Source organism: Hemicordylus capensis, chromosome 4 (genome assembly GCF_027244095.1).
Source record: "Hemicordylus capensis ecotype Gifberg chromosome 4, rHemCap1.1.pri, whole genome shotgun sequence".
NCBI classification, from domain to species: Eukaryota; Metazoa; Chordata; class Lepidosauria; order Squamata; family Cordylidae; genus Hemicordylus; species Hemicordylus capensis.
In genome coordinates this window covers 248,611,248-248,755,426 of record NC_069660.1, presented here as the reverse complement: position 1 = coordinate 248,755,426, position 144,179 = coordinate 248,611,248, and the positions used below count along the sequence as shown (strand labels likewise).

Below are 144,179 nucleotides of genomic sequence, written 5' to 3'. Positions count from 1 at the left end.
GGGCGCGGGGGGGGGGGGGGGCGCCATTTCAATGCTTGCCCTGGGCGCTGTTTTCCCTAGTTACGCCTCTGCCTCCTGTACATCTCAGGTTGCAGAACTCCTAGGAAACACATTGATGCACTACTATCAGAGATTTTAAAATTGATTTAGAAGGTCAGTCTGCAAGATTGGTCCTTGTCAGGGGTGGAGCTGTAATTATGAGAGAACTTGAGAGAAGGGCTGAGGATGACAAGCAGGCTTGAGGGGAAAGGCAAAGGACAAAATGGCATCTGGTGGGCCACTGTGTGAAACGGGATGCTGGACTAGACGGGCATTGGCCTGAACCAGCAGGACTGTTCTTATGTTCTTATGTTCTCATGCACCTGGGTTCTAAGAACCCATGCTCAGCTGCCATTGGAGCCATCACGCTGCCATTGGAGCCATCAGGCACCCAGTGGTGCCCCCCCCCCTCCAGCATGTCTTCTTTCCCCACCATGTGTGGGACACCTCTTTTCTTCCTGCTACGCACACACACACAGTATCAACAACAGCCTCTCTAAGGGAGAAGTCCAGAGTAGGTTGCCTTGCACTGCCCTGCCCCTGCCACTCAGCTGTTGTGCCTACCACTCAAATGGCCACTACACATACACAGTGCTGAGCAACAGGGGCAGGGTAGGGTTGTCAACTAGGGACTTTTATGGAGGACATGCAATTATTTGGGGAACCTATTAAGAGAAATTGAGACTATTTTTGCATTTGTTGTGGTGTCCAAAGTTCCGGAGAGCAGCTGGAACATTTTGTTCAATCGGAATACTTTGCTCTCATGAGTAGGGGTGTGCACGGAACGGGCTGTTCAGTTTGATTTTTAAATGAACCCCAGGGGGGTTCTCTGAGGCGGCGGGGGGTCCACAGAGGTTCTACTCCCCCCTGCTGGCCTTTCTACCTTCAAAAATGGCCCAGTTCAGCCATTCTTTGGCCCATTTGGGCCTTTTCCCCAGCACAGCAGCCATTTTGGAGACCATCATGCCTGTGCAATGAGCCTCTGCATGGCCTGGGTCATGCTGGGGGAGCGGTGGGGTTCAGTCTGGGGTCGAGCCTAACCGGGGGTGGTTTGGCTCAATCCCGAATCTTCGAACTGAACTGATTTGATTTTGAACTGGTTCAGTTCTGAACCTGTTTGCACATCCCTACTCATGAGCAGCTTCTCTTCCTCTGTCTCCTCCCCCTTCCTACTGACAATCCATCAATGGGGAGGCCCAAGTGGAGGTTCTGCTTTAGTGGTAGGTTGCAGAGCCACATTATGCAGGAGCACGGATAGATGGACCCGGAACGTGCACCTTGCTTCCTTCATGTGGTGGCTGTGGTGGTGGCAGTGAGAAGTTAGCAGTTAGCAGTTTACTCAGTTAGCAGTTACCCCTGCACTATATAGCCTTTTCTTTTAGATTGTGAGCCCTTTGGAGACAGGGGACTATCTTATTTATTTTTCTTTGAAAACCACCGTGAAACCTTCTGTTGAAAAGCAGTATATAAATGTGTGTTGTCGTAGAAAACAGCAAGCGAGTGGGAGACCATGCATGCACCATTGTGCCAGCATGCAAAGAGGCTGGCTCGATAGCTAGCTGGCTGCCCTGCTTCACACCAAGAGGTGACGTGGTTGGCTCGGCTGGGAAGAGCAGGCTGGGTGGAGGAGGACAGAGACTGTGTGCAAGGTAAGCTAACCAAGAGATGAATTTACAGTTAAGAAACAGGGGCCTTGAGAACTCTGCACCTAGACAGCAGACTGGCCATCAGCTTCACAGTGATGAACTATATAAAAGTGTCCCATTTTTTAATTAAAATATGCATATATAATACCAATAAACATATGCAAATTTTATGCAAAGCAAATACTTTATTTTTTGGGTGAAAGGCACCCTCTATTTCCACTTTTGGGGTGATGGGTATTGACTGTTTTCACCATCTAGACCTGGCAACCCTAGGGCAAGGCAGCTTCTCTGACTGCTCCATCATGGAGGCCACCACTGCCACCATCACACATGCAGTGAGTAGAGAAGGGATGCCCTGTGTGCATGGTGGAGAGAGAAGGGGTGCCACAGGGGGACTTCTGCTGGGTTGCGGAGGCAGGCTGCCCAAACATAGGCCACCTATGCCCTCCCTATGCCACTGCTCCTTGTGGTACCTCCCTTTGGGGTCTTGTCTCATCAACTATTTGTGGAGATTCCTCTATAAAATAAGGATAACCCAGGACCCTCATACACTGTGAATTTAATTTGTATTTACTATCAGCACATCAGTTCTTCAGGGCAGGTGCTTTATATTTTGAATGCCACTAAGTTGGTGGACTGAAATAAAAGTACCCCGTTAGGGTGTCCTAGGATCCCTTCCTATGTGCTGTAATTGGAATGTAACACAAAAGTTATTAGGGACTCACAGACACACAGACACACACAATAACATGTTGATCTCGTAAACGTTCTTCCCTTCAAAAAGGAGACCAAAAATGAAATCAAAAGCTCTACTGGGCATGATGAAGAGGTAGTCCTGTGATCCTCCTGTGTCCTGTGTTCATACAGATTCATAATAAAGCAGCTATGTTTGCATTAGAGTCACACTGTCGTGCTTGTAGAGCTGTTCAACATAAAACAAAACCAAGATAAGAGTCTGTGATTCTGCCAAGGTAAAACAGCACTAACCTGTAGAAAATCTGTGGGATCTGTCACAAATTAAAATGCTGAAAACACCTTTGCACATACAGCTCAGCACCCTGGTCAGTTCAAACCAATCGGATGAAGGCTCCATGTGAACCCCATAAATGCAGTGCAGTAACTCCCACTGCAATTAATGGGAATTCTAAGGAAACACATTTAGGATGTCACTAACATCTAAATCTGGCTAATTCAGGTTCACTGGGTGCTGCGTTGGAGCCACAGAATTCTGGAGATGAGGCAGTAAATCACTCCAGAAAGAGCCAACATGGTGCACACATTACAGGTTTTCCATGGCAGAACCTAGCCTATCAGCAATATATATAAAGCACAGGTTTTACAGAATTCAGCATCTTGGACACTTTAGTTTTTCTTAGGGGAAAATATACAAGATTGTAACCCTCATGCTTCAAAGTATATGGTCAAAGCACTATCAACAATTCTAAGCAGCATTACCAGTAGGGATGTGCACAGAACTGGCGGGGGCCAGTTTGAAGGTGGGGGGGATATCTTTAAGGGTGTGGGAGAGGGACTCCCCCCCACACCGTGTTTCCCCTGCTGGCACTCGCTGGAAAACCGGTCCGGCTGGGTGGTAGCGTATCTCCCTGCCGCCCCGTCCACTCCTTGGACCAGAAGTTACAGGAAGAAGCACATGCGTACGTCGGTGCGTGCATGCGAGCGAGCGTGACGTGCACACATGCATGCGCTACTTCCTGTCACTTCTGGGCCGAGGAGCGGACGGGGCAGCAAGGAGGTATGCTGCCGCCCCATCAGATTGGTTTTCCAGCGAACACTGGCAGTAGAGTGCACCCTACCCCGCCCATAAAGTTATTCCCTTCAACTCCCTGAACCGCCTGGTGTTCGAACCTGTTTGGAGGCCCATAAAAGAGCCTCCAAACAGGTTCGTGCACATCCCTAATTTCCAGTGGTAAACATCACTACCTTGCTTTGCAGTTTCCCTCTCTAAAGCATTATCAGAAGAAAATGAGTAATCTGAAGTAAGCAAATATATTCACCTTAAATAATTCAACATTTCCTTGCTCAGGATCTGGATAATCCAGATACATATTTTTTTTAAAAAATGGAATATACATTTATCTGCATATAAAACGAATATTCTAAGCAGCATGCAATTGTCCCTATAGCCCACCAGTAGTAGCATGGGGTGGGGGGTGGGGATAAGAGAAGCACCGAAGGGGCAAACTGCATTTCTGTAGGAGCAAACCTTACCCCTTATGTTAGATTTTGAAAATGAAAACAATGATGTACTTCACATTACATTTCCCATCCTAAACATAAACAAAAGTGAGCCCCTGGGAATACACACAGAGAGAGAGACACACAGGACTCTGGCTATGTAAAAATGCTTCTCCTTTAGGTTAACAGCAGGGGAAGGGGGGCAAGTTACTTGTCTGGTGGGGAGGGTGCTTGCCTCCCTTATCCCTTCTCTGCCACTGCCTTTGTAACCCAGTGGTGAGCAGTCTTGAAAGGAGTAGCCACTTATAGGTAGCCATGCTTTTTCATAAATCATGCAGAATTTAGAGGCACCTTTAAGGACCTTTGTTACATTACCAAATGGTAATATGAACTTGCTCAGAAAAATAATATACACCCTATTGGTAGAAATAGATATGGTAGTAAGGGATATTTGCTTTAAATATTTCCATTTTTAAATTAATGACACATCAAGTATAGACACACAAAGCTTATTGACTTCCTCAGAATCAGGCTGCTTATATGTCCCTGGCAGAAAATTCAAATTATCCAAGAACATATTTAAATGGGTGCTGTTAATGCATTATGCCAGAAAATGTTTTATCAACTGTTATTACTCAACATTACTTAAAGTTAATACATTGCATGTATCTAGGAAAGTTGTTTTCTACTATAAACAAAAATCAATTTACTTTTCATGTCTTTAAATAATACTAGCTGACCCCCACAGAGCATCTGTGCAACAATACATTCCCTGAACCTTCAGGCCCAGTCTCTCCCGCCCTCCCCCACCTTCTGCCCCAGTCTCCAATGGGCAGTGGGGCTTTGCCCGCAACCCATTCCCCTCCCGCCCCCCACCTTCTGCCACAGTCTCCAACAGGCAGTGGGGCTTTGCCCACTGTCTGTTCACCTCCTGCCCTCCTACCTTCTGCCCCAGTCTCTCCTGCCCCATGTCCTCCTCTGTCCCAGCCCTCCAAAGAGTGGCGGGGCTTCACTCGCCTCTCATCCTCCTCCATCCCTCCATCCCTCCTCCATCCTCCTTTGCCCTCCATCCTCCTCCTTGGCTTGTCCTCCCTGCTTGTTGTCCCTCAGCCGGTCAACCGTCACCTTCCTTCCTCCCTCAGCCACTCAACCGGTCTCCTCCCTCAGCCACGACCTCCCTCAATCGCGACCCCTGTGGAGTCTCGCCAGCCGCCTCCTGGCGCGCTCCACTCCCTCCCACCCTTGCGTGTGTCTCCCCCACTGGGCCCTCCATTGATCACAGCTGCAGTGCAGGCGGGGCTTGCCACATCTCCCTGGTCTGTTTACAGGAATTAATAATACAGTTAGATACTTGGGAAAATTTTCAGATACACAAGTTGCCTTCAACTTAAGTGTTTAACAATGCAAACCACTTTAAACAGATACGTTTGAATAGGCCTCAGAGCAATCCTCTTCTTGAATTCCGTTTGCACTGGCAAAGTTGCAAGGAGTGGTATGTTGAATTTACACTTGCATAGCAGTCTTGTATCTATTTCCAAAAGAGCTGGAACTGTTATGATCCTTATGGATGCATACCTGAAGCACCTGTAGGTGAGAGGGAGGCACCAGCAGCCTCAATGTAACCCACGTCCCACAAATGAATCCATTTCACAGTAAAATCGAAGGGGGTGGGCGAAACCTAAGGAGGACAACCCCCTTTCCTGCTTCAATGCAACTCAATGGAGTGGAATGTTCCTGGACTCAGAGGATAGGGACATGCACGGAACCAGGTGGGGGTGAGAGTGGCTCAAAAGGGTGGGGTTAGGACTCTAAGGGTGGGGAGGGTGCACTTACCCCTCCCCCCACTTTCCCCCCACCAGTGATGGAGTTTTGTAAAATTCCTCTGGGCAGCAGTGTACCTCCCTGCTGCCACTTTTTCTTCAGCACCCCCCCCCGCCTTTAAAGTCCTACCCCCACCCCCACCAAAAGTTTGAACCATCCAGTGTTCTAACCTGTTCAGAGGCCCATAAAAGGGCCTCCGAACAGGTTCATGCACATCCCTATCAAAGGACACTTAATAGACAACCAGGTGGGTGGAACGTATAGAACTCAGTGGGGAGTGGGGAAGGAAGGGTTTGAACAAACAGAGCTAGAGATTTCTCAGCTTGAAGAATACTCTCTCACAACAGTCACATGCCCTTTTGCTCCTGCGTGTGTGTGTGTGTGTGTGTGTGTGTGTGTAAAACACTTGTTTTCTCACCAATCATTTCACAGATTTCTGTTTCTGAGGGGAAAGGGGTTTGACATATTTAAGCTCTTGGTGTGGGATTAACACCACCCCATCACCACAAAATCATATACAGACAACTGTATATATGTTAACTCTCCTGAGGAACAGAGGTGGAAATTGCACACTGAATGTGTTAATTTGCCGATCTTTGTATGTATGCATGCACATACATACAACAGACTAACAACATCCACCATTAGATATAACTTATTCCATGATCCCTTCCCTTCCCTATAACTTCAGCAAATATTGACATAAACATTAAACCGACCCCTCACAAGACATTAACTCTTGAAACTTTAGGGCTGAATGAAAGGAGCCAGAACTAAACACCAGTACCCCCTCTCCCACCACCACCCTCTCAGAAACCAGGAAAAAAATGCACGTGAAGTAAGACTCAGGTTAGAATCTTTGTTGCTAACTTTGTCTTTCCCCCACCATCCTTAGCTACAGGCTTAACTAATACATGTACGCCAGGGATATACTGCAACATTTTGCTGTGGGTCCAACTTGTGCTACAATAGTGTTAATTTAAGATAAGTATATGCTGCCTATCTGTCTACTACTAGTAGTAGTAGTAGTTGTTGTTGTTGTAGTAGAAGTGCTACTCCAACTGTTTATATACAAAATTCAACAAAAGTTCTCAAAGCGGATTAGATAGATAGATAGATAGATAGATAGATAGATAGATAGATAGATAGATAGAAATGCTTCCCTGTCCCCAAAGGGCTCACAATCTAAAAAGAAACACAAGGTATACACTAGCAGCAGCCACTGGAGGGACATTGTGCTGGGGTTGGATAAGGACTGTTGCTTTCCCCCTGCTAAATATAAGAAAAAGCATTTCGAAAGGTGCCTCTTTGCTCAGTAAGTACATAGTTAAGTAATACTTGAAGAGTGCTATTGTTCACAATCCCTGAACAGTATAGCACACCAAGAGCCAATTCTGATATGATATCTGTGTTGTTTTTCCCCGTCCAGTTATAATCTTAATATCTTAATATAGTCCTATATGCTACTGTTAACCTAATGGCTAAACTGGGAATGAGAGATAAAATGGTTCTACACTGTTGGTGTGCTAGAAGGCAAAGAAAACTCTAAACTGAAATCTAGTGATAAAAGTTTGGAAGCATCTACCCAAGATGCCAACCTTATCAATAAGTGCTGCTGTTCTTGGGAAAGGATAACTTCTGCTTAATGTTTACTCACTTCTGTGGCAATTCTCCAGAACCAAAAATGAAGGAAATAAGGGTAGTTCTCTTGAAAACAGTGGATCTAGCATATTACTTACATTCTAGAGCAGGGGTTCTTAACGTTCCTATGTTCTTCTGCACTGAGTAGGTGGCCAATGCCAGTCTATGTAGACAATACTAGATGGACCAATGGTCTGACTCAGTATAAGGCAGCTTCCTATGTTCCTAACCTTTCTGCACCTACAGACCTTCCAGATCATCATTATTATCCACTGAATCCCACCCATTTATATAACGTATTTTCATAAAGCTGCAGTAAAAACTACAGGGGGAGATTAATATTCAGGATCAGTGTTCCTGTAACAGGGATTTCTAGAAGCTGTTGAGTACAACTCACATAATCCCTAGCCAAAGGCCATTGCAGCTGGGGATGCTGGGACTTGTAGAATCCTTGTTACAGGGAACACTGCTCAGGACCACTATTTTCAATAACTTTATTCTGGTCCACCAGGAAGCAAATTTGTTTGTTTATTGTTAGATTTTTATACCACCTTTATTTAAAATAATCTCAAGGTGGTTTACAAAATATTCGAAACAATATAAACCTATAAAACTGTTACACAATAAAAATATTAAATTGGAATATAAAAATACAAATCTAATTAAAAAATTTAAAAATAAGACCATAAAATAAGACCATAATAAGACAATAATACCACAATAATACCACAATAAGACCATAAAATAAGACCATAAAATAAGACCACAATAAGACCATAAAAAGACCACAATAAGACCATAATACCACAATAAGACCATAAAATACAGAGCACCAGCAACAAAAAACTTAACTGTTAGTTAAGCAGGGGCGTAACTACCATTAGGCAAGGGGAGACAGATGTCTCGGGGCCCCACTGCCTCGAGGGGCCCCCCAGAGGCACATCACGTCCTATGAATTATGTTGAGTCTTTTGGAGATCGGCAGTATCAGAGAGTAGGAGAGAGTAAAAAAACCTAGATTCAATGTGAACTAGATATTCACCGTATTCATAATGGGGATGTGAGTGTGAGTGTGAGTGCACTATATATTGTGAAGTGTGTTTGTGTGTGTATATCAGTTAGGGGCCCATTTTAAAATCTTGTCTCTGGGCCCACTCCAATCTTGCTACGCCCCTGTAGTTAAGAATCCCTTTTCTAGAGGAACAGACTTTGAAGCAGCCAAGACCAAATGATTTGAACAGTACTTTTAACTGTATTGTTGTGCTCATGGACATAATTTCCCTCAGTAAGATAGAGGGTGCCATTTTGTATAAGAGTTTGGGGAAATGATACTTGAAATAAAATGTATGTATGGCAATGGCCATTTGCTGCCCATCTCTAGAGAATGTCAGTTTTATTGCAAGAGGGCTCCTTCATTATAGTAGGTAAGTCATTGGCTTATTACCACAACTCATTTCTTCAGACACACACACACACCTGAAAAATTATATTGTCAACTTCAGTGTTAATGAAAACCTAAACTAGAGTGTGAACTCTTCACATATGCATATATGATGGAATATCCTGCAGGGTTACTACTGTGTTCCATGTAGATTTGGCACCATGCACTTTGGGCTGAGAACACACTGAGGCTGTTCACACGAGCAGCCCTACCTGGGCTTGCACAGCCTGCCCTAGCCGGGTAGGGCTGCTCACATGGAGCACTGGGATGGAGCCTGATCCTGGTGATGCCCTACTGGGTAGCCCGGGTTTTTGCCCCAGGCTATTACCGAGGTAGAATGGCATGAGCACAGCACACCCTTCTACCCTGGTACCCAGTTGAGTGTCTGCTTGGGCTGCAGTTGCCTAGAGTGTCTGGCTTGTGGGGAAATCCTCCAATGCACCATGCTCCTCATGCAGTGCATTGTGGGTTTTCTGGAGGCTGCATTTCCCCAGCCTCCATATCACTGCGAGTTTCCTAACAGTGCCACTCATGTGGGCATATGAGCGGTGTTGCCAAGAAGACGACAAGGATCATCTGGGGGGAAGGTAGGTGTAATCCTGCCTTGCCTTGCCTCCCGCACTCCCCGCCCCACTCGCAGGTTGTGTGAACAACCCTATTCAATAGCAACTCTGAGATATCAGATTTCAGCAGTTACAACTGGTGTTGTTATTTTGCATCTTTTGTTACTGTAATTACATCTATGGAAGTAGCAACAAGAATGGCAGTGAATATTCACCACTTTTGATATTTAGCATTAAATTAGCAATTTTGGTAGAACAGTCATTTCTCGTCACTCTTTACCTTTCCCCCCATTTTGATGGATGCCACCATAGGTTTTCCTAGCTGCTGCCTTTTCAGTATTACTTTCCCTAGCTGCTGCTGTTTCCTCCTTTCTGGATTAGTCCCATAGGTGATCCCACCCATTCGGAAATGACATCATGATACTACACAGCTGTAATCTGCTTGTCATATATTTTGCCATTTTATTGTGTTCAAACTCCATTTTGGGAAAGTTTACAAAACACAGAGTCTGGAGTCTGTATGGCTGACATCCTGTGATGAACTTGGGTTTACTCAATGCTTTCCTGGGCTTACTCTATGCTTTTCCTACCCTCAGTAGAGAGATTGCTGTGATCCCAATTTAGGAGCATGTCACTTTTTTGAGATAAGCTGCCACCAGTTGAAGACTGATCTAAAGCCACTAACCAGGCTCAGACATGGCTTCAACAATTGTAGAACTGTCTGGCTTGGGACTTAACTGACACTGTATAGCCAGACTTCACACAACCTAGCTCTAGACAACAATATATTATTCTAAAACAAACCAACAGTAGTACATGATCTTATGAGGCACATGGGGAAGAGTTTTGAAAGTAACCATCCAGAACCATTTAAAACCAGATTGAAGCCACTTTTAATTATATGAAATTTATCAAGAAAATAAGAGTTGCACATAGAATAAGAAATTGAGGAAAACAGGACTATAGAAAGACACACAGGAATTCAAAAGAAAATACAAAAACATATGTAGTAGTCAGTCCCTCTCTTACCCTAAAGAGTGAACCAGAAATGAACCCTGCCTTGTTGGTCAGGCAGTAACCTCTAGGGATCAGCCACTCAGCACACAGTGACCAGGACCTAGAGGGCCTGGCGGCAGGAAGTGAAGGAGGTCTTTGTTCTCAGAAGGAGCCAGGAGGGTGATGAGAAAAGATGGGGAACAAGCTTCATGAGCACCAGCAATGAAGTCTTGCAGCCTCATGGCCAACAGCCAGCCTGGAGACTTCTCTCATGGAAGGACATCTGCAGATCCTTGAGAGACAGGATTGCAGGAAGCTTGAATTCTCTCTTGGAGTTTGGGGTGAGTTCATGGAGAAATGAAGCCAAGGGCTTTTGGCTTTGGAAAGACTTAGACAGGGAATAGTGTGATAGCTAGCCTGAGTCAGATGATTTACTTTCTTTTTGTGCTTTGCAAATCCTTACACCTGGTCTATTGTGTTTTATTTTGTAATGTAACCTCCTAAGAAATTCTAGCCTGAGCCCTTTTTATCCAACCAGGGGGCTATAGAAGACTCTGTACCCTGTAAAGGTATTGTAAAGGTTCCTTGCAACTGGGGGTGCTTTTAAAATTATCTTTGCAACTGGGTAACCACAAGTTTTAAAGTGTGCCACTCTAAATACCAGCTTGGGTGTTCTTTGGAAGTAATCTTGTAAAGTACTGAGTATTTCTTTTTATCTGTAACTCAAAGCTGAGAGAGCCTCAGACTGAAGCAGTCTGTAGTATTTTGAATAAAGTTTTTCTCTTTTTGTTCTTTATATTTCACTTGCCTCTGAGTGGATTTTCAACTCAGGAAAAGGGGTTTTTACTCTGGTGCAAACATGCCATGTTAATTGTTCAGCAACCTACCAGATTTCCTCTTCATGTGTAGACAGCACATGGAAGGTTTTCTGTATTTTTCAATTGGTAAATGAAGGAACGTTTCCCTGGAATTTGCCCACACCAGGGAGGGATTAAACTCAGTTAAAAGTGGGCATGGTGGCAGCAATTACCAAGAAATGGTTAAGTTTTAAAGAAATAGCCTTTGTTGAGCAAACATGGAGGGAATGAATCAGCATTTTTGTTTCCCCCACATGAGCTTGCCCTGAGACAAAGGCTGGGCTTAAATCTGCTATTTGCTACAGCATATCTTCAATCTTTGATCAGAAGATGTATTCTCTTTAAATGTTGCCAAATTTGTTTGACTGCTTGTAGGACTCAGCAAAAACTGATCACTTTTCCATAATGTATTCATCAGCTGTTTGTACTGTGATTTTTCTGGTCTGTGAATATGATACTTACTTACAAAAATATTAAATAACTAACTAACTACCTAGCACTGTGTTTTACCAGTCTAGCAGTAAGCTGGTCCTTGGCTGAGAGAGCATTAATCTCTACATCATCTCCCTTCCTAGATACCAGTAGCAGATGGTGACATAGTACCTGGTAACTGGCAACTCCAGACTGGACTGTTGACCAGTAACTGGTGACAAAATGGCTGGGGGATCTTGGATTCTACTTTATAGTGATTAAAGAGCTGGAAGGTTTTCAAAACCCTCAAAGTGGAGTGGAAGTATCAGGCATTCTTGAGCTAAAATGGATATCTGTGTTTCATCATACCTCTAGATTAATGAAGGAGCACTAGGGGGAGGGAGCAATTTTCACCAATCTCCCTTTTCCTCTGAAGTGCTCTTTGCCACTCAAACAACTTCACTCATTGTTTTCATGTAGAAGTTAAAAAGCACAGGGAACAAGATAGGTCCTTGCAACACCACATAGGCTGAAGGATGGAACAGATGCTCCCCAGCACCACTCCCTGGGAAGCCTTGAAATGGTATGAACATTTGGTGTGCCCAGCTCCCATTCCTTTTAGGCCTCCCTGAAAGAGACTATGGGCAATGGTACTGAAGGCTGCTGATAAGTCCAAGAGGCGCTGCTAAAGTGGCAGCTGCACACTGAAGCTCCTGCTATCACTTACACAGGTCTCAGCAAAAATTATAGTTTAAATGAGAGGGGTAGGGAGGGGGAGGGGGATGAATGGGATTCTAAAAATGAACCCCCTTTGTATCCATTTGGGCACATATATGGACGGGTCTATTTCTTTTGAAACAAATGGAACATGGCCTGCTGAATGGAGCTCATTTGGTTGATGTGTGAGCACTGCAAGATATTCCCCTCAGGGGATGAAGCTGCTCTGGGAAGAGCAGAAGGTTTCAAGTTCCCTCCCTGGCTTCTCCAAGATAGGACAAGATTTTTTTTCCTTTTTTTATAGGACAAGATTTTTTAAATGAACCAAGATAGGGCTGAGAGAGGTTCCTGCCTGCAACCTTGGAGAAGCTGCTGCCAGTCTGTGAAGACAATACTGAGCTAGATAGACCAATGGTCTGACTCAGTATATGGCAGTTTCCTATGTTCCTATGGTTATGATTTCATTCCTTCTGAAAATAAATGCACACCACTAGATGGTACCTGCTTCTATAACTGGTTTTGACTGCTCATGGGAGCTTTGGACCTTCTGTTTCCCAAAAGCAGCACAACTCTTTTGAAACTGAGGGGAGATTCAGAAATGGGATGGGTTCTCTGTTCAGGAGGAGCAGACTCCTAGGTGTGAGGAAGACCTTGGGCTTGACTAGAGTAGCATTTTGATTCCTGGCCATTATGTTGAAAATGGATTTGCTCTTTTGTCAGTGGATAAGTTGAAATGGTATGAACTAAGCACATGGTGCTAGGGAATCCTTTCAGATCAAAGGCCGGAAAAGCTTACTGGAAACAAAGCTTTGCATTTTTCTCTAGCATGCTGATGTGAACAAAGAATGATAAGAAACTGCTAATGGACACTTATGTAATGCAAATTTGAAAATTGTGAAGAAAATGAAAAAAAGATTTTTTTTTTTTAAAGCCTCTGTTTGAAGTTTAAATGGCATTTTAACAATGCTGTTATTTAGATGCTACTTACTAATTTAAAGAAAAAATTATATTTTTTTTAAATCTACAAAAAAGCACATCAGTGTTTATGTGGCTATGAAAGGGAAGTTTGTTCATAAGCAAATAACTACAAATTAAAGTCCAAGATTCTAATAGTGAGATCAACCAGAGTCAAAAGCTTCAGGCCAAGCTAACTACAGTTCCCTGTGCTCCATTCCTTGTTATTTCTAATGCATAAGTAATGAATCTTTAATCATCACTGTGCTAGCACTTGTATGGGATGTGCATATAATTTGCACCCTAGGTGATGGTGTTTATGTTAAAAAAAAAAAGGCCAAAAAAAGCAAATGTATCAAGGCATATGAGTCAATATTTGTTCCAGTAATTGCAAAGCTGTTTCCACCTTGCATGTGTTAGTTTTGACACTACCGTTAAAGAAAAAGTAAGTAGTTATCTAAATAACAGTGTGCAGACCCAAGATGCTGTTGCAGGAGAACATAGTGCCATTTCCGTTTTTAATTAGCATCAGAGTTTGCTTTCTAAATATAGAATTCATCTGAATATGACTAACCAACACAAGTTAACTTTAAAAAGCTAACTGGGACATTAATAAACAAAATGTGATATACTTTTTTTCCATATTGTCCCTCTGGTTGGTTCCAAGTGTCTAATGAGCTGGCTCACCAAGAGGTTCTTGAGTAAGGGCTGCTTCACACCTGTATATTCAGCACTTCTCAAATGAGAACAAACCATCACATACCAAAAACTCCAGGCAGAGATTTCATGCAATCTCGCCTCACCTCAGACCACTGAGTCAATTTGCTTTTCAACTGAATCACTTTGCCCATTCAGTTCTTGTCAGTCATCAAACAGAGTAATGCATACAGTGCTGGCATGAGGGATGGGCAAGCTGGATGGTTGCCAAGGGGCGCCTACCTGAAAGGGACACCAGTCTGAGTTTGGTGACTCCCTGGCCAAATTCAGACATAACAGGAAACCGGAGGTCCCTTCACTTCCAGTGTCCTCACCCGCATATCCAAATTTAGAGAAACTGAGTTTGCTGCAGAAAAGGACCCAAGGTTTCCTTCCTCAAACTCCATTCTGAACCTTCAGATGGAGTCGAGGTTTGCCCTCACAAACTCCGTTTCTCCATTTCTCACAAACTCCATTACATCTGAATGCTGGCACCACAGTTTTGGAACTGGAAGTTGAGGGACAAAGCTCCTCCTTCACTCCAACCCAATTGTCTGTGCTTGCTGTCCTTCTGTCAAGAATGAAGCCTGCACAGCCAGCTCTCCCGCCTCTCTGCAGTCTCACTGACTGCAGAGAGGCCACTGTCCCACACGTCCAAATGCAGATGGGACAGTGTGGGTAGGAAGCCTGGAACTGTGGGTCCATTGGATTTGCAGTTCTGTGTTACATCTGAACATGGCCATTGTGTGTGGAGAGTGTACTGGGAGCTAGGGGGAGCTGGGCGGGGGGGGGGGGGAGAGAAATCAGAACCCAGAAAGAACTTCCTCTGCCTTTCTCTCTTATGGTAAAAAGAGAGAGAAAGCTAGGTTAGGGAAAGGAAAGCCATGACACTTCAGTAAGATCCCAGAACTGAAGTAGGAGACCAGTGGTGGAAAAGTAGCCAACTGAGAGGTCAGTCTGTGTCCTTTTTAAGGGAAAGTTGTAGAAACCTAGGAACAGTAGGACCTGCTATGCTACTAAGTTTTGTAGTACTGCACAAGCTACACAACTTAGCACCGCTGATCAACTAACTGGGGGGAGAGGGGTGGCTTGCAAAGGCATTTTATTCTAAGGCATTTTATTCTACACTATTTATTCAAAGGTAGCTCTGAATGCATGTATGCAGAACTAGTCTTAAGCCTCCCTATTAAGGAGAAAGATACAGGTGAAACTCGGAAAATTAGAATATCGTGCAAAAGTCCATTAATTTCAGTAATGCAATTAAAAGGTGAAACTGATATATGAGACAGACGCATTACATGCAAAGCGAGATAAGTCAAGCCTTAATTTGTTATAATTGTGATGATCATGGCGTACAGCTCACGAAAACCCCAAATCCACAATCCCAGAAAATTAGAATATTACATGGAACCAAGAAGACAAGGATTGTAGAATAGAACAATATCGGACCTCTGAAAAGTAAAAGCATGCATATGTATTCAGTACTTGGTTTGGGCCCCTTTTGCAGCAATTACTGCCTCAATGCGGCGTGGCATGGATGCTATCAGCCTGTGGCACTGATGAGGTCTTATGGAAGACCAGGATGCTTCATTAGCGGCCTTCAGCTCTTCTGCATTGTTTGGTCTCATGTCTCTCATCCTTCTCTTGGCAATGCCCCATAGATTCTCTATGGGGTCAGGTCAGGTGAGTTTGCTGGCCAATCAAGCACAGTACACTGTATACTTTTCAGAGGTCCGATATTGTTCTATTCTTCAATCCTTGTCTTCTTGGTTCCATGTAATATTCTAATTTTCTGGGATTGTGGATTTGGGGTTTTCATGAGCTGTACACCATGATCATCACAATTATAACAAATTAAGGCTTGACTTATCTCGCTTTGCATGTAATGCGTCTGTCTCATACATCAGTTTCACCTTTTAATTTGCATTACTGAAATTAATGGACTTTTGCACGATATTCTAATTTTCCGAGTTTCACCTGTAAAGCAGCAAAATAAAGGTGACAACTGATAGGCATTACTAGAGTGGAGACTTGCTTGAATTTTCTATTTCTTTTTCGCCACACTACATGTGACATTAAAAATGTCATTACACACCAGGTCAAACCGATCTGGTAAACAATAGCATGTGCATGGAGTCCAGACCAGATTGGGACCATGTGGAGGCAGGTAGGGGGCTGTAACACTCTGTCCTGCTGTGGTTCCGATCTGAATCCCATCTCTCATCTGCAGGTCCTGTTTGGACAAAAGCTCCCCTTGGTGCCAACAGAAGCAATTCTTCTTTGTAAAACAGCACCAGTGGGGAGCCCAGTCTGGGCTGGTACCACAGTGGAGGCCTTCCGTTCCCCCTGCAGTTCTACCTCCCCTTGCAGTTCTCATCCAGAATGGTCTCGTGTACGCAGAACTACTACAGAAAATAGCTCTTGAGTGCCAGCAATGACATTATCACATGTAATTTGGCCCTAAGGATACATCCACAGAAGAGGCACCAATACTCTTGGCTTGTGATTTACTAGTTAACAAGCAGTTAAAGTCGCACTAGCAGAATCTGAAAAAAGAGGGGGCAAAATGGTGCAAGCTCCTCAGGCCAACAACATTGTACCTTCCTGTGTGTTGAATGACAAACTCAGGAACACACGCAAGCAGTTTTCTCATCCAATGGTTGCTTATCCTAGGGAAGCTTTCCCAGCTCAATCATTTCTCAAGCTTTCTTATGAGGTTGTTGTACATAACTTATTGTTTGGCAAGTATCCCTTAAGTTATCATCAGAGCCTCATGCTAAGCATCTTTGCACCCAGCCCTCAAAAGCAGGGTTGGGAGGCTGAAGTGTAGGGAAACTGGGATACTGTGGGTGCAGATAGGCCTATTCCCCATAGAGCAAACTAAAAGGACTGGAAGAAAATAGCCTTCTCCCATCATAGTCTGTGGTGACTGGCTTTCTCCCCTCTCAGAAAAAATAGTAGAGGGAACACAGGGAACTGCCTTATACCAAGTCAGATCTTTTGTCTATCTAGGTCAATATTTCTTCTCTGTCTTGACTGGCAGCAGCTTTCTGAGGTTTCATTCATTCATTCATTCAATTTCTATACCACCCTTCCAAAAATGGCTCAGGGCGGTTTAGACAGAGAATAAACAAACAAACAAACAAACAAATAAGATGGATCCCTGTCCCCAAAGGGCTCACAATCTAAAAAGAAACATAAGATAGACACCAGGAACAGTCACTGGAGGTACTGTGCTGTGGGTAGTTAGGGCCAGTTACTTTCCCCCCTGCTAAATAAAAAGAGAATCACCACGTTAAAAGGTGCCTCTTTGCCAAGTTAGCAGGTAGGAGAATTTCCCAGTCCTATCTGGAGATACCAGGGACCACCCAGAGATGGAAGTTTGGGGCAGTCTACAAATTTGATAAATAAATAAATAATAATTAAATTTTAAAAATTGAACCTGAGACCTTCTGCATGCAAGCAGATGTTTTATCACTGAGCTACAGCCCCTTCCCCTAACAATGATTGTGAGCACTTAACCCTTTGGAGACAGAAAACCATCTTCCCATTCATTTTAGTATGTAAACTGCTTTGAGAACTTATTTGTTGAACAGCAGTATATAAACCACCTTGGTCCTGTTTTTAATGAAAGGCGGTATGTAAATCTAACAATAAATAAACAAATAATAAAAACGTAAATATTCTTAATAACAATATCTTCTCTGTTTGGGTCAATCAGTACTTTTGATTGTTCCTTGCTAATGTTTTATGTGGTTGTTGCCTTCATCCTCATTTAAGAATATCTCTATGTTCTCAAGTGTGTTTGGGGTGGGGTAGTTGAATTTTCAGGTGACTGTCTGCCATGGCAGGCACTATGGGATGAGTTCAAAGCAAGTGAAACAAAATTACAGTTCCCAGGTGAAAATATGATAAAGCACATGGGTGTGGCTCCATCACTATGCATGAGCCAATACTACAAGTGAGAACTGAACTCTCAGAAAACAAAAGAGCTTGCAAATACTGGCCTGATTTACACTGACGTTCATGCATCATTACACTTTACTGCAGCCTGTGTTGTGTTCAGCTAATGCCTGTAACATGAGCACATTAAATCCAGACATTTCCCCCAAATAAAATACAAAAAATCAGGGTGCCACACATGGAAAGGCCTTGTAAATTGGATATTTATTTATTTATTTATTTATTTATTTATTTATTTATTTATTTATTTATATAAATAAAATCTTTGGCTGGTATCCAGACTAGAGATGTGTTGGCAACGGAGTGTTTTCTGTTGCACAGTGTGGAGAGCAGTGGTTTTTAGCTAAGCCCCTTCCTCCTGCAACTTTGATCCTCTAGTTGTTGTTAAACTACAACTCCCATCATCCCCAGCCAGTAGCCATTAAACAGGGATGATGGGTGTTGTAGTCTAACAACAGCTGGAGGGCTGAAGTTGTACAGCCCTGCACCTGCATCACCTATACCTCCCAAAAGTATGTCCCTGAGGGTCCCCCAACACAATATCAGAAGGAACAGGTGGCTGGAGGAGTAAGGGAGGATCTCTGGAAACCACCCTTCCCTTCCCCTAGTGCAATGGAAACCACTCTTCCACTGGTATTAGCCTGGCTGTCAGCTGCTCTGTTTTCTCCTAGAAATTATTTTGAAATGTTTGTCACTTTTACTAATATAATACAGAAATTGCTCAACCATGCCTTTCATTGAAGATGGGTACTTCTGCGTATGTTCATTTTCTAACTTCAGTCAGCTGCATATGCTGCCTGAGTCCTTCACTGTATGTATGCTAGATTAAAGTTTCCTGCTGCTTTCCCATGGAGAGTCCCACTTCCCAATCAGATGAGGAAAGCAAGCACAACAACAGTCTAATGCATTGGCCTTTTGAGGTAAAGTGTTTGAGTGGGTTCAAAATGTGTTCATCCATTCCAAGGAAAGAATGTGAGAGTTCACCATAAAGAATGATGTGAGCAAAGAACACAATATCATTTTTATTACTACCAGTCTTCTCTTGATGAATTTAGTTTTATGCCTGACTGTAGGGCAGCTGCTGGCCTGTCTCACTCACATATTTCTGCCATGTGTTTATTTCCAGTATTTACAGACTTAAGGATGCAAGTTGAACACTAATTCAAGGACCACATACTTGATGGCACAGCCCCTTCCTTCAACAGATTGTGAGTCATTTTGCCATCAGGCTTTCCTCCACATATCACTTTATTCCTCCATTTATCTATGTAGCTGGCTTGACAGCAGAGGTGGAATTGGCACAGCACTTAATCTGTTTTGGAGAGTACTTTTGGGGGCGTGATGATTTTTGTAAGCATGGTACACATATGTTGGGTAAACATTAATGTTTACTACATGGATTTTACTTCTCCAGCCCAAGGAAATATGAGAAAGGTAGGTGTGAAAGGGAGCTGTATAAAATCTGCATAGTATGAAAATTCATACTAAACTTCAGTCGTTTGAAAATCAGAAATATAATTTCTGCCTCCTTGTAGATTTTTTTGTTAAAGCATTTCTTCATTCTAAATAGGTTAGAAAACATAAAAAGCATTCCTGCTCAGTTTTTCACAAACACTTTTATAACTTTATAAGTCCAAGAACTACGTATACTATTTAACTATGTGTAGGCACTTGCAGGAATATGAACTGAAATGACAAAGTAGAAATACGTGTAACAAGAGCCAAAACACTTTCCCCTATATAGGCCATAAAGCAATGATAAAGTGTGTTTTGAAGAGCAAATTTAAACATCCCACTTTCTCAGATTACCTTCAGATGAAAGAATTAATGATATCCATAACCTTGGCAAACTAGGCAAAGAGGTACCGTTTAAAGCTCACAATCTAAAAAGAAATGCAAAGGAGACCACTGCAGCAGCTACTGGGAGAGATGCTGTGCCAGGCTGAATAGGGACAATTCTTCTCCTGCCAATCAATATAAGAGATCCACCACTTTAAGAACTGGGTTTCCCAGAGTCAACTTTCTTCTCTCCTGCTGCACCTCAACTACACCTGTGTCTGTGCTTATCCACCTTCTGTGTAAAAGTATTTTGGTTAGTGATCAAACCCATCTATAACATAGATTGCAAAGTTCACCGTGTTTCATACCTTTCATACTAGATTTGTTCTAGTACAGACAAAGCCCCAAACATATGTCAATAATAAAATTCTAGCACTATTTATTATAAATCTATTAACAAATACATTCTAAAACATGACTAAATTTCCAGCACATTTCTGTTTGCATTTCTATTTTAAAGGAAGTACTGCAAATGGACTAGTAGAAACATGGTTCCTGAAGCTGGCACTGCCACACATTTCTGCTAACTCAGTAAAAAAAACAACAATTAAGCCTCCAAGCAAGTCTCTTTTATTGTGTTTTTCTGGTGCCACACACATTGCTGCACAATTGAACACTGTGTTAAATTTTAAATTATTTTAAAATTTTAACATTTTAATTTTGTTTTAATTTGTACTGTTTTATTGTAAATCACCCAGAGATACAAGTTTTTGACAGTATATAAATATGATGGATTGACAGATACATTATTTATTTATTTATCTATCTATCTATTTATTTATTTATTTATTTATTTGCTACATTTCTAGACCACCCCATCCAAAGGCTCTGGGCGGTGCACAACAAGTTTAAAGAACTTAAAAACAAATACCATTTAAAACACACTGCTTAAAACAATTTTAAAACAATTTTAAAACAATTCAGAACCATTTAAAACTATTTAAACACTTTAAAACCATTAAAAAACCTTTTAAGAAGGCCAGGCCAAACCAGTAAGTCTTTAGGGCTCTCTTAAAAGCCAACAGCGAATCTGAACAGTGAATCTAACCCTTTTGGAAGGGCGGTATAACAGTTTTAATAATAAATAAATAAATAAATAAATAAATAAATAAATAAATAAAACTGCGGATATCTGCCAGGAGTGCATTCTATAGGCCAGGAACAGCTACAGAGTAGGCCCGGTTCTGGGTTGCCACCAGACATACTTGTGGTAACCAGAGATGGACCTCTCCAGGTGACCTCTATGTGCGATGGGGAATCATACAGATGAAAACGCTCTCTAAGGTAGCCCAGACCCAAGCCGTTCAGGGCTCTAAAGGCAATAATCAGTACTTTGTATTTTGCCCAGAAACATATCGGCAGCCAGTGCAACTGATTAAAAAGAATGATATATTCATAAAAGATAAATGTATGAATGAATGAATGATGAATGAATGAGTGGATGCATGAATGATGCATATGGGTAATAAAATGCTAATTTCCCAAGCTGCACAGAATGCTCAACTTCAGGGTTACACTCATGTCTATTGTGCCAGATGTTCATCTGCACTGAATCATAGCAAGACTTTTGAAAGCAACATACAGTTTCTTGCATGGAAAAATATTATTTATTTATTTACTTATTTATTTACACAGTCAGACAGGTGTTATTGACTGGTTTGTTTTATCCAGACATTGAGTCCTTCCCAAGGACCTGGGATGCCAGAATTTTATTGTCAATGTTGTTGCTGTTGTTATAGATATCGTTGCAGAATATAGGCTGTTCCCAGTAAAGTTGTTTGTTGATGTTGTTGTTGTTGTTGTTGTTGTTGTTATTTAAATGGGACGGGTGCTCTCTTTCCTTTTTCAAATAAAAAGTTTAAAGTACTCGATCTTCTATAAAGTTACAGCTTTAATCAGTTGATATACTATATACACTATCAGGATAAACCAGGCCAAAGACCAGACACTGTATCTTCAACATGCATTTCTCTTCTGTAATCAGATCTGCTGCACTCTCATCTGAGGAAGCTCAACTGGAAACTCCAGTTAACTCTATTAAATATTTCAGTGTGACTCTGCTGCATCCAACAGACACAAACAGCAGCCCCAAAGACCTGTAAATTTCTTATAAAATCCAGTCAGTCACAGTTGACAGTTTTCATCAGAAAATGAACTTTTCTATTCAAGACTATTTATACATTAAATTGATAGACAAAGAAAAGCTTAGAATTCTCAAAGAAGTTGAGTGACCAACATCAACAAGTTTGTAGTAATAGGATCGATCAATTAATTGAGGTTAGAATATGAAAAATACTTTCTACAACCAGTTTGAAACAATTGCTGTCATTTATTTTTGCTTAAGTGGTCAGTATAGCATATTGTTAAAATTCAGGGTAGGGTAGGATAGGATAGGGTCATCAGTATTTGCATACCACTTTTCAAACAAAAGAGGTTCACAATGCACTTTACATAGTGCAACAATGAAAAAAAAGGGAAAAGATAAAGATAAAACAGATAACAGCAATAGCCATTGGAGGGATGCTGTGCTGGAGACAAACAGAAAAAGCTGCTCTACTTCTGCTAAATACACTTTATATGGGGCCCTATGCCCAGTGCCCCATGGTAGTTGGTTTGCATTTGCCATTACCCTGAGATGTAGGATTCATCCCCGGTCTCTCCTTTTCTGCCATGGTGAGATATAGTACCCAGGGCCATTTAATGCAGAGGTACCTTTCAGCAAGGAGTGAGACAGGGTTGCATTTTGCATCCTTTCCTCTTTAATTTCTATATAAATTCCTTGACACATTCTTGATTAGAGTCAGATTTCCATCCTCCAAAATTAGGCCAGCAACTAGTTCCAGTGCTGCTATATGCAGATGATACAGTGATTTTTCCTTTACAGAAATAGTCTTGGGTAGAGCCCTTCGACACTTTATATGGGGCCTCTTTGCCCATTTGGCAGGAATAGGACAGGACAGGATAGGATAATTTAATATATAAATTTAGCTGTAGATATAGAGTAGTAACTGTGGACCAATTCAAATGATACTGGCCTCAGTCTATGGGAGGAAAAAGGGGTCACACCAAGAGTGTGCCCATTGGGAACTCCTCCAATGCCCTCCCTTAATCACAGTCCCCACACACAGTCAAGGGATACTCCAAGAAGATGTTGGGACATCAGTGGAGGACATCACAATGGCCATGCTCTGGGCACAACCCCTCTTTCTTCATATGGGCTGGGGCCAGGATTGTTTGAACTGGCCCTGTGTGACCTGTAGTCCAGGAGGTTCCTGGTGCCAATCCCACCTCAGCCATGAACTCCCAAGGTTGCCACTCAGCCTCAGTCCCACTGCTCCATCTGAAATATGGGAATAAGAAAAGTGACCTGCCTTACAATATTGTTTTAAGGATTACTCAGTTAAGGCACCAGTGTGGTGTAGTGGTTAGAGTGCTAGACTAGGACCAGGGAGACCCGAGTTCAAATCCCCATTCAGTCATGATACTAGCTGGGTGACTCTGGGCCAGTCACTTCTCTCTCAGTCTAACCTACTTCACAGGGTTGTTGTGAGAAGAAACTCAAGTATGTAGTACACTGCTCTAGGCTCCTTGGAGGAAGAGCGGGATATAAATGTTATTATAAATAAACAAACAAACAAACATTCAAAAGTGCTACACTTATGCAAAGTATTATTAAATAATAAATACCTCATTTCAACAAATTACCAGTGCCAGTGCCTGCAGCTGTTTACCCACAGCTGTTCATGTTTTCCCGCTCATAATGCTTGTTTTGCAGAACTTCTCATGTAAAAACTTGACCATGGATAATGAAGGGTAATTTATTACATGACTGACCTAAGGCAAAATCAGATGTAACATCAGAAGATCTGAAATAAGATCTTCTGCATTTCTAAGAAATTAAAACAAGGTAAATACAGGCCATAGATCAGAGATAGTGTGGGATCCAGTTTGATATGGGGGTAGTAGGTTTTTACACTTTCTTCTTCAACATTATCCTTCTCAAATCTCCCCACAACAAGCTGCCGTTTGCCCCATGGGGAAAATATGCAGGTACAAAGAGCAGCTTCAGTGGGCAGGGTGGGAGGCATTCAAATTGGGAAAATGTTGTGAAAGGAAGGTTAAAAGGGCACAGTGGGAAAGAGATTAAGAAACCTCTCCCCATGTCATGGGTCCAAATTGAATCCTCCCCCAACAGCTGCATGTCCTCTCTTTAAAGAAGAAGAAAATGCAGGACATTCAATAGCTGATCTTGCCTAGCTTGGCTCTGCCGTTTGGGTCCATGACAGCAAGTTCATGGCAACACAATTGGCAGACAGTTACCTGTAGCAGAGCTGCAGGTGAGCAATATCTAAGGATAACTGTCTAGGAAAAGATCTGGTTGTCTTTTCTCTGGGTGATGCATAATTCAAAAGCTCTCGCTCCTGTGCTGAAGAAATATGGGTGTCTAGGAATAATGCCCCAGTGCATAATAACTTCCAAGGTAGGAGCAAAAGTCTATTTAAGGTAATTATGTAGCTGCTTAAAATCTTCCTAGCAATTCCAATTTCATACTTGCCACCCTAAATTGTTATCTACAGGTGCTGGATGCTGTTAAATGTACATTTCTATCCAATGGTTCACTTCTTTCATTGCTGCTGGGTGAAGTAATCCCTATTCATCCTCTGCAGATAAGTGTGTAAGACAATTTGAGACACGTCAAATAGAAACAAGCCACTGAAGCATAAAGATTATGTTACAGGTGTTCTATGCAGCAGCAGCACCTAAAGAGACCAAGATAAAACTTTAATGGAATAAATTGCTGTATTAAAATGATTCAATCCTCCATGCCTGTGAAGGGAGGCCCCCTTCTTACTTTGGGAACTAAGGGTTGCACTTCAGCACTCATCACCGTAAAGGTTAAGTGGGAAGTAAAGGTGGGAAATAAAGGTAAGAAGTTTTGAGAAAGCCCCGAGCTTTTATCTTATTTCTACAGAAGCTCTGCTTGTGACTACTTGCAGATTATTGAACCATTTCACCCCGAATGCCTTAATTTATCTTCTCTATGTGAATGTGTGAGTTGTGTGCATGATATCTGCATGAGATATCCACTTCCTTCTCCTGAACCACTTAACTAGGCAGGCAGGAGAGGTACTTTCAGGGGAAAATTCTGAGTACCCAGAATATTGGGGGCAATATGCTAAAATCATTGTAAACCACTTAGAGAGCTCCAGCTATAGAGCGGTATATAAATGTAAGTGCTATTGCTATTGCTAAAAAGAAGAGAGGGAGAGGAAGGTAATAGAGATTGTTTTCAAGGAATGTGTCACCAATCTGATTCCAAATGCTACGTCCCTTTGGAGAGGCAGTAAAGAAAAGCCTCTCTCGGTGGCTGCAATGGCCTGTTGTGACATCAGAAGCCAATAGACCCTCTACCCTTGCTGTTTGCATCCATGAGAGTTCTGAGCCCACAGAGTTGCGGTGCAGAGTATCTCACTAACATAAATATAATCTTCTACAGCACAGACTTGTGAGGAACCATCAGCTCTTTCTTTAAAAAATCATTTACTGTATGCATGTTTGCTCACAAGTATACTCTACACTGAGCTTATTCCCAGGAAAGCATGCCCAAGATTTCATGAACAGTGGTGTGCAAATACTGAGTATTAGAAATATAGGCCTGGTTTTTGCTGAGGTAATAAACCACCCCACATTGGGTGCAGCAATACGAGGGTGGAAGAAGGGGTCCACCCTGCAGAGAGGCTGGAGGGTAGTGTGCATGGAGGAAGATGGGGAAACAGGTGTAGGAGCCCATAGGGACATGTTCTGGAAACAAAAAGGGGGTATTGCAAAGAGGGGAGAGAAGTGAGCATTGTTTCACCATCCACCTCTGCAGACACTGGGCTGTGGAACAAGACTGCACCACAGCCAGGGGTGTAGCTAGGGGAGAGGGGGCCCGTGTTCACCCCTCTCCCCGGTAGCTCCTCGGAGTGAGGAAGATAATGAAGAAAATAGGGAGGGGTCGAGCTGGGAGGGGCCCTCGGGAGCCTGGGGGCCTGGGTTCTTTGAACCCATCCACTTAATTATAGCTACACCCCTGACCACAGTGACTCTCCAGCCTCTCTGCAAGGGTAGACCCCTTCTTCTGCCCTTGCATTGTTGTACAACTTGAGGGCCAATGTGTTTGGGCTGTGTTACTTCAGACTTCACAATGAGGACTCACATGACTGAATACTCCTCCATATGATAGAAGTTCCCGCCACATTTTTTTTAAAAAAAAGCATGCCAAGAGAAAGGCTATGGAAAGGGCTAAGCAGGAACCCTTCTTCGTTTAGTTTTATTCATAGAGAGGATAATTGAATCATATGAGCTCTCAAACTACAGTCTGAAATGGTGCAAGCCAAATACTAGTTTTATCACCTTAGAGAGAAATAGAATGTAATCTATATTTTAGCTACTCTGGGTTATAATAATCCCTTAAAGGCTTGACCTCATTCAGTGATGCAACTCATGTTGCCTGCCATGCTATCTGTGATCTCTACTATAAAGCATTCAAGTTTCTGTTATCACAATCACAGCAGTTGTTCTGTGCCCATGACTTGCCATGGTCTGTCTCTGAAACCTTATAGAGGGAAACCTTACAAGCCTTTGAACTGGTAACCACCTGATTTCAGCCCTGGGCTATGTTTTTTGTTTTTTTGTTTTCAAAGATTGTGCTCTCCCTAGCCCAATATAGCAATTATTTCCCTTAATCTCCTATCTGCCACCTTTAATAAGTGAATATTTCAAAGCTATACAAAATATTGGGAAATTTGCCCAACTTTTAGCTTACAAATTAATTTCATACCCCACATATGCAAAGTCCTTAATTGCTATGCCTATTGAAAACTAAATTGTTACAATGATTTGTGTAGCAGCAAGATGCACCTAAAATCATTCAGTAAGAGGAAGTCCCTTTTCCTACCATCCATCCATCTTTTAGGAAGGGGAATAATTTCCTCTAATTCAACCCATAGTAGAGTCCTTGCTGCTACTATGGCTGATAAAATAAAAAACTACCATGTAGCTGACCTCCACTCTCCAGTCAACAACAGCCAAGCAGAGCACAACTCTGTCTCTCAGAGGTTCAGTGTCAGATCTCTGCTAAGCAGGATATTTACAGCTCTACACACCCTCAGGAACTAAAGGCATAGAAACCTGTTTTCCTCTGGGACTGAAGCACTAGTGAACAAACAACACAATCCTGCACATGTTGGATTCTGAAGTAAGTCCCAGGTGTTCAGTGGGGCCTCCATCACATAGGAGTGCAGCCTTACAGTCAAACAAGAAAGGAAAGTTCTTGCATTTCAATCTCAGCTGCAGGGACTCTGATCCAGGTTGCAATCACAATGTGTGGATTAACCCATCTCCCTGTGATGACTTTCCCCCCACAAGCTGCTATTTGCCTTGAGAAGAAAAAGCAACATACGGGCCCAAGTAGCAGCTTCCCTCCCAGGGCAAAAAGCAGCTTCTGGATTGGCTGGTTTTCATAGAGAAATTGGTGGGGGAAATGATTTTTATGGGATAAAGAATTAAAACACCCAGCCAGTGTTCTCTCTAACAGGGAATCCCGTATGTTGTTGACTACAACTCCCATATTCCCCATGCAAAAGCCATTGCAGCTGAGGATTCTGGGAGTTGTAGTCAACAGCATCTGAGAATTAGAGGGAACACAACACCTGTCCCTTGTGTTGCAGTCCCATTCCATACGAGGGGCCTCTGCAGCTGTGATTTTAAAAAAGAATTTATAGAGACAGAAATGTATATAAAACATTTTGTGTCTCATTTAATTGGACCCTTAGGCCCTGTTCAGACATCGTGTGAAACCTTGGGTGGACGGAGCTGTGGTTAATCTGTGAAGACATGAATCATGCAGCAGGTGATTGACTAACTGCAGTTTGGCAACCTCCAGCTTCTACACAGTGTGAAACCCCTCCCTCTCCCTAGGCCACCCAGGCTGCATGCCAACAAGCTCTGTTCTGCTCATGTCACCAGACTGTGGGCAAGGCATCTGCACGCTAGTGAAGCTACAACCCTTGGCTACAATGCTAGAGGGGGTATGCACAGTGTGATTGTGCCTTTTTGGCAGTGATGGACCAACCTTGGCAGGGCAAAGACATTCTAACCCTTTCCTCACATTGCTTGCACCACTGTCTTCCACAGTTGGGGACAAAAGCTTTTGTGGTCCCCCTCTTCCCTCCCCAAGAATTGGTCCCCTCTCTTCCCACTTGTACTGGTTAAAGACAGACTGTACAAGTGTTCCCTCTACTTTTTCTCATATAGTCACAAAATGAGTTTGTTACTGGCAATGGCCATTTGTGACACATCCACACCAGCCCATTCTCCAGCAGATATGTCAGGAAATACATCGCCCCTCCCATGTCTCTGGGGATTTCTATTATTTTCCTCCCTCAAAACCCCCTTCCCTACCCCATGAACGAATGCTATTGTGGTTAGTGGTTAGAGTGCTAGTGCTAGTGGTTAGAGTGCTGGACTAGGACCGGAGAGACCCGAGTTCAAATCCCCATTCAGCCATGATACTAGCTGGGTGACTCTGGGCCAGTCACTTCTCTCTCAGCCTAACCTACTTCACAGGGTTGTTGTGAAAGAGAAACTCAAGTATGTCGTACACCGCTCTGGGCTCCTTGGAGGAAGAGCGGGATATAAATGTAAAAATAAATAAATTAATTAAATAATTGTGTGGGTGTATAGGATTAAACAGTTAGGAATAGGCTAGAATTGTTTAGGATTTGCCCTTTTAGTTTTTGGTGATTTTGAACTCTTTTTGTATCGGTTGATAGGAGAAGGGGGGCCAGCCCCTTCCCTGTGATGAAAGCATGCTCAGTCCCAACCAAACCTCATGAGCAGAACTGTCCATCTAGAGCAGGATTTGATTGCACAAGGAGATGATCCCAATGTGGTGGATTCTGCTTTGGAGCAGACCATTCTCTCATGAGAATGCCTGTCCATAGAGACACATATGCAGGCTGGAGGGCTTTTACCACCTGGCCCAGTTGACAATTCCAACAAAGCCCTGGGAAGGGTCCCGTGGCAACATCCCTCCAAGTCCCAGTGACTAGTGGAAATAGAGAAGATAAACAGTCTTTATCTGGTCTCCATGCAACACATCTCCATGCTTAGTTTAGCTTCTCATGGTAACCTGGCTAGCCAGAGACCATTCTAATACATGGGTGTGCCATCCCATAGTGCCCCATGGTGGCTGGTTTGCATTTGCCATTACCCTGGGATGTAGGATTCATCCCCATTCTCTCCTTTTCTGCCATGGTGAGATACAGTACCCAGGACCATTTAACACAGAGGTACCTGTTCAGCAAGGAGTGATCAGGGGCGTATCTAGGATGGGGCAGGCAGGGTATGTGCCCCGGGTGCCACTTGAAGGAGGGTGCCATTTTTTAAAATTATTTTTTTTAATGGCCGCTGAAAACAAAGTGGCCACTGTGCATGCTCAAATGACCTCTGTGGGGCTCTAGGCCATGCCAGGCCTTGCAGAGGCCATTTGAGCATGCGCGATGGTCATTTTTTAAAAAAAGAAAATTTTAAAAATGGCCACCGCACATGCTCAAATGGTCCCTGCAAGGCCCTAGAGGCCAGCAGGGGGAGGGGGAACTTTGCAGGACCCCCCCCCCCACACACACAGCCTTTAGGAAGCCCCCAAAGGGGCTACAGGTAATTTTTTAAAAAAATTAATATAATATGTCACTGTACACATATTCAGATTGGCACTATGTACAGAGAATCAGGGCTTGTGAATACTGAGCTGAAGCTTATGAGCTAGAATTGTATTCATTTGCTCTTACTTTGCTTCTTGTGATAAGTGAGTTAAATGGGATGTCTTAATAATATGGCTATTAATGGTCAGTTTGTCTTTGAATCAGTGTGAAATCCTTAGTATTAAGGCCCACTGGGAGTTTCTTGCTCTCTTTCTTTCATTTTAATTGTTTTTCTGAAAGACTAGAATATATTCCAAGCAGTGACACAGTTTACTCTGCATATCCTTTAATTATTTTCAGAGTATCTGGGAAAAGTCAAATTCTCCATTTATTTTTAAAACTTATGTAATAGTGATGCTACAATGCATAGTAGAGAATTAGACAGACACTTCTGTTTAGTTTTCCAAGTACACCTCCACATAGTATTTGGGTATTTCATGAGCTCCAGCATACTGAAATTTGTAGTTTTCCAGCATTTTTTTGGTCTGGCTATGTCCACTGCTAAATAGTTCTTGAATATTAAAAGATTAACGAGCTTGACTTATATTCTTGAGCTGATATTATGGTAAAGTTATCTGAAAGATGGGTATCAGATGTTTGGACAGGGGGCGCAATTTCAGTGCTTGCCCTAGGTGCTATTTTCCCTAGATCTGGGAGTGAGACAGGGTTGCATTTTGCATCCTTTCCTCTTTAATTTCTATATAAATTCCTTGACACATTCTCGATTAGAGTCAGATTTCCATCCTCCAAAATTAGACCAGCAACTAGTTCCAGTGCTGCTATATGCAGATGATACAGTGATTTTTCCTTTACAGAAATAGTCTTGGGTAGAGCCCTTTGAAAATTTGCTACATACTACAGAGAGCAAGAACTAGAAATCAACTAACAGAAGACTTAGATCATGGTGCTCCAGAAGAAATTTGTGCAGCATAAGTGGCAAATTGATGGCCAAAATATAGAACAATTCAAGATATATAGTATTTAGGTGTGGTCTTCCAATCTAATGGCTATTAGAAAGCACATCTACTCCACGTTACACAAGAGGCTGAGGCACAAAAGAGTGCAATGGCGTTTGTTAGATTATTATTTTTTCTGGGAAGGGAGATGGTTATGTCCCCACTGCAATTCAGGTCTTCAAAAGGAAAATATTAGCCCAGTTACTAAATGGGGCTCAGCTGAGTAACTACAAGGATTTCCATCCTCTAGAGTTGGTCCAAACCAAATTCATAAGGACAATCCTTGGGGTGCCAAGAGGAATTCCCAATGCAGTGTTAAGTTTGAAACGGGGGCTAGTACCAATCGAAGCCCATGTTTGGGTTACAAGATCTTTTGTTATCTGAAACTAAATCTTGGCCTAGCAGGCCTCGCACCTCTGGTCCTGACCACTTTACATCTGCATGGAAATGGGGAGTTGAGAAAAAATTAGAAAGGTACGGGTTATGTATCCCAATGTTCATCTCTCTTAGAACGTCAAAGGCCAAGGATATAATTAAGCAGTGGATCTGGGATATAGTGACTAAGGTAGATAGGGCCTGAGTCAGACACTTCTCTTTTTTAGGAAATGTAGCTCTCCCCTGTAGACCAGCTAATTATTTATATGAGCTTGTTTTTGCCCAAACAAGATGGGCGTTTACCTTGGCATGTTTTAATGCATTGCCCTCAGTTCTTTTAGAGCAGGGATTCTCAACCTTGGGTCCCCAGATGTTCTTGGACTTCAACTCCCATAATCCCCAGCCTCAATGGCCTTTGGTTGGGGATTATGGGAGTTGAAGTCCATCAACATCTGGGGACCCAAGGTTGAGAACCCCTGTTTTAGAGGGTATTTCTTTTTCTCAATGGTTTTGCCCATGTCAGTCAGGAGCAGTTGAGACAATTGATCACATGTTGCTTCACTGTTTGTTCTGTAGGGATATTCAGTCAGTTGCACACTGGTTACAGTGAACCAAACTCCAAGATCCTTTGCCTGCTTTAATATATATATATCTCCCCTCCAAGGAAGTCAATAATATTTGTTCTTGGAATACCAAATGACTAGCCCAGCCCCCGGCCCTTCTGTGATCCAACAATCAGTGTCTTCCCCCAAGATTCTCGGGCATGCCCCTAGGTCTGGTCCACCACCACCATACCAGTGTTCCCTCTGACAGGGATTCCCAGATGTTGTTGACTACAACTCTCAGAATCCCCAGCTGAAATAGCTTTTGCTCGGGGATTATGGGAGTTTTAGTCAACAACATCTGGGAATCCCTGTTAGAGGGAACACTGCACCTTGCCCCCAACACACACGCCTTTGTGTACATTAAAACCAAATTAAATACATTGCATTGATAGCTTCTGAGAGCCCTGGGAATGGGGCTAGATCAGGAGTTAGGTCAATAAAAGAGATCCTCGATGGTGTGTGTCCTTTTATTTAAAGTGTGCCTTCTCCAATGCCATTCCATACCTTTAAATCCAGGAACTGCAGGGACGTGTCAGGAAATGCAGGGACCTCTCCCACAAGACCCAGAAACATTTGTTCCATCATGGTCATCCACAGGAGCTTTTTCCAGCAAGGGGCAAAGGCTGCAATTCTGTACCCAGCATTTACCTGAGAGAAAGCCCCATTGAATTAAATGGGACTGGCTCAATCTGGGGAAGGGAACTGCCCCCCCCCCCGAACACGTTGTTCAATTATAGCTATACCCCTGGAATCACCACATGGTCTCAAGGAAAGAAGCTATGTTGTGTGACAACTGGAAATAAAAGACAAGTTTTGTTTGGGACTACATTAATAGGAGTGTTGCACGCATGCTAGAGACAATAACAAACTGTTCTGCTCTACTCAGGACAGACTTTGTCAGGAGGAACTTTGAGGAACTTACTTTAATATCTGTAAACTGTAGAAGATTCAGAGGGGAACAACAAAGATTATGAAAGGCTTGGAAATCCTATGCCATCTTTCCTCAGCCAAGAGCAAAAACAATTGAGATATAGCATGACAACAGCTTCCAGTAGGATGCCATAACAAAAAGGGAGAACAGATAGAAAAGGTCAACAAACACAGGGTTAGAACTACAATTGTGATAGTAAGGGAAACTCCCTAACTTAAAATTACATGAAGCCTTACTATGCTCTGTGTAAGGGAATTTCAGGAGCAAATTCTATTGTGCTGTATGGGGCTTGTTCCCAGGATTGCAGCCTTAGACACTTGCCCACATACCTCTTCCACTGCTACAATCATATCCACATTTATTTATTTGAACACAGTGGACAGCACATCAGAGTATATGCACAGAGGCTTGGGCTGCATACCTCCTCAATATGCACCCCGCCACACAACACAGCAGGCTGACTACCTCACTGTCATGATGAAACTAGACATACATTTCCTTGTTCTATTGAACTCATCCTCTACTGTTGTAGGTTCTCACACAGAGTTGCCAAGTGCCCTGAGGCTCCATGCACATCCCTACCTAATAGACCAGGGAGCTAATTCTGGTAAGACAGGTGTGTAGCTCAGTGGGTGCCTATTGGGCTTGTTGAATGATATATGACTGTGTTTAGTGCATCAGGGTGGAGACTAACTTGGGGGAGGGGAGCAGAGGCAATGGCCACTCTTCTCAAGACATGCAAAAACATAGTCTGCCTCCTTGATACTGTCCCCCACCCTGGGATTTTACTCCTTAGGCAAAGGAGTACACCTGGGACTCTAAGAAAACTACTGAAACTTCAGGCAACCCAGCCTGTTCTAAATGCAGAGAAAGTTTGTGCCTTCCAGGGATGGGCTGAACCATACATTGCATTTAGTGTGTCAATACATTTATTAAATAGGAACCACAGAGGGTCCAGATCAGGGCTGTGGCATGAGCAAAGGGCTAAAGTATCTTAAAGTGTTGTTTGATCCTATGGAGTTACTTGAGTAACACAATAAGGTTGTACACACGACTGTTTCTGGGGTGGGGAGGGTGGTCAGGGAGGGAAGGCAGGGTTGAACCTATTCCCCACCCCCCGGATGATTGGTCATTGTGTGTGTGGAACGGATCTCTGGAGGCCAGGAAAATGAGTCCTGATCTTCTGGAATCCCAAGATACACCACACAAGCAGTGCATTGAGGAATTGCCCCTCTAGCCAGGCACTCTAGGCACCTGGCTCTGTCATGCTTGGGCTGCCTGCAGACTGAGCATATACACAATCCCGGACCTGGGGGTGAGGGCGCACTTGTATCCTCTGACCCAGGGTTGCGCAACGTCCTGCAGATGTTGGCCTACAACTCCCATAATCCCCGGCTATTGGCCACTGTGGCTGGAGGTTATGGGAGTTGTAGTCCAAAAACAACTGGGACCAAAGTTGAGCAGGCCTGCTCTAACCCCGGTTAAGGGCCAGGGTTAGAAATCGGGCTAGCAGGGGCAGAAGTGCCAGGATCGGGAGTGATTACTATTATTATTATTACATTTATATCTCGCTCTTCCTCCAAGGAGCCCGGAGCGGTGTACTACATACTTGAGTTTCTCCTCACAACAACCCGGTGAAGTAGGTTAGGTTAGGCTGAGAGAGAAGTGACTGGCCCAGAGTCACCCAGCTAGTTTCATGGCTGAATGGGGATTTGAACTCGGGTCTCCCCGGTCCTAGTCCAGCACTCTAACCACTACACCACGCTGGCTCTCCATATCCTGGCGCTCCGTATGAGCAGCCCAACCCAGGCTGGGCTGCCCTAGCCTGGGTTGGGCTGCTCATCTGAATAGCTTCAATATCATTTTTTGATATTGTTAAGAGAGAGATGTTGTCTCCAAAGAACATGAAAACCAGTAAAACATGATATGCTTCATGGGATGTTTGCTTGGAAATTGTCAGATGCCCTGAAACACCCTATTTATAATCTCAGTTATATAGGTGATCAGTGTGTGACTAAGTGTGGCTTTCTGCCTTATTGTTTGTTGGGCCTGTGTAAGACCTCTGCTGAAGCTGAATGCTCTGGCACCATGTATGACTGTTCCCACTGAGCAGTGCTTTGCTGTGTCCTGGGCAGGTGGCGCTTCTTTAAGGGGAACAGCTCTGGGGACTGGAGGATTCCTTCCAACTCTCTTAAAGTTAATGGGTCCTCCCAACACTGAGAAAAGAGCAGTACTGTGCAGAGGCCAGCAGTGGGAAATGGGTCTCACGTTGAAGGTTTTTTTGCCAGTGACCAGCAAGGAAGTAACATGCCTAGTGAGCAGGAGGTTGCTGGTTCTAATCCCTGCTGGTGAAACACTTATATCGGGCAGCACTGCACTGGAGATGGCAACGGGAAGCCCCACCTGTATTCTACCAAAGAAAACCACAGGGTTCTGTGGTCACCAGGAGTCCACACAGCCTCCACGGCACAACGTTTACCCACTTGAAAGATATTGAAGATGACTGGTCTATGGAGAAAACCTTGTGAACCTGGAGTTAAATTAAGCCGTGACCTCATCAATCTTTCTTTTAAATTAATAATCTTTATTTATTGAAACTGACTCTTTTTTAGTTTACTAGGCAAAAAGTTTGCAAAAACTGCTAAAAAGTTAAAGAAACACAACGAACATATCCTGCCCTTAGGTAGACCTTTAAATTGGGCATTTCTGCCTAGTTTCTTAAAGGAATAAGAGGCCTGAGGGACGGGGCGTGCGCCACGACGAGTTTTTCTTAAAGATCCAGAAACATGCGTGAAAAAAAGAGGAGGCTGTTTCAAAGAAGCTCGCCTCACTCTCTAGACTCGGGTAGGAAAAAAGAAAGAAAGAAACACGCTCCAGCTTGCTTTATTCCGTTCACGGCGGGGCGGGGCGGAGCGAGTCAGGGCTTCCCAGTAGAAGAGAAGCAGAGGCACGCTTGCCAACTACCACCCCAGCGCCACTTTTGGAAGCGCGGCCGAAAGGGTAGCGGCCGCCTCGCCGTCGGGTAGGCTGGGAAGTTTGCAGGGCGGGGCTCTGAGTGGCGCGCCGAAGAGGCAGAGTCGGGGAATCTTGTTCTGTGCCACACTCCGCGGCGAGGCTCGGGCTCATCCGCAAGGTAAGCAACGCTGCCGCCTCTGGGGGGGGTGGAAGAAGAAGTCCTTTGGGCGCGGGGCTGAGGCGGCTGCTGCTGCTGCCTCTCGGAGGAGCCCAGGCGCGCGGGTGCTCTCTTTGTCTGCTACGGCTGCTGGGAAGAGTCTGCTGGGCAGCCGCGAGCCCTCCTTGGGCTGGGGTCCGCTGGTGGCTGGCTGCAGTTTACCAAGAAGGAAGGGGCAAAGAAGTCCTTCAGGGGAGATTCCTGGGACGCCTGGCACTGTGACGACGTTTCCTGGTTGGGGGAAATGCTTGCTTGATTGACAGGGATGATCCCAAGGGCTAGCGGCTATCTGTCCTTCCACCCACCCCGCGCCCACGCCCACGCCCAAGTATTGCTCGCTCCCTCATTCACAAGATTAGAACTTGGCAGCAAAACGTCAGACGATGCTGTCATAGTATAGTATAGCTTTGTAGCTTGAATTGATGCCAAATAACCGGTAAAGGGACTTGGCTATCCTGGTGAGAAAAAGTTGTCAAAATCTCTTGATCTGAAGAAAGTTGCAGATTTGCTTTCGGTCACAACAGGTTTATTGAGCTTCTTTAATAAGGTGTATAAACTAAGAGCATTAATTTACCTTACCTCTATTTGTGTGTAATGTATAGCAAAATCCTTATTCCCCAATGGCCATCTCTTTTCTCCCCCAAACTAGTTGTTCTTGAGTTCTTTTAAAGAAGGTTTTTCTACCGAATGCCTCTCACTGTGTCATGTTAGAATCTGAATGACCCACAGCAGGTGTGTAGCTAGGAGAGAGGGGGGTCCATATTTGCCTATCTCCCCAGCAGCCCCTCGGTGTGAGGGAGCTAATGAAGAAAATAGGCAGGGTTGGAGCTGGGGGCCTGGATTCTTTGAACCCATCTGCTCAATTATAGCGACAAACCTGACTCACAGGCTCCTATCCTTTATATTCTGGATACCACCTTCTCTTTACTGCCCTCCCTTAGAACTTCTATGCTTTTGACAGCAGTTTGATGGGTAGAAACTCAACAGGTGCTGCACTGCCATGCAGCTGTCACAGTGAGACATGTGTGAAGGGATGCCAAGCCAAACAACCTTTTCAGTGTTTTATGAGCAATTAGCAGCAATCTAGGAAGATGCTGACATTTATTTATTTATTTATTACATTTATATCCTGCTCTTCCTCCAAGGAGCCCAGAGCGGTGTACTACATACTTGAGTTTCTCTTTCACAACAATCCTGTGAAGTAGGTTAGGCTGAGAGAGAAGTGACTGGCCCAGAGTCACCTAGCTAATATCATGGCTGAATGGGGATTTGAACTCGGGTCTCCCCGGTCCTACTCCAGCACTCTAAACACTACAGCACGCTGGCTCTCATGCATCATCATACATCATGAGATGAAAGGTATCATCTCATACTGTGTGGGAGATGGCAATGGTAAACCCCTGCTGTATTCTGCCAAAAGAAAACCACATGGTGCTCTGGTTGCCAGGAGTCGATACTGATTGGACGGCACAACTTTACCTTTAGTGCTCAAGGGAGTAAGCTGGAGGAGTTCTCTTCAAAGGCTATGAATCCTTTGCCTTGGGCAAACTCCTATTCTCTCAGTCCTGCTTGTGATATGGCAATGATACACTGGCCTAACTTATTACAGTGTTTGGATTGTTGAGATAATGTCTGCTTAATACTCTGAAATGTGCTATGTAAATATTGTAATTGTTGTTAGGAATGTTTCAGTACTGAGTATTTAGGCTAAGGAGTAGGTTTGGCACTCCAGCTGTTGTTGAATTACGACTTTCATCATCCTCGGGCACAATAAATTATGGCTGGGAGTGATGGGAATTGTAGTTCAACTACAGCTGGAGTGCCAAAAGTTACCTGTGCCTGATTTAGGCTTATGATTTGTATTGGAGTTAGATGACTTTTGGTCTCTTGCGGCATATAATTGTTGGGAAGGCCACAGTTCTACTAGAAGGGCTTCAGGATTCCTCTCATTAACATGATTTCCTTGCTGCATATGATACTTGTATATTTTGAGGAAAGACATTGTTTTCCACAAGATGGGTGCAGAGTCTGTGCTTGCCATCTCTTAAAGCTTATGGTTGATAGGTGAAGTCCTTCACCTTGTGGATTTAGACCTGGCTCTAAAGTCCACACAAGTTGGTGGGAAAATAGCAGGTGTCCAGATAAATGCAAATCATTCATTGCCTTAATGTATATTGTATGTGCATAACTCCTATTAAAGTACTTTAGAAGAACAGAATGACTAAACCATTGCAGGAAACTTTAAAAATATTTTAAAAATGCTTTTTAAATATCAGCGCAGAGTATAAAGAAGTCTTTGAGAAGTTAAGCCAAGCTTTATACCAAATAACTGGATACGAATTGGTGATTGTGGAAATGTGGTAATCTCTTGGGTTTTTAAAAAATCTTTCTCGGGTACTGTTGTGCAACCAACTTAAAAATTCAGTCTTGAAACAAATTATTGGTAACATTATATGGACATCTTTCAGGTAGTCAAGCAAGTGACTAGGGGAAGCTCTTCCTGAAGATTGTTTACATTTATTTTGACCTAATCAGGTCATTTTTAGTATTTTCGGATATTTATATAGTGTATTTTCACTATGAAATGTGACTCTAATAAGAGTCCATATTACAAATACTTCAAACTGAGCTTAACTTTAAGAAACTGATTCTGTCTAACTGGTCACAGGCATCTATATATGTTTAAGATTTTGGCTGAAACAAGCATAAGCTTTCTTTCCTGTCTGGATTTTGTTTTTCCCAATTGCTTATGTTTTTGTCTCTTAATTAGGTCTGGTCCTGACAAGTGCTGCACCCTTTATTGATATCAGATTAATCTATTTAAAAGCATTTTGACTGACTAAAATAATGCTCTGATTAACTTGGCAACACACTCTTAAAAATAGTGTGTTGCCTGTATCCAAACTAGTTAGTCATGACTAACTCAAGTCTCATTAATTTCAATGACACCTAAGTCCTATTCAGACATGTGCATGTGTACATGTGCCTGTACATATGTACCTGTGTTTGTGTGGTGTACAAACTTTTTTTTTAAAAAGTGAACTTAAATACAGGTGCCCTAAAATGTAGGGTACAGAGAGGAAGTATACTACTGTGTGTGTAGAACATAATGTATGAGTATCCATGTGCATACAGATCTGTATGTACAAACATTGGCTGACATGACTTCAGCACTGACCACACTCCTGTGCATGTGTAAACAACTGCAGGACAGCAGTGCTCACAATAAGAGCTTTGTGTGTGTTGTGCCACCCATTATTTCCAATGGGCAGCATGGTGTGCAACTCCGGGAAGAGAGTCCTTACTGCCAAACATTGCTGCCCTGCAGGGCAGTTGTTTAGACGCATGCAGGGCCATGGTCAATGCTCAAGTTGCCCACATCACCTTGCACAGTGTGCCAGCTGGAGTATGCAGACTGTACATTCAGCAAACATGTGAATAGGACTTTAGTCATGGCTAAACTTAGTTTGAATTCTGTCTGCTAACTGTCTTGCATATAAATACCTATATAAACCTCAGGTGCCATCTTAGTAGAAGCTTTCCCTTGATCACAAGAGGGAATGCCTCTTATAAGATGGCGACATTAAAAAAATACCTCTTTAAAAACACATTGGACCAGTTCAGGTGATACTCATCTGGCCTGTGCAATTAAAAGGGGGTACACTGCAAGCACCCCCCTCCTGACCTCTTTTGCAGAGATCCTGACATCCTCCAGCTCATTTCCTCATTGCATGGAGGGAGTGGTTTGTCCACACCACCATTCTACATGCAAGCCAAATACTAATTTATCCCCCCACCCTACCCCCATGATCCACAAACATACTGGGAGGCTGTCTGAGGTGCTCACAAAAGATGTTGGCCTGGACATCCCCCTTCTTATGGCATGAGCCATAAAAGTATCATCTGAACTGGCCCATTCTTTTCTGTAGCATGACTGTAGCATTCTCATGCCGATCTAATTGATTAAGTTGACTCAACTAAGCTTTCTTTCTTTAGGGCAGGGCTGCCACAGTGGTCGATAGTTGGGGATGGTAGGAGTTGTAGACAGCGGCGTAGTTAGGGGAGAGGAGGCCCGTGTTCCCGAGAGCCCCTCTGAGTGGGGGAGATAATGAAGAAAATAGGGAGGGGTGGAGCTGAGGCCCCTCGAGAGCTGGGAGGCCCGGGTTCTTTGAACCCATCCCCCCCTTTATAGCTACGCCCCTGGTTGTAGACCAAGAGTAGCTAGAGAGCTGAAGTTGTGCAGCCCTGCTTTAGGGTGATAGCCTTAACCTTTTGAGTTTTTTAGTATTGTCTAAAATCTGGGAGATGTGTGGCACAATCCTATGCATGTTTACACAGAATAAAGGGCCACTATGTAAAATGAGACTTGCTCTCTAGAAAATGACTGACAGCCAGACTAATGCTGTGCTGGTGCTCTGGGGGTAGGGTGATTTTGCCAATCTCCCCTGCCCTCTGAAGCCCAGTGTGCCTCCTGACAGTATGTCCCTGAGTGTCACACGGCCCCCAGAGATCTATCGCCGGAAGCACAGTGGGCTTCAGAGGGAAGGAGAGATTGGCAAAATCACACACCTCCATAGCACCCACATAGCATTAGTCTAGATGTCAGCCAATGTGTTTAGGATTGCTGTCTATATCTACAAAATTGTTTAACCCCTGATATTTTTGCATAACTGGGATCACTAGTATTCATCTGTTATGCAGGTTTTAAAACATGTTGTTATTCAGGCTTCATAACTAGAGCCATAAGTCTTATATTTTAGGAGAGGTGTGAAATCTAATCTATTTGTTCAGTGCAGCCTCTGCCTCTCCCTGCCTTCTTCCTGTCTAATCCTCTGCACCATGGATGTTGTATCCTCTTTCCTTCCTCCTGCCTCCAGACAGAGAAAACTACAGGTGTATTAAGTTTTGATGACCTCTCTTGCTATCAGCAGTTCTTAAAGAACTGTGAGTTGCATTTTGATGTGCTCTAGCCTTTACTAGCTGCCTTCCTGTTTTCAAAGTTGTTGGATTGGTTTTCCCCCACTGTGCACTCTGCAAAATAGTCTTCGGATTAGTGAAACGGACATTTCACTCTTACAAATATTTGTAGGAACGAGAAGTGTTGGGGCTCAGTTATGCCTGGAAGACAACCCTGAGAATTGGAAGGTTGCAAATTCTAGATGCTTAAGGGCTAGCAGTGATTGCTGAGTTTGACTGAAATACTCATGGTCTGAACCACCCTCTTCCTCATTATTTGAATCAAACCCTTCCATGACTGGGATAGATGCACATTCTAGGGATGAGTCCTTCTGAACTTGAGTCCTTCTGGCTCAAGTGTTGCTTTTACTTGTTAAAATATTAACACACTAAGCAATCACAATTTAACTCGGTTGCATTGTATTTTCACAAGATTAACAAAGGCTTCAATAAGGATTCAAGCCTAAAGAACAATTGTGACAGCCCTCTACCCAATCAACATTCCCCAATGAATTGCAATCATTATGTTAAACTTTATTTTAAAGACTGAGAAAACATTAAATTGGAAGAAAAGAAAACAAAGCAGTGGGGAAGGTGGAGGGGAACCAGCTTTTTGCATAAAGGTGAGATTTCACTAAAAGATTCTAATTCAATTAGAGAGAGCCTAGAAAAGGCAGCTGAATTGTATCGAATTACTTGGATTTCTATCTCCTGAAATAAATGATTTGTTCTTTAATGGACAAGTCTAAAAGGTCTTCAACCCAATTTTCAGTTACAAACTCAGAACGTGATTTCCAGAACTACAAGATAATAAGCTTTGCTACAAGTGACATTGGCAGACAAGAATGTGAGATATTTGGTGAACTTCCAAATCTCAGTGGGGTGTCCTAGTATAAGGTGATTTAAGCCTATCTAAGTTTAACTGCAAGACTAAATTCACTCTGTAACATATCTTCAATAGGCATCATAGGGCTTTTCCATACGGTATACAGAATAGTCACTTCTGAATTGCCACATCTCTAGCATTCTTTTAAATTTTTAAATCCAAATGTTTTGGGACACAAATGAGTACAAAATACAACTTTTGATGAATATGCCTAAGGGCTAAGCACTGCATGGGAAATCTGTGCTTGGATCGTCCAATTTTTATTTTTATTTTTGCTGAAATACAGGCATGGGAGATGTGTGCAAGCACATATATGTGCCCTACCAGTTTGCACGCAACCATGGTGCGGAGGAAGGAATGCTTGCCCTATCTCCCCAACCCTTTCCTAAGCGAAATCCCACCTTCACCCCATTGCTCTCTGCCTTGTATATTTTTCCCTGTGGGGCAAACAGCAACTAAAAATGGAAAGGTTATGGGGAAAGCACGTTAAACCACTCCTCCAGTGCAACTGCTATGAGCAAATTGGCTTTGAGAGCTTCTGTTGGAAAGCAGTATATAAATATTGGTGGTGGTAGTATAACTGGCCTTGAGAGAGGGCAAAACCTTCTGAGGCTTAGTATTTGGGGGATGGTGGTGATCAAAGGCAGCTACTATGACACAGCCAAGCTGCTGAAGTTAAGCTCTGTATGGAGTGAAGTAACCTTTCTAGTTGTGAACCACTAATATGTAGCATTTTGTGTTTTCAGTGCTGTGGGAGGACACTGAAGTGGCAGGAGGGTGGGTGTACATTCTTGCTTTCCCCCAACATTGTTACATTATTGGCTCTGAAAATCTTCAGGGTTTTATTAAAGTTTTATTAAACTTTATTAAAACTTTAATAAAGCAGCAAAGTGGAGCCATTGTGGTATGTTTGGATCTATCGCTCATTACAAGAGAGTTAAGGATCCAAATGGTGGTCTTTATCAGGATTCTTGGAGTGCAAGCAACTGCTGGAGTATATGTCAGTGACTCCTCATGTTCACATGCCTGGTTTTGAACTGAGTGGTATCATCCAGTAGAGAGTGATTGAGTTGTCTTCTGTTTCTCACTTCTCCATCCAGCTGTCCGATGTGAAGGGTCTGCCATGTTCATGTGCCTAGAAATGTGTTACTTTCTATGGGCTTCTCACAGGGACTCGCAGCTGGTCTTTTTACATAATGAAAAGGTTCAAATGCAACACATTCTAGGCCAGAACTGGTTTTTGTGATCTCCTCTTCCCCAGGAAGTACTCTGTACCTCCTGAAAATATGGCCCTCAGGGCTGCACAACCCTCAGGGATGTATTTCCGGGTGACACAAAGGGCTTCTGGGGGAGGGAGAGGTTTTTAATTACACACCCATACACTGGTGCAGCATTAGTCTGCAACTCATCAGAAACACTGGTGCTACAACAGTGTTTCTTCCATTACACTGATGATCCATTAGTCAGGATATCAGTCTGTCACCAAATATTTTGGAACTTAAAATAGGCACAGTATTAATAGTGAAAGTGTATGATGTCACCTTGATACTTTAAAGCTCTCATTTCAGTTTCTTGCCTGCAGATGTTTTTATAGTTACCCTTGCAGGTCTGTGCAGTAAGTGATCACTTTGTGAAGACTCATGTATTGCATATGAAGAAACCCTGGTAGTCTTATGTATGCTCACTTGAGAGTAAGCTCCACTGAATATTAGTGAGACTGATTTCCATATAAACACACATAAGATTAAGTTGATACTCTTTTGTAAAAAGACACCATCACTGGAGTTCCCAGCGCTGGGTCCCCAAATGTTGAACTATAACTATCACCATCCCTTTGGTAATTGTGGTCGGGCATGATGGGAGTTGTAGTCCAACAATAACTGAGGACCAAAAGTTGGAAATGCCTGCTCTTGGGAATTTAGACCAGTTCCTCCAAAACATCCTTAATGGAACCAAACTGGTAGCTCTTAGGCTCTTTAAACTAGCTCTTCTTTCCTCTTTATCCATTGTACTTCTGTTTTAAAAGTTGCAGTTGCACAGTAGGGCAACCAAATGAATATTTATATCCATGTACACTGTAAGTAATATGCTAACTATCTTTGCATGTCTAGGCTCTAACAGAAAGGGGAGAAGGTCTGTCTGTGTACATTATGTTTCCTCTAATAGGCTTTGGCTAGAGAGCTGGTGTCTTCTAATAATACAGCCTGGGAATTGGACATAGATTCAGTGGTGTTATAGACTTTATTTTTATTTTTATTTATTTAAATAAAATAAATAGAGATCCAGCATAGCATAGTGGTTAGAATGTTGGACTAGGACTGGGAAGGCCCGGGTTCAAATCCCCATTCAACCATGAAACTCACTGGGTGACTCTGGGCCAGTCATGTATCTCTCAGCCTAACCTACTTCACAGGGTTGTTGTGATGATAAACATAACCATGTACACTGTTCTCAGTTCCTCAGAGGAAAAGCAGGATATAAATGTAAAAATAAAAAATAAAATAAATATATTTCTACCCCTGCCCCTCCAGTACATTACTGCTCAGGATGGCGCACAAAACCTTTCTGGGTACATTTTTGGGAATAGCAAGATACAAATGTAACAAATAAGAATGTTTTACTGTTCCAGGTGATTCAGGCAATTCACACAGCCTTTTCTGTTATGGAGTGTGATCATCTTCTTACAGTCATAGTTAGTTATACATTGTGGAATATAAATAATTATAAATACTGGGCAGGAGGGATTTGCTGAACCTTCTCAATCTCAGATGTTTGGAAATCACAAAATGCTTCTTGATTTCTATAACTTTCTGCCTGCAAACATGTCTCTAGCTTCCCATGTTGTAAGTGGAACTTTGATCTTGCAATTCTCATGATTTTCAGTCCACCCCAATGTTTTTCTAAACTGCTCCATAGAAGTTGAACCTCTGACAAAGAACTTCTGTTTGTTGTTCACCTCTCCTGTATGCACAGTATTCTGTTGCAACAACATAAGCTTGCATATAACAAGTTTGTCATACAAGGTGGATTCCCCCTAGATGATAGGATTGAGGGCTCTTGGTTTTTGTGTGAGTGAGAGAGACTTAGTAAGAGGCTAATGGCATAAAATGTAAGAGAATTCTTGCAGAGTATTCTAATGGAAAAGTTGCCTCCTGCTGTGTTTGACACAGAAGGAAATGATCGATCTTAATGTCATAGTTGTGGTTTTAATGAAAGTTTATGAGCACAGGCTTTAGCTCACAAATCACTGTATTAACTGCACTAATTAATCAGCGTGGCACTTCTTGAAATCTTGTGCAGAATAATAGCTGTAAAGCTGCATCTAATGTGGAAACTTTCAGTCTGAGCCTGAAAGTGTGCAAGCCTTAATTAAAGTGCTGCCTCAACACAATAAAATTAAAATTCCACATGTTTTCATTAGGGTTGCTGCCAAAATTCTTGAAATGGAGTTTGGAACTAAATTTGCAGTTACATCAAAGTTGTATTAGTGTTCCAAAATGGCAGCTGTACTTACTGAAATCTGGATGGCTTTTGTCAAAACTGCTGCATGTTGATCTGGAAGGTTTAACGTTTGTACCGTGCCAACAACTGTTCTGTGTAATCATTATCTTTATTATTGATGATTTAGCCATTGGGGTCAAGTCCAATAAGCCATCTCCTGTAATCTCAGTGAATCCACACATTTTTGTGAAAGGCCTTTTCAATTCTCTTAGACTTTTTTTACTATGTTATTATTTTTAGTGTGTAAACCCCATGATACATTGGCTGGGATCCAGATGGCCACTCTAGGCATGCCCACTAGGAAGCTTGATGCTTCTTGGATTATCTGACCACAAAGCTATATCAAACCTGTTATAGAAAGGACCTCAGGTTTCAAAAGCAGTTGGCCATGTGTTAAGTGCATGATGTAACTGCTTTTCAAAAGCACAAATCCTCCTAGGGATGTGAAGCTACTGTAGATAGCAGGATTTTAGGATCCTGGCCAGTGCACTATTTTTTTTTCATCTGTGTGGGGAATGAGTTTTGTTCTGGGAAGCAGTATCAAGGCAGTGTGTGCACATGTATATTCAGAGTGAGACCTTCCTGATTCAAGCTGAGTGGGATCTAAAATGAACTGAGTGGATATCAAAAACTGTGTGAGCATGTGCGCATGCCTTAGAGGGTATACAAAACGGTATACAAACAATAACAAAATGAAGGCTGGAAGCCAACATGGAACCAGCTGGTAACAAACTTCTTGCAGAGTCATAACTTGCGGGGTAGGAAGAAAAACATAACTACTAATGCAATTGCTCTAGTGGGTTTTGCAACCTATATTAATTCAATGATTGATATATCATTGAATGATTGATATATCATCGGTGGTGTTTGGCTAGTTGTAATTGTGCTAAGGCAATCGAATAAATTTGTTTTAGGCTGTATTTGTCTTAAATCTTCTGAATCATTGCCCAAAGCAAGCTTACCTACAGATAGAACACTTCTGGAAATCTTGAAGCCAAGGGCTGGGTAAAGCATTTACTCATGGCTCAGAGGAATAATGGCAGCATCCAGAGAATTTGCACAACTTCTGCCGATGGAGTACTCATCTGCAAACACTCTGGATGCTGCGCAGAAAATGGTGGAGGGGATGAAATGTACACAAATTAGCTATTTGTTCCTATCATTCTGATTATTGCAATAATAACACAAGCACAACATCAAAAATTAAAAACAATATGGATATTTTCAGAATATTATAGGTATTTAGATGGTAAGCTTTCCTCTCAAATGTTTAAGAGTAAACTTTAGAAAATGATGACATTCTTATAGTTCTCCAAACCTATATATGTGAACTTTCCTGAAGCTTTTGAATAGCCACTTCAAATCTATATACTCGGTTACAGATTTATCTTGGTTAGGCAGTACAAATGTAAATGATGGGTTGGTTATTGTCATTAGACATATCTCTTCCAAACTCATATACATTCTCCCCCATCCCCTCTATACAGAGAGAATACAATGGTATATAATGACAGAAGGCTTCTACCACAAACTGGAGGCAGTGTGCTGCTGGGATTTTCTTCCAAATACTGTAAGGACATGGTTTGAAGTCTTAACACAAAAAATGACTTGGGACAAGAATTTGCTCTCAGCTCATAGAAGTCATGTTCAGAACCATGGAGAAGTCTCCTCAAACTTATTCTAGTCCCATAGGGAGCTGCCTTATACTGAGTCAGACCACTGGTCCATTTAGCTCAATGTACTGTCTACATGACTGTTCTTCACTGCGGGCCACTGGTGGCCTGAGCAGACCCCAGTAGAGGCCACTGACATGCCTCCCCCCTGTCCCCTCAGCCACTGTTCTCACTCTCTCCTCCTGCTTCTGTGCACACTGTTACTCCCCTCCTCACGCGCACTCTCCCCACTCCCAGTCATCTTCTTGTGTGCTGTCTGTCTCCTGCCCCGCTGCCACAATACTCACACAGGTGTGCTCTCTCTGGCCATGCTGCCATGGCATTTGTGCGAGCTCTTGTTCTCTCCCCCACATACACACACTGCTGTGACTGGGGCCAATGCCCTCACTCCCCATGGAACAAGACTTCTTAGTGGCTACAGCCCCCACTCTAAAAATACTGAAGATCACTGGCCTATGCTGAGTAGCAGTGGTTCTCCAAGGTTTCAGGTAGGAGACTTTCCCAGCCCTACCTGGAGATGCCAGGATTGAACCTGGGACCTTCTTCTGCAAAACAGATGCTCTACCTCTGAGCTATGGCCCCATCAAGCATTGGTGGTAATTTTATTAGGGTTTTTGCTCTTTTAGATGGTGGTTTGGCATGTATATGTTACATAATCAGTGGCCCCTGACATGGGCTTGTACTGATACAGACATAAGAGCAGTTTTGCTTCCTGTGCATTAGTTATTTGAAATGATCATTAATCAGGATGTGCAGAATGTTTTAAGCTCAAAATGTTCCAACTCGAAATGGGATTCTGGAATGTTTTGAGTGTTCCAGCCTATGTGAGTGGCACCAGGATGTGTGGTGATGGGCGTTGGGAGGAACCTTTTTAACAATAATTACCTGGTTACATAATGGTCATTGATGCGCTGTAGGCAGGGCAGCCTTGGCATGAGATGCGGGGTGCCGCTGCCCATGGAAGCTGAGTGGTAACCAAGTAATGATTGTTAAAGATACCTTCCACAACCCCTTGCCGGCCACCCTGGTGCTGTCCTCATGGGCTGGAACCCTGAAAATGTTCCGGCTTGGAACGGGTCATTCCATCAGAACAACCAGCTTGACTGGTTGTTTGAACAGAACATTCCAAGAATTTGCATTCTGTTCCAAGCCTATGCACATTCCTAATAAAAAACCCATTCCATGCACATCCCTAATCATTAATAACTTTATGCACTAGTAATCGCTCTCTGAGTAGACTTCTAGACTGGATTTTTAAAAGATGCCTATGATATCATGAGTTGGTATAAACAATAGCTATGTTTAATAAAAGGCTGTATTTAAGAATGATGTAAGATGCACAATTTTTATAAAACTGCATTTGTCTGAAAGCCATATGGTGTTCTACGTATAATCAAATTTAACTTGTTTTATGCCTCTTTCTGAGCACAGAAATAGAAACTTCACTACCAGAATGCCAAATAAAAAAATCAAATGTTTTTCAAATGATTGTTCCCAAGAGTCTTATCTTGCCTTATTTTACTTTCGTTTACTAGAAATTTCTCCTATCAGAACTTTCCCCCCTTCAACCATTGTTGTACTGAACTTAAGGACAAGATTGGGGGTTTTTTGTTGGCAATTTAATACTCTCTCCCTCCCTCTCTCTCTCTTTCTCTCTCACTCAATTGAATTACAATGTGCTACGTCTTAAAAGCAATTTAAGTCGCTTTACTTTTTCTTGCAAAGGGGTTTGTATTGCATTTTTGTTGACTTTAACATCCTGCTGCTTTTGAGGGGCAGGTGAAGGGTATGTTAAATTAATGATTTCATCCTCTAGGCTCTGTGTTGCAAGTAAGATTATTGTTCAGAAGGCTTGCTTCACTCAGTTACTAGTGAGAATCAGGATCTTAATAGGTTTATTTCTTATGTAGTGTAAATTGATGACTGCAATTAAAAAAACTTGCTTGCCTGGCAGAACTGAGTTTATGCTGCTCGTATTGGTTACCTTTGGATTTACGCATGACTCTTAAGAATATTGTTGCAGACGTGACATGCACAGTGGAAACTGTGTTACCGCTTCCCAAGGAACTTGGTTGATCAGTTGCTTGGCAGCAGCCATGTGCCTGCCTTTGAGGCTGGAGGTGGCCTATAGCCCTCTGACTAGTAGCCGTTGATAGACCTCTCCTCCATGAAGTTATCCAAACCCCTCTTAAAGCCATCCAGGCTGTTGACTGTCACATCTTGTGGCAGAGAATTCCACTAGTTGATCATACATTGTATGAAAAAGTACTTCCATTGGTCCTAAATGTCCTGGCAATCAATTTCATGGGATGACCTCTGGTTCTACAGTTATGTGAGAGGGAGAAGAATTTCTCTTTCTCCACTTTCTCCACACCATGCATGATTTTATCGACCTCTATCATGTCTCCCCGCAGTCATCTTTTTTCTAAACTAAATAGCCCCAGGTGTTGTAGCCTTGCCTCATAAGAAAGGTGCTCTAGGCCCCTGATCATCTTGGTTGCCCTCTTCTGCACCTTTTCCAGTTCTACAATGTCCTTTTTTAAAAGTTGTGGTGACCAGAAATGTATGCAGACCTCCAGGTGTGGCTGCAGCATCATTTCGTATAAATGCATTTTAATATGAGCAGTTTTATTTTCAGTCCCTTCCGAATGATCCCTAGCATGGAATTGGCCTTTTTCACAGCTGCTGCACATTGAATTGACACTTGCAACGAGCTGTCCACTAGGACCCCAATATCCCTCTCCTGGTCAGTCACTGACAGCTCCGATCCCATCAACATATACTTGAAGCTGGAATTTTTCATCCCAGTGTGCATCATTTTACACTTGCCAACTTTGACCCGCTTTTGCCATTTTGTTGCCTACTCATCCAGTTTGGAGAGATCCTTTTGGAGCGCCTCACAATCCGTTTTGGATTTCACTACCCAAAAGAGTTTGGTATCATCTACAAATTTGGCCACCTTGCTGCTTATCCCTACTTCTAGATCATTTATGAATAAATTAAAAAGCACTGTTCTTTCTAATCTTTTACGTCTTTGTGCATAATGACTTTTGTTCTGGGTAGCAGTATCAAGGCAGTGTGTGCGCACGTGCATTCAGAGTGGGGCCTTCCTGATTCAATCTGAGTGGGATCTAAAATTAACTGAGTGGACATCAGAAAACTTGTGAGCGTGCGCAAATCCGCACGCCTTAGAGGAAACACTGGAGAGGTCTATCAACGGCTACTAGTTGGAGGCTATAGGCCACCTCCAGCTTCAAAGGCAGGATTCCACTGAGTATGAGTTGCAGGGGAGAGGGCATGCCCTCAGCTCCTGCCTGTAGGCTTCCAGTGGCATCTGGTGGGCCACTGTGTGAAACAGGATGCTTGACTTGATGTTCTGATGACCCATAAAGATTCATCAAGGATTAAGTGGGCATAGTATAAGGAGAACAATATGTGACCACTTACGGGGGTATAAATGGCTTCATTTGTCTTTCCCAAGACATGGAAAACAGTGCTGGGAAAGAGCTAGAAAAGAAGGGTCTGGAACAGCAGTTTGTGTATAATATCATGAAATGTTTGCTTCATCTCTTGCTCCTTTGCCTGAGGCACCGACCCACTGTAACATGCTTTGGCCTTATTACAAGCTTCTGATGCTAAATTTCTGCCTTGACTGTACCACTTGACTACACCAATTGACTATGGATAAGAACTTGCCTCACTGATAGCTCCTCAATAAAAACCTGTACATTTAAAAAAATGGGAGGTGAAACCTTCTGGTTTAATCTTCTCCCTGATATGCTAGCTTTCAATGGACTAGTTCAGGTGAACAGAGATGTGCAGAAGGTTCCATGGTCGGAACATTCCTCCTTGAAATGGGCTATTTCAAGTATTGCGAGCTTAGAAAAGAACACCCTTTAAAAGGGAAGGGTGTGTTCTGAGCTTGTAGCAGTCCGTTCTGAGGTGGAATGTTCTGATCCTGTTCCAAGTGCCATTTTGGAATCCAAAATGGCACTCTTATGGCCACTGCACATGCACTTTGACCATTTGCATGATCAGCACTACCACACAAATGGCAGAAGAGCACCATTTTGGATTCCAAAATGGTGCTAAGAATGGGGTTGGAATGTTCTGCCTTGGAGCAAGACATTACAAGCTCAGAACAGGCCCTCCTTTTTAAGGCTGTTCTGTTCAGAGCTTGGAACACTTGAAGTGGCCCGTTTCGAGGCAGAATGTTCCAAACGTGGACCGTTGTGCACATCTCTACCATGTTCACCTGAATTAGTCCACCAAAAGCTAGCAGGGAGAAGGTTAAACTAGAAGTCTTCTCCCAGAATCTTTTTAAAAAAATGCACACATTGTTTTTTAATATTGAGGGGTTATCAGTGAGGTGAGTCCTTTACTGCAGATAAGGCTCGATCAGTTGTTCAGATGGAATGTTCCACACATTTTGCATTCCTTTCCAGGCCCAGAATGCAAAATTTGTTTCATACACAACCCTGGAACATGGTCCAACTGACCTCCTACATGTAATGAGGGTGAGGACGTGTTGAACATGCCTGCTCCAACATACTCCAGGACATGCTGAGGCATTCTTAGCCCATCCTTTAACCACCGTGAGGTGCTGTTCATTGGAATTGCCCTTCTACACACACTCTAAAACCCTATTTAAACATTGCCTCTGAACTTGGATTATGATAAAAGTTGCCTACTTATTTCTTTTAAAATTACTTTTCTAGATTGATTTGTCCAGAACCAGAAGAAAAGATACAAACGTGAACTGAAGACCTGCAAGAAGTGAATCTTGCAATTGTCTGAAATGCTTGGAAATGTAGCCCTCTGGTAGGGCCATGAACCTAAAACAAGTCTCTGTATCTGTACTGATGTTTGGAGTAGCGGGTCTGTTCCTTTTCATGTATCTGCAAGCCTGGATTGAAGATCAACATACAGGTAAAATCATTCTTTAGCTGTGTATCATTCAAGAGCTTTCTTAGGTTGTATTAAAGCTGAAATGAGTATTTGCTGAGGAATTCTGTGGATTTCAGCAGCATAAGTGACATTTCTGCCACTCACAAAAACCAAAATGGGTATGGGAAGAGATCAGGATAGACTATGGATTTCCTTCACATGAACTAACACTTTGGCTCCTTGAATTTGGCAGCAGTGGAACAAATGTGGGGGATATACTATAAAATCCTGCATCCAGTATTCTCTGACTTCTCTGTGGTTCACAAAGTATCAGATCTGCAATATGTCTGCAAGAGTCTACAGAACTTTTAAAATGTCCAACAAACTTCAGTAGACCTTTTTTTTAAAAAGCTTGAGACTTGCAGCTGGATCCTATATATGCATGCAGAAAAAAGCCCAAAGTGTGCATTGGAGTGCAGTCTTAGGAGTGTGCAAGACCCTTTTCTCCACTTGTGAAAAGTGTGTTACCTTTTTCAAAGGTATGTATTCTGCTGCATCCTTAAACTACATGTGTGGAGAACATTTAAATTGGTTTTATAACTGTTCCATTAACAGTTTATTCACAAGTGTGTTCCATTTATATTTTACTCTGGCCTTCTTTATCCCTGAAATTTGTCTCTGTGAAAGTCCAGTTTTGTTTCTCTTTTGAAACGATTAAAGTATTAAATCTTACTGATCCTGCTAGTAGCAGAGGTTACAGGTCTTATGGAGCTCATGGGGCAGCAGCAGGAGGAAGATTTACAAACTTAACATGGACCTCCAGCAATGTGGTCTCTTGCTTTTTCATGAGGTTAGAACTAACGGGGGGATGGGCTTCCATAAAAACAGGTTCTTTGTCTGAATAGATAAGGCAGACCAAAGTGCAGGATTACCACTTCATACAGTTAAACAAAATATCATCTGAAGACCTCGCAAAAAACAATGTCTAGTCACTGTTCAATAGAAAAGTGTGTTACCCCCTTCTTTCTCATATTAAAAAGTGAATGTGGCTGTCATGTTTGGCTTTTTTGGTTTCAGAATGCATTAAAAGGCATCTGATGACTTAAATCTTTGGTGGGGGGAATTGTCTTGTCTTGAGGGAAGAGGTCAGGGTAGTCTATGGATTAACACGTTGGCAACAGTGGAGCAGATAGGAAGTGATATACCATAAAACTTTACACGGATGCCTGATTTCATCAGGCAGAATATAAGAATGGAACTTGGAAGAGCAAGTATATGTAGCAAAAATTCTTCTTCAGTACTTTTAGAATGCAGGCAAACTTATCTCCTCATTACCTTTAATGGGATATAAATTCCATTTATTGTACACAAAAGCCTCCTTAATCCACTTTAATAAGCTGAAAATCCATTGCAATGACTGAGTTATATGATGGTTTTCCCCTTGATTAAGAAAGTAAATAATGACACATCATTTCATTTATCTGTCAAAATGTACTTCTGTGTTAATTATTTACCATAATAGTTGACAGAATGTGAGTCAACTATGATTTGTAAGGCTTTTGAAAACTGCAATAAGACATTCCATACAGCGCCCTGCTATTAAATCCTCAGCCTTCAAGTGATACCACGGTGAAAGATGGATTGTGGTTCTGATGTATCTGTTTTTAAAGAATAAATTGAATACTGAATAGAAAAACTTTCAATTCAGTGAGAGGTATATGACAATTCTCAAAAGACCGATGCTACATGTTCATGAGAAGGAACTTGATACATAGAGCCAACATGGGGGGTCATTTCCATTCCAGCTCACATGTCACTAGAAATTAGCAATTGGCAGGTGGTCAGGAGGCTCATTATCCATGCTGCATAAAAGTACCCAGTGGTCCTAATTCAATTAAGATCTGACAAACAGAAGGGTTAACTTATAGGCACGTGCATGAAATGTTTTGGTGCCTCATTAGAGAGACACCAAAATGATTTGAGTTGCCACAACTGAAACATTTCAATGGGGGGGGTGGGGCATGGTAGCTTTAAGGAACAGGTATTTGTGTCCTTACCTGTTCCTCCACTATCCTGCTTCTGTTCTGATCATGGCACTGTGCTGCTCAAACGAATGTGTGTGTGTTTCTGCTTCCTTGTTCCCAGCAGCCTGCCTGCAGTGTCGGCACGCATATGGCATCCGTGCATGTGGGGGTTCCATTTGTGTGGTCAGCATGGTGTGGCTGACTAGGGATGTGCAAAAAATTTCGGGCACAGATCGATCTGTGCCCGAAATGAGCAATTTCGGGTGATTCGGGTCCGAGCCGATGTCCCCCGATATTTTGGGGGCCTGAGCTGAATCACCCCTGATTTGGGCCCGAAAAATTCGGGTGATTCGGGCTGACGTCTCTTTGAATTTCCCGCCTTTTTGCCTCCATTGATTTGAATGCAAAAAGGTCTGTTGTGACATCAGCTCGAATTTTGGGTCCCAGGGGCAAAATAGTGGGGTGGGGTGGTAGTGCCTAATGGATGGAGGCTACCACCCAAATTTCAGGATAATTGGGCAAAGGGCTGATTTTTGGGGAAGTTTTAGTGTCTTTGGGGCAGTTTGGGGGCATAGCGTGGGATCTGGGCAAAAAGAGTGGGGTGGGGTGGTAGTGCCTAATGGGTGGAGGCTACCACCCCAATTTCAGAGTGATTGGGCAGAGGGCTGATTTTTGGGGAATTGTTGAAGTTTATGCGTCTTTAAGGTTTTTCCCCATAGAGAAGCATTGAGGTGTCAGCAAAAGTATAGCTTCATGCGGGGGGCAAAGGGGTGGCCTAGAGCAGTGTGGGGTTGGTGGTAGTGCCAGGTAGGGTCAAGGAAGCTACCTGAATTTTTTCAAAGGATTTGGGCAGAGGGCTGATTTTTGGGGAATTGTTAAAGTTTACGCGTCTTTAAGGTTTTTCCTCATAGGGTATGCATGGAGCTTTCAGCAGCCCCATAAGTGCATTTGGGGGGTGCTGGGGTGGCCCAGAGCAAGTGGTAGTGTAGTGCACATAGTAAGGCAAAACTTACCCTTGAAGAAGTCCATGCTGTTTCTCCTTCAGCAAGCCCTGTTCTTCTATGTGTTTAACGATTTTATTCTTAAGTATGCTTTTCATCAACTCACCCAGGACAGACGTTAAGCTAACTAACCTGTAATTTCTTGGACCTCCCCGATCCCTTTTTGAAAGTTGGTGATGCATTGGCAACTTTCCAGTCTTCTGGTTCAGAGTCCAGTTGTAGAGACAAGTTATATATATGTTTTGCTAAGAGATCAGCAGTTTCACAATGGACTTCTTTTAGAACTCTTGGGTGGATGCTATCTGGCCCCAGTGACAGTAATTTTTAATGTTTTGTGACAGTTGAGAACATCCTCTCTCGTCACTTCATATTCAGCCTCCATCCCTGAAAAGCTCTGTTCCAGAGCAAGTATACGCTCAGTATCCTTTATTTATTTACTCAGTTTTTATACCACCCTTCCATAATGGCTCAGGGCGGTTTACAATAGGGGTGTGCACGGAACTGGTCCGGCACTGGGGTGGGGGGTTCCAATTTAAAAAGGGGGAGCTTTACTCACCCCTTCCAGTTAAAAAGCGTATTTCTTGTAGTAATTGGGCGGCAGGGTGCCGCCCGCTTCAATCTCCGAGTCTGGCCGCGGGCTCCTCCTTGGTAGGCATAATCGGGCGGCAGGATCGCTCCAAGTCCCTGCCGCCCGCCCTCTTCATGCTAAGCAAGCCCCCCCCCCCCGTCGGCTGGCGGCCGCCCCCTGTGCATATTAGGGGGTTCCCCCCTCCCCTCCACCCCCTTCTTGCCAAATATCCCCCCCTCCATTACAGGAGGACGGCAGGAGAACTCCCTGCCGTCCCCCTTCTCCTTTTCCGGCTGGGCTGCAAAAGGTTCCTAGGAAGCCTTTCGCGCGCGTGCGCGAAAGGCTTCCTAGGAGCCATTTGCAGCCCAGCCGGCAAGGCAAGCGGACGGCAGGGAGTTCTCCCGCCGCCCGCTCGCTAACTTTAGCGAGCGGGCGGCGGGAGAACTCCCTGCCGTCCGCTTGCCTTGCCGGCTGGGCTGCAAATGGCTCCTAGGAAGCCTTTCGCGCACGCGTGCGAAAGGCTTCCTAGGAACCATTTGCAGCCCAGCCGGAAAAGGAGAAGGGGGACGGCAGGGAGTTCTCCTGCCGTCCTCCTGTAATGGAGGGGGGGATATTTGGCAAGAAGGGGGTGGAGGGGAGGGGGGAACCCCCTAATATGCACAGGGGGCGGCCGCCAGCCGACGGGGGGGGGGCTTGCTTAGCATGAAGAGGGCGGGCGGCAGGGACTTGGAGCGATCCTGCCGCCCGATTATGCCTACCAAGGAGGAGCCCGCGGCCAGACTCGGAGATTGAAGCGGGCGGCACCGTGCCGCCCAATTACTACAAGAAATACAGTTTTTTACTGGAAGGGGTGAGTAAAGCCCCCCCTGTTTTGAGTGTAACCCCCCACCTGAACCAAAACCACCCCGTGACCGGACCGGTCTGGAGGCCTTTAGAATGGCCTCCGAACCGATCCGTGCACATGACTAGTTTACAATTAAAACAAAACCATTAAATTCAGTTAAAATTAAAACAAAAATTATAAAGCAACAATTAACAATTAAAACATCATAAAACAGTAATTAAACAATCACAACTATTTAAAAAAAACCCTGAAGAACAGGTTGCAATATTAAAACCAATTACAACTATTTAAAAACCCTGGAAGGCCGGGCCAAACAGATTTTAAGGGCTCTCCTGAAGGCCAGTAAAGAATTCAAATTGCAGATTTCGGCTGGGAGTGCATTCCACAGCCCAGGAGCAGCTACAGAGAAGGCCCACCTCTGAGTCTCCACAAGACGAACCAATGGTAATTGGAGACTGATCTCCTCAGATAACATTAATGTGTGGTGGGGATCATGCAGGAAAAGGCGCTCTCTAAGATAACTTGGACCTAAGCCATTCAGGGCTTTAAAGGTAATAACCAGCACTTTGTATTTTGCCTGGAAACATATCGGCAGACAGTGTAACTGTTTCAAGACAGGCATAAGATGGTCTCTTATCCCAGAGACCAATCTGGCTGCCACTTTTTGAACTAACTTAAGTCTCCGATCTACGTACAAAGGCAGCCCCACGTAGAGCGCATTGCGATAGTCAATCCGGGAGGTTACCAGCTGATGCACCACTGTTTTGAGGTCATCCTCTTCAAGGAATGGGTGCAGTTGTTGAATCAGCCAAAGCTGATAGAAAGCACTCCTGGCCATGGCCTCCACCTGAGATATCATGGTGAGGCCTGGATCCAGGAGTACTCCCAAGCTGCGTACCTGCTCCTTCCAGGGGAGTGTAACCCCATCCAGCACAGGAATCCCCTCAGATTCTGAGCCCCCACAATGAGTACCTCCATCTTGCTTAGATTCAGCTTCAATCTGTTGTCCCTCACACAGTCCATTACTGCCTGTAGGCAGGCATTTAGAGAATGAGTGCCATTTCCTGAAGACAAAAAGAAGTAGATTTGGGTGTCATCAGCATACTGATAACACTCTGCACCAAAACTCCTGATGAACTTACCCAGTGGTTTCATGTAGATATTGAAAAGCATTGGTGACAGAATGGAGCCCTGAGGAACTCCATATAACAGCTCCCATTTTGAGGAGCATCTGTCACCAAGCTCCACCATCAGGAATCTACCCGAGAGATAGGAGCGGAACCACTGCAAAGTAGTGCCCCCTATCCCCAACTCCCCCAGGCGATCCAGAAGGATACCATGGTCGATGGTATCAAACGCTGCTGAGAGATCCAGAAGAACCAGCAGAGTCACAGTCCTTCAGTTTGAAATGGATCTAGATAATGAGCCCCTGGTGGCGCAGTGATAAAACTGCTGCCCTGTAACCAGAAGGTTACAAGTTCGATCCTGACCAGGGGCTCAAGGTTGACTCAGCCTTCCATCCTTCTGAGGTCGGTAAAATGAGTACCCAGAATGTTGGGGGCAATATGCTAAAATCATTGTAAACTGCTTAGAGAGCTCCGGCTATAAAGCGGTATATAAATGTAAGTGCTATTGCTATTGCTATTGCTATAATCATTTTCCTTCAAGACTGCCTGGAGGAGGTCGACTGCTTGTTTAACTCCCCCCACTGGCAACCACCCCTCGGCCGCGCAGTGGCTTTGATTTTGAAAAAAAAACGACGTAGGTTCGCCGTGGTGGACAGACGCAGGGTGGCAGTAGGAGGCCCTCGGACCCTGTTCTCCAGTGGTTCCATGACACTGACATCTCACACCGAGTCCTGATCACCTCTTGGGATTAAATCTGAGGTCTCCTTCTCTCTGGTTGGTTCCATGATCAACTGCTCCAAGGCAATGTCATTTAGTATATCTAGAAAATTTTCATCACCTGAATGTGAATTTACCCAGCGATGTGAGGGTAATCTAAGTCACCCACTATTACAGCCTTTTCTCTTTGTCACCCCTCTGATCCCAGGTCACTGTCAGCAGTTTGGACAGGAGGGTGATAGCACATCCTTAGAGAATGGGTGAGGTATGGCTCGCAGGATAAAGTTCAAATTCAGGGCTCATGAAAGTGTGCATTCTGCCTTTCCCCAGTAGTAAAATTAGGTAAGAGACTGTAAAGCTTGCTAAAAGTGTTTATATAGTGTATAATTGCAATGTTATTCATGTAAGCTGATTAGAAGTAGGTTCAGGACCAACAAAAGGAAGTACTGCACTGTCAATGTATAACTAACACATGGACTTTATTGCTACATGATGTAATTTAGGTGACTTTAGTTGGCAGTAATTTTGGTGACTTTAAAAAAGGATTGGGCATATCTAGTGGAGAAGTCTATCAACATCTATTACCCATTACAGCAAAATGGAAATTCCATGTACAGCAGCTGTACACCTCAGAATAAAACGTGAGCAGGGTCATTGCCTTTTTATTCTTTGCTTGTGAATTTTGCTTGTGTTGGAAACAAAATACTGAATGGCATGAACCTTGGTCTAATAATCCAGCGAATCCTCATGCTGTTCTTAATTTAGGAAGCACATATGTATGTCACCCATTTCTCTCACTTTCTCCATGCCAGAGTATCAGCAGGCCTTTCACTGGAAATTATAATTTGTAGAGAACTAAAAGAAATCTCAAAAAAGTTTTAAGTTTTGGAAAAATATTTTTTGGTGTTTGAGATTTTTTAGTTCTCTACAAATTATATTTTCCAGTGAAAGGCCTGCTGATACTCTGGCATGGAGAAAGTGAGAGAAATGGGTGACATACAGATGTGCTTCCTAAATTAAGAACAGCATGAGACACAGTAACCCAGTGCCAGTTCTATTCCATATACCTTGCAGACACTGGTATAGATATTGCAACATCAATCCTGCACATAATGAGGCAGCTTATATATCATTGAGATCAGTGTGGTTTAAGCTGCTGAAGTGCAGACAGAATTACAGGCCAACTCTGCTGCACAAATTGCGCATTCAGTTGCATTTGGCAGGAAGCTGAAACAAAACCAATGCATGAATTTGCCAACATAGAGGCATCCCAAGTTTACTTCTAAGTAAGTTCTATTTATTTCTATGGGATTGACTTAAGTATTCATGCTTAATACTGCTAATGTCTTAAAATGAATAGCAGGTGAACATTTGAATACCGTACTTCCAAGTAAGGAAGTATACTCCTCTTCCTGTTTTTGTATCCACAGAACCTGGGGAGGGTAGAAATGCAAAAGGGCACTTAAACTTTGTATGTTAAGAGATTCACCACTGGAACTCTGAAAACAGCAAATAACGTTATTTGGTATGTGTGTCTAAAGTCCTGATTAAGTGAACATCTCGGTCAATCCCTGCACGGCATTTGACTTGGAGATATAGACAATACAACTTTATCTTGTATTCCTAATTTTGGGTTAGATCCCTAGCTTGCAAGTTAAAAAAAATGAAACAACATTTAGTAAACTACTTAAGCATTTTAAGTGCTGCAATAATTATCAAAGTGCTTCATAAATTTAAGGGAGGGGGGCCTCAAAGCTGCTTCTACAGCTGACGTACAGGCAGATGTTCTTAAACCATATAAGCTTCTGGGGAGTTATAGAAGCTGATGAGTTAACCCCATTGGGTTTCTTTTATTGCTTACTGTTTCTTTAAGCATGAGTAGTGTTCTATGCTATCACAACTTTCTGACTAGCTTAAAAATATTGTAATTGAACAATTCCCTGAGGAGCATATCCTATTTACTTTGGATGCTTCAGAATGTCAGGGTCAGGATTGGCGTTGGGCTTTTGTTCCAGACCATCCTTTGATTTTTCATTTTTTTTAAAGTAACCAGAAAATACTTGCTGGGAAACTTGGAAGAAAAGTAATGCAACACCAGAGAATTGCAGAGGAAGTGATGTAACATGAAAGAATCACAGAGGGACCTGGAAATCAGCTGCTTTATTTAAATGTGAACTAAGTATAGGCTAAAAATGTTTTAGAAAGGAGATAAATGCGCAGGCAGGTCAGCAGGAGATGGGGTTTTGTGGGGGGTTTTTTTGGCCAGCCATGATCACGGGGGTTGGGGGGTGGGGAGACACCCTCCTGCTACCATTTGGAACTTCAGGACACTCCAGTTTCCCCTGAACGGAGTTGGAGAAGTCCAAACAAAAATTAGCTTCCCAAGTTCAGATCAGGAAATCTTCCAAACTTGTTACTTGAGATCCTGACACCCATGGCTTTGCGTCTCTGCAGTCGGGCAATGAAGTATACATTCCTCAGTATACACACTTCAAAAAAGAGTAGGAATTCACATATTCACGGATCCAGTGTGGCCGGAAGTGACCTCTGAGATCATTTCTGGCCACCATTTTGCTTAAAGGAGCCATTTTGTGGCTCTTTTGTTGTTTAAAAAGTCCCATGATTTTTTGTGGGAAATTGCCAGAATTGGGGGTTTGGGGAGGCACTGCTGGATAGCTGGAAACCCACAGAGCATGGTGCAGAATTTTATCTCTTCTTCTTTTTCTATTTTTATCAGTTTCTTCAGCTCCAGAAACCTAACATCCCCCTCCCATTTTTTCCCCATTGCTTCAAGATCTCATAATCTGCTGTTCTGTTATCCACAACTGTGGATAACTGGGCAAAAGAGGCACCCCTGCTAACTGGACAAAGAGGCACCTTTTACCATGGTGATTCTCTTTATTTAGCAGGGGGAGAGTAACTGGCCCTATCCACCCTCAGCACAGTACCTCCAGTGACTGTTGCTGGTGTCTGTCTCGTGTTTTTGTTTTGTTTGTTTTTTAATTTGAGCCCTTTGGGGACAGGGAACCATCTTATTTATTTATTATTTCTCTGTGTAAACCGCCTTGAGCCATTTTTGGAAGGGCGGTATAGAAATTGAATTATCAACAGCCGCCGCAGCAACAGCAACCCACCACCACCACCCACCACCAACAACAAAAAATGTGGTCAAGAACAGAACCCCCATGGATAACACAGGCTACTGTATTCTAATCCAGGTTTACAGAGTTATGTATGACCATGGCAAGATTCTTTTTTCCTAGAAGTAGACACAATTGGTGAATTGATCTGAGCTTTAAAGAGTCTCTCCAGGTGACAGCTACTACCTGAATATGCAGAAGTATCTCCAAATTACTCACCTAGCCCTTAAAGGGGAGTATGACTACAAACAGAAAAGCCAAAACAGGCTCTCCTATTGTCAAAATCTGCCTGCACCATACACACATACCCATCCCTAGAGTGAGCTTCATTTTATTTGCTCTCATCCAGTCTATCACTGACTTCAGAATGAAGCTCAGTCAAGATGAGGGGTTTCTTATCCAAGTGCTCCTGGTGATGGAGGTCTTCCACAAATTTCTTTATAGAACCATTTTCTGAAAAACCTTCCAGTGCCCTAAATATACTGAAATCAGTTTGATTTCTTTACACTATATCAGCAAAACTAAAATGTGCAATAAGTTGATCTTTAGAACTATATAAATATCTGAAAAGTCTTTCCATTAGCCAAAAGGAATTGAACCGAAATATATAAGGAGAAAAGAAATTCAATGAAGCTTATTCATTTGTTTAAAATATTTCTATACTGCCCAAAATTTGTATCTCTGGGCGGTTTACAATTAAAATCATAGAAACATTAAAATCATTAACTTAAAAACCATTTAAAACCCAATATTAAAAGTATAAAAACTATAAATCTAATTAAAAGCCTGGGTGATCAAATATGTTTTCAGTGCCTTTTTAAAAAGTTGCCAGAGATGGAGATGCTCTTATCTCAACAGGGAAAGCATTCCAAAGCCCAGGGGCAGCAACAGAGAAGGCCCATCCCTGAGTAGCCACCAGATGAGCCAGTGGCAACTGTAGACATACCTCTCCAGCACATCTCAATGGGCGATGGGGCTCATGGCAATGGCAAAGAGGACGTTCTCTTACTCTGGATCCCTTTATTTTTCCAGCCAAAGGTCATGACAAAATATATAAAATTAAAGGTAGTTTTTCCAGTGCATGTAGAAGGGTGATTCCGATGGACACCCTTCACACATGATTAAAGGATCTCTGTTGGCATTACCTGCAAGCTCAGTAAAGGTACTTCTTAATGTGCAGAAAATGGCATAGCCATACCTAGCTGTAAAATGTTTGATAGATGCAACCAATGCAAACTGGAAATTTGTATCCCAGCTAAATTCCACCTATAATCAATACAGCAGATCCAGTCCTTCGATTACTTTTTATCTTTAGTGATCACTAACACCAGCACAAGGAGGTAATAAAGGTGACAGTCTCTGACACTTCAACTTCAGGTCCCTATCTTTCTTCACCTGCAAGTAACACATTTTTTTAGAAAATGACCCTCTGTCAGCCTTATGTTTTGTAAACAAACTTAAACGTATGACATGTTGACTTATGTGCTGTATAAATATCTCAAAAGTCTTTCCAGTAGGCAGAAGTTGAACTGAAATTCTTGATGAGGAAAAAAATTTTTTACATATTACACAGGTAATATGGCTTAAATGCTTTATGATCAAACAAATTCAAAGCTTTATTTGGAAATGTGTGTGGTGGCGATATTATAAACTAGCTGGCCCTGTGCAGAACATCTGCGTGCTTGGACTTTATAATGCTCTCCTTAAAGTCCCACCACAGCCTCTGTTTTATTGCTCAGTTTCAGCCACCCCACTTGCAGCCCTCCCCTCTCCTCCACTCCCCCACTTGCAGTCACCTCTCTTTTCTCCACCACTACTTGCAGCCACACCCTCTCCTCCACTCCCCCACTATCTCAGCTCCCTCCCTCAGCTCCAATTGCAGAGCTCTGACTCCCTGCCAGATGTCCTTATGAGGGGGGTGGCCAAGCCAGGGCAGGAGAGTCCCAAGGGCCATCCATGGAGGCCGGATGGGAAGCCCCGGCTTTGCTGTCCTCCTCATGAGGAGACTTGGCAAGGCGTCAGAGGCCCATGGTTGGAGCTGAGGGAGTGAGCGAGCAATGCCACTGATCTTTCTTCAGCCCTCCTGCTCCTCCTTGGCAGCTGCTGCCCCTCCATCTGCTCCTCAGCCACTGCCTCTGTGCCCTCTCCCTCAGTGTTGTCAGAACTCTTGCAATATGTGCCTCGTACCACAGGATTTGTTACATACATCTTAAGGCTTTTAAATATAAGGATATGTTGACATGACATTTCAAGAGCAGTTTTCTTCTCAATTTTGAAGGAGAAAAAGGTGAAGGTATTGAAAACTAACAAGTAATGCTAACAAGTAATTGAAAACTAACAAGTAATGCCAGAAATGCTGTGCATTTTTATTACCAACAATGTATACCCCCAGTTTAGATGCTTCTGTTTGGTTATTCCACTATCTGTCTTATGTTCTTTTACATTTTTAACAATTATGCTGTTGGTTTGTATTCATTGCTGTGAGCCAATTTGGGACTTAAAGGGAAAATATACAGGGGGACCTCATCATCTGCAGCCCTGGCACCTGCAGTTTCATGTATCTACTGCTGCTAGCACTGCTGTTCTGCAGGCTCCCAGAAGCTTACATCTAAGATCACAGGCTTGTGGTTCTCACTCTTAGCATGCTCAGAAGTCTCACGGGATCATGAACTCCCCGTTTGTTGGCATGTTGGGGACCAGTCACTTAGGCAGTGGGACAGTCGCCCCCAGATTCAATAGCTGCCAAGCGAATTGTAAGGGAATTAGCCTCGTGCCTCTCCCTATATTTTGGGAATGTCAAAGACTCCGGAGTTAACCTTTGGGTTAGTCTCCTCTCAAGGTCTGTGTGTCTGAAGATTGACCCCTTTACTTCCCTTCCTCTGCAGTTGCCTCAAACAAGCTAAATCACATCAGCAGGAAAGTCAGGTAAGGCTACTGCAACTCCCTCCCCATCACAAAGAGCTAAATGGGTGATAGGTACTCAGAGGTGTACTCATTAAAATACTGATTGGTTTACTAGGTTCTTTCAACCTAAGAGATACTGCACTTTCATGCTGATTCACTCAATATACATACAAGTTGCTCATGACCCATTCAAACCATTGTGTTGTATCTCCAACACAGCAAACACAGAGAGTGGAACCTTTTGAGATTCCCTGGAATGGCCCTATTTAGGAAAGAAGGGCAAATGGAATGTTGCCTCAGGACACATTTTGGGCTATAACTGCCCTCAGTTTTTTGAACCAGTGTGCTTCATTTGATTTCTGTACCGGAGTTGCCCACAATGTGGATGCTAAGACTGACACCCATTACACCCAGCTGTGTCTTGCTCTGCATGCCAACCAGGCTTCCAGCCTCCAGATTAGCCTCCCTGCCTGCTCAATCCATCGAGCTCATCTTGCTGCTAGAAGCTGGCTACATGAAAATGGGCACCTTTTGGATTTACCCCTGCTACCTAACCAAGCTGTTTTCAGTTCTTCATTGCCTGGTTCCATCCCTGAGGAAAGAGGTCCTTCGGTTGCACCAGAGCCATGAGGGTCTAATGCCACTAAAGGAAGGATGAGGTTATATGATAATCACTGCGTCCCTCTGGGCTCCCTATCCCTTCTCTTCTTAAATCCCAAAACCTGTTTCTCTCAAGCCTCCTTTCTCTAGCCAGCTTGGAAGTTATCTTAATTTGCATCCTAAACTGAATTTCCTCTTTGCAGTTTTCTGGCTAGTCTTGTAATGTGTTTTTAGTAGTAAAATTGCTTTAATCAAATTTATTATTCCACTGTACCACTACCCTACAATAAAAACCTTGCTTTGTTTTTGAACTTCAACCTCTGTTAGTTCACTTTCCTGTAACCAAAGCTTTGCACAAAAATTATTCTGACATGGAACTCCTCCACCCCAGCTAATTCTGTACACAAAGCCTGAATGCAATTTTGGGGTATTCACCAATCACCCCAGAGCAGTTCCATTAACACTACAGTCGGGCCATGTGTATCTGACCTTGATATCTGCAATAAAACAAAGGGTTAAGGTCTGCATATCCACAGATCCTAGGTATCCGGAAATGACCTCCAAGGTCATTTCTGGCCACAATTTTGCTTAAAGAAGCCATTTTGTGGCTTTTCTGTTAAATATTCCCCCCCACCATGAAAAATTGGCTGAACTCGGGCTTTGGGGGGGCATGTCTGGGTAGTTGGAGAGCATGGTACGTTGTTGGGGTTTCTTGCTCCAATTTCATCTATTTTTAGCCTAACCCTCCCGCCCCCATTCCCATAGTGACTCATTATCCACTGTTTTGGATATCCATGGCAATAGGGCAGAACAGAACCTCCAAGGATAATGAGGTCCTCCTGTATATGGAAGAAGTCATCAAAAAGGTGTGGAATCCATACTTGTTAGGGTATGTCAGTTAGGGTATAACAGTCAGTACTACTTTGAATTGGGTTCTGTAGCAAATATACAATATTCTTGTACCAATCAAAACATACAAGTTGATAGAGCTCAATGAAAGAAGTGTCACAATAGCCCTATTCAGACATTATGTGTTATGAATGTACAGATGTCTGTACACTTGTACATGTGCTTGTGTGAATGCCTGTACCTATGTCATTTTGAAAGTGAACCTGGGAACAGTTCCCTTAAATGCATTGTACAGATAGGATGTACTACTGTACTTGTGTTCACAGTATTGTACTGAACACCAGTAAATAATTGTGTACTTGTATGAGTGTTGAACATAATGTTTGAATAGAGTTAATTTCTCCCAAGCTTTCTCTGGCTACTTCAGTTTTGCAAACAAGTCTTCAAATATTACTAGCCCACAAAAATTCTTAATAGCCCACACTAGGGGTGTGCACAAAACCTGGTTGCCTGGTTTGGTTTGAGTCCAGACCAGGCTTGAACTGCATAGGGCATGTTCGGTTTTGTGCACCCCCAAACACCACCTGGTTCGGTTTGGGTTTGGGTGTGTGTGATACTTTTAAAAATATATACATTTATTTTTTCCTTTAAAAAAATAATTATAACTCGCTGCTGCTGCTCTGGGGCTTATCCATGGCCATGGGGGGGGGGAGAGTCTCCAGAGGTTCCTCTCCCCCCCCCCCACCAGCCTCCATCAACAACAACACCAAATATTTATATACCACTTTTCAACAAGTTTCCAAAGTGGTTTACTCATAGAAATGATAAATAAATAAGATGGCTCCCTGTTCCCAAGGGCTCACAACCTAAAAAGAAACATAAGGAAGATATCAGCAACAGCCACTGGAGAAATGCTGTGCTGTGGTTAGATAGGGCCAGTTCCTCTCCCCGTACCAAATTTACGAGTACTACATTCTACTGTGAACGCAACAACAGGTGCTGTGCAGGGGGTGGATAGGGCCAGTTACTCTTCCCCTGCTAAATAAAGAGAACCACCATGTTAAAAAGGTTCCTCTTTGCCCAGTTAGCAGGGGTCAAGTTCTAAATAGCCATATTTAGTTCTAAATATTTGAGCTAAATAGGCAGTCTTTGACCCATTCTGGGCCTCACCTTCATGGCAGGTCACGACCCAGGCCATACAGAGGCCCATCGGGCATGTGCAGCACCTCCAAAATGGCCACCAAAATGGAGGTGAGGCTTGGAATGGCTAAAGACAGCCTGAACCGGGCTTTTTGGAACTTCATTAAGGTCAGCGGGGGAACCTCTGGAGACCTCTCTGTGGCTGTGGACAAGCCCCTGGAGTGGCAGCAGTGGAGTTATAGTTCTTTTTTTAAAAAGTTTTTTTTAAAGGGGTTTCTCTTAATTTAAATAACTAACCCCCAATCCAGAACCGGGGGTTGTTGGTCCATGATCTGGCCGAACAGGGCCTGGTTCAGTTTGGGGGTGGTTCTTTATCGAGCCACTGAACCAGCCCTGTTCAATGTAGAACGGGTTCGATACCAAACCCATTTGCACATCCCTAACCCGCTCCAATGTTTGTTAACCAATGCCCCAAAGAGGGGGAACCCCTAATTTCTATTGAGCTGCTTCTTGTAGTTGCTTGATACCTTGCCCAATGATTCTTGGGCCAGTTCAAATATCTGGACTTCTACAAAATAACAGAAGATCTTATTTTTGCTCTTTCTTCCTCATATTGATTTAGGTTTAGGAGTTGATTTTAAATGTTATTTATACAAGGTCATTTCTCTGTTGCAAACTTGTGCATTCCTCATGGCCCTGTTCTACAAAGGGTAACATTAAGCTTCCTCTGTATCTTAGCAACAGACTATGATTAATCATACCTCTCAGGTAAATGCGACGGCTAAATAGATAAATGCTTGAAAGCAAATTTTGAATTGGTTCATGAAGGATTGATTCGTGACTAGGGAAGCGGCATTTGATCTAGTCTAGTAGTAAAGTTTGCAGTTAAATATGAAGTGCTACCCCTGCTAACTTGGCAAAGAGGCACCTTTTAACGTGTTGATTCTCTTTATTTAGCTGGGGAAGAGTAACTGGCCCTATCCACCCCCAGCACAGTACCTCCAGTGACTGGTGCTGGTGCATATCTTATGTTTCTTTTTAGATTGTGAGCCCTCTGGGGACAGGGATCCATCTTATTTATTTATTATTTCTCTGTGTAAACCACCCTGAGCCATTTTTGGAAGGGCGGTATAGAAATCGAATTATTATTAAGAAGAAGAAGAAGTATTTTTAGAAATAAGAGGTCTGAAATGGGAGAATGGAATGGACAAAGACCTTCATCGTGTTCATGAACAGCTGAAGAGTATATAAAATCTTGCCTGTTATTGTGTGTGTTAGTTCCCACTCCTGAGAAGGCAGTGAGTGGCACAGTTCCAGGAAGGAGAGCCTGTGGTAGGAAATTGCAGCAGCCTAGATCCCTTTAGTCATCAGACCAAAAAAGAGAATCTGATCCAGAAGCTTTACTAGACTTTAAGCCTTGCCGTTGAGAAAAGTCTGTCCTGTCCTAGCAGTTTCATGTCTGTCTGTCTGGTCATCCTGTAATTCCTCCTGCTTGCCATCCTCAGTGATGGTGCACAGACTCAGGCCCTTAGTTCACCTCTACAATGGAGTCGACTCCCAAAGATCTGCAGCAATCATTTAATATTACTATAGCACTTCCCTGGTTGTGAAAAGCAACAACTAATTAATGCTTAATAGTTTAAAATTTCATTAACACTGGATATTTTCCATGGTCCAGTTCAGCCTGGCTTCCCTTCTTATGTATATTGATCACACTGCCCATGTACTGAGCAACTGGGAAGTAGCAGTTATAATTCCTATCTATAAAAAGGGGGGGGGAAGAGATTTGCCCTCCAGTTACCACTCTATCACTCTCCTGAGCATAGTCAGCAAAATATATGTAAGGCATTTGTCCAAGTGTTTTAACTGACTGGCTTAACTCCAAAAGCGTCTTAGCAGAGAAGCAGACTGACTTTAGGCCCAGCCGTTTCCCTATGGATCAGGCCTTGATACGACAACATTTGGCCGAAGAATACACATCTAAGACACACGGTGCTTTATATGCTGTGTTTGTTGATTTGCTTTTGATTTTAAATTGCAAAGAAAATCTGTGATACAAATTTTTGCCAACTACAATAGGTCTATACTTCTTATTTCTAATTTACAAGTTGTATGAGAGATCCTGTTTAAAGATCCGCTGCAGTACACTTGGCCATCTCACTAAAAAAGCTACCAACTTGCACACTAAACTGAATTTCCTCTTTGCAGTTTTCTGGTTAGTCTTGTAACGTATTTTTAGTAGTAATATTGCTTTAATCAAATTTATTATTCCACTGTACCCCTACCATACAATAAAAACCTTGTTTTGTTTTTGAACTTCAACCTGTTAGATCACTTTCCCATAACCAAAGAGATGATGCCGTAATCCTTTCCCAGACACCGATTGGTTTAGTAAGAGCTTTGCACTTGTAATGAATGGAGACTTGGCAAATGGCGGATTTAAGCCCAACCTTTGTCTCAGAGCAAGTCCACGTGGGGGGAAGAAAATTGCTGATCCACTCCATCCATGTTTCCTCAACAAAGACTGTCCATCTGGTATCGCTGCTACCATGCCCACTTTTTAATGGGGTTTAATCCCTCCCTTGTGTGGGTGAAAGTACAGGAAAATCCTCTTTCTTTTACCAAATGGGAAAATACAAAAAAACCTCCGACGTGTAGCCTACGCATGAGGATAAAATGTGTGCTGCTGAGCAGTCAAACTTGAGGCATGTTTGCACCAGAATAAGACCCCTTTCCAGCCCCCCACTTTCCTGAGTTGAAAATCCACTCAAAGAGGCTGGTTAAAATTGGAAAGGACCAAAAAGGAAAAAAAATAACCTTTATTCAAAATACTACAGACTGTTTCAGTCTGAGGCTATTTCTCTCTGCTTCAGTTACTGGTAACAGCAGTTCAGTTCAATTTATTGCGATCTTTGATCAAATACAGATCAAATAAATCTACCTACAGGGCAGATATCAATATAAACATATAATGCATATACATATAAAAAATCAGTTACATAGAAGATCAAGATAAAAATATATAGGATAAAAGACAAAGGGATGATTAAAATTGACTGTTTCTGACACACCATGAGAGAATTTTAATCACAGCTGTACAGAATTTGGCTACTGAATGTGAGACATAAGAGTCTTTATCAGAAAGAAATAAGTTTATATAAAATTCATCCGAATTGTCAGGGTTTCTAAGAATGAGAGACGCAATATATTTGGAACGCAGCTCGCAGTAGAAGGAACAATACAGAAGCACATGGCCAACCCCTCAAATCCACTCAAAGAGGATGGTTAAAATTGTAAAGGACTAAAACAAAAAAATAACCTTTATTCAAAATACTACAGACTGTTTCAGTCTGAGGCTCGCTCTCTCTCTCTCTGCTTCAGTTACTGGTAACAGCAAACACTCAGTACTTTACAAGTTTACTTCCAAGAAGAGCACTCCAGTTGATAGCTGGAGTGGTACTTTAAAATCTTGGTTACTTGGTTGCAAAGATAATTCAAAAAGCATCCTCAGTTGTAAGGAACCCTTAGAAGCACCTTTAAAGGTTACAGAGACTTTTGCAGTGCCCTGCCCCTGGATGGATAAAAAGGGCACAGGTACAACATTCTTATGTTACATATAAAACATAATATACCAGTTGTAAGGATCTGCAAAGCACTAAAATAAAGAAATCTGACACCAGCTACCTGACACACGGTTCCCTGGCTAAGCCCTTCTCCAAAGCCAAGCCCTGGCTTCTTCCCTGAACTCACCAAAACCATGGTAGAGACTTCAGGCCCCTGCAGAGATTCTGGTTGCTGCCATGGCTTGGCCAGCCAACCTGTTGCTTCCCATGCCTGGCTCCAACTGAGAACAAAGAACCTCTTCACTTCCTGCCTCTAGGTCCTGGTCACTGTGTGCTAAGTGGCTGATCCCTAGAGGTCACTGCCTGACAGACAGGACAGGGTTCCCTTCTGGTTCACTCTTTAGGGTAATGGAGGGGCCAATTGCTACTGCACTCTTTAGCCCTTTATTGCCATGAACACTCACTGGAAATCAATTATACAAAAACCTATGATAACTGTTGTACACACAAAAACCCACCCCAAGATTATATAATTGGTTGCTAAATGGACACAAGTTAGAGCAGCTCAAATGCTTTAAATACCTTGGAGTAATTTTCCAAGACTAAGCAGGGTGGAGCACCCATTTGGATTATGTGACCTAAAATGCTCAGCGATCTGCAACAGCTATCCATTTATTTATTTTTAAATTGCTCTAGGGATGCTCAGTTCATCCCATCTACAATTAAACTATATTTGTGTAAGGTAAGGGCACAATTTTTGTATGAAGCCCAACTAGGTTTTTATACCAATTCACATTGTTAGAAGCTATGCAAGCTAAATTGAGGTCCATAGTTCAGATAGTGCATTGGCTACCAAATCCCATGTTCCTATTGGAGGTTGGAAGACCCAAGTTGCAGGAATACCCAAGTTGGAGTCCAGTCTATTTAACTTTTGGTTAGTGATGGTCCTATGGACCTGGGGTTCTGCTCTGCACCCCACCCCCGCTCTCCTGTCCAAATTCATACATGACATAGAGCACTCTCTCTGCAATCAGCGAGACTGCAGAAATGAGGGGGAACTGGCTGTATGGGCTTTCCTTCATGCATGAATGACAACATGCACAGCCAATCACTTCTTCCCTCTTTTCCAGTTGAAGGGAACACAGCTTGCTGTTTTGAATTCGGATGTAGTGCAGGCTGCATTGAACCTTGGGGTGATTTATTTACTTTATTTATTGTTAAATTTATATACCGCCTTTCATTAAAACAATACAAAATACAAAGATGTAGCAGTAGAGACTATTTATTTATTGTTAAATTTATATAACAATATAAATGATGATGAAACTCACTACAACCTGAGGATTCAAATTGGAGTTCCAGGGAAGAAACCTCAGGCTGCTCACATTGCGGAACCGGAGTTGCATGCATTCAGACATAATGGTAGCACAACCCCTGGCCTCTTTAACGCTGGTTCTGCATTACATGCAAATGCAACATTTGTGTCCCACTGCAAGTGACCAGCCAAATAAGCCAGCCAAGTAGTCAGCTAAGCACTCTGCATGCCCTCCAGCAATCTGAACTCAAAGCTCTTTGAAGGTAAATTTTCAGACAGAGAACACTTACTGTGTTTTGTCTCACAGAGAGCAAAGAAATGTAAAATCTTTTTCTTCCAGCTATTACACAAGCACAGTAAACAATAAGGGACAGACAGGACAATATTTGTAAACTAACTACTTGTAAAAGACTCTTGGTCTTGGTCTTTCAGCTGGACCGTGGGCTGGGGAGGAAGGCATCCTGGTAAGCAGCTTCTCCAGTCACTTCCTAGAGATGCCCCCATGAATTTCTGTCTGATGCATCTCCTAATTTTATTTATTCGATTCAAGCAAGGCAAAGTATGGGTGCATGGTGTTGGAGATGAACTTCCAGCACATTGACCTTTTGCACCAACTGTCCTAATGACCACTAGGGGCATTAGGAGTAGAGACAGTGAGTCAGGGTCTCCCGATCTGTCACTACTCTATGACCCGTGAACTGACTCTGCAGCACTTCCTGTGCTGAGCCACAATCCTTCCTTTCCTCCTAGAGAGCTGTTGGAAACATCTCTCTCTCTCCCCTTACCTATCCACTATGTAGTCCTTAGTGTTTAGTCATACAAGGATCTCCATGTGTTTTCTCTAAATAGCTGCAAGATCCAAACCATCCTCTGCTACCTACTCTGTAACTGGAGTGTGTGCTCATTCCTTAGTGCACTGCTGTTTTATCTATTGTGGGTAAAAATCAACAATCTCTAACACATGGAGCCTCATTTCTAAAGACATCATCATGTGCCAAAGAGTACAAAGCCTTTACAGCTGATATGGTACCTTAACTTGCAATTTCCATTCTGTTTAGAGCATGAGTGAAAATGTAAATCATCTTAATTCTCATTTTAAACCGAAGGTTTTGGGATTACTGAATTCACTTCAAGAATGGGTTGAACTTGTTTAGTGTCTTCAAGGCCCACAAACTACATGTCTCTAGATTTTGAGCACAGCATGTGTCAACGTAATTCAAATTGTTATGTCAATATGGTGTTCTCTTGCACTATATTTGTACCTTTTTAATGGGAACCTCATTCAGTTTCCATTTAGAACTCCACTGAAAATATAAGCAACTTTCTAAATAACTTGACTGCATCTATTTTGCCACTGGCTTTCTTTGTATAAATTATGGGACTTCTGAGAATACATAAAGGATCTCATGATTGTTAACTCTTTTGAAATATGTTGTTTAAAGTTGTGTACCGTTTTAAGTTTATTGAAACACTACAGAACTGCTTTTATTTCTTGTTTCCGAGCACTTCTAGTTTAAAGGACTATTTTTTGTTCTGTAGCACTCAAGGGGTTTGTTTTTTTTTCTGTAATAAAGGATGTATTTCCCCCCTAATAAAGAGCACCTGGCAACCTGGGTAGTGTTTAGGATGTCATTACCAGAGTTTTGGAGATCTGGTCATCAAATGCAAGGATCATTAACCAAATACATTCCCGAGCAGTTTTATTTTTTTTAAGCCTGAATGTTTTATCAACCTTTACAACTAGAGCAGAAATAAAACCATTCCAGTACAGAGGCACAATGTGTACCAAAGACTATAGATCAGACCCTGTCAAATCCATTTTTATGAACTGTTTAATTATATTGTCCTCGACTGTGTGGAACAAGCAGAGGACTGTTTAGTTGCTGTTCAATGTCAAAGTGGCACTTCCAATTTATTACTCTTGATTTGTAAAACTTTTGGGAAGAAGAGAAATATCATGCAAGGTTAATTGTAGAAAGTGAGCCTGGTTTCTAAGGGTTTTAAGTTATTTGCACGTTTTGGTGCAGTTTGCTCCACTGCTAGATTTAGTTAGATTTTCTAAACTTGAGGTGATGTGGTCTTCCAATAGTTCATATGCATTTTTCTGCAGATTTTTAGAATTTAAAATGGTCTTTAAAACGAAGTAGCAGGAGATTCTGAAATACCAGTTTCCAACTTGAAGTGGTAAAACATGTTGCCAAGCAACAGCTTCTGCTGGTTAAAACACAGGTGCTTGTGTAGATCTGACAGCACAGTGGGATGGGGCAACGAATGTAATATGCTGTTGTGTATATAGCCAGCCATCACAATGTCTGACTTGTGTTAAGTCAAACTCACTCAGCACCAAATGTGGCTGGTAGACTCTATTCATCTTGGTGCACAAGGTGTACAGACCTGTTGTATAGAATGAAGGAAGAAATACTTCCCAGCCTTTTATGTTTCCCCATATCTCTTTCCCCACTTTTGCATGATGGCTGCAGATAAGCATAATTTGTCATATTTATTTCACTCTCTGACCACTTCAGATAAGCATAATTGCCAAAATTAAATCCTGAAATGCTAATTTTCAGTATTAAGACAGTAGTAGCTGGTAGGCCTGTGCACCACCCAAAATATCAGGTCCATTCTGGCCCTATAACGAATCTTGTGGAGGGGAATATCGGGGCGGCAGATATAGCCTCCCCAATATTTTCGGAATCAGTATTGGGTCAGAATGGACCCAATATTTTACTGATATACTTATTGGTACACTCCCCCCCCACTTTACATTTAAAGTTGCTTCCTTCAAACATGGCTCCATGTTTGAAGGAGGAAATTCTAAGACCTTTGCTTTAGAAGCCTGTCCTAGAGCCCTCAGTCAGGGATAATTTTAGGCCAGTTTTCAACCTCCCTTAGGTGGGCAAGATAATTGAGAGGGTGGTGGCTGATCAGGCAGTTTTTGGATGATATTGATTAGATCCATTTCAAACTGGCTTTAGAGCAGGCTATGGGGTGGAGACAGCCTTGGTTGGCCTGATGACGATCCCTACTAGGCAATGGACAGAGGGAGTGTGACTTTGTTGGTTCTTTTGGACCTTTCTGTGGCTTTTGATACTATTGACCATGGTATCCTTCTGGATCATCTGGGGGATTTGGGAATAGGTGGCACTGCTTTGCAGTAGTTCCATTCCTATCTCTCTGGTAGATTCCAGATGATGTCACTTGGAAATAATTGCTCTCTGAAACGAGAGCTATTGTATGGTGTCCCTCAAGACTCCATCCTATATAGCATGCTTTTTAACTTCTACATTAAACCGCTGGGTGAGATCATCAGGAGATTTGGAGCAGCATCAATATGCTGAGGACACCATGACATCACCATCAAGAAATGGCATAACCCATCTAAATGCCTGCCTACAGACAGTAATGGACTGGATGATGATGATGATGATGATGATGATGATGACATTTATATCCCGCTCTTCCTCCAAGGAGCCTAGAGCAGTGTACTACATACTTGAGTTTCTCTTTCACAACAACCCTGTGAAGTAGGTTAGGCTGAGAGAGAAGTGACTGGCCCAGAGTCACCCAGCTAGTTTCATGGCTGAAAGGGGATTTGAATGATTTGAATGACTGGATGAGGGATAATAAACTGAAGCTGAATTCAAGCAAGACCTCATGGTAAAGGGTCATACTTGGAGGGACGTAATCCTGTTCTGGATAGGGTTACACTCCCCCGGAAGGAGCAGGTGCACAGCTTGGCAGTGCTCCTGAACCCAGGCCTCACTCTGGTTTCTCAGGTTGAAGCTATGGCCAGGAGCGCTTTCTATCGGCTTCGGTTGATACGACAGCTGCATCTATTCCTTGAAGACATTGATTTCAGAACTATGATGCACTCTCTGCTAACCTCTAGGCTTGACTATTGCAATGTGCTCTACATAGGGCTGTCTTTGTAGTTTGGAAACTTCAGTTTGTTAATGCAGCAGCTAGATTGGTCTCCGGGTTGTCCTGGAGAGACCATATTATGCCTGTTCTAAAGCAATTGCATTGGTTACCAATAGGTTTCTGGACAAAATACAAAGTGCTGATGATTACCTTTAAAGCCCTAAACAGCTTAGGGCTGGGTTACCTTGCAGAGCACCTTGTTCTGTATGATCCCCACTGCACATATATAATCGAGAGAGGTCCGTCTCCCTATGCTGCCGGCTCATCTGGCGGTGACTTGGGAGTGGGCTTTCTCTGTTGTTGCTCCTATGCTGTGGAATGTGCTCCCTATAGACATTTGTGGTTTAACATCTTTGCCAGCCTAACCCTAACCCTTAAGACACTTTTTTTCAGCCAAGCTTTTATTATTATTATTATTATTATTATTATTATTATTTATTATTAATTCATTGTTTTAAATAGTTTGTTTTATTTTGTTTGTCTTGTGTGTGTTTTTGTGAACTGTCTTCAGAGTCAGACAGTATATATGTTTAATCAATAATAATAATAAAGTTTGGATTGATGCATTGCAACAGCCCCAGGTTATCCTCCTTCTTGCCGTTGCCATCTGGGCACATGATGGAAGCTGTTCCTGGCCCTGCCACCCCCACTGCTCACTATGGCCCAATAGCCTCTTCAGGGCTGAGTCTCGTTGCCTCCATGAGAGGTCTCCAGTGCTGGTTCTGTTGTTCTTGCCACTGACCCTACTCCTCAGGGTGGCCACTCTGCACTGCTGTGTCACTGTGCTTCCATCAGAGGCTCCAGTGCTGGCCCCACTGCTCCTGCTGCAGACCTTGCTTCACCAGGAGGCAGGCATCTAGCACCGCTGCTGCTTTGATGGCACCAAAGGCTCTTCTGAATTGTGATTAAGAAAAGGCCATTTACAAAAGCAAACAACACCTTTCCTCACTCTCAGTTCAGAAGACCTCTCAGGGCCACCAAAGCAGCAGTGGTGTCAGGAGGCAGAGTCAGGAGCTGCAGGGCCAGTTGCCAGTGGAGATGCAGTGGGGCAGAGTGGCCACCCAGGGGAGCAAGGACAGTGGCAGGAGCAGTGAGGCCTCCCATAGGGGTGTGGTGGCAAAACCCTGAAGAGGTCATCAGGGCAGAGTAAGCAGTAGGGGTGTGCCGAACCGGTTTGAATCGAACCAGGGCCATTTCAACCTGGCTCGGTTCAGCCGGTTCGAACTCTAACGAGACCGGTCTGAAAAAGGTGGCCAGTCTAAGTTTGAGCTGAACTGACTAGTACAGACCAGTTCAACCCGGTTTGAGGAGCTATGTTTGTAAAGGGGAATCCTGTGACAATTCCCCTTTACAAGCAAAGGAAAATCCTGCCTTTAAAATGGTTTTAAGGATGGCCAGGTGGCTGCAAGAGGGCACCTTACTGGTGCAGTGGCTCTTCTAAACACCGCTGTCACTACCTCCCAGCTCCTCCCTGCTGATGGAGGGGAGCACCAAGGACAAGGGCTGTGATGACCCGGAGCCATGGCAGTGAGTCCTTTTAAACTTTATTAATGTAAAGTGAGGGTCTGATAAATATATTGTAAATATATATATTTTTAAATTCTGGAACTAATAAGAGGGAGTAGATTCAGATAATGGACTCTCAGGGGCTCTCTCCTATCAGTTCTGGAATTACTGCTGATAATACTGATCTGGGTATTATTGGCCCAATATCCTTATCAGATCTATCTGCACAGGCCTAGTAGCTGCTGCCATAGAATGTTGGTGTACACTTAGCCAGCTATAACATTGTACAATGTTTCTCTTTCACCCTCATGCACACAAGTCCCAGAGCATTCTCCCAGCTTGAGCCATCATTGATTCTGTACAAGAATTGCTATTTTGACTTTTCCATAGTTGCCAGGCAATTAAATTGGGAGTGACTAGTTGTGGGTATGCCAGCAATGGCTGCTAGTATAGAGTATTTGGAGCTATAATGAAGGCATCATCCAAAGGTTATTGCTCCATAGATAATGTGATCTAAAAATGTCTATAGTTTCCTTCAAATTCACACAAATAATTTTGGTGATTGGCGGTTGTTTTTAAGATTTTGGGCTCATAATGGTCATGGCTACATGCCTTTATCTTTCTCATCATGTTCCTAAAACATCTTTGTACTTTTTTTTTAAGGCATTCCAAGCACAGACTTCTAATTCACCCAATAATCTGGTTGCTTATTCTCCTTCCATTATTATCGCCCCTCTCACCAAGGGTCAGAGCAGGAAATAGCCAAAGCATACTGTTTTTAATATGGATGATTTTCTTGGTAAAATAGCAAACCTTTTAAAATCCATGTTATTGAGAGGCATGAAAAGATGTCCATGAATTAATAGTGAACAAAAGTAATGGTTTGCAACCACATTTTATTTTCCAGGCAGCCACCCTTAAGATAGAGCTTAAGTTTAAAACAAACAAACCAGTAGTGGGAAAAGTTCTGGAAAACCAAGAGATTTCATTGTTTTAACATATCTGTGTTTATGCAAGCAAAACAAATCTGAGATGATAAATGACTAATGCAGACGAAACTGTCATCTTACCTCATGCTGACAATTCAGATAGGAAAATATTTCCATGTAGTTTTCTTGGTTTGTTGAAGTGTGTATTGTGGCCTTTGGAATACTGAGTGACTTGGGGGAAGTTTAGGTCTCCATTGACTGATTCAGATGAAATTACATGCATAATATGACCACTAATGCAGATTTGTTTTCACATTTTCCCCTCAAAAACATGATCCTAGTTCTCATGATGGTAGATGTATTATTGACTTTAATCCTGTTATCTCTCTATATTTCTCGTCATTGGTTTTCTCTAGTATTTTTTATTGTTTAAACAATTTCTAGCCTTTTTTCCTTTATGAGCTCAATTGAGATGATCATCTAAGACTATACAGGTGGACCTCAATATTCATGTTCCCAGCTGTAGCCATGGATATGGAAACCACAAATATTGAGGCATTGGGGCTATGGCATCACAGGGGCTAGGTTCCTAGTTGGCCAAAAATTGGCTGATTTTCAGGGGGAAATGCCAGGGGAGCTCCTAATTTTTTTGCCAAGTTTTCTTTTGCCTATTGCCTATTTGCCCATTCTTCTTTCTTTTTTTACTTAAACAAAGCCATTTTGTGGATTTCTTGCCATCCCCAACCCGGGGATACACAAAGTCAAGGTGTCTTTTACCTGACCATGGATATGTGAATCGGTGGATACCGAATCTGCAGATAAGGATGTTCTCCTATAGTTCAGATTATCATGAATGAGCCACAACAAGACCTGGGGTTGTGTGTTTCTCCTCTCCATGCATGAGAGGTAGGGAGTGAAATCTTTTGCTTTCACTTTCAGTTCTCTGAGTTTGTACATAAGGGGGAACTGGTTTGTTCTTAATGTGAAAGTAGAATCATTTACTTCTTCCTCAAAGCTGAAGGGAGAGCACATGAACCCAAGATGCACTGTGACCCATTCATAATAATCCAATCTATTATTTAGATTGTGGTCTTGCCCCCTTGTTACTGATATTTGTTTTTTTATATCTGTTCTCTTGCGTGGTCCTTCAGTTCACCAGACATTCATCTTCTTAATCAGACTCCACTTTATAAACTAACTCTTGCTCTCTTTCTAGTCTCTGTACTTCCTTTCTCTCCACTCCATATATATGGCACTCTCTCCCACCTCTTTGCATCTGTTTTATACTTCTGCTTTAAGAAATTATAGAAACTCATACCTATTTTCACTTGCACATCGTTATTTATTTTCTCCTTGATTTCTTTGATGCCTTCCTACTCATAGGCTGCCTTCACATGTAGCATGAAACCGCAGCTTGACGAACCTGTGGTTAATCCTTGAACCCTGGAATCGTCTTGCAGATTATTTTCCAACCTCAATCAGGCATCATCTGGATTCAGGGCAGAGGATCCACTCCCTCTTGCTGGTCCACAGAGGTCTCATCCCAGCGCTCACATCACCAGACTGCGGGCAAGGCATCAGCACGTCAGCAGGGCAGCAGCCATTGGCCACAATCTTAAAAGGGACATGCCTGGAGCAATCGTGCCTTTTCAGCATTGACTGCCCACCCTCAGTAGGACCCTTTCCCTCTAACCACTTGCACCACCACCCTCTCAGGAGCCCCACAGCCAAACAGTCTCTCAAAAGCACAATTACTGATAAGGTGGGGGGGGGGGGTAGAGACTCCACTGGGGAGGACCAGAGACTATATGAGCTTCAGGTCTCCATAGGACTGCACTCTCATAAGTTAGGCCATCCAAATATACAGGGTCCTGCTTATGTGGGCCCCCTGGTATATCTGTTTAAAAACAGAAGTCACACTCCTCGCCTTTCCCTCTACATTTAACCCCTAAAGACTCCCAAGGATTTTGGGCTGTTTCAGGTGTCCAGCCATTTCCCTGTGAGATCGGGGATGGCTCTTAGTACACATTCAAAGTTTCTGGGCTGGTACTGACGTTGTGTCGTATGCAGCTCGGCCACCATGGGGAATCACGGTTCAGGAGAGCCCCTATTTTCATCAATCCCTGGCAAGCAGGTTGGACGTTATGGGCAAAAATGAGGCACCCCTTCCTATTAATTTGTGCAAAAAATAGAGCAGAGCCACTCAAGAATTCCAGGGGCTGCCTTTCAACCCAGACCCCGCGTATCACTCCCCTGGCATGTGTTTTCTTTGATGGTAAACACCGGGTTGCCCAGTTTATGGTGCTTGTGCAAAGACGTCTTCATCACCTGATGTGTGGAGACCTCTCCACAAAGTGCCCATCTCGTCATCCCACCCCTTTTCCTGCAGATTGCCCGATGGGGGGGGGGGGACATCAGACACAGTGGATAGCAGGCATTCCCCAATGTGGCTTTTTTCTTTTGCCATACTATGAAGCTGGGGACATGGCAACACAGCATCCCTGCTGCCAGGCCATGGCTGGAGGAGTGTGAAGACAGCAGGGGTGGGGCAAGTGCTGGTCTTGTGGTAGCAAGCATGACTTGTCCCCTTAAGCTAAGCAGAATCTGCCCTGGTTGCATACAAAAGGGAGATTAGAAGTGTGAGCGCTGTAAGATAGTCCCCTTAGGGGATGGAGCCTCTCTGGATGGAGCCTCTCTGCTAAGTTCCCTCCCTGGCATCTCCAAGATAGGGCTGAGAGAGATTCCTGCCTGCAACCTTGGAGAAGCCGCTGCCAGTCTGTGTAGACAATACTGAGCAAGATGGACATATGGTCTGACTCAGTATATGGCAGCTTCCTATGTTCCTAAGTGCTCCAAGAGGCAGCCAGTGATAAGTGGGGCAAGCACAGAGCTGGTGCATTTCTGGGCTGGTCTGAGCTGCCCTCTCTATGGTTTTGGCAGAAGCCACAGCACAAAACCCAGGTTGCGGCAGCAGAAGTTGGATGACATGATGCTGCCTTCAAACCTCAGGTTGGAGCAGTGAAACTCACTACAAATGGAAGTTTCAGGTTACGGTTTCAGCTCAAAAACCTCAGGTCACTTTTATGATGAAACCATAGTTTCATGCATTTGGATGACCATGAAATGGAACCTCTATTCTCTTTGCTTCCAGTTTGGCATTATGTGCAAAGGCAGCCATAAAGTTATTTTTATTGCATAGGTTTAACTCTGTTTTCTTTTATTTATGCCTAACTAGTGAAAAGTTGTTATGTTTCTGTCTCCAACTACCCTCTCCTTTTGTCTTTTTAAGTTGTTTTGGGTTATAAGGCTGCAGGCCAGGGTCTGTTTATTTTATTTCTGTACAGTGCCTAGTATTTTAAGCACTCATACATTGATTACACTCGAGTCAACAAAAGGTTTCGGGGTAGAAATTGTGAGTTTTCTCTCCTGGCATGACTTCCAGTTACTTTGAGAATTGCTTTGCTGCTCAGGCCAAGTGACCAATTAGTCCAAAATTCAGTTTCCAACAGCAGCTGGCTGTATACCTTGGGAAGCTCATGACTGGGCCTTGAAGGCAGTGATCATTCCTTGTTAGTTGTTTTTAGCACCTGTGTTTACAGGTATACTGTCTCTATATAGGGAGAATTCCATTGAGCCATAATAGCTAAAAGATGTCAATAAGCCTTTTCTCCATGGAAAGGGGAGTACTATATAAGCCACTTTCTGGTTTCCTTTTTTGTTGAAACCTGAAATATATTCTTATTTTAAAAGTATAATGAATCTTAACACCTACTAAGCTAATACCATTAGCACCATTTCTGATCCTTTATTCCTTGGTTCTGCTATGCCTGGAGGTCCACTGGCAAGAAATTGGAATTTCAGAATGTTGATAATAGGGGTGTGTGCAGACTGTTTTTCGTGGTTTGGTCCAAATTCAGACCGAACCACAGGTCCATGAACCAGTTTGGTCAAACCGACCAGCCCAGCTGGTCGGTTCAACTGAACTAGCTCAAACTGATTCGGCGGTTCAGCGGCAAGAGAGGTGAGGGGCGGACAGCAGGAGGCACCTTTCAAAGTAAATTAGAAGGTCTTTACCAGTACCTGTCTTACAGGTTTGATTGATTAAGTGCCGTCAAGTCGGTGTTGACTCTTAGCAACCACATAGATCTCTCCAGGATATTCTGTCTTCAACTTGGCCCTTAAGGGTTCTCAGTGGTTTATTCATCTGTCATAATCTCGTCCATCCACCTTGCGGCTGGTTGTCCTCTTCTCTTTCCTTCAACTTTACCAAGCATTATGGACTTCTCAAGGGAGCTGGGTCTTCGCATAATGTGTCCAAAGTATGTTAGTTTGAGCCTGGTCTTTTGTGCCTCGAGGGAAAATTCTTGATTGATTTGTTCTATGATCCATTTGTTTGTTTTCCTGGCTGTCCATGGTATCCTTAAAAATCTTCTGTTGTAGTCTAATCCCATGTGTGGTAGATCTCACGAGAGTTTGCAAGCAGCTGCCAAATAGTGCAGGGTAAAGATGGATGGGGGAAAGAAAATGGTGGTGGCAGCCAGCTGGCTGTTTGGGGGAAAATGGTGGTAAATGGTGGTGGCTGGCTGCCGCCAGGCAGAGGAAAAAGCAACAACGGGCGGGTGGGGGGGGCGGAAAAAGAAGAAAAACTACTGCGGCGGCCGGGCGGTGGAGAGTGCAGTGCAGACTCCCTTCTAAAGTTTAGAAGACCCATTTTATAGACTTGGTGGAAAGTGTGAGTAAAGTGCTTATCTGGGTCAGTATTCAACATATGCCTCATCACTTTTAAATTGATCTACAGTATATCCTGGCCCATTCTCATATAGGACAGGTTAAGACATATAGTGTCACCTGAGGTTCTCAAGAGCAGCCAGGTCCCAGGAAGCACATACTTCCTGTGCAAGCCTCTACTTCCTGCTCCGGTGCTGATATTGGTGAGTTTGGACTACATGACCAATCTTGGCATATTGGCACCAGAGCAGGAAGTAGAGGCTTGCATGGAGAGTGCTCGCTCCTGGGGACTCAGCTGCTCATGCAAATCTTGGGTGCTGCCATTAGTCTGAGCCCACCCATATTGTTATCATGCCAGAGACCTACTTGTACAGGCTGTCAGTTGCTGGGACAAATTGTGAGAGGGTCCTATGTGTCTATAGTAAGTACATTTATATGTGAAGAGGTGTACATTGAATACATGCATGGGTAAGTAATTTATACATGGCTTGCATCAAGTATAAGTTCTGCTTCTACAGGGAAGAGAAGGAGCAAACATAAAGAACTGGACTATGTAGAACCACAACCATTTTTATGCCCTCAGTAATCTCTTGGTTACACTGCAACATGACCAATTCTTGTTTGTGCTCTCTCCCCCTTCCCCCTCCTCCTCCCCACACTTTATATAGCACACAATTGGAAAAATATTGCTGTTGTGCTCAAATTGGACTTTCATGCATGCTCCACTTTCAGGTTTTCAGATGTGTTATGTTGTTGTTGTTTGCAGTTGTCTTGGTATGCCAGGCTCTTTTGTTACTCTTGTTATCTGCCTCCCCCTCTCCTCCTCCAACCTTTATTTGGTTTTCTTTGATCCACACCTTCCCTTTCACTGTCTTTCATTTCTGTGCACTTTTCCTTGGCACTGTGCTTTCTCTTATGTCCAACTGTGTTTTCTCTTATGTCCATATTTGTCATACAGTGTGTGTGTGAGGAGGAAGAAGCAGGGATGAAACGTATTTTTGTCCGCCTACTCTTTTGCCCAATTCCCATCTGCATGTGCTCTCCAGAAGCAATTGCTGACCATCATTGTTGTCATTTGTGTCTGAAAATGGCAATACATAATCCAGACCCCAGTCAATGTGTGGGCTTGTATAAGACAATAGTACATCTCCACTGCTGTTCAAGAATTATAAAGCAGAAATGGCACTTTGAGCTGGAGTTTGGATGTCAGACACATCTGCTAAGTATTCAGCTGTAACATTTAGATCTTAATCTTTGTTGTCCCTTGGCTATCTGCATGCTGCATTGCCAGGCACAGAATTCATATTATTCCAGGCCCGTGGGCAAAAATGCTTTTTTAGGTTGTTGATCTGTCTTTATTATATGGGAGGAAATTGACAAAAAGTAGTTCCAACTGCCAACAACTGCTCAAATAGCACTTGTAAGCTTCAGTTGTTTTTCAAAGTCCAGCAGGAATTATGAGTAGTGATGGCTGAATGTCGTTTTTTTAATATTTAGCTCATCTGGTTTAAGAAAAATATTGATAGCTATGGGCCTCTAGCCAAAGCTTAAAAGCTATTTGTTTTCTGAATATCATTACTTTTCTGGGGCTCCGTTATCAAGGATAGACTTTGCATACTATTTTGCTTCCAGAGATCTTTGTTATGTTCTTGCAATGTAATTTATGGATAACTTTCCCCAAATACCTTCATTTAAGACTGATAAACCAGAAAAATAAATTTACATAGTGGAAGTAAAGGCACATCATTTTCATAGGCATCAGAGGCTCACTAAGAAAATGCAAGCACATTTTTAAAGCAAAAGTAACCTGTGGCAGCCAAGAGACTAAAACCTATATTAGTGACTGAACTAGATTTCTAACACGCGATATTGTGGTAGTTATTGTTTGATATACTTATGAAATGTTAAAGTATAAATGCTTTTAGTTTTATTTTCTAAAGGAGAATCTTATGTGCTAAGCTGTACATACATAGTTCAATTTGTGTCTTTAAAAAAGTAAATACGACACAGAAGTAAATATTTTATATATTTCGGTTTCTCCCCAAATTTCATGTTTTCTCCCAAAGAAAAATGAGTGTGTGTGTTCCCCATGGTGTCAAAATTTCTGTAAATTTTACATCTCTAGGTTGATCCTGTAAACTGGACCTATCAATGTAGTTCTTCATAGAGTTCTTGATAGCACTTGCAGAGAATAACTCATGCGTGTCTTTATGGGGATTCCACCAAAAAAAGTTTGAAATTGTGCAAGTTCTTTATAGGTTAAATGAGAAAGTTTTCATATTATGTGGCCATAGGTAAAATGTGTGACAGAAAGAGAAGATTAATTTTGGGAGCTGATAGAACTTTCCAACTGAATTTTCTCTCTTGCAATTGCTTTACCTCAGGAGGGCTGATACATGATTATTCTAGCAAATGTAGGCATATAGAGGGAATCTGTAGCACAATATGAAATTCCATCCCTTGTACAAAGGACAACTGTATTCATAGAGAGGCAAGGGATAAAAGAAGACTGAGGTCAGAAGATGAGAGAATATTTTGTGATTGAAGGGGAAATAGTTCTGAGGCTCCCCTGTGGAAGAATGCATTTGTGTTCATGATAGAGGCTGTAACTTAAGGAACTCTTTCCTCCTTTATATTGGTCTTAATCTTACTCTGCTAAGTTGTGCAGATGAGCATGTTTCAACAAGATATTAAAGCCTGTATTTAGCTTTGATTTGATGTGTACATTTTTCTGGATTGCATAATTCAGCTCCATAAGTAGTGAGACCATTCGGTGGTAGGGATGAGATCAACATTTGTTACATTCTGGGTATGTTGTACATTATATTTCTGCTGAGGGAGTTATTAACTTTATTCTCTCTGGATTCTTTTTTTAAACCTAAGAATATATTCTTAAGACTAAGCCATTTACTGTGAAGGACTGGTGGATAGAGGTTGGTGTATAAACCTTGGCAAAAAAACTCATTCAGGGAAAGTAGAAGTAGAAAATTGGCTGAAATTTTCACCGAGAATAACTTTGGCTGTGAACTAATCTCTTAAATTTCCTCGTGTTATTCCTGTAATCTCTTATCCTTTCCTTGGCTTAAAAGGAAATATAGACAAGGGGCAGGGTGGATTTGATTTAAATCAAACTGATTTAAATCACGATTTAAATCACTAGCAGGGTGGATAAAAATCAATGATTTTTTAAAAAAAATCAAAAAAATCCAATTTAAATTTAAAAAATCAGATTTAAATAAAAAAATCCAATTTTTTTATTTTTTTAAAAAAAATCATTGATTTTTATCCACCCTGCTAGTGATTTAAATCGTGATTTAAATCGTGATTTAAATCAGTTTGATTTAAATCAAATCCACCCTGACAAGGGGTGTATCTTTATCTTTGACACAGCTCTCTATTGTCTGTAGGAGGTTTGGATACAACCCATAAAAAGAAAAATGTCAATGTTTAGGTCCAGCATGGCCTAAAATTATTGATCATCCTGTTTGAAATGTTTCAGTCCTACCTAATATCAAGAAGCAGCAAACAAAAACATATTTTTCAAAGGGTGTGAAGGAAGATTCCAAATTCCATCCATGAAACTATGTTAACGTTACTTTTTTTGCTACCTCTTGCCATTGGTTGCTTCAAACCTAATGTGAAAAATTATTCTTAGGAAGTGCCCCTCAGGCATATAAAGGAAATCCCTCTAACTAGCACATCAAGGGCCTAATTGAAAGTAATAATAGAGTTTTATCATTTCAGATTTTTGGTATATTTTGAGGGTATTTTGTCTTTAATAATTACAGTAAACACAATATTTTTCTAAAGCATGTAGATAGTTTCTCAATTCTAGCACAAAAAGAACTATCAGTTGAAATTGGGGTATGTACAGACATGCCACCCTGCAGAAACCAGGTTTTTTGTTGTTGTTGTTGTTGTTTTTGCTGTTGGGTAAGGGTTGCTTCCTTACGGATCCCCACCCCACCCAGAGCCTTCATTCTCTGCCACACACATCTGTTTCCATATCCAGCATGTATTTTCACCCCCAGTGGCTTTTGGTGTTAAACCATAACAAAAAATCCCGATGATGATGATGATTATTATTATTACCATGTTTCCCCGAAAATAAGACAGTGTCTTATATTAATTTTAGGCCCAAAAAATGCACTAGGGCTTATTTTCGGGTAGGTCTTATTTTGCACACACCTCCCTGGCCACGGCAGGCAAGCACAGAACAACTTACTCTGAGGTAGTGCCCCAAGTTTCAACCCCGTCTCCTGCCGTTCTCGATCCCTGTGGCCAGCGCGCGGCCGCGAACCCCCGCCTCCCGCCTAGGTCTTATTTTCGGGTAGGTCTTATTTTCGGGGGAGGGCTTATATTAGCGGCACATCAGAAATTACTGCTAGGTCTTACTTTCGGGGTAGGTCTTTCGGGGAAACGCGGTATTATTATTAATAATAATCAAGCTTTCGTCTCTGGGCGGTTAACAATAGCATAAAACAAGTTAAAAACATATACAAAAAACTTAAAACAATTAAAAAATTTAAAAATAAACCAGAGATAAAAACCTAAAAAATTTAGGAAGCTGAGAAAGTTTGGGCGAAAAGATGGGTTTTCAGGTGTTTTTTTGAAAATTATCCACTGAAATATTTATTTGGTGTCTCTCTTAAAGATATCTTGTAGAATAAAGCTTTCTAATTTGAAAATTTTCTGTGAACAGGGTAAGGGAATTGAGATAGTCACAAAAGCATCTATCAACCACATCCTTAGCCAGCAGGATTTAGAACTGGTTGCTCCTGAGCACAATTCAATTTGGAAGAAAAGGCGAGTGTAGATAAACCACAGGCTCTCACCATTCAAGAACTTTAGGTCTCTACACAGTTTTAAACTGACAATTATTAAGACTTGGCAATGCATGACAGTTTACCTGAAAGATCAATCCAAGTTGACTTGGACAGGAAAAAAAAATACAAATAGTAGATTAATTGAAGGACTGAAATGACAGTGACAAATGTTAATGAACAGATTGGGTTGTGGGGAGAGAGCATCTTGTGCTACAAAGATCATCTTTGGTTCCAAATTTTAAGTGAACAATTAACATCTTCATTAGTGTGATAAATGGAGAGGTAAACACTGTGCTAGAATCTGCTTGCAAAGTGTAATGTTTATCAGCTCAGTCACGAAGGGCTCAGGTTACATAAAACCATGTATACCATTCTGGGCTCCTAGGAGGAAGAGCAGGATATAAATTTAATAAAATTAAATCTTTTCTACACAAAGGGCCCTCCAAAGTTTAAACATGGGGCGGGGGGGAAAGGAACATGGAATTAGCTTCAAGAAAAATTCAGGTAGAAAAATACATACACTTTAGCAAATATTAAGAGAGTGATTGGCTCGCATACTGTGCAAGGCATCACAGGTAATAGGAGTGTGAGCTTACGCTGCTGCTCACCTATAAACAGCCAGGAAGCTGTCGCCCAACAGAGCAACTCAGCTCTCACGTAAAGTTGTGGGATTGCATTTGCACACCTTTGTGCTTTAGCAGAGCTGCCCTGCAGCACAAGTCCTTCCTGTTTACAAGTGTGGCATAGTGTGTGCAATGCTCCTACCACCCACAGTGCCTTACACCATATGTGAGCCAGTATATTCACTATGGAGGGCAGGGTGTAACTAAGTTATCTATCAAGATGAATCTAATAATATGGATTAAAATGAGATAACTATCTACAAATCCCCAAAACTGTTTCAAAAATAGTATATGTGGTTAGACATGGAAGGAGTCCTTATCTAGATAGTCTTCAACACTAATAAACTCTGCATAATGGCAGGGGCACGCATTAGACTTAGAAATTGCTAATGTCACAATTCTGCACTCACTTACTTGGGCATAAAACCCTTTGAAACTAATGACTATTTTCTGAGTAATCCTGGATATGAACAGAGTTCAGTTCTATCTGACTCCACACGTGGCTTCAATATTTCCTGGAAGAAAATGTTAAAGAACATAGTGATATCTCATTCTAAACAAAATATATGTCCTGTACAGAATATTTGTAGGACTGAGGTATGAAAATGCCGGAGATGCTGTCCACACATAGCAGCATATGGTGGGTGTGTCCACAGATTATTGCCTATTAGCAAGATGTCCTAGAAATATAATTGATGGTATTACTTGAGTACAGTTACACATGTCTGCCTTGATGGTCTTGTTAGGCTATTTGGAAAATTCTCTCCTAAGCAAAGATAATTTTAGTGATAATAAATCTATACTTGTAGTAAAATTAATCATAATATAAGGGAGAGCATAAAAATGCCTTTACAGTAAATGCAACCTTTTAAATGGAGTGAGGTGGGCCTGGAACAGGACTTACATATCCCTAATTAAACACTAGTTGAAAAAGATGTCATATTTGTCCTGATAACTGATTCATGTAGTAGTGTGTTTGTTAACTGCGCTTCAAATAAAGCTCTCCAAGGCAGCGTAGAGGAAAAAATATTCAGCTTAAAAAAGGTATGCATAACAGATAGCTGCATTTAAGAAGTCTCTGAGAAAAGAAATGCCTTAGCTTTCCACACTAGGTTAAATAACAGTTGTGCCTGTCATCTTTCATGGGCAAGGCTGTTTCATGCGTGTGGTATCACTGCTGAGGAAATGTGATAGAGGCACCCACTCCCAGGCTGATCGTTCTTCTGCTGCAAGGAAGAATGAAGCTCTCAGGGATGGAGGGCATCATTCTGAGGAAGAAGGAAATGCTCTCTTAGAAGGGACCCCTTCTTTGAATAATGAGCCCATATCCTCTCACACAGGAGATACTCCTCAGTGTGTGGGGGCCTAGGAGAGGGCAATTCAATCAATAGGGGTATAGAAATTTGGGCCTGTGACCCACATGTAAACTGCATGGTGTCTTGCCTGCCTGGTGCAAAGTTTGTGAACATCATGCGGCATCTAGATAGGCAGTGCTGGGAGGAGTCAGTTGTGGTGCTGTCGTGGTTCACATCGGCACCAACGATGTGGGGAAATGCAGTCAAAATGCAGCCCAAATTTAGGCTGCTAGGTAGCATATGGAAGTCTACCCCCCAAGATAGCATTCTCAGAAATGTGATCTGTTCCATGCACAGGGCCAGTGATACAGGCAGAGCTGAGGGGTCTCAATGCATGGATGAGACTGTGGTGCCGAGAGGAAGAGTTTAGATTTGTTAGGCACCAGGATACACTTGGGGGCAAGAGAAGCATATGCAAAAGGGACAGGCTTCACTTGAACCCGACTGCTGGTGCTTAAAATCAAAAAGGTTGCAGAGCAGCTTTTAAAATGTCATCTGGGGGATAGCTAAGAGGAACTAGGCAGTATCCAGTTTGGTAAATGCCATCCCTTAAGGTGTGGGGCTGTAAATTCTTCAGCTGAACCAGAAGGGGACAGAGTAGAACCAGATAAAGGGCAGAAAGACGGTTGTGCTATCTGGTCAAAGAGATCAAATGAGATTGGAATAAAAGCACCTATATGCTGAATCTCTTATTTGGTGTGTGCTATAAGATAGCATACACCAGATAAGAGATTCAGCATATAGGTGCTTTTATGCCAATGCCAAAAGCCTCCGAGCGAAGATGGGTGAGCTGGTTACTAATATAAACATAAATATCGTGGGCATAACAGAAATCTGGTAGAATGGTGAAAACCAGTGGGACACTGTTATTCCTGGATATAAACTCTATAAAAGGACAGGGAGGGGCAAATTGGTAAAATAGCACTGTATGTTAAAGAAGGAACCTAGGAAGACCAGAATCCTTCACAGAAATTCTGTGGGTGACAATACAAGGCCTGAAAGAAAATGTGTTATTAGAGATGTACTATCATCCTCCTGACCAAAATGCTGACAGTGACTGGGAGTTGCAGAAGGAAATTGGAAATATCAAAGAGAGACAGCTGTAATAATTGATAAGAACAGCCCTGCTGGATCAGGCCCAAGGCCCATCTAGTCGAGCATCCTGTTTCACACAGTGGCCCACCAGATGCTGCTGGAAGCCACAGGCAGGAATTGAGGGCATGCCCTCTCTCCTGCTGTTACTCCCCTGCAACTGGTACTCAGAGGCCTCCTGCCTTTGAGACTGGAGGTGGCCTATAGCCCTCCAACTAGTAGCCGATAATAGACCTCTCCTCCATGAAGTTATCCAAACCCCTCTTTAAAACATCCAGGTTGTTGGCTGTCACCACATCTTGTGGCAAAGAATTCCACTAGTTGATTATGCATTGTATGAAAAAGTACTTCCGTTTGTTGGCCCTATATTTCCTGGCAAGCAATTCATGGGATGACCCCTGGTTCTAGTGAGAGGGAGAAGAATTTCTCTCTATCCACTTTCTCCACACCATGCATGATTTTATTGATCTCTATCATGTCTCCCGCAGTCATCTTTTTTCTAAACTAAATAGCCCCAGGTGTTGTAGCTTTGCCTCATAAGAAAGGTGCTCTAGGCCCCTGATCATCTTGGTTGCCCTCTTCTGCACCATACTACAAGGGAATAGAAATAGAGTATATGTTCAGTGGAAAATATACTTATATAAATTCACATTTTTATTATAGTTTACTAGAACTCAATGACTGGGGGGGGGGACAAAAAACCTTCGGGGTGACAGTGTACCTCCCTGCTGCCTCATTGCCCTCATCGGCCGGAAGTGATATAGACATTTATCCTTGAATGAAGGCTATCACTTGTTCTATTGTTTACTTTGCTCCCCAAACAATACAGTGAAGATGACCCTGTGCCTCATGGGTGCTGAGAAGAAGACATGGATTTAAAATACAATATTAAATGTGTCTGAATAATAGACTGGGATTTTTCACTTGTGCAACATAGAACTCTTTAGAGAAACTCCACAATATCATTGTCTGTCAGGCCCCCACCTTCCCTAGACTCTAGTCAACAGCTGGACTTCAGGCTGTGCACTGAAGGAAGCAAGAGGGGCTCCATCACTGCCAGATTTTGACACTCTGCCACACAATCTGTTAGGCAGAAATGGCTCACCTTTCCACCTCCCCTTGCTTAAATTGTTCAGCAAGAAACATGGCTAGGCTTCTGGGCAAGGCAACTGACCTTCCTTTCCTCTTCTGTTTCTCAAAGCATATGTGTTCTTATTGGGAGTGACTCTCTTAACTGATAAGCCTCATGGTTCAAGCTTAGGGGTCCTTTCAGATGGCAGTAAGCTGTGTGACATGAGAAGCTTTTGCACAAGTTTCAAGTGTGAATTTTTTCATGCTACACATACTCCTGTGAACTTCCTTCCCAGTATGAATTAATGCTCTGTTCAGACAGAGCAGGGTCCTTGCATGATTGTTGCAGTGCCACTTGCTGGTCAATTCTTGCTTTCCAAGAAGAACAAACCCTTTTGCCCATTCATCAGAAAAGTAGCAATTTGTTCTCTTGGAAAGTAGAGCAGATGGCACTTTAAAAATCATGTAAAGGCCCTCTTCTGAGTAAAACAGAGTATGAATTTAAACTGGAAAGGAAGATGGAAGGAAGATGGAAGCCTACTGAGATTTGTGTTGAGTGTGAATAAACTCATGCTTGGAACTTGCATGAAGGCTTCTCACGTCATGAAGCTTATTGCTATCTGGAAGGGCCCTTAATATTGTTTTCAGTGGAGCAAAGGAACATGGATATCAAATTTTATCACTCCGCTTCTCATTGCTCCAACAGAACAAGTTATCTAGGATTTAGGAATGGTAATCTACTTTATGAGACACATACACTGCTGATTTATTTCATCTACCTGGAGATAATGTTAGTTAATCTGAAAATTGTGTTAAAGTGGACTCTAGTTCTAATCACTGGATTCATGTAGGTGCCCTTGAACAAGACCCGCTCTCATTCAGCCTTAGCTCCCCATCAAAACAATGGAATAGTGATCATCATTGCTGTCATTCTGGTTCTCAGAAGGGTTGTTATGACGAAAAAATAATTGCAAAGCACTTTGAACAATTATAGAAATTATTCAGAAGAAAAACGAAGGATTCAGTTTCTTCATCTCCATAGCAGCTGCCAGTTTTATTTATATAATATAAAGTTACTTGAACCTCACTCACTCTCTTTCTTCTCTCAGACAAAACCATGAAAGACAGAAAAATCCATTACTTTCCCAGAAAATCTGGAAAAACCTTCCCATTGGAAAGCATGGGGAATGAGACCTCACAGAAAAAAGACTAGAGTCACAGAAATATAAGATGTTAATATTCTTGCAAACTACAAGCCCTCACTGACTGACTGACTGACTGTCATGAGACTCCCAGACCAAACCATGAAAGATAGAAACATGCTGTTTTCACAGTAGGTTTTCCAGACTAGAGAGGGGTGGGGAATCCAAAACCCTGGAAATAATTAATGCCTTGGAAAATGCAGGAAAACTCTCCCATTGGAAAGCATGGGGTATTAGATCTCATAGACCTAGGAACAGACTAGAGTCACATAGTGATATCGGTTCCAGGGGCAGGCAGCAAGGACAAGGGAAAATATCTGCAAGAAATTGTGAATGCTGCTGTCACTGGCAGTGGCGCCCAGGATCCTGTGGGAAGCTCAGAAGGCCAGTGGGATCCCACAGGGAGGCTGCGCAATCCCTGCCACTCAATGCCCTCCACAACTGTCTGGCAGTCATTTGAGTACACAGTATGGCTTCCCACAGGATAGCTGCCCCCACCAGCAGCAACAGTTGCTGTTTTTCATAGATATTTCCCCCTGCCCTTGGTGCCCACCTCCCTGGAACTGCCATCACTGGCAGAAGGCGTGTAAAGTGTAAGCCATTTTTACGTGTGTGTGTGTGTGTGTGTGTGTGTGTGTGTGTGTGTGTGTGTTGTAACGCACACATCCCTTATTCACAGTGCCTCTTCCACAGTTGTCGTTTAGGAAACTCTGAAGGTGTTTCTTTTCAGCTCTTGGTCATTGTGGTTGAAGGCAGGAGGGAGGAAAAGCAACAGAAAAATTTCAGCATGCAATTTTCTTTTCTTTTAACACACTGTGCTATTTTTAATATGTTGCTCTAATGATGCATGCATGTCTGCTTCCTTTGTGTTTTCCCTTCTTGTTCAGGAACAGTCATTAAAAGATCAGTTTTTGGTGGGGGATTTTGGTACATCAAAATATCTGTCCTTTCCATTGTTTATAAATCCTAACCCTAATATATTTATTATTTTTGCATGATTTCCTTCAGCCAAGTACAGAGAGAACTTCCTAAAGTGTTACTGCTCCCCTTGCTGGTATATTCAAGTCATGACAATTTTTGTCACAGCGTAAGAATTTCATCTTGTAATGAATGCATCAAAAGAATGAGTTGCATCTAAACTAAGAAATAGTTTAGAGACAATGAGACAAAATAATGTTTGAAACATGGAATTGATATTAATCATTTTCAGATAAAAGGTGAAACTCTGATGTCTGGATTTCTTTGATAGCCAATTTAGCTTTAGATAAATAACCATACTACAAGGGAATAGAAATAGAGTGTATGTTCAGTGGAAAATATACTTATATAAATTCACATTTTTATTATAGTTTGCTAAAACTCAATGACTGCAAAAAAAAAAAATCATGCACATAAAAGTTCTGCAAAAGCTGTTTGAACATGGTTTCCAGTTCTGTACTAGAGGCAAACTATGGATTGTCCACCCTAGGACATCAGGGAGGGAATTGGAGCCTGCAAGAGCAGGAGGGAACATGTGAGCCCAGTGATAGCCAAACAGTGGTTTGGTATTGTGTGGAAACCATCCCAATATTTTGGCCTGCACAGTGTAACATCATAAATGTGGTGTGCAACTATGGTTCAGTCTTGATTCTGCACAACATTCACCAGGCTTGGACAAGCTTGCAGCCTTCATCCCACCACCACTGCTTCATGCACAAATGAAAGCAGTTTAAAAACAAACTGGGAAATCTTGGATTTTGTTTTACACAAGTTTTTCACCTGCCTCCATTGAGACATAAAGGAGAGGCAGAAACATGCAAGCCTAAAGTTTGGGAAAGTCATGCAAAACCATCATTAAACTGTGGCTCTGAGTGGCATCTGAACTGAGCTTTTGACTGGTTCATACAGTCCAGTAAATGAATACCTTATATCTTGGCGGTGTACATGTTGTGTGAACCCAGAAGTTTCCCCCAATCTCCAGCCAGCACCACATCAACCCAGGATTTACTGGGACCAACAGCCATAGTTCAACTCTCAGATTAACAATCCCAGGTGAATGTTGGATTGTTGCGGAGCAAACCCAAGATCACTGGTTTTTCCCAGGTTCACAAGACATGCTACACAGGAACACGTACCCTGAGATCTCAGGTTTTCATTTACTCGACGTGCATTTAATCATGTGAACCAGCCAGTGAAGGATTTTAAGATGTATGGCCACAATTGACTTTATTCTCTCTCTAAACTTTAAACCCATAACCATGCTGCTAGGACTGATTCCTAGTACTTTGGAATTTTCAGAGGGGCAAAAGATTTGGCCTAAGGAGATGTTTTTTGGTTGCCAAGGGGCCCAGCACTGGCAAATACCCATCGCACATCATGTAGAAGACTGGATGACTGTTGTTATTGTTAGCAACTAGGGAGCCAACAATAAGTGTTTTAATATTTTAAAACAATGTTTAGATCTTTTCATTAGTTGAAGTCCTACCTTAAAACCACACCTCCTAGAAGCACAGTAGCTACTGCATGCTTAAAATTTGTAGTGATCAGTCTCCCCTCCCTCTAAAGAGTTAACCAGAAGTGAACCCTTGTCTTGACTGACAGCGTGGTGAATTCCAGGGCTCGGCCAGTCAACACACCAGGTGAGTGGGACCTAGAGAGGTGTTGCCAGGAAGAAGGGAGTTCTTGGTGAGAAGAGGGAAGGTGGAGGTGCTCGGGAGGACATGCGACCATGGAGTTTGGCTGCAGGAGAATAACTCTGGAGATCCTTGGAAGACAGTAGGGTAGGAAGCTTGAATTCTCATCCAGAGTTTGGTAAGTTCAAGGAAAGGAAGCCTGGGCTTTGAATTCAGGAAGATTAATTTAGGGGAAAGTTTGTTTAGTCAGACTTTGCATCAGGGAAGTTATATTTCTTTGTGGTGTGTGCTTTTGCATATTCCTAATACTGTTCTATTATTGTTTACCGTAATTAAAATAAGAAACACTAGCCTTCACACATCCTACCTTGGGCATTGCAAAAGACTCTATAAACATTTAAGTGTGCATTAACATATTTTTGTAACCAACTAAATACATTTGGGTGCATTTAAGAAAGCTAGAAGCCTCAGACGGAAGCAGTCTATATTAAGTGAATAAAACTGGTTTTTAGTTCTTTTCTTTTTACAAGACTCTCTGAGTTGGTTTTTAAACTCAGGAACGGGTGTGTGTGTGAGAAAGGGCATTTCTCTGGTGCAAACACATCCTCAAACATTCAGCAACTATCAGTTTTCTCACTACGTGTAGGTTTGCGCATGGAAGATTTTTGTACTTATCCAACAGCAAAATAAAGAGTGTTTTCCCTGGGATTCCACCCCAAGCCCAGGGAGCTTCAAGCTCTGTCGATAAAAGGGGTGGTGGTGACAGCGTTTTGAACCTACTGATAATACAGGATAGTTTTAGGAGGAGCCTAGCCAGGCAGCTCAGCAGAGATGATTCAGCATTTCTTTCCTCCGCGTGAGCTTGCTCTGAGACAAAAGCTTTAATCTGCTACAAAATTGATCAGGAGAATAACTCTGCAGATCCTTGAAAGACAGGAGGGCAGGAAGCTTGAATTCTCATCCAGTGTTTGGCAAGTTCAAGGAAAGGAAGCCTGGGCTTTGGCTTTGGGGGAGGGAATGTCTTTTATTTTTGCATATTATTACTTGTAATGTAAACATTATTCAATAGACTATTACAAATATTTATAGTATTTCTAAACAGCTTTTCTGCAGAGTACACAAGGACGGTATAAGAAGTTTTTAAAAAACAAAACAACCAAATTATGAAATATACAAGATAAAATTATACCAGCATGAAACATCAAAAATGTAAGTTTCAAATGGCTAGTAGAAAAGATTTTTTCACCAGTTCACCAGACATTTCATAAAAGAATATTGCATAGCTGTGGTATCATGACTAAGAGTCCTTCTAGAATGTAAAAAAATGCACAGCCTGAAGAGCTTAACTGCAAGTTGCAAATAAGAGTTTACTTAGCCTCCAAATGCTCCCACGGCATCATGACTTCTTTCTCAGTGAAAGCGCACAGGCGGGTCACACAGCGAGCAAGGACCTCATGCAATTTTGTAGTGCCATCTGCTGACCATTTGAGGACAATCCATGATGAAAATTAAAGTACTATTAAAATACTTTTCAAAAGTTGAAGAGAAAGAAGATGTGAGCCTGTGGGAGTGTCTGGAGACTGAGTAAACAGCTGTTTCCAACTTGCAAGAAAGCTTTTCATGTCACACTCCCCCCCCCCCCTCTTTTTTCTTTTCTTTTTGGCAATCTGGAAGAACCCTGAAAGTGGCGTGCTTTTAGGGCTACCATATGGAAAAGAGGACAAGTCTTTTGTACCTTTAAGAGAATCACAGAAGAGGGAATCTCAGTAGGTGCCACTTGTCATGCAGAGGGAAGAAAAACGTCACCTGCTTAAATTTCTTCTGTGCATCTATTAAGGGTACAGAAGACCTGTCCTCTTTTCCATATGACTCCCCTATCTGCTCTGAGCCACCACTGAACTAATTTCTTAGAGGGAAGGAGCACTGAGCAGGTTCTCCTGTACATATCTTCATTACTAGGAGGGTTCATATGAAACAGTTTGCTCCTCTGGTATTTGGGCCCAGACTGCTTAGGACTTTGAAGAGAGAGAGAAACTTAGAGCACATAGCTAATAGTATCTGGTCACACAGTAACTTAGTCTTGTGGCTTAACTGCTAACAACTTCATGATCGCTATGATTTGGAGAGCTCCTTTGAGGATTCTCAAGGAGTAGTGTATACCCAGCAGGGTTCCTGTGTGCCACATCCACAATAACACTTTTCAAACTGCTTTTGGAAGTACCTGAAGCTTCAACAGAAACTTGCCAAATGTGCCATAAGGAAACAAAGTCAATACCTTGTTGACCTTGACTTTTGCACTGCTTCTTTGATTGTGACTGTGTGGATACTTAGTAGAAATGAAGCTAGATGGGGATCTGAAATACCTGGTCTAAAGCAAACTTCAGTGGTGGCTCAGTGATGATTAGGCGAAGGATGCAAATTACTATTCTTAAATCTGAAATAGGAATAACTCTACAATGCAGCACTTTCATTATATTAAAAAGGTTTATTAATAATAATAGTTCTCTGGGTGGCTCACAACATAGCATTAAAACATTGAGTAAAACCATATAACACATGAAATCACAACACATAAAAACAAATGCAAAATACAGTACAAAACAATTTTAAAACATTTTAAAAGTCAGTTTTAAAAATCAAATGTTCTGAATGAACAGCAAGATCTTTACCTGGTATCTAAAAGAACAAAGTGATGATGCCAGGCAAACCTCATGGGAGAGGCAAACATAAACTGAGTGCAAACACCAAAAAGGCCCTCTCCCTTATAGCCACCCATCACACCTTGTTTGGCAAGGACACTTGGAGCAGGGCCTCCAAAGATCTTAAGATCCGCATCGGGACATATGGGGCAAGGCGCTCTCTCAGGTAACCTGGTCCCAAGCCATTCAGGGCTTTAAAGATTGAAACTGGACTTTGAATCAGGCCCAGAAACAGACTGGGAGCCAGTGCAGCTGATGAAGCAAAATGCCTAGTCCCGGTTAATAATCTTGCAGCCCTGTTTTGTGCCAACTGCAGTTTCTGGACCATTTTCAAAAGCAGCCCCATATACAACGCATTGCAGTCATCTAAGCGAGAGTTTACCAGAGCATGACTAACTGTGGCTAAGCTATCTCTATCTAGGTAAGGTCACAGTTGGCATATCAGCTGAAGCTAATCAAAGGCGCTCCAATCCATAGAGGCCACTTGAGCCTCTAGCAACAGTGCTGGATTGATGGGCATGCCCAGACTGCGAACCTGGTCCTTCAGGGGGAGTGCAACCCCATCTAGAACAGGCTGAACATCATTCACCCAGGCAGAGGAACCACTGACCAACAGTTCTTCTGTCTCGTCTGGATTGAATCCCAATTTGTTCACCATCATCCAGTCCATTATTGTACCCAGGCACTGATTTAGGACAGTTACGGCTAGGGATGTACCAGCCTGTTTGAGCTCAAGCCAGTTTGAGCTTGAACCGGCCCTGTTTGAGGGTTCACCCTTGAGCCAGACCAGGCTGAGTTCAGCTCGAGGTCAAGCGGAACCCCCTGGGCCAGTTGGGGGCCAGTTCAGGGGTGCTAAAAGGCAAAGTTGCGCCATTGAGTCGGTGTCGACTCTGGGCGGCCACAGAGCCATGTGTTTTTCTTTGGTAGAATACAGGAGGCTAGCGGGGGTAAATTAAAAAAAAATCAGAGTTGCCACCATGGGGTTTGGAGGCCCTAGGGGGTCCTGCTGCAGCCATGAGGGAGTCTCCAGCAGTCCGTCCCCGTCCCCCCCGCTGGTCTGCCCCAATCTCTGAAAGGCTTTTTCAGCCCCTTTTGTGGCTGTTTTGGCACTTTGAGAATATGCTGTGGCCGTTTTTGTGGCTGCCGTGTATGTGCTCTTGCCATTTGCATGGCCAGGTCCTACCCGACTGCTGCATACTCTCAAAGGGCCAAAACAGCCCTGAAGGCCTATGGAGACTAAGGGGAGACCAGGGGGAGGAGGGGAAGCTGCCAGAGCAGTGGCTGCAGCACTGGGCTCTGGGGCTGCCGGACATGGCGGTGGAGGTGAGTCCAACTTTTTTTTTTTTAAAAAAAAATTATGCCTGCTAGCACCCCTGAACTGGCCCCAAACCAATTCTAATTTAAACACATTCGGGGTGCTGGAACCGAACATTCGCGGTTCAATTCGAAACTGGTTAGGATTCGAGCCGAACAAACCAATTCTGTGAACATCCCTGGTGAGCACCTCACCTGCATCTGATGATAAAGAGAGATACAACTGAGTGTCATGTCACTGGCATACTTTCTGATATATTCTATCAGAAATATAGAATACCTTCTGCACACATTCTGTCAACATGACCATGTTCTTTAGGATTTCCTGTTTGTTTAGGCCTTTAACAACAAAACTTCCTGGCACCCTGTCCTAGGAGTAGCAATATTGAAGCATATCAATCTAATAATACATGCATTTTTTAAAAAATCCACGGTTATTCCAATAGACTTTAGAGATATGGTTAATCTGTTAACTGAATTATTAAGAGTTCTAATGTGAATGGGTGATGCTGAGAACTGATGCAAATATTTTCAGTCTAACTGGCTAACATCCAAACTAACATGTTGTGCATGCAACAGTGATGGGGCAATTTTCTCTAATTTTCCCTCCTTCCCTCTGCAGCTGCTATGCCTCTTGAAAATATGTCCCTGAGTTGTGGGACTCTTAGGACATATTATCAGGAGGCACAGGCAGATGCAGAAGAAAGAGAGGATCAATGAATATTGCCCCTCACTGCCGTATTCACAAAACACTATTCTGCATGCGAAATGTAACTCTAGATGTTGGCCACTTTATTTTGCTTGACCAATTAGCACCTTGCTAACCGGTCAAAGATGCACCTTTTAAAGGATGGCTCATATTTAGCAGGAAAAGAGCAACTGTCTCTGTTCAGCCCCAGCACAGCATCCCTTTAGTGGTGGTTGTACATGTCTGCCTTGTATTTCTTGGTAAATTGTGAACCTCTCTAGAACAGAGAACCATTTTTTCTTATTCCTTTTGCTGTGTAAACTACTTTGAGAACTTCTTTTTACTGAAAGCCTAAAAATAATATCTTTAATGTAAACATCAATTGGAAGTGATTTTTGTAGAACATTTTCTGGTTTTTATTTTGTCACTAGAGGGCACTTCACCACACAGAATCACCTGTGTTAGGTTGTTCCTTAAAAACTGAGCACTTATTTCAATGAATTGGTCCCTCAATATGAACATCTCCATTTTCATTACAGAAAGGCATCTAAAAAGGAAGTAGCAGTTGTGATTTTAGGGGTGCCACTCTTTAAAGACACATCGTTTTAGTGAAGAAATGGCTCACCAGGTGTTCATATCTTAATGCTAAATGTAATATAATGTAAAACTCTGTTTTGATGCACAACTGGCTAAGTCCAGTTTGTTTCTCTTGAGAACCTTATTTATCTTGAGAACAGTACCCATGATGAGTATGGAGCCACCTTTGTGCAATGTGGAAAACAAGAGTACATTGGTGAGCCACTTCTGTGCCTGAAAGACTGTGCAAATTTAATGTGTAAATTGCAAGACACATGTAGCATGTGAACTGTCAGAGGGTTTCTAGAGTTGTGCTATTCATGTCTTCTCTAACCTAGCTGTGTGTAATCATATTTACATTCGTATTTTTAAATTGCCACAGAGCAGTTTAAGATATATAGGTATCAAGGAAGGAAAGCTGAAATTAGATAATCCTGTAGATGCTTTTGAATGAGTGAGCATATGCAGCTGCCTTTATACTGAGTCCAGCTAGCTCAATATTGTCCACACTGGCTGGCAGCAGTTCTCCAGGGTTTCAAACATGGGTAATTCCCAACCCTACCTGGAGATGCCAGGGATTGAACCTGAGACCTTGGGCATGTAAAGCAGACAGCTCCCTCCCCCTTTTCACTTCTGCAAAATTGGCTCTGGAGAGTTACATACCATGTTCTCTGAACATTATATAGGTCATTTTAGTAGTGAAGCTACTCACAGATGACAACTGGTTTATACCATAACTCTGAGAGGCTGTTCTCATGCACAGCCAAGACAAGGCTAAGAAAGCCAAGCCCATTCTTGAATGTGCAGTGCATTGTGGGAGTTCCACATCTTATGCGGTGCATCGTGGGAGTTCCAGGGGTTGGGATGACGTGTCCCACCCCTGCCCTGCCAGAGGAAGCAGTGGAGCATCTGGGCACACGGGATTACATGCCCTGACCTTCCCACACCCAGAAGCTGGATCGTCTGTGGGGAAGGCAAGCTTCTGATTGCCCAGAAGCCCTCTTGTGATTGTGAGAAAGGGCTCTGAGAGTTAATAGAAATTGGTGTGCCTCTCCTTAGACATTTACTGGATCCAGACTTTTATGTTGGTCTTATAACTGGTTCGCACATGATTCTTTACCAAGTAGGTGGTCTGTGTAGGGAAAACAATGTACATTGTCACTTATGTAGTGTAGGGTTGAGAATTTTATTTTGAGTATACAGGCTTGGAAGGAGGGCAGTCTGTTTTATATGTATTGGCAGTAATTCCACACAGTGGAACACTGGCATAAGGGGCTCACCAGGGCTGCGGCATGCAGGGCTTCTGAATTCTGCCACCGTCATGGGCTTTACAGGCATGACTGAAGAGTGCTTTCCCCCTTTCCTATTATTAGTTTGCATTACCTGGCAGCATGCACTGGGGCAACTTGCCAGATTTCCTTCCCCACCCCCTTATGCTGCTCTGTGGGCATATTATTCAAACTATGGGGAGAAGTAAACTGAGAGATCCCTTGCTGGCTTGTTGGTCTCTGCCTACCTGCTGCTGCCAGTCATAATGGACAAATGAGGCATATTAAACCTACCAGACTAGCTAAAGCACTGCCCTGTTCTAATAGAGGGAGTTTTATAGTTTGTTATAGGGAAGAGGGAACATCTTTGGCAGGGCATTGATTGTGCTTTTTGCCTCTGCCCCACCTTCTCCAGTTGTATATCTACTATGGGGCTGCTTTAAAGCTCAGGCTGGGCCACGGGCACAATCTTCTTGGCACTCTCTCCTTGTGGTGCTCAGCCTTGGGGCGAGCTGCCTGGGGTCAGAAGTCAGCATAAGTCTGTTTGACTCCTGGTTTTGTTAAGTAGTGGGGCTGTGGTTGTTTGGACTGAGGGATGTGTCTGGGAGAGCAGGAAAGTGGGGTTGGTGTGGGGGCAGCAATATCACTGGTAGTGGGCAGAGGGAGGTATGGCGGTGGGAATTGGGCAGGCCGTTACAGGAGGAAATGGTCCAGGCAACTGAGGCCTGTTCCTTTTTCCAGCTCTTCTCCCAACCCTGAGACCCCAGGGAGCTCTGAGAACACTCCCTCGAGGATTAGGGTGCTGCTGCCGAATGCCAGGTCAGTTAATGCTAAAACATTTCTCATCCACGATTTGATTGTGGATGAGCATGGTACGTGTGATGGAGACCTGGTTGGATGAGTTGGGTGGGGTTGGTCACTCTCAGCTCTGTTCTCCAGGTTTCCTGACTATGCAGCAGCCCCACCTGGAGGGACGAGGAGGGGGCGTTGCAGTCATCTATCGAGAGACCCTCCCCATTTCCAGGTGCCCGGTCAGGCAATTTCAGAATTTTGAGTGTTTGTTCTTGAGGGTGGGCCTCCGAGATAGGCTGGGGATTCTGTTGGTGTACCGACCACCCCGCTGCACTTCAATCTCCCTTCCTGAGCTGGCGGGGGTGGTCTTGGAGGTGGCCTTGGGTTCCCCCAAACTTATTGTTTGGGGAGATTTCAATGTCCACGCTGAGGCCCCCCTAGTGGGTGTGGCTCAGGATTTCATGGCCTCCATGGCAACCATGGTCCTGTCTCAATTGTTATCGGGCCCTACCCACATGGCAGGACATACTCTGGATCTGGTTTTTGCCGACCGGGAAATAAGTGATCTGGAGTTGGGGAGTTTGAGATAACTGTCATGGACAGATCATCATCTGGTGGGGTTTAGTTTGACTGCTCCGTCTGCCCTCTGCAGGGGTGGTGGACTGATTAGAATGGTCTGCCCCCGGAGGCTTACGGATCCGCTTGGATTCCAGACAGCCCTTGGGGAGTTTCCAGTGTCCATAGCTGGTGAACCTGTAGAAGCCCTGGTTGATCTCTGGAATGGAGAGACGGCCTGGGTTGTTGACACAGTTGCTCCTAAATGCCCTCTCCAGCTTGGTGGAGCCCATTCGGCTCCTTGGTTTTCCTCGGAGCTTAGGGCAATGAAACAACTTGGGCGATGGCTGGAACGATGCTGGAGGAAGAGTTGTGACGAAACCGACCGAACACAGGCTAGAGCCCATTTTAAGGACTACTCTGTGGTGGTGGGTGCAGCGAAGAAATGCTTTTTCTCCGCCTCCATTGCATTTGCTCAGTGCAGACCGGCGGAGCTGTTTTGTGTAGCTAAGACATTGCTCTACACATCCCCCCAGGTAATGGAGGAGGAACCATCCACAGCCCACTGTGATCAGTTTGCGTGTCATTTTGCGGATAAAGTCGCTTGCATCTGTGCTGATTTGGACTCCAGAGTTTTGGCAGTTCCAGCAGACATGCCTCTGGTACCATCTGGTCCTATTGTGTTGGATATTTTTCAGTTGGTGCAGCCTGAGGATGTGGACAAGATCCTGGGCAGTGTGCGGGCAACCTCGTGTGCTCTTGACCCTTGTCCTTCATGGCTAATAAAAACTTCCAGGGAGGGGACAGATAGATGGTTGGAGGTGATTATTAATGCCTCATTAAGGAAGGGCAGGATGCCATCATGCCTCAAGGAGGCGATGGTAAGACCATTATTTAAAAAGCCCTCCCTTGATTTCTCCAACCCGGTCAACTATAGACCGGTCTCTAACCTGCCCTTTTTGGGCAAGGTGATAGAACATGTGGTGGCATCCCAGCAGCAGAGGGTCTTGGATGATACGGATTATCTGGACCCTTTTCAATCTGGCTTCTGCCATGGATATGGGACTGAGACTGCCCTGGTCGCTCTAGTGGATGACCTACGCCGGGAACTAGGCAGGGGGAGTGCGTCCCTGTTGGTTCTGCTGAACCTCTCGGCGGTGTTCAATACCATTGACCATGGTGTCTCTCGAATATGGGAATTGGAGGGACTGTGTTGCAGTGGTTCTGCTCCTTTCTTGGGGGAGGGTCCATAAGGTGGTGCTGGGGGACTACTGCTTGGCTCCGTGGCCATTGGCCTGTGGGGTCCCACAGGGTTCGGTCTTGTTAACATCTACATGAAACTGCTGGGAGAGGTCATCCGTGGATTTGGACTGCAAAATGCAGTAGCTAGGGTTTTATCTGGAGCTGCCCGGTGGGAGCACATCACACCCATTTTGAAAAAGCTGCACTGGCTACCAGTTTGTTTCCAGGTCCAATTCAAGGTGCTGTTTTTGACCTTTAAAGCTCTTAACGGTTTGGGCCCAGGATACCTGAGGGACTGCCTGCTCCCAAGGGTTACTGCCCACTTGATGAGGTCATCAGAGGGGGCTCTGCTCCGGATGCCGACAATGAGGGAGGCTCGGTTGCCGTGCACATGGGACAGGGCCTTCTCTGTTGCTGCCCCCAGACTCTAGAATGCTCTCCCAGTGGCGACTCACTCCTCAGTCTCCATCAAAGCTTTTAAAAAGAGTGTAAAATCTTGGCTTTTTGCCCAGGCCAGATTTAAATCACGATTTAAATCACTAGCAGGGTGGATAAAAATCAATGATTTAAAAAAAAAATCAAAAAAATCAGATTTTTTTATTTAAATCAGATTTTTTTGATTTTTTTTTTTTAATCATTGATTTTTATCCACCCTGCTAGTGATTTAAATCGTGATTTAAATCAGTTTGATTTAAATCAAATCCACCCTGGCCCAGACATTTATTTGATTTGCTGCTGCTGCTCTTTGTACTCTGTATTGCTTTTATGCTTTTGTTTTCAATTTTTAATCAGATTTGTTTAATATTTTACACTTAATATTTTAATTGTGTCTTTTTTACCATCTTGTTTTTAAATTTTGCTGTAAACCGCCTTGGGATTGTTTTGATGAAAGGCGGTATATAAATTTAACAATAAATAAATAAATATTGAGGGCCTAATCCTCTCCCCTTGGATGCTGAGTTATGTCATCTGCATTTGTGTTAATTTACACAGCCTTCAGTCCTCCTGCTGTGCTATGGCACACCCTTAATATGTGCATTGGTAGTTCTGATGTCCTGTTGTCAAGTAGCTGTCGCGCTGACTAAAAATGTTAGCTTATCAAGATCTCTTTATTACGCAAATAGGGATAATACCCAGTGGTGCTATATAAATGACAAATATTTTTATTTCTTTCATCATCCCCACAAAATTGGGTCCCAGTATGTTTGTTCATCAAATAGATGGCTTCACCTTGAAACTGATTACTTTCACATATTAGGTGCTTCAAGCTCTATAGCTAACTGGATGTGTTTCATCAATGAAAAGTATGTCAGGTGAAGCCTTCCAACTTCAGTTGGGTGTGTGCAAAGATTCCTAGTAGTGCTTAAAGGCATGTTCTTGTTAGTGGTCCTATTGCCCCCACTTTGGATGTCTGCTCCTGCATAGACAGGACCTCAGAACCTTCTAGAGCTGTAAACTATAAGCTTTTTGGCAGTACACCCCACCCCACTTGGTGACACAAGCATAGCCACTCACAGATTACCTCCCTCCGTCTTCTTCCGACCACCACTATAGCAATATTGGGAGACCTTCTGCCACACTTCGTCTGAGGAAAGCTATTAAAAAAAACCCCTCTTACCCTTTCTCTTTGATTTAGATTTTTGTTTGTTCTGTCTGTCTATCCTCTCATTTTTTTTGTCATTCTCATTCTATTTCTTTATTTAACTGCTCCCGCCCCACCGCGCTAAAGGTTTTTCTCTTCAGAGATCTTGAGGCAGTATATGGTTGCTCAAGTCTCTTTTAAGAGCTGCCTTACTTGCTCTGTTAAACTCCTCATTTCAGACAGGCACAAGGAGTGCAGTGTTCTCTCTAATTTTTTTTATTTGTGTGTGGAATGAGTTTTGTTCTGGGTGGCAGTATTATTATTATTATTATTATTATTATTATTATTACTAGTGTTTTTAAGCCCGTTAAAATAACGGGCGCTAGTACGGAGCCTGTTTTAGAGCTCTTCCCTGGGGCTCGACCCCAGCAGCAGCACTTGAGACCCAGAGGTTAGCCTGCCTGCCCATCTCCCCCACCCACCCCAGAAACATCACCCCAGCCCCCCAGTCAGAAGCCTCAGCCCCCATCCTTTCCCCTCCTTCAGGTCTGTTCCAGCCCCACCTTCCCCGCTCTCTCTGTCTCTCTCTCGCTGCCTGCTGCTGCCACTCCTTCTACGCAGCTCAGCAGCACCTCTGCCTTGTCGGCCACATACCTTCCGCCGCCGCCCCCTCAGCCCGCTCGCTCTTCTTCCCACCGCTTTGCGTGGCCCTCCTCAGCCGAAGCGTCCCCCTGCATTGGGGGGAATTGTAGTTCGTTGGCCCTGCTCTTCCTTTCCATCCCAGCCTCCCCCTCGTAACCTCTCTTGCCGCCTTTCTTCTATTTCTCTGGAGTTCCCGTGGCGCTCCGGGCCCCCAGCCGACATTCCCCCTCCCTCCGCCGCCAGCCTGCATGCCGCGGCTGGTCTCCCCGGCCGGGCAAGGGCCCCAAACTCTCCCCCCCCCGCCCGGCTTCGGCGGTGCCGGCAGGCCTCAGCGGCGGCTCTGCCACCACCTCGGCTGGCTTCCTCCGCCGCCTCTTTCCCCCACTCGGCTTTGGCGGCGCGGCCAGGCTTCGGCCATGGCTCCGCCGCCGCCTCGGCTGCGCCGCGTCCTCTGGCCGAGGCGGCAGCTTTGCTGCCGCCTCAGCTAGTTTTCCCCGCCGGCTCTTCCCAAGTTTCTCCCCGTGGCCGCCTTTGTCCACTCCGCGGCCGGGCAAAGCAACAAACATGGCCGCCTGGTCCCTTTGTCCGTTTTTGCCTTGGCCGTTCTGGGCATGCGCTCTGCGCATGCCCTGAATGGCCCAGGGAGGCACGGACACACGCCTTGGCCTCCACGGACGGACACCAAGGCTTTTATTAGAGAGGATTATTGTTGTTGTTGTTGTTGTTGTTATTTATATCCCGCTCTTCCTCCAAGGAGCCCAGAGTGTACTACATACTTGAGTTTCTCCTCACAACAACCCTGTGAAGTAGGTTAGGCTGAGAGAGAAGTGACTGGCCCGGAGTCACCCAGATAGCATCATGGCTGAATGGGGATTTGAACTCGGGTCTCCCCAGTCCTAGTCCAGCACTCTAACCACTACACCATGCTGGCTCTGTATCAAGGCAGTGTGTGCGCACATGCATTCGGAGTGGGGCCTTCCTGATTCAACTGGAGAGGGATCTAAAATTAAGTGAGTGGACATGAAAAAACATCTAAGCTTGTGCACACACGCATGCCTTAGAGGGAACAGTGAAGGAGTGCTTAGCGTGCCTTGGGAAGTCCCACCGAACTGACTTCTGTGCTGTTTGCGGGAGCTTTACTAGACAGGCCTGATGCAAGCATGCTTCCCCACCTCCATGCTCTTCTGTGGGGAGAGGGCCTTACGTGCTACATTGGCCCTACAAGCCACTCCCACTAGCCAGCTATCCCAGCAGTGCTGTACCAGTTCTGGTATTCTCTGTTGAGAATGCATTCTCTCTATGCATTCAGGTGTGCATATCAAACTATCAGGGGTGTATGCCTAGTAAAAGAGTTTTACTAACTCTTTTGTCCTATTGTTTTATTGTAATGTATTTTAATCTGTAATTTTTATATATTTTAAATTTTGTACACTGCCTAGAGATGTACATATCAGGTATAGACATGTGATAAATAAATATACACTAACACAAAGTTGCATGTTATTCGCATTCAGCACAGCTAAAGCAGAGACCTACTTCTTAGCTCATGGTAATGTTCATGGAAATCTATAATAAGCACTAACAAGTTAGCAAAAGCTTAGAGTGAGGAAATGAATGAACACTAGGATGTCTTTTGAAAGATCAGGTAAAATGGAAGCTGCCAAAGATTGGTGATGCAATTGTGTACATGAGTGTATACTCAAAGACAGCAAAAAATGTGTGATCAGTCATTGTGCACAATTTCTCATGCACATGGGTGGGCTGAAATCACATGTAACATGGGAACTTCAAATGCAAACTGCACACGTGCAGTGTTTTTCACAAATCCTGGTGATTCAAGCCAAAAAAAAAAAAAAAGTCAGGCAGCACATATGCCAGTACCATGCTGCAGTCACGACAATGTGCTAATTCTAGAACAAAGCACAGAGAGAGGCAACTTCATAAGCATTCCTAATTGTCTGCACTATATATGTTGCCTTTTGTATTTACTTCTCTCTTCCAACTGTGTCTTAATTCTCTTTGGGCTTATTCTTTGTTTCCCCATATGCTATTACCTGTGTCAGGTAACCTGGCGCCACAATGAGTGAAATTGTCTTCCTTCTGTAGTCCTGGGATCTTGTTATCTTTGTAATTCAAGGGGGGTTGGGGGTTAAACCAGCAGTTGTAAACATCCCAGTGATACAGAATATTAAGAAAAGAAAGAAGCTGTTCTCACAAGTAGCCTAGCCTGGGCTACGCTGCTCGTGAAGAGCATTGGGATCAGTGTGGATCCCGCCACTCCTGCCCAACCAAACCTTCATTTGAAGTCCGGATCTTAGCCACAGTGAAAGGAGTGAGGGCTCCTTAACTCTGCTGCGGGGATCATTTGTCTCCTAGGATTGCACACAGCCTGAAGAGACGCAGAGACGGGTACCTAGAGTGCCCATTTGATGGGGGAGTCCCCCAGTGCACCACATTTTCAGAATTTAAATGTGTGTGTCTCTTTTTGCTTTTAATTACCACATGTTAACAGTAAAGATCCCTCATGAAAGAAGTGGACTTTCCCCCAAATAATGAAGGCCCTTGAATGAATGGGCTAAAAATAGAAGTGGATGCGCCAAAAATGAGCAATATGAGATGAGCAAGAAATCAACTATCTGAGAAGAGTCTCTTTTCCAGTTTCTTCGTGAGTGTTGCTCACCTCAGAAGATTATTGGGGAATTAGGGGTTGTGGCTTGGATCACGCCCAAAGAACATCTCATTGTTTTTGCAGAGGCTAAATTGATCATAACTGTCCATTGATTTATGTGCATTGATTTAAAAACAAATCTAATGATTTTTCGTGTCATATAGTTCCTCTGGGTAAGAGTAAGTTCATCATATTATTTGAACTGAGTGAATAGATTCTGTGGCCTTCTTAAAACTGTTCTTTCAGCATTATGAGGAGTCATTTACTTTAACTTTCTTTTAAGCATTTGTAACAGTTGCCTTTTCCTATTTCTTCAGACTTTTTCTTCAGCCTGTTTTTAAAGGTTAAAAAATTAGCCATTGGTAATGGCTACAGTAGTGATGTAAGCTTATAGTGATGTAAGCTTATATGGTGTAAGAATAATCTTCTTTATATATAATTTGGTAAGGCATACGTGTGGCTAATCCCTAGTGTGGCAGCTCTCACAAAAGTTTGGAGAGCTGCCTGATAGTGACGGGGATGGGCAGGGGGAAGAAAAATGGCGGCAGCAGCTATGGCGGCAGCAGCTAAATGGCGGCAGCAGCTCCCTGGCGGTGGGCCAGGGAGATAATGGTGGCAGCGGGCAACCAGCACTGGCAGACATGAGGAGAAGGTGGGGCGGATGGGAGAAACTAGCGGTGGGGAGGAAACGGAAACGCCAGCTGGCAAGGGAAAGCACTGCCGGTGGGCAGTGAGGGAAAGCAGACTGGGAGGGGGAGAACGGACTGGAGCTGAAGCGGGGGGCATGAAGATGGGGAGGAGACACAAGGAGAACTAGGGGTGCAGATGCTCTGTGCTGGATCACCTAGTAGCAATGTAATATGTCCAAGGGAATGTTTCTTTTTTTTAAAAAATTACTTTCACATTGTGTGTGTGTGTGTGTGTGTGTGTGTGTGTGTGTGTGTGTGAGAGAGAGAGAGAGAGAGAGAGAGAGAGAGAGAGAGAGAGAGAGATCGTGTGTGTTTGTGCATGCACGTACATCCCCAAATATGCAACAGGTGTCCCAAATATTAAATGCTGCAGAAAACGTGTTCCGCCAGAACTTCTCTAGTTCAAGTCTTGGGGCTCTGACTCCTTCCTTTCCCTCAATTTCCTTTTCAGTTCACCAAGCTTCCTGAATGTGTGTGAGAGAGTGTCTTTCAAACGAGTGTGTAATGCACGTGCTTATTAGACTGTGCAAATATCAAGAGTGGCTCCAGACGGGATCAAAGGAGACAAGTACCTGCCTGCTCCAAAGTAGTTTACTCCCCACCTACCCCCCCCCATTTCTGTTCAAGAAACTTTACATGTGGTACATAGCTCGCTCATCCAGAAATGCACATTGCCCCTTCTGTACCCGCCTCAATTTTTTTTCTAGTGCCACCACTGGCAAATATTTCGTTCCAAATAGATGAAACCAAATAATGTACACAGATATATGGGGAAAACACTGGAAAGGATTTTTATTTATTGTTGCATTTATATACCGCCTTTCGTTAAAAGACAACCCCAAAGTGGATTCCATTTCCCAATACTCCCCATGCCCCTTCCAAGATGGAACTGGAATGCAGCAGGGTTCCATTGTCTTTAAGGGGCCCTCAAAACCAGTAGGGAGCCAGGTCCTACATGGAGGAGTGTGCTGGGAATGTTTGCCTCCATGCAGTGCCAGCTTGGCTATGCAAATTATTTGGCGTCAGCTATCTGCATAGGCCTAACACATATCCAAAAGCTATACCTCAACTGCCAGATTGTGAATGTCAGTGATGAGGTTTTATCTTGCTGTGGCTACAAAGTAAGGAAAGAGTTTTCTGTTTACAAGGTCCTCCTCAGGAGGAAGGTTTGCTGTTGCTATTTCTGGCCAAGAAAGGAGAAACTGAGGTCAGACTAAAGCCTGGGTGTCATGACTCCTACCAGAGCCAGAGGAGGATGGGGGAGTTCACTGGGGTTGAATCCTTGTCTGTAAAGGATTCACAGTAAGCTGCCACCCTCCGCTGTATTTTGAAGTGGAAAACCCACTTTCCAGATAAGGTTCCCCAGCGGGGGGGGGGGGGGGGGCATGACAGAAGCCTCCCAAAAAGGACTGAACAGTCCTAGGCCTCCAAAGGTGTGTGACTAAGCCAGACCCAAAATCAGGAGTAGCATACTTCAGCAACAAGGATTTATTATCAGATTAAAAGAAAAGGGTATTCAATAAGAAAAATTGTATTTTCAGAAAACAGATTGTGAGAGAGAGTTTTCAGTAATCTGGCAATGCAGATTCTGAGCAATCAGTAAAGTGAAATAACTTCCTTGATGCATTTAACAGTAGTGGTCCTTATTACTCACAGGCTGCAGCCTTCCCATATCCCCAGCAGCTCTCAGAGCCCTCCTGGGACAGACTGAGTGACAGACCAAAGCTTCCGCTGGGTATTTACCAGATTACGTGCTGTGACGTGTCCACAATGCTTCCGCTAAGTGCCCCTCTGTATTGCCCTTGTTTCCACATCAGTGTCGCTGCGTTGTCAGCAGGGTGTCATTCATCTTTCCCATACCTTGCTTTGAATTTTATTGATGCGTTTTTGCCCTACAACGTTGTAAATGCATTGCAGGAAAGTAGCTGCATTTTTCCGTTGCAGGGAGGCCTGCCCTGTATTTTATGTGTTGCAGAATGGAATGTTGTGGACGATTATTTTCATTCATGAAATAGTTTTTATTTGACTGGGGGGGGGAGGAAGGGGGGCAGTGGCCCAAGGACCAGGCGGCGGCACTCGGCTGCAATTGCTTCCGAACTCACAGAGGCATTGATCATGAACCTAATCACCAAAGTTAAGCAGAAACAAGCTAAATGGAAGCTTGGGCCACGGAATGCATCGGAAAGAGTTTTCTGTCATCCTCCAGAGGATGCAGGAGTTATCTGGGGCTTAATTGCTTACTGTGCTGCTTATGGCGGGGAGGGCGAGAGGCTCCCTCCCCCCCCTTTCCCTGCCAAAAGTGCATCGCCAGTGAGGTGCAGAGAGGGCAGCTCTGCTGGCCGGCCAGGGGTAGTGGCTGCGTCACCCTGTTGTGCACCCCTCTGCCTTGCTGCCTCCCCTTGCTGCTTGCTTGCCTGCCTGCCCACCCGAGTTGGTGGGTGGGCAGGAAAGGCTGTGTGTATATGTGTGGGGCTGTCAGGGCGAGGCTTGGCTGGCTCCCTGAGAGCCGCGCTGAGAGAATCTGCTGGGTCTGGCGCTGGGGTGAAATTACTTGTGCACGCAAGGGGAGGCTGCTGAAGCCTGGGCTCCTTCCGCCCTATGCGCTCCCTCATATTGTCTCCAATCAGGAAGCCACTCTAGACCACAGTTTCTCAACCACCGGTCCCTGGACCGCTGCCGGTCCCCGAAGGGTTGAGTGCCGGTCCCTGACTGGGAGTCACCCTGCCCCCAACAACTGCAATCAAGGCACTCACTTCCTCAATTTTGCACATGGCACGGAAAAGGGAGAGGAGGAGTATCATGGAGGCACCCTGCTTCCGCCTTGCCTCCACATGCTGCTGAGATCTTCCTACAGCTGTCTTATTCCCTATCTTTACGGCTTCAAACTGTATGCGGCGTGGGGGCATCGAGGAAAAGGTATGGCAGTGGGTGCCACTTGAAGGGCTGCTGGTTCTTGCATGCTCATTATTTGCAGCCAAAGGTTGGTTGATTGAAACCCAGCTGCCTGTTGTGGCTGAGGCGCCTTGAGAGGGAACGCTGTTTCCCTCTTGCATCGGTGGGGCGTTGTGGTCCCTCGGCCCCCTGTAACCTCCTGGTCTGCACCGTCGGTGGAAGACGGCAGTCCCCTTTGTGACCTCACCGGGTGCGGGGGAGACAACCTCTGGCCAGAATCATGCCGTGGTGAGGGCTAAGTAGCGGAGGAAGGGAGGAGGGCCACCTTGGCTTGGGCTTTGCAGAAAGGGAGTGCAGGTGGACCTTCCTCGGGGGAGGGGGAGCAAGCACATGTACCAAGGAGGGCTGAGTGGCGGAGCGAGGCGGCGTGGTGCGGGGGAGAGGCAAGAGACCATTTTGTGCATTCATGCAAAAGGGTCATTGGATGAATGGCACTGGAATGAAGTGATCCTGGGGATTTGATGCCCAGCACGGTTCGTGTCCAATCCCAACTGATTTAAAACCAGCTGCCTGTTGCAGCCAAGGCACTTTAAGAGGGAATGCCGTTGTGGTCCCTCAGCCCCCTATAACCACCCTGGTCTGCACCGCCGGTGGAAGATGGCGGCCCCCTTTATGACCTCGACGGGTGGGGGGGAGACAACATCTGACCAGGATCATGCCACGGTGAGGGCTAAGTGGTGGAGGGAGGGAGGAGGGCTGCCTTGGCTCGCCTCACAGCGACGCACAGGCAGCATGTGGGACCACATGAGCTTCATGGCCCCAAAGGCAGGCTGGTGTGATTGGCGCACGCAAGGGAGTTGGGAGGGGGGCACAGAAGCGTGCGCTGCGAGAGAGGATGGGGAAACACCTGCTATACTTTGGTGCGCAAGCACATCGGCAGCAGCTCTTGGATCCAGGCGACCTTCCGAGCGCGGTCCAGTGCACCATTGCCTCACCCACCCTGAACAGTGCCTCGTCTCCCCAGCGAGGAAGATGAGGCATCCACCACTACAACACACCGCACCCCCCGCCATCTCAGAATTGCCCCCTTCCCTTTAAAACCAGGTCCCCACCGCTCTTCACGTTTTTTTCACCTGCCACGGAACTGTTTTTAAGGAGTTTTGGAGGAGCTGCGCGGGTTTCATTAGGTCTGCCTCACAAAGTGCACATCTAAGAGCAGGATCCAGATCAAGCCAAGTGATCATGACCAAGCAGCATTGACACAAATGAGAGATGACTAAATTAATTTCAGTGGGTGGTCCTGACTAATGTGGTCTGGATCCGGCCCTGCGACTACACAACTCCTGCTAAAACTCCACCTCCATCAAGAGAAGGTTAAACTGTAGACTTCAGGCTCTACTGACAACTTGCCCAGCTCTCCTCTCCTCACCTCCTTTTTGCTTTGCTTGACATCCAGCCTGATGAAGAGTTTTGGGGAATTCAAAAGCTTGCTTGTGTGTTGTTATCATTGGCCCCATGTAGCTTTTGAATTTTTCTAACGGCCCAACATCCCCTCTCCATTGAGTAATCGCAAGCACCCCCACGCCGCACATACTGGAGACATATTTGTTCACCCAGGCTTTTAGATTCAGGGGCATTTGGCCATTATGGCTGGGGGTTGTGGGAGTTTAAGTCCACCAACATCTGGGGACCCAAGGTTGAGAACCCCTAATATTCTATGTTTGCAAAAGATTCCAAATTTAATGATTTTAATGCTTATATTGTTTTAATTCTAAACTGCCCAGAGATGCAAGTTTGGGGCAGTATAGAAGTCTGATAGATAGATAGATAGATAGATAGATAGATAGATAGATAGACTTAAACTTTAAAGCCCTTTACTAACTGCTGGTCTGGGAAATTGCGCATGAAGAATGTAGCGGTCCTTGAAACTCTGCACAAATAATTTAGAGGTCCTTGACTCCAAAAAGGTTGAGAAACACTGCTTAGACTATCTGGGCTGGCTGAAGTGTGTGTGTGAGAAGGCGGGGTCCTCTCTCCCTCCCTCCTCAGTGACTAAATCTTGTTTGTTTTGCTTCTAAGCATAAACACGCCTGTTCCTGGATGACTCTCTCTTAGCTGCCACCACCACAGCTCTACTCCTCCAGAGCAGATGGACCTACAGCCCCCTCCTACTTCCCCGCCCACTGCACTTTCTCAGTCAGATCCCGACGGATTGGTGGGGCTCTATCCAGCTCAGGGGCTTTCATGCTCTCACCCCCCCCCCACACACACACACATTAATTTTTACACCCTGGTTTTTGTGCAACCCACAATTGGTGCGATTCACATCTGTGAACGGATTGCTTGCACTTCCCCCTGCTGGTGGATTTGTGCAAGAACACCGAGAATTTTTTTTTAATAGTTCATTGTGCCAGCCCCACTTGATGACCCCATTGGCCAGAAATGGAGGAGGAGGAGGGGCCAGTGAATGTGATGTAGGTGGAATATCGACATCCCCTGCCTGGAAAATCCACTAGAGCGGCAGGAAATATGGAGGGCCAAAACCCTGTCACGATACATAGAAAACTGCCGAATAACCACTGTACTCGCAGTTTCAAACTGCTGCCTCATTACATTGCACTTTGCATTCATCTGACTGACACAAATCTCATGTCTAGAAAATGCCCTGGTGGCTGAGCCAGAAATCCCCTCTTAGTCCTCTGTATCGGTTTTTCCCAGGCTTTTCCCCTTTTTAAGAAAGGCCCACCCACCCAGCAGTTGCTCTGAGGTCTAGTCTTCTCACAAAGCCTTCCCATCACTACATTGGGCCAAAGTGAAAACCTAAGTACTGTGTGCAGACACTGTCCACATTCTGGTTAAAATGAATATGTGGCACTATTTCTACTTCTCAAGCCAAGAATAAGCAGTGCAGATTCTTATCCAAAGGATAGTCCTATGAAACATATGACATACCAAGTTAGATTATAGATCCATCTAGGCCACTACTATCTACCTTGAATAGCACAGGACCTTCACGGCTTCAGGATCTTTCCCAGCCTTGCTTCCAGGAAATACCAGGAATCTAGTGTGGACTATTTACATGCAAAGCTTATCCTCTACCACTTAGCTAAGGTAACTGGATCAAGATCTAAAGCAAAAATAGGGGGTAGCATCCAGACTAAGATAGTCAAACTCATGACTAAGTTCCATTGAAATTAATGGGACTTAAGTTAGTCATGACCAAGCACACTTGTCTTGTGGACTTCAGTGATGCTTAGTCATGAATAACTAGTCTGGGTGGGTGTTGCCCAACATACTGTCAAGGGATGGTTTACGTTCAGTTTGATCGGAATAGAACTATTCATTGGAAGACTGCCTGACAACCATTAAAAATGACACTGGAGGATGTAATTGCCCAGGGAGCTGCTTCAGGTTTGAGAATGCAAGGTTGGGGTGTTAACTGGCAGTTGTGGAGAGGTGGGTAAAGCATCACCAATACCCACAAAGTCTTCTGGATTGTCTGTATACCATAGTCAGAAAGAAAAAACACCCCATTGGAATAAAATTGCAACTTTTTTCTATTTGTCACAAGTTTTTTTAGAAGTGTACATCTGCTATCATTATGATCTTCCTCCATATTTCTTTTGAACTTTAAGATGTAAAGCAGTACCAACTTGATCTCTTGTATATATGAAACCAGCATTCCCATTTATGAATGACCTTTAATAAATGATTTCCAATAAATGCAGATGATACTGAAAGGTCATAATCTAACAACACAAAATGTAGGTAAAATGAATTCCCTGCAGCAATTGATTGCTAAAGGTCTTTATCTGATGTTGATCCAATTGTCATTTAAATTTATGTGTTAGGAAAGGTGATGGCTTGGTCTGATTTGCTCCCCCTTTCTAGCTATATCTCACTACAAATTAGTTACTTTGAAAGATGCATCTTTATTCTATTTTAATAGTAAAAACTCAGTGGAACAGTAGATAGGAAAGTTTCCGTATTATAGCATATTTCACAGAGCTTTCTCCCATAACATTTCACTCTCCATTTGCACAGGCATCAATCAGGCAAATTACTTATGTTGAGTCTCACCTTTTCTGCAAGTCCATCTACTACTCCAGTAAGTAGAGGCTCCATTGACTTCAAGCAATTTTTATTTGTTTGCTCTTGGCAGGTATATTCTTTAATGTGATCCTGATGGATCACACCAAAGGTCCCTCTAGTCCAGCATCCAGTTTCCCTCAGTGGCCCACCAGGTGCCTCTGGAAAGCCCACAAGCAGGAGATGACAGCTTATCTTCTCTCCCACCATTGCTCCCCTGCAGCTGGTATTCAGAGGCATCTTGCCTCTGAACCTGGAGGCAGTAGTATAGCTATGAGCAAAATGGTTTGTGTAAGCCAGAGCTAAACATCCACAGTAAACGGAGAGAGCACATTTCCTCCCTCCTGCTGCTCATTTTTCTACCTAGTTTCATTGGCAGTCTGACAGGTTTTATTTTTGAAATGAATTAGCTGTAAATTAGGCATCCCAGGGAGGCTTCACTTTGGGACCATGTTTTCTAAACTGCTGCCAAGAAGCCAGATTCCCCCATCCCCATCTACAGTTGCATTTGCTGGCTGTACGTTGGAAATGCTGCTAATTCCGAGATTCAAGCAAGATCCTTAAGAGGTCCAATTGCTGCTGTTTAGCCAAGTGATCCAAAAGAAGGACTATCTGGGGAGCAGCTAGTGGGAGCCCTTCTCAGATGGACATTTGGATTACATGTCTGTATTTTGTACTAGTGCTGAGTCAAAAGAGGGATATGTGTTTGGGGAACATTTTCACCTCTCCTAAAACAATACCCCCTTGGGGCATTTTTCACATCCCTTTTTGAAAGGGGTGGCTGATACATGTTTTCATTACCAAGGCAACCAGATGGATGCTTTCTTGGCCCAAGTCGGGTTGTGTGTAGGTTGTGTGTAGGCTGGGGCAGACCATGAATGAGGATGTGCATCTGAATGTACATCCCCCCTAAAGGTAATGCAGTGCAGCTAGATGAAATGTACATCCAACTCAGAGTCTGCCCCAGCTAGTAATATATACAACATGAGACTGCACTTAGGCAAAAGTCTTCTCCATGACTCTGGAGGACAATGGAGGACATCAGCCCATTTTCCTATTCAGCGCAAGAGCAATGGGAGAGCTTTACTTTCAGTGACAACATCACATAGCCCAATTTGACTACATGGCACTCATGATATAATCATGCTCACTACTTTATCTCTGATTGGAATGACACAGTGAAAAAACTCAGGGGTTGTTCACCTGTAATTCCAAGTGGGTGGGGTAGCAGGCGGGGGGAAAGGCTGGTGGAACTCAACCCCCCCCCCCCGACGAGCAATGGATTGTTCCTGGGAGTACAAACTGTACTCCCAGATGATATGCACTACATCTTGCATTGCAGAACTCTATGATACATCCTGGCCTCCAGATATACCACAGTGCACTGTGTGACATGTGCGATGCATTTGGGGATTTATCAAGGCGATGGGTGCTCTAGGTGCCCATCTCTTGTGTCCTCTGGGGCTGAACATACTGTAGCCCCATCAAACACACAATCATGGAGCCTGAGTTAAGGGCTCGCTTGAAAAAGGTTCTCATCTTGGTTTGAAAGCCCCAAATATACCTCTGTTTCCTTGTTTGGGTTTGGACAAGTAAACCCAAGTTTAATGAGAGAAATACTGGTTCTGAGTGATGTCTGAATTCACCCTTTCTGACTTCGCACTGCAAGACCTCGGTACTGCAAGACCAACATTAGGGATGTGCACGAACCGGTCCAGAGGCCATTGTAGAGGCCTCCAAACCGGTTTGAACATGGTGCAGGTCGGCAATTTGGTGCCGGGGTGGTTCTTTAAGGGTGGGGTTGCACTTACCCCCCGCCAGTGCTCCTTTTTTAAAGCAGTTTTGGGGGTGGCAGCATACCTCCCTGCCACCCCTGCACCCATTTTCGGCCGGAAGCACCATGCGCACATCGCGCATGGGCTGGTGCATGTTGGGCGGGCGGGTGCAACATGCACATGCGCGCATGGTACTTCCAGCCACTTCTGGCTGAAAACGGGGGCAGGGGCAGCAGGGAGGCACACTGCCGCTCCAAAAACTGCTTTTAAAAAGGAGCACTGGTGGGGGGAAAGCAGCAAGAGGGGTAAGTGCACCCCACCACCCTTAAAGAACCACCCCCACTGGTCCGTGCACACCACTAACCAACATTTCTGGAGTCATTTTCACCATGGCTGTATCCAAGCCACAGAAATTAAGTACAGGTTTACTTACAAACACCTATGAATTGGAACTAATGCCTGTTTTGACTCAGAATTGAAGTCTAACTTCAGTTTTTTCAAAAAAGCTTTAATGAACACGTACTCCAAAATTCTATTCATACAAGAGTTCCTTTGCCAAACTGAGAACATCTTCTTTTGCTCCTGTTGGTATTGTTTGTAATGACTTCATTAGGCAGAAACTGAATCTGTGCACGTGGGTCAGCACGAGATATTTGGCTGCATTAGCTTCTGCAAATGTTTATGTTCCCAGGGTCCTTTGAACCTCTCAGGAACAGCTCTGCATCCTTATTAGAGACTGACAATTAAAGGACTGTTTTCATATCAGAAGTAATCACCAAAAATTAGCCCGGGAGACCTTAGAATGCTGTGACAATTCAAATGCTCTGAAATGGCCAACTTTCCTTCATTTGGTTCAATCAGTATCAACTTGGGGTTCCTTTTTATGTTGTAATGCTGCCAGGGTAACTGGTGTGTTGGCACCATGACAGCTTGCTAGGGTTATGCAATACCAAGGAGAAGGTAATTAATGCATTGTGGGACCTTTTCATCGTACTCCGTTGCATAATTAGTGCAGAAGTTTGTAAATAAAGTGTCAATATATGTGATGAGGCTATCATCTCTAAAAATAATAATCTGGGGAGGTATTCTTGGAAATAATATTGACATATTGAAAGAGAAATCTGACTTTGTCGTGGTTCAGTGTTTTGTAGTAAACATTATGTTTCGATTCCTTGCAATACTAGCTTGCATGTTTAAGTTTTTAAAAGGCTGTTTGCCATTCCTTAGAACTATACTGTTGAAAGAAGCTAAAGGGCTATGCATTCTCTAATATTTCTGAGCTAGCAGAACAAGTTGTGTGTTGAGAATCTGGAATTGCATTTGCAACATCAGGGGTTCCCAAGCTTGGGCCTCAAAAGTTGCTGGCCTACAAATAGCATCATTTGTGAATTATGGGAGTTGTAGTCCAACGAATCTGGGGACCCAAGGTCAAGAACCCTTGTGCAACACTATTGCAACACCACAAAATGCCACTGTTTGTTTATTTATTTATTTTACATATTTTTATACCGCCCAAAACTTATGTCTCTGGGTGGTTTACAACAAGATAAAAACAACATTAAAAAAACAAAAACAAGAAATTTAAAACACAACAATTTAAAATTTTAAAAACAATATTCTAAAACAACATTAAAAATAATCAAAACAGTATCAGTTAAGAGCCTGGGTGGACAGATGCGCCTTTAAAGACTTTTTTTTAATGGTCAGAGATGGGGAGGCTCTTATTTCACTAGGGAGTGCATTCCAAAGCCTCGGGGCAGCAACGGAGAAGGCCTGTCTTTGAGTAGCCACCAGACGAGCCAGTGGCAAATGCAGACGGACCTCTCCTGATGATCTCAATGGGCGGTGGGGTTCATAACGAAGATGTTCTCTTAAATACCCAGGGCCCAAGCTGTTTAAGGACTTATAGGTTATAACTAACACCTTGTACAGTATTTTGCCCGGAAACATATTGGCAGGCAGTGTAACTCCTTCAATACAGGAGTAATATGGTCTCTCCTAGTGCAGGAGAGTTTTTGGGTATCAGCAATATTTGAGATACTAGTCGTCTTCAGACATTAGGAGGGCAAGTGAGTGGTGCTGAAAGCAGATAGGAGGTCCCACCCCAGTGCTGTCACTCACCCACTCTCTCCAGCTGCTCATGATTACAGTCCTGTTTGTGTGAAGAGGTACATTCTGTAATGGAGATGGCTGCCATTTCCATTGGCAGCCATAGCCTTACACTGAAGAGGTCTATTGTCTTCTACTGTCAGTAGAAACATTCAGAAGATAATAGGCTGTTTCAGCCTACCTACCATAGTTAGGATTGTAAATGTGGCTTGAGCCTTGCTGGATCATCTAGCCCAGAAATTCTCAACATTGGATCCCCAGATGTTATTGGACTTCAACTCCCATAATCCTCAACCAAAGGCTACTGGGGCTGGGGATTATGGGAGTTGAAGTCCAATAACATCTGGGGACCCAATGTTGAGAATCCGTGATCTAGCCCAAGGGTTCTTAACTTTTTTGCCTCTATGCCCGCCCCCAGCATTGATTGATTGATTGCATTTCTACACTGCCCCATCCAATCGCTCTAGGCAGTTTACAAAACCAAAAATAAAATATTATAACAATAAACCAAACTTAAAACCATAACATCTAAACAATTCAAACAGTTTAAAACAGTTAAAACAATTTAAAAACCCTGGAAAGCCAGACCAAAAAAATAAATCTTAAGGACTCTCTTAAAGGCCAGTAATGTATGTAAACCATGAATTTCTGTGGGGAGTGCATTGCATTCCACAACCCAGGAGCCAGCTACAGAGAAAGCCCAGTCCGGAGTCACCACCAGAATCACCAGTGGCAGCTAGAAATCAATCAATTAATCAATCACCTCTATTTCGGTCTGAGATCAGCATAAGAGCAATAAAATACATGAGATACAGGCAGGGGGTTCGAGATACAATATAAAATCTAAAACTACACTTATGAAGCTCTAAAAATATAGGGTAGTAATGAGGTAGAAGAACATTTAAAAAATTAAAATATAACATTTAAAATAGAACTGAAACTGTCTACGAGAAAGGAGTCTGCATCCTAGTAAACAGTGGGCCAGAAGGGCTCTACGTATAAGAGTACTTAAAAATAATTAAAAAATAATTAAGAGTGTTTAAAGGTACATAAGAAAAATTAAAAACATGCAATCATATAGAAGAAAGCGTTCTATAAGGTAACCCGGACCTAAGCCATTGAGAGCTTTAAAGGTAATAGCCAGCACTGTATTTTGCCAGGAAATGTATCAGCAGTCAGTGCAGCTGTTCAAGTACAGGCATAATATGGTTTCTCTGGGTTACCCCCAGAGACCATTTTGGCATTTTGAACTAACTGAAGTTTCTGAACTACATACAAAGGCAGCCCTATGTAGAGTGCATGCGGTAGTCAAGCCTGGGGGTTACCACTGTTTTGAGATCATTATCTTCAAGAAATGGATGCAGCTGTCGAATCAGCCAAAGCTGATAAAAGGCACTCCTAGCCATAGCCTGCACCTGAGATACCAGGATGAGGACTGGATATAAGAGCACCCACAAACTACATATCTGTTCCTTCTGGGAGAGTGTTATCCAATCTAGAACAGGAAGATCTATTCCATCCCTCAAATACTCCCACAATGAGCACCTCTGTCTTGCTTGGATTCAGCTTCAAGTTGTTATCCCTCATCCAGCCCATTACTGCCTTTAGCAGGTGTTTAGGGAATGAGTACCACTACCTGATGATTATTTATTTATTTACTGCCCAAAACTTGCGTCTCTGAGCAGTTTACAATTAAAATCATTTAAAACATCAAATCAATTAACAATTTAAATCATTGAAAACATTTAAAACTCAATATTAAAAAATATTAAAACTATAAATCTAATATTTTTATTTATATAAGATGATGATGATGAGAAATCGATTTTAGTATCATCAGCATACTGATAACACCCTTCACCAAATCCCCTGATGACCTCACCCAGCGATTTCATGTACATATTAAAAGCATTGGTGACAGAATGGAGCCCTGAGGGACCTCATATAACAGCTCCTGTTTAGAAGAGCAACTGTCACCAAGTGCCACCATCTGGAATCTACCTGAGAGGAGCTGAACCACTGCAAAACAGTGCCCCCTATCCCCAACTCTTCTAGGCAACCCAGAAGGATACCATGGTTGATAGTATCAAAAGCCACTGAGAGATCCAAAAGAACTAGCAGAGTCTCACTCCCCCTGTTGATTCCCCGACAGAGGTCATCAATCAGGCTGACCAAGGCTGTCTCAACCCATAGCCAGCAATAAAGCCAGTTTGAAATGGGTCTGAATAATCTGTTTCCTCCAAAACCACTTGGAGCTGATTAACCACCACTCTCTCAGTCACCTTGCCCAACCACGGGAGATTGGAGACAGTCTTATAGCTATCCATCACCAAGGGATCCAAGGTAGGCTTCTTAAGAAGTGGTTTAACCACTGCCTCCTCCAAACAAGGGGGCATTCTGCCCTCCTTCAGCGATGCATTAATGATGTCAGTTAGGTCACCTCCAACAATTCCCATACAAGATGTTTTTTACCTGCTGTAAAAAATGGAGAGGCGAGCTGGTCTTGTGGTAGCAAGTGTGACTTGTCCCCTTAGCTAAGCAGGGTCTGCCCCAGTTGCATATGAATGGGAGGCAATGTGTGAGCACTGCAAGATATTCCCCTCAGGGGATGAAGCCGCTCTGGGAAGAGCAGAAGGTTCCAAGTTCCCTCCCTGGCATCTCCAAGATAGGGCTGAGAGAGATTCCTGCCTGCAACCTTGGAGAAGGCACTGCCAGTCTGTGAAGACAATACTGAGCTAGATAGACCAATGGTCTGACTCAGTATATGGCAGCTTCCTATGTTCCTAAGATGAAAGCAGCCGTTGGGCAAGGATCCAAAGAACAAGTGGTAGGCCGCACTGCCCCAAGCAGCTTGTCCACATCCTCGGGAGTCACGGTTTGGAACTGATCCAATCTAATACTGCAAGATGGATTGCTGGACATCCCCTAGACTCTGCAGAAACAGTGGAGTCCAAGTGGGCCTGGATCCAATAGATTTTATCTGCAAAGAACCCACTAAAAGAGTTACAGCAGAATAGAGTCACTGGGGGACAGATTTAAAACAGAAGGAGCATGAATTAAGCTCCTCGCAACCTGGTATAATTCTGCTGAATGTAAACCCGCAGATGCAATGCGCACAGACCAGAATTGCTTCTTTGCTGCATACACAGCCACCACTTAGGCCTTCAAATGGGCTCTATGCTGTGTCCTGTCAAATTCGAGTGGAGTTTTCCTCCACTTGGGTTCCAGTATCCTACCTTGCTCCTTCAGCCCCTGTAACTCGTCTGTATACCATGGGGCAATTTGTGAAGCAGTTTGTTGGGGATGGTTAGGAGTGATTGTGTCTACTGCCCTGGTGAGCTTCCTATTCCAGGTACCCACCAGGGCATCAACAGAATCTCCAGCAGAACCAACACTAAAAAAAACCCAAAGCTTTTTGGAAAGTTCCTGGTGTTGTGCAACCCACAGAAGTGCAGTTTAAACAAATGAACTTTCCTGCTCACAAGAGAAGAGGAGGTGAGGGAGGGAGGAATAGACTCGTTTACACATCGATGAATCGATGGAGAAGCATCCTACACAAATTCGGGAGTTGTGCGAGCTCCTGTTTTCCGTTCGTATGTGAGTAAAAAATGAGTTGGAGGCATGGGCAGTGATTATATGCTAGCCTCCCACTGGGTAGGTGGGTTCTGTTCTAACCAGCAGGTTTACCCTGCTGCTGTATGAGGTAGGAGGAAAACCCCCTCAGGTCCAGCTGCTGCTTACCAATGATCATAGGAGGAGACTCCGGCCTTGGTTTTTTACTCACATACATGAACAGAAGACAGGAGCGCACCCAGCTCCCAAACTTTGGTAGGATGCTTCTCCTGCCCTACTTACTTTCATGCGAATGAGCCCAATGTCTGGCCTCAAGTCTTCAAGGCACATTCACAATCCCAACTATGGTTGGTTGATTATCTGAACTTGCCTGCTACCTTAGGCAGAGAAGCACTTTGGCCACTGTTCCTTTTGCGCTATCTATGAAGTTGCTAGAAAAGTCTTTCCAGAGTTGGACTATTTCTTGGTTGGTTTGAGGTAGATACCATAAGTTTGATAGCCCATTTGCATTTAGAGGCATCCCTGTAAATACAGTGAAATGGAAGGCCACATGCACAAAACTCAATTTCCCCTCTGAGCTGTCTTTAGAAACTCATTGATGTCACTTCCTTCCTCAGTCAGCAAGTGAGTTTTTCTTTAATTCTCAGCCCCAGCTGTCTGTGCTGTCAACACAAAGTTATTAAAATTCCTTTAATAAGGAATTGATAATTTAATAAGGTTGATTATCTGAACTTGCCTGCTACCTTAGGCAGTGAAGCACTTTGGCCACTGTTCCTTTTGCGCTATCTATGAAGTTGCTAGAAAAGTCTTTCCAGAGTTGGACTATTTCTTGGTTGGTTTGAGGTAGATACCATAAGTTTGATAGCCCATTTGCATTTAGAGGCATCCCTGTAAATACAGTGAAATGGAAGGCCACATGCACAAAACTCAATTTCCCCTCTGGGCTGTCTTTAGAAACTCATTGATGTCACTTCCTTCCTCAGTCAGCAAGTGAGTTTTTCTTTAATTCTCAGCCCCAGCTGTCTGTGCTGTCAACACAAAGTTATTAAAATTCCTTTAAAGTGAATCAAAATAGCCTAAAAACAAATGTACTGGGAAGCAGGAAAGCATCAGTATTCAAAGTCCACAAACCTTTGAGCAAAATAGAGTTGATCCAACCAGAGATTGCAAACATTGGTCTTTCCTAGCATCTTGTACATCATTAAAGGATGTTTAAAACACATACTCCTTAATCTTTTATTACCAAAAAAGAGAGTCTTATTTGGCTTTTTAAAAAAATTAGCCCCAAGATGTAATGTTGATTGTCACAATGATGATCTCTATGAACACAGTACTACCTACAGAAAACACTACCTAAATAATGTTTAATTTTCCTTCATGAAGCAAAAAAGTAACACTTGTATCAACAAAACAAAATAGTACACCATTATGCAGGAAGTAATTACCATAAAGAGGCAATCCTCAGTCATAGCCTAAAGCAATAAATAATCTTGATTTTTTTTTTTAAAAGAAGATGGCATTGTACCGGGATCATTAGACAAGTTACTTCTTCAAAGGCACACCTGTAAAAAAATTAGTTGCACTGTGGACTTAAAAACACCTTCCTTGGAAGTAAGGGTCTGGAAGCCCTGAAATCCAAATTTCAAGATGTTCTGAACACTATCATGGCTTTCATCCTTGGTCATGATCTCCCTGTTATCAGCTACAAAATGGCCTACATGTGCAGATTGTTGTCCTCCATCAACAAGAAACTACGGCAGAGGGGGCGGGGGGGGCGTTGTGTGTAAGCGTGTAAATCAGGTTCAGTGCTTTTCATGAAGAGGAGAGAGAAGTTCCTGAAGCTCCCTGCACAGCATGCTTACTCAAGGACACAACTGATTTAAACCCTTTCACATAGAAACAGGAGAAATTCCAATGTGATTTCTTAATTTGCATGGGCTGCTACAGGATATTTAGGGTTGCCAACTGTCCCGCATTACACAGGACGTCCCTCATTTCAGGGATGCAATGTTAGCCCCTATAGGGACAGCATTTGTCCCGCATTTTGGTGGCGAGGCAAGCAGTAGCAATGTGAAATACTTGCAGTGGAGAGCATTTTATTCCTTTTGCTGTGTAAACTATTTTGAGAAGCTTTTGGTTGGAAAATGGTATAACTTGAATATGTTCTAAATAATAACAATGCTGGCATTATTCAATAACATATAATTCAATAACATATACGTCATTGATACTCAGGCTCTTGATTACCACTGCATACACCTTCCACCCCAGCCCCTCCAAACTTACGTCCCTCATTCTGGCAATGAAATGTTGGCGACTCTGAGGAGATTGGGGCAAGATGCTTTCCCATCCACACAGAAGACTTTGGGAAAGCCCTGATAATGCATGCAGATCTTATGCATGGAAATTTTGGGACTGTGATCAATTGCTTCACTGTACATGAAAAGCTCTTGCATATGTAGGCTGCCCCATTCATTTCAGTGTAGCAAGAAGCTCTACATGCATTAAGAAATGCACGTGCAAATCTGCGGGCTCTGTCAAAATGAACAGGGCAGTTCTTTGGGGCAGAAGAATTAATGTCTTCCTGGGTTCGATGAAGTGTGCTTAGGATTTGGATTGGGTTGTTAATAAACACTGGCAGAATGAAGAAACTGTGAACTTCAGAAGTCATGGCTAGAGTGAACCTCATATCATTCAGTCATTTAATTAAAATCTCCTAGCTGTTCAAATCAGCCCTGCTAACTGAGCAAAGAGGCACCTTTTTAAGGTGGTGATTTTCTTTATTGAGCAGTGGGGGAGGGGAGCCACTGGCCCTATCTAACCCCAGCACAGCATTACTCCAGTGACTGTTGCTGCTGTCTATCTTATGTTTCTTTTTAGATTGTGAGCCCTTTGGCAATGGGGAGCCATCTCTATTTATTTGTTTTTATTCATTCATTCATTCATTCATTCATTCGATTTTTATACCGCCCCTCCGAGCTGGCTCAGGGCGGTTTACAATTAAAAAACAGAAATCATTAAAAACAAAACAGAAATACAAATATAAACACAAATTTAAAAACATCTAAAAAACAATTAAACTATCAAAACAATTAAAACCCTGAAAACCAGGTTAACATTAAAACTAATTAAAAACCCTGAAAGGGCAGGCCAAACAGATGGGTTTTAAGGGCTCTCTTGAAGGTCAGTAAAGAATTAAGATTACGAATTTCTGCTGGGAGTGCATTCCACAGCCCAGGATTTATTTCTCTATGTAAACTGCTTAGGGAACTTTTGTTGAAAAGCAGTATATAAATATAACATTAAAGCTATTAATTTCAAACGAGCTTAACCTGCACAGAGCATCTGCGCACTAGTACTTGATTGCTCCCCTCACCCCTGCCACAGCCCCCCTCACCTCAGAGATCTCTCCACCACTCTCACCTGAGCTGCACTCCTGCTCCTGCTCCTCCTCCTCCATCCAGCTGCTTCCATCCCCCCACCCCTCTTGGTCACTACTCCATCCCCTTACTCCATCCCCCTCACCCCTCTTGGCTGCAGCTGCAGCGTTACTGCCACCTATTGGCCAACCTGCAGCCCCCTATCTCCAGAGACCTCACCACCCTCACCCGAGCTTGCAGCCACCCCTCGCCTTTCCTTCTTTCTCTGTTCCCCTCCCGTTCTCTCTCTTTCTCTCTCCTCCACTCACTTCCCCCCTCTGTCTGTCTTTCCCTCCCTTCTTTCTCTCTCTCTCGCTTCCTGAATTAACTGATCTTGTTCATCTTGTTTCCTCATCTAATTCACACAACAGCAACCTCCTTCTCCTGAAGGGGCTCCTCCCTTCCTCACAACCCCTCTCTTAGCAGACCCCTGCCCACTATCCCCCCCACTCTGTGTGTGTGTGTGTGTGTGTGTGTGTGTGTGTGTGTGTGTGTGTGTACACTCACACACACTCTACAATCAAGAACATCTTCCGACTAGTAACAGTTGCATTCCAACTATCCTTAACCACAACTGTCCTTAACCACAATCACAGGCTCCTCCTGCTCCCTATCTGCATGTGGAATCCTTACGGCCCAATCACCATGGTGCTTCTGCTCTCACAGGCTCCTCCTCCCTATCTGCATATGGAATCCCCACTGCCCAATCAGATGCTTTTGCTCATGAACTCTTGCGAGAGCTGCCACACATGGAATTAGCCACGGGTATGCCTTAGAGAATTAGATAGATAGATAGGGTATCTATCTATCTATCTATCTATCTATCTATCTATCTATGTTCAGTAAGCAAAAGTAGCCAGAGAAATAATGACCCTACTGGATATGCTGCCCTCTAGAAAAGCTAGCACCTTTGAATCAGATTTAAATTACTATGGGGCTGTTCAAGTGACTGCGCAGGTGGGCAGGAAGGCAGGATTCAACCTGGGCAGCATTCAAACCACACACCCACACAACCAGTGCTGCCAAGAGCAGTGCAGATGTATCTCCATACTTCTCTTGGCAGTGCTGGTAAACAGAGGCTGAGACTTGTTCTGGCCTCCATGAATCCCACAATGCAGTGCACGACACACATGCTGCACTGGGAGATTCCCCCCAAGACGGGTACTCTAGGCTCCTGTCTCCATGAGCAGCCGGACTGAAAGCAGCCCGTGCCCACACACGAGCAGGTAGCCGGGGATCAGGGAGCGCTTGCTCCCTTAACCTCAGCTAAAGCCAGGCTTAAAAACTGGGCTAGGCGGCACTGATTCCAGCAGTTCTCATGCACAGCTTAACACGGGCTGGGCATCCCTTACCCGGGTTAGGCTGAGTGTGAGAACAGCCTCTATAATTTTTTTCCCCAATAAGAGGGTGAATCCGTTTGTCCTAATGCTAAGAAAAGCCACAGTTCAGTAAATAGGAAGGCAAATCTTCAGCCTTCTGTGTTTGAACAAAAACAAAGTGAGAGCATTTGTCAATGCCTTTAAACCTGCCAGTTTGATAGTTTGCCTCATGTGGCTTCCCAGCAACCCCTCTAGCTACTCAGGGTGTGACACTGACAAGCTGTAAAGGGAGTGCCATCCACATCTCCTTGGCCCAGAAATCTGTGACTGATGGAATTCAAATGAAATTCCCACAAATGATGTGAGGGCCTTTCAGTGGTGAGGCTAGTGTAGTACACATGAAAAGTAAAAACATCCTTTTGTTACTTCAATTTTCCATTTATTCTACTTCTTTCAGATAGTATAGTGTTGGTGGGAGGGCGGGGGGATGAAAGCATCTCAGTCTGACTCTACCTTCACTTTTCTAAGTGACCCTGTTGGCTTCTCCTTGTCATTTCTGATTAAATTACAAAATTTCTGTGTCGGTGTCAAACCACTTTTCCGTCTTACCTGCTACAATAAATGCTTCTAATGGAGTGCTGACATTTTCTTTTATAGAATGTTGTATTTGTGAAATTGGGTATTACTAAGAATAGCTGCAATCGTGTGCAACTTGGTGCACGTGCAAGTCCCATTTCTTTCTGTAGTATTTAATCACATGTTTAAATATGCAATTTTCAAGATTGCAGCCCTAGACAATTATTGTAGAGTGTGACCATGTTGTCACAACGTCTGCCAATAAGTTTCCCAAGGCAGCAGGCCTGCAAAAGAGCGGCTTAGAAAATATCCTAGAACACCACGGAGGAACATATATGGCTGGAAGTAATGAATCTTACATGTAATGCCTTCTGACTGCAAAGGCAGAAGCAAAGTTGGATAGTTCTTTTCTCTGTATTTTGAGCATCCTCTGCTAAAAGGGGATGGAATAGTTAAGGTGTAATTACTGATCACATGCTGTGACTGGTATTAGAAATTCTGGGTGATCATCTGGGGGGAAGGCAAGGTTTGTGAAGCCTTGCCCCCAGATGATCATTTTTTGCCTGGTGGGAGCAAAGAGCATGTTACTAGGGATGTGCAAACAGGTTTGATGCCATTCAGGGTAGAACTGAACCATCCCCTGTTCGGTGTGACCCTGGACCGAACACCCCCTGACTGTTCAGGGCAGGGGAGGGGGGTTGAGGTTTTTTAAAAAAAAAAAATCAAAAAATATTTTTTACTTACCGCTTTTGGGGGACTTGTTAGAGGCAGCCGGGGGGGGGGGTTCCGTGGAGGTTCCCCCTCCCCCCGCCTCTCTTATTGCTGCCACCGGCCATCTGGCATAGCGGTCATTTTGGAGGTAACCGCGCCTGTGCAATTGGCCTCTGTATGACCTAGGCCACACAGAGGCCAATTGTGCAGGTGCGGCGGCCTTCAAAATGGCCATCACACTGGAGGGGGAAGGCCCGAACAGTCCGAACAGCTGATGGTGGCAATAAGAGAGGCCAGCAGGGGGAGCGGGAACCTCTGCGGAAACACACCCTGCCACCTCCAACAAAATGTTCATGAACTCCCCCAGACCGAACTGAGTGGGGTTCGAGGGGTTGCCGGACTGAACTGGCCTGGCCTGGGTCCGGACTTGAACCGGACCAACCAGTTCCGTGCACTCCCCTACATGCTACCACACAATCCCTGCTGCTCCATACAGTGCAAAGAAGCATGAAGCAGCATGGATCGCTCCAAGGATGGGACTCATTGTCCCATTCTCCGGGTATCCCACAGTGCAGCGAGCACAGTGCACTGGGAGGGATTCCCCCAGGAGACGGGTGCTCTAGGTGCCCACCTGTGTCAGCATGAGCTGCAAGCAGCTCGCACTGACACATGATCCCAGCAACCAGGTCTTAACCTCAACTAAGAGCTGGGCTTCAGCACAGGGTTTGGTGTCGAGGCACTACCAGGATTCTCATGGATCCCAGTGGTTCTCACAGGCAGCAAAGCCCAGGTTTGCCTGCCTAAGCCTGGGCTTGGCTGCTCATGAAAACAGCCTCCTTGTGTTATAAAATGTTACGTGCTCTTGGTAATCCGTGTTGCATGTTTCTATTCAACTCATTATTCTTTGCATTTAATAAGCTAATATAATTTAATTCCCAGGTAAGAGTTTTTTAAAGGTATCTGTAAAGGACAAGGGTCAAAATGGTGAACAAAAATTGTTTGGAGAAAAATTTAACCATGAGGCTAAACCAATCTTCTAACAATTGTTCAGTTGATATTTTTGGGACTTTGCTATCACTTGTAATCTTGGTATCTGGAGCCAATATACTAACTAGTGCATGGAAACACTAGTATGATGTGTTCAGTGTGGATTCTTAACTAATTATGATAAAAGATCACTGTAATTTTGGATGTTTCTGCATACTGTCATACTTTGTGCTGTCTTCTTTGTAGACTGTTTTAAATATGTTATTAGTTCATTAAAATATAGTAATACTGATTATTTTTAATTTATTTTTAATAATTGGGAATATGTTTTCTCTTTCAGTGTCTGAAGAAAAACTACAACAGCAGATAATTAATCAGGTATTTAAGCCATTCTGTGTATTTTATCAGCATATATCATGAGATGTACAGACTGTGCTTAAAGTATTTTAGGAAAAGAACTATTCAAGAAGTTGGATTCTTCAATATAATTTCAATTGTGTGTATGCTCTATAACATCCAGGCTTGTCACACAGCAGTGGTGCATATGCTGGCAACATCCAGGCTTGACTGCTGCAATGCACTTTACATTGGGCTTCCTTCGTACGTAGTTCGGAAACTGCAGTTAGTACAGAATATGCATGTGCCTGAAACGTTTCGGAGGCCATTATGAAGGCCTCCGAAACGTTTCAGCGCTGGGGGCGGTTTCGGTGCCGGTGGGGGTAGCGCTTTAAGGGCAGGGGAGGGTGTACTCACCCCTCCCGCCGCATTTCCCCCACCGGTACGTTGGTTTTTTTAAGCCCCTCGGGACAGAAGCGTTCCTCCCCGCCGCCCGGTTTTCCCCATCGGCCGGAAGTGGTGAGTGCGTGTGCGCCCATCATGCGCATGCACAGGCGCACACGCACTAGCCACTTCCAGCCGACGGGGGAAACGGGGTGGCAGGGAGGAATGCTGCCGCCCCGAGGGGCTTAAAAAAACCAACGCGCCGGCGGGGGAAATGCGGCGGGAGGGGTGAGTACACCCTCCCCCACCCTTAAAGCGCTACCCCCGCCGGCGCCGAAGATTTCCATGCACATCCCTAGTACAGAATACAGCAGCTGGGTCTCCAGGGCTTCCCAAAGAGATCATATTACACCCATTTTGAAAGAACTACACTGGCTGCCAATAAGTTTCTGAGTGAAATACAAAGTCATGGTTATTAACCATAAAGCCCTTAACAGCTTGTGTCCAAGGTAATTAAGTGAACATGTTAATATTTTAATGGTTTTTATATTGTGAACTGCCCAGGGACTTTTTGTATAGGGTGGTGTATAAGTGCAATAAAATTTATTTATTTATTTATTTATTACAAGCAGTTCAGGGCTTTAAAGGTAATAACTAGCATTTTGTATTTTACCTGGAAACCTATCAGCAGCCAGTGCAACAGTTTTAAAACAGGCATAATATGGTCTCTCTGGGTTACCCCAGAGACCATTCTGGCTGCCACATTTTGAACTAACTGAAGTTTCCGAACTACATACAAAGGCAGCCCCACGTAGAGCGCATTGCAGTAGTCAAGCCAGGAGGTTACCAGCTGATGCACCACTGTTTTGAGATCGTTCTCTTCAAGGAATGGATGCAACTGTCAAGTCAGCCAAAGTTGATGGAAAGCACTCCTGGCCATAGGCTCCACCTGAGATACCAGGGTGAGGCCTAGATCCAAGAGCACTCCCAAGCTGCATGCCTGTGCCTTCTGGGGGACACCCCATCCAGCACAGGAAGATCTAACTCATCCCTCAAATTCTTATTTATTTATTTATTTGAATTTGAAAATTCTTATTAAACTAATAAGGTAAATATAAGGGCAAGTATAAAGGCAAATATTTGTACTTGCCTTTATAAATATTTATATTTCCCTAGGAAGTGGGGTTCCCCCAGAGATCGGTACTGGGAGCAGTCCTCTTTAACTTGTTCATAAATGATCTAGAAGTTGGGGTAATCAGCAAAGTGGCCAAATTTGCAGATGACACTAAACGATTTAAGGTAATGAAATCCACAACGGATTGTGAGGAATTCCAAAAAGATCTCTCCAAACTAGGGGAGTGGTTCGGTGTAAGCAAGTGTAAAGCGATGTGCATTGGGGCAAAAAAACCCATCTTCACATATACGCTGATGGGATCTGAGTTGTCAGTGACAGACCAGGAGAGATGAGGTCCTGGTGGACTGCTCATTGGAAGTGTCATCTCAGTGCGCAGCAGCTGTGAAAAAGGCTAATTCCATGCTAGGAATCATTAGGAAGGGGATTGAAAATAAAAATGCTAATATTATAATGCCTTTATACAAATCTATGTTGCGGCCACATCAGGAGTGCTGCATACAGCTTTGGTCATTGTATCTTAAGAAGGATATTGTAGAACAGGAAAAGGTGCAGAAAAGGGGAACCAAAATGATCAGAGCACCTTCCTTATGAGACTAGACTACAGCATCTGGGGCTCTTTAGTTTGGAAAAGAGGCAACTAAGGGGAGACATGATTGAGGTGTATAAAATTATGGATGGAATGGAAAGGGTGGACAGAGAGAAATTTTTCTCCCTCTCTCACAACACTAGAACTTTGGGTCACCCCATGAAATGGAAGGTCAGGAAATTTAGGACCGACAAGAGGAAGTACTTTTTCACACAGCGCATAATTAATCTATGGAATTCTTTGCCATCGGATGTGGTGTTGGCCACCAGCTTGGCTGGCTTTAAAAGGAGCTTAGACAGATTCATGGAGGACAGGTCTATCAATGGCTACTAGTCTGGTGGCTGTGGGCCACCTCCAGCCTCAGAGGCACGGTTCCTCTCAATACCAGTTGCAGGGGAGCAACAGCAGGAGAGAGGGCATGCACATACCTCTTGCCTGTGGGCTCCCCAGAGGCACCTGGTGGGCCACTGTGTGAAACAGGATGCTGGACTAGATGGGCCTTGTGCCTGATCTAGCAGGGCTGTTCTTGTGTTCTTATGTTTTTATTTATTGTTTTATTATATTTATTTGTTCTTAATAAATATACAGGCAAATATTTATTGGTTTATTGTCACAGGTCTCCTGATAAGCCAGAATGTACATATGAAACAATGAGGTTGTGCACATGACCAAAATAGCTGGTGGCAGAGCCGGGGTGGGGGAGAGACAGGAATGGAACTACCTTTCCCCCAGACGAATGTTGACATTCTCTGCTGATGCGCACCCCCATAATCCGTACTGCTCCTTGCAGTGTGGATTGCTGGAGGCCAGGACTCATTGTACCCGTCTCCAGGAATTCCACAATGCGCCATGCTCCACAGTGCATTGAGGGATTCCCCCGGGAGTGGGATGGTCTAGGTGCCCAACTGTGTATGCTTGGGTTGTGTGAAGCATTCACACCCTTACCATGGCTTTGGAGTAGGGTTGGGCTAGATGGGAGTGCTAGGATCAGGAGCAATCCCGGCACTCTAGACAAGCAGCCTAATCCAGACTGGGCTACCCTAGCCTGTGTCAGGCTCCTTGTGAGAGAACAGCCTTTATATCTTCTACATTTTAAAAAGCAAGATTTTTTGTCTTGGTTAGACCAGTTCCTTAAACATTTTGCAAAAGTGGAAAAGATTTCAAGTGGAATTCAGATAAACAAAAATGTAGTTGTTTCTCACAAGAATAGAATTTCTTGTATTGTACTTATTATTTCAGACTTGCAATTAGTTCATTTCCATTGTGGAATATTGATTATAATAAAAATGTATATATACCCTAAGGACTCTCACTGGAGCCAGTGAAGTGACTTGGTTTTTCACCTTTCTTTGTAGCTGGTTTGGAACTTAGTTCTGCTGTCTAGACAAACACAATGGTCCTTATCCAGAAAAAGCTGGTTGTGATTAAGACTCCATTGAAATATATGGTACTTGAGTTATTCTAACATTTCATTGGGACCTGAGCACAGCTAACTCTCTCTGGATTGGGGCCAAGAAATTCATGCATTGAAATAAGTTGGCCAGCAGGTGACAAAATTTACAGTAGACGTTTGCCATGGAATGTAGAAGTACTGCTAGGCTGGCAAAAATGACCTCAGCCATCATAATGCTCAGCTTGTTAAGAAAAAACCCATAATATTTTGACTGTAAGAGGAAAGACAAATGGGGGAACTAATTACCAGTTTAACAAGAATTGGCAAATGAAATTAGAAATTAATTTCCTTTATCCAAGTTACTGCCTACACAAATCAGCTTGCCGAACTGAATTGTGCAAACTGTCTCATTTCATTAACACACATGATTTTATACAGTCTAATATGAACAAATCAGAAGCTAAAAGGAAGTGGTACCTTTTCCAGCCTAGTCAAGCCTTTCTGTCTGGACACTTCCTCTTTTTCTTTAGGTACCTCTCTTCCTGTCCCCACCATGGGGCTGATAGTAGCTTTAGATTGGAATTGTAACCAATAAAATTGCGTGCAGAGAAGCATTTAAACTCCACCACTCCTGGAGCACCACCACTAAATTTCAGTTCTTCCCCCACCTTGCACACAGCCCTGGGCTGCTTTTGAGTGTGTCCTCCCACCCCACCCAAAAAGTCTAATCAGGGATCTCCCATGTCACATATAGTTTGGCCTTTTAGTCACCTATTACTTGGGCTTCATTTGCAAACTACTGTTCTTCTTTCCCTGGACTAAACTGATTCTAAGCAACCTATTTTCATCAGGCTTTTAACCTATTTTTGGACTTCAAGCAAAATAAAGTACATCAAGTTTGGATGTACTCTTTTACAGAGTACAGTACATACAGAGTACTGTAAAAGAAGCCTCTTGTACAGCTTCCCTAACCAAGCCCCAGTTGACTGACTGCCTTGCCCTACCTGGCTTTCATTACATAATCCAGATCTGGAGACTATCATCTCTTGACTGTCACCTGAGATTATAACCTTTATTTGAAAATAAAGGAAATGAAGCCATTAAAAAGGAATTATTTGATATTCTTAGCCATTTGAAAACGAAGGAAAAGAAGGCATTAAAAAGGAATGATTTGATATTCTTAGCAGCATCAAGACTATCGTTGAGTCATGTGCAGGTCACTGTGATTCCCTCTGTAACAGGGAAGTCTGTCTATCAAAGATGGCCTTGTTCATAAGCTCACAAAGGCAACTCTTCACATTTCATATGTACAGAAGCCACATGGCATGGTCTCTGCATGACAGCTGCTCCAAAGAGACTGCTGTAAGAGGCAGGCATCAGTATGTAAAAACCAGGACTGTCCAGGCACATTTCTTTTCCTGTGTCTCAGCCTAACCTTCCTCACAATATTGCAGTGAGGACAGAATCGCTTTTCTGAGCCACTTTGGGAGTAAAGAAAGATGAGAATGCAAGAAAAATGCATGCAGAGAGGCTGCTTCCTCGAATGTTACTTCTGATACATTCAGTGGGGAAGACGCTGGGGATTAAAACATCCTTGCTTAGCACAGTAAACATGGTGTGCAAATGGGGAAGGGTAATATCTCAGTGGATTGTATGCAGAAGGTCCTGGGTTCAGTTTTTGGCATCTCCGGGCAGGGCTGGGAGACATCTCTGTTTGAAACCTTGGAGAGCCACTGCCAGTCAATGTAGACAATATTGAGCCAGATGGCAGGTTTTTTTTGACCCGTATAAGATGGCTTCATATGTTGTTCTAATGTGTGAGGAATCCAGTCGCTAGTCCAAAGTCTACAGTTTTTTTACTTATACAGAAGTCACAAAAATAAGGTCCAATACATCTTGCCTGCATTTGGTGTAAGTTAGAAGCCAAACTGCTCTTTGAGCCAGTCGTAGGCCACCTAGGAAGGGCTGCAGGGACAATCATTGAGCCACAAATTCAGCTCCCTCAGACTCTCCTGCCCTGACTGCCTCATTCTGCCTCGCCTCCTTTGCTGTCCTGTTAAACCCAGGTACATGGGCTGCTCATTTGTCTGGTTCCCCAACCTGGGCAAATGAGCAGCCTATGTGCCTGGGGTTGGGCTGCTACTGCTTTGAGCTTTAACCTTTTCGCTTGGCTCCTGCTCATAAGTAGTCTATAAAACAATGCACTTACACAGTCTGCCTCCAAATGAATATCCTTGTTCTTCTCTCTCTCTCTCTCTGCTCCCCCCACTGGGACTGTATCTTCTGTGAAAAGTTCATGAACTTATCAGCCGCTTGTGAAGGGTGGTGCCCTCTTGCTTTCCATTATTACTTGAGAACCATCTACCACTACACATAGTGTAATTATTAATTATGTGCCCATTGCAGGAATGTCAAGGGTGGAGATTGTAAAGCCAAATAACAAAAGAATAGTTTTACATGATGTAGCCTTGCCCTTGCTGCTTCCATTTCCTGTCCTCTTTGAATCTTTCCATTCCACTCTACATCTGATCAGTGCTGCCTTCTTCTTGACGGATGATTTCTCTCTGGAAGCTGAGCAGGGAGCTGTTTCAAGGGGCTCCTGCTGTGTCTGTCAGTTGAACCTGGGGAAAGCTACCTGAGGCACTTGCGGGAAGCTCAGCTGATCCTGTTCTAGCAAAAAAAAAGTCACTCCTGTCACAGCAGCTCAGCATCTACTGCTGCAAGTGCATCCTCTTTCCCAGGTAGCTGCATTAGAAGTCCTCTGGTCACTTTCTGTTACCTTTCCCCAACATCCTTAGGGATTCTTTTGAGCTTGGGTCAAGGGCCTAGATGACTCATTTATTTAAATCAGTTCCTGGACAATATAAATCTCCTGGCTTCTTGTATCTTATCTCTTCCTCCTATTGAAATGGTTAAAAGGTTGTCTATGTATAAATGTGATCTTGCTATATTGGAGGCTAACTTCAGATTTTCCCCCCTTATCATATAATTCTAAATATGATTAAACCCCTACTAACAAAATATGTGAAACTCCTATATAAGGCAGCAGCGATATAGGAAGGTGTTGAAAGGCATCATCTCATACTGTGAGGGAGAAGGCAATGGTAAACCACTCCTCTGTTCTGCCAAGAAAATCACATGGCTCTGTGGTCACCAGGAATCGACCTGTGACGATGGCACAACCTTTCCTCTTTTTTTTTAACTGCGCAAGAGGAACCTTTTAAAGTGGTGTTTCTCTTTATTTAGCAGAGGATCAGCAACTGACAGCATCCCTCCAGTGGCTGTTGCTGACTTCATGTTTCTTTTTCCCCCTTTTCTTTCTTTCTTCTTTTTTGCCTTTTTTTGCATTGTGAACCCTTTGGGGACAGGGAACCATTCTATCTATCTTTCTGTCTATCTATCTCTCTAAACCACTTTGGGAATGTTTGTTGAAAAGCGGTATATAAATATTTATCATATTCGTATTTGTCATAATACTGGTATTAACAAATTACCTATATATCCTCAAATTCAGCACTGCTCTTCTGTTAGGAATTTCAGGGTTTTAATCTATGCACATTCACAATCAGAATGGTGCCATGTATAGCCATGGATTTCTGGCCACTAGTGGACTGCAGTCCATCAGTTTGTGCTTGGTTTTTTTCTTTTCAATGGTTTTATTTATATTCCACCTCAGTAGCCCATGCCAAGTTCTCTAGGCAACTCAAAATATAAAAACTACCGGAATAAAATAACAAAGAAAAGTAAAAGTAAATCAAAGGGTGGGATCCAAAGATGTTATTTTGCATACAGAAGGTGTCTTCCACTCACTGAACTTCTGTTTTACACTTTGCCCTGGCACACAATTGTTTGAATCTAGGTTTAATGTGGGTTAGGCCCAAGATGAATCTAGAATTCCTGTCTTGGTATGGATTCACACAATCACACTGATGTCAGTGATTCTTCCCCTCACATATATTGTCCTCCTAACAGCCTTGTGAAGTAGGTTAGGCTGAGAGATTATAACTGGCCGAAAGTTATCCAGTAAGATTTATGGATGAGTGAGAAATCAATCCTAGGTCATCCCACTCCTACACCAACTATGACACAATCTTGACTCTTGTTACAGTGACTTTCTGGCAGCCACTAGAACTTGCATCTGAGAAAAGCAATGTGTCACTAAATATTTTGCATACCTTAATTATTCTTTGCTGTCTAAAAAGGAGAGCTGTATATATAGCCATATATAGACACATGCTAAACTTTGTCTTTGTCTTTAACAGGACTTCAGATTCTATTATATAGAAGAACCTGCAGGAACACCCAAAAACTGCATCACAGCTCGGAAAACTGACAAACCAAGTACGACTTCTATTGAGAATGGGCCTTCCCAGGGAAATGCTGCTCCTTTTCTTGGGGTAGCAGAATCCTTGACTACTGGATTATCAGAAGAGTCACAAAAGATAAAATTGCTTCTCAAACAGTTCAAGCAAGTGAATTTGCCCCCAACCATGCGACCGTTGCACAAGAATTTCATCAAAGACAACCGCTGGAAAGCCACAGATGAGATTCAGGAGAAACGGAGATCTTCCCTTTATGACTTCTGTAAGAAATACATTAGTCAAAACAGACCCTGGACTCACCTTTTGCGCATGGTGTCTAGAATATATGTAGAAGACAAATACAAACTCTTGTATTGTGAAGTCCCTAAGGCAGGCTGTTCCAACTGGAAAAGAGTTCTAATGGTACTCAGTGGCCATGCTGAGTCTGTTGCTAATATTACCCATGATGCTGTGCACTATGGAAAGCATCTGAAGAAATTAGACAGTTACGATTTAAAAGGGATACACATGCGTTTAAAAAGCTACACTAAGTTTATCTTTGTACGGGATCCCATGGAAAGATTAGTGTCTGCATTTAGAGATAAGTTTGAACATCCAAACAGCTACTACCACCCTATATTTGGAAAGGCAATTATTAAGAAATACAGACTTAATGCAAATAAAAAGGCATTGATAACAGGCTCAGGAGTGAAGTTTGAAGAGTTCATCCAGTATCTGTTAGATTCCCATAGGCCAGTAGGTATGGACATACATTGGGATCAGATTAGCAAACTTTGTTATCCTTGCCTTATCAACTATGATTTCATCGGTAAATTTGAAACATTGGAAGAAGATGCCAATTATTTTTTGACGCTGATAGGTGCTCCAGAGCAGCTGACATTTCCTACTTTTAAAGACAGGCATTCCACTGACGAAAGAACAAATGCAGAAGTTGTGCAACAGTACTTAGCAGAAATTCCTGCCACAGAGAGGCAGCAGACCTACAACTTTTACTATCTGGATTATTTAATGTTCAACTATACTACACCATATGCAAAGCCCTGATGGGGTTTGGTTTAATGATTACGCCATTTTACCATGCAACTCTGCATAAAAGAAACATAGCTTCTTAAATGGAGATGTTTTGATTCACTAAAGTTTTCATGAACTAAAGTGACACCAACTGGCACAAATTATAGGAATAACACAGAAGAAGAGCTAATTGCACTGAAATGTCTGGGAGGGAAAACACTTTTACATTAGTCAACTTTGAAATCTGCAATGCAACAGATATACTGGGTGTGACATTAAATCAAGCATTCTTTTAATGATTTGAAAACCTCCCAAACAGCATGATCTTATTGTATCTATTTGGGAAGAATCTGCCATGTGTTATGAAAGTGTTTTTGTACCTTCTGAGGAATATTAGTTAAAAGACAGCTTCCAACAGCATTGTATACCGTACATTCAGCATTCATAGTGCATCAAGATGGGGCTGTTGGGTTGGAGCTATATTAAAATAATGCATAGATAATGGCTTTGATCTAACTATATGCATATGCAACAACCCAGCTGCAAACAAAGAACACTCTTAGAAAAGCAGGAGTCACAACAAGCAACTGTTTGGGGACCAGGGAAAACTTAAATCCAGCCCCATGATTATTATTTATTATTATTATTTTACATTTATATCCTGCTCTTCCTCCAAGGAGCTCAGAGCGGTACACTACATACTTAAGTTTCTCTTTCACAACAAGGTTAGGCTGAGAGAGAAGTGACTGGCCCAGAGTCACCCAGCTAGTCTCATGGTTGAATGGGGATTTGAACTCAGGTCTCCCCGGTCCTAGTCCAGTACTCTAACCACTACACCACGCTGGCATGATCCCAATCAGCTGTTTGTATGAAAAAGAGGGACTGGAGATTTGGCACCTATTTGCACACACACTTCCTCATTCAGCTACAATATATATGCATGCAGACATTAGTTTTCACATGCATTTTCCCTAGATGGGCAGCATGCATGTTATTTCCCAAGAATAATAGTAACACTGTGGAACCAACTTTTGAGTTGCAAGCTTTTGAACCTTACAAGTCCTTAGGTACATACTTCTACTAAGTCAGTTCACTGGTCCGTCTAGCTCAGTACAGTATACTCTGACTGGCAGTGTCTCTCCAACATTTGAGACAAGAGCCTTATCCCAACCCTAGCTGGAGATGCCAGGGATTGAACCTGGGTGGGGCCTTTTATCAGCTCTGGCTGGTATGCCAACTGAGAGTTTGCCTAGATAGAGATAGTTTGGCCACCGTTACTCATGCTTTAGTAACCTCTCGCTTAGATTATTGCAATGCATTGTACGTGGGGCTGCCTTTGAAAATGTACCAGAAACTGCAGCTGGTACAAAATAGGCCTGCAAGATTGTTAACTGGGACTGGATGTTTGGATCATATTACACCAGTGCTTCATCAACTGCACTGGCTCCCAGTCCATTTCTGGGCCCGATTCAAAGTGCTGGTTTTAACCTTTAAAGCCCTAAATGGCTTGGGACTGGGTAACATGAGAGAGTAGCTTGCCCCATACGTCTCGATGCGGACCTTAAGATCTTCTTTGGAGGCCCTGCTCCAAGGGCCCCTGCTAAAAGAGGTGAGGTGGTGGCTATTAGGAAGAAGGCCTTTTTGGTGGTTGCACCCCATCTATGGAATAGCCTTCCAAGTGAGGTTCACCTGGCTTCATCACTTTGTTCTTTTAGATGCCAGGTAAAGACCTTTTTGTTCACTCAGGCCTTTTAAATTAAAGTCTTTAATTTTAGTTTTTAAAACTGACTTAAAAACAGTTTTTAAATTGTTTTGTATTGTATTTTGTACTGTCTATTTTTTTGGTGTGTTGTTATTTCATGTGTTATGTTTTTACTTGATGTTTTAATGCTGTGTTGTGAGCCGCCCAGAGAACAATTTGTTATGGAGCAGCTAACAAATAAAGTTCATTATTTTATTGTTGTTGTTATTGTTTGTTGTTGTTATGCTGCATGCACGTCCTTCAGTAGGAAAGGTTGTTCAGAGCAACAGCTAAATGTGCCCTACTCAGTTCCAAGGTCAAACTAGACTAGGCATTGAAGATACATGGTCAGACCTTCCATCTCTTCAAATGTCTTTCAAAACAGTTGTGAAGAGACCTAAGGAGCATGGACCATCATGGCACTACCTTGGCAGCACACCCTGAGAATGCTGAGCACCTGCCTACAGATGGTGTGTGGCGGGGGACATCTTCACCTCAGGCAGCAAAATGCCTTGGACCACCCCTGTGCACAATAATTTTTAAAAAAATTACTAGCCCTTGCTCTGCTTTCCCTGGCCTTACCTAGCTTCAGTTTGTGAGTGACATCTGAAAACCAGTCACTGATGCAGTTAGTCATTCCTGCACTGCTTTCCCATGTGCAGAATACTGCAAAACCTTCATGTAAAAACAAAATAACTACATGTTTTGGAACAGCGGTTGCTCTAAAGGCCCTTGTGGCTGGGGATGATGGTCATTGTAGTCCAACAGCAACTGAGGAGCCAAAGTTGGGAATCCTTGTTTTAGAATATTTCAGCTTCAACACCTTGTGAAATCTGAGGCAATAAACTAAATAGATGGTTCTACAGAAAGTAGAAGTAAGCAAAGGCCTTTACTCTTAATCACATGTTTCCTGAGCTGGCAGCCAAAATGACAGCTGCCCAGGGTCATATTGGAACCAGGGGCGTAGCGAGAATGCAGGTGGCCCCTGTCCAGCCCACTGCCGGCAGCCTCTGTTGCCCCAGCCACACCCCCTGCCCCTGATGCCAGATGCAGGGGGCATAGCCACATTTGCAAATGGGTCTGCAAGTAAACCTCAGCCGATGCTGCATTTGCAGTGCGGCTGGGAGCACTTCTCCCTGCTTGGAAAGGCAGAGAGATGCATTTTCGGCCAGGCTGGGAGCCCACTGCTGGCTGAAGCTTCTAAAAAGTGAAGCTGCATGGCAGAGTCATTCCGCACTGCAAATGTGGCTACGCCCCCTGCATCTGATGTCAGATGCAGGGTGTGTGGCTAGAGCACCAGGCACAGCCCCCGAGCATGGTAACCTGGATTCTTTGGAGGGGGGGCACACAATGGTGGCTCCTCCTGAGTGGAACATAGGAAGCTGCCTTCTACTCAGACTATTGGTCCATCTAGCTCAGTTTCGTCAACACTGTCAGTGGTTTCTCCAGGGTTTCAGGCAGGAGTCTTTCCCAGCCCTACCTAAAGATGTCAGGGGTTGAGCCTGTATCCTTCTGCATGCAAGCAAATGGCTCTACCTCTGAGCTATGGCCTCATCCCCTACGGGAAGTATATTACCAAATACAGTGTTCACATGTAGTCACCCATCCAATGTAAACCAATGCAACCCCTGCTTAGCAAAGGGGAGCATTGAAACTCCCTACTGCAAGACCATCTCTCTACCCCAAAGAGTATGTACTGAATTGCATGGCCATAGTCCAAACCTGAAGAGGAAAGTTCCCTGCATTTTTCATCCTGCAGTGCTTACAAGGTCTTGTTTTCCATTTTGAAGCCCAAAGAGTGAGGAAGAGAAAATCTGTCAATGACAGAGAAAGGTAGTTCTGAAAAATGCAAAGCAGAAAATTTAGGAAAATTTTGCCCCACACAGGAGGAGGGAAGATAGCAGGCACATCCTGCTTTTGATTTACTGTTAATTCTTTATGACAACCATGCATAAGTCACTACAAACAAAAAGCCAGGA

The 144,179-nt window shown here is 43.4% G+C and overlaps 1 protein-coding gene across 3 annotated transcripts; it reads left to right on the top strand.

The window, feature by feature from the left end:
- Positions 1-35,384: 35,384 nt before the first annotated feature.
- On the top strand, positions 35,385-142,416 carry CHST9 (carbohydrate sulfotransferase 9). Of its 3 annotated transcripts, none has more exons than XM_053242704.1 (4): positions 35,385-35,525; positions 51,299-51,509; positions 131,633-131,670; positions 139,389-142,416. In XM_053242704.1, the coding sequence occupies exons 2-4, from the start codon at positions 51,410-51,412 to the stop codon at positions 140,490-140,492; spliced, it is 1,242 nt and encodes a 413-aa protein (XP_053098679.1). In that variant the 5' UTR covers positions 35,385-35,525; positions 51,299-51,409; the 3' UTR covers positions 140,493-142,416. The 3 variants fall into 3 exon arrangements, with proteins under 3 accessions (XP_053098679.1, XP_053098681.1, XP_053098682.1); XM_053242706.1 differs by lacking the exon at positions 35,385-35,525 and adding an exon at positions 46,421-46,477; XM_053242707.1 differs by lacking the exon at positions 35,385-35,525 and adding an exon at positions 51,108-51,180.
- The last annotated feature ends 1,763 nt before the right edge of the window (positions 142,417-144,179 follow it).

Coding starts and splice junctions, on each gene's coding strand:
- CHST9 (XM_053242704.1), top strand. CDS start 51,410: ATGAACCTAAAACAAGTCTCTGTATCTGTACTGATGTTTGGAGTAGCG. Junction 51,510..131,632: donor GATTGAAGATCAACATACAG/GTAAAATCATTC, acceptor TTTCTCTTTCAG/TGTCTGAAGAAAAACTACAA. Junction 131,671..139,388: donor AACAGCAGATAATTAATCAG/GTATTTAAGCCA, acceptor TGTCTTTAACAG/GACTTCAGATTCTATTATAT.